The sequence below is a fragment of the Cinclus cinclus genome, chromosome 10 (assembly GCF_963662255.1).
Source record: "Cinclus cinclus chromosome 10, bCinCin1.1, whole genome shotgun sequence".
Classification (NCBI taxonomy): domain Eukaryota; kingdom Metazoa; phylum Chordata; class Aves; order Passeriformes; family Cinclidae; genus Cinclus; species Cinclus cinclus.
Window position 1 is genome coordinate 19,108,324 of NC_085055.1, and position 138,393 is coordinate 19,246,716.

At 45.7% G+C, this 138,393-nt stretch overlaps 10 protein-coding genes and 12 non-coding genes across 22 annotated transcripts; 9 read left to right on the forward strand and 13 right to left on the reverse strand.

Moving 5' to 3' along the window:
• The first annotated feature begins 7,126 nt into the window (after positions 1–7,126).
• On the forward strand, positions 7,127–29,678 carry LOC134047528 (UPF0450 protein C17orf58-like). Its single transcript, XM_062498774.1, has 2 exons — positions 7,127–7,578; positions 29,573–29,678. Exons 1-2 carry the CDS (start codon positions 7,226–7,228, stop codon positions 29,676–29,678), a joined length of 459 nt encoding a protein of 152 aa, XP_062354758.1. The 5' UTR covers positions 7,127–7,225.
• A 57-nt stretch (positions 29,679–29,735) lies between these two features.
• SPSB4 (splA/ryanodine receptor domain and SOCS box containing 4) lies at positions 29,736–85,002 on the forward strand. Its single transcript, XM_062499409.1, has 2 exons — positions 29,736–30,429; positions 84,875–85,002. Exons 1-2 carry the CDS (start codon positions 29,736–29,738, stop codon positions 85,000–85,002), a joined length of 822 nt encoding a protein of 273 aa, XP_062355393.1.
• A 16,673-nt stretch (positions 85,003–101,675) lies between these two features.
• Positions 101,676–101,993, forward strand: LOC134047529 (feather keratin Cos1-1/Cos1-3/Cos2-1-like). Its single transcript, XM_062498775.1, has one exon. It carries the CDS (start codon positions 101,676–101,678, stop codon positions 101,991–101,993), a length of 318 nt encoding a protein of 105 aa, XP_062354759.1.
• A 642-nt stretch (positions 101,994–102,635) lies between these two features.
• TRNAQ-CUG (transfer RNA glutamine (anticodon CUG)) lies at positions 102,636–102,707 on the reverse strand. Its single transcript has one exon. It is a non-coding gene; the product is annotated as a tRNA-Gln (tRNA).
• A 650-nt stretch (positions 102,708–103,357) lies between these two features.
• Positions 103,358–103,429, reverse strand: TRNAM-CAU (transfer RNA methionine (anticodon CAU)). Its single transcript has one exon. It is a non-coding gene; the product is annotated as a tRNA-Met (tRNA).
• Positions 103,430–104,369: 940 nt separating this feature from the next.
• On the reverse strand, positions 104,370–104,451 carry TRNAS-AGA (transfer RNA serine (anticodon AGA)). The gene has a single exon. It is a non-coding gene; the product is annotated as a tRNA-Ser (tRNA).
• Positions 104,452–106,053: 1,602 nt separating this feature from the next.
• On the reverse strand, positions 106,054–106,652 carry LOC134047530 (feather beta keratin-like). Its single transcript, XM_062498776.1, has 2 exons — positions 106,616–106,652; positions 106,054–106,391 (listed from the first exon to the last, which is right to left on the reverse strand). The coding sequence occupies exons 1-2, from the start codon at positions 106,650–106,652 to the stop codon at positions 106,054–106,056; spliced, it is 375 nt and encodes a 124-aa protein (XP_062354760.1).
• A 4,427-nt stretch (positions 106,653–111,079) lies between these two features.
• Positions 111,080–111,397, forward strand: LOC134047531 (feather keratin Cos1-1/Cos1-3/Cos2-1-like). Its single transcript, XM_062498777.1, has one exon. The coding sequence runs from the start codon at positions 111,080–111,082 to the stop codon at positions 111,395–111,397; it is 318 nt and encodes a 105-aa protein (XP_062354761.1).
• A 642-nt stretch (positions 111,398–112,039) lies between these two features.
• Positions 112,040–112,111, reverse strand: TRNAQ-CUG (transfer RNA glutamine (anticodon CUG)). The gene has a single exon. It is a non-coding gene; the product is annotated as a tRNA-Gln (tRNA).
• Positions 112,112–112,758: 647 nt separating this feature from the next.
• On the reverse strand, positions 112,759–112,830 carry TRNAM-CAU (transfer RNA methionine (anticodon CAU)). The gene has a single exon. It is a non-coding gene; the product is annotated as a tRNA-Met (tRNA).
• Positions 112,831–113,770: 940 nt separating this feature from the next.
• TRNAS-AGA (transfer RNA serine (anticodon AGA)) lies at positions 113,771–113,852 on the reverse strand. The gene has a single exon. It is a non-coding gene; the product is annotated as a tRNA-Ser (tRNA).
• Positions 113,853–115,454: 1,602 nt separating this feature from the next.
• On the reverse strand, positions 115,455–115,772 carry LOC134047533 (feather keratin Cos1-1/Cos1-3/Cos2-1-like). The gene has a single exon (XM_062498778.1). It carries the CDS (start codon positions 115,770–115,772, stop codon positions 115,455–115,457), a length of 318 nt encoding a protein of 105 aa, XP_062354762.1.
• Positions 115,773–120,481: 4,709 nt separating this feature from the next.
• Positions 120,482–120,799, forward strand: LOC134047534 (feather keratin Cos1-1/Cos1-3/Cos2-1-like). The gene has a single exon (XM_062498779.1). The coding sequence runs from the start codon at positions 120,482–120,484 to the stop codon at positions 120,797–120,799; it is 318 nt and encodes a 105-aa protein (XP_062354763.1).
• Positions 120,800–122,401: 1,602 nt separating this feature from the next.
• On the forward strand, positions 122,402–122,483 carry TRNAS-AGA (transfer RNA serine (anticodon AGA)). The gene has a single exon. It is a non-coding gene; the product is annotated as a tRNA-Ser (tRNA).
• Positions 122,484–123,423: 940 nt separating this feature from the next.
• Positions 123,424–123,495, forward strand: TRNAM-CAU (transfer RNA methionine (anticodon CAU)). The gene has a single exon. It is a non-coding gene; the product is annotated as a tRNA-Met (tRNA).
• Positions 123,496–124,142: 647 nt separating this feature from the next.
• On the forward strand, positions 124,143–124,214 carry TRNAQ-CUG (transfer RNA glutamine (anticodon CUG)). Its single transcript has one exon. It is a non-coding gene; the product is annotated as a tRNA-Gln (tRNA).
• Positions 124,215–124,856: 642 nt separating this feature from the next.
• LOC134047535 (feather keratin Cos1-1/Cos1-3/Cos2-1-like) lies at positions 124,857–125,174 on the reverse strand. Its single transcript, XM_062498780.1, has one exon. It carries the CDS (start codon positions 125,172–125,174, stop codon positions 124,857–124,859), a length of 318 nt encoding a protein of 105 aa, XP_062354764.1.
• A 2,975-nt stretch (positions 125,175–128,149) lies between these two features.
• LOC134047536 (feather keratin Cos1-1/Cos1-3/Cos2-1-like) lies at positions 128,150–130,201 on the forward strand. Its single transcript, XM_062498782.1, has 2 exons — positions 128,150–128,233; positions 129,863–130,201. The coding sequence occupies exons 1-2, from the start codon at positions 128,150–128,152 to the stop codon at positions 130,199–130,201; spliced, it is 423 nt and encodes a 140-aa protein (XP_062354766.1).
• Positions 130,202–130,843: 642 nt separating this feature from the next.
• On the reverse strand, positions 130,844–130,915 carry TRNAQ-CUG (transfer RNA glutamine (anticodon CUG)). The gene has a single exon. It is a non-coding gene; the product is annotated as a tRNA-Gln (tRNA).
• Positions 130,916–131,562: 647 nt separating this feature from the next.
• TRNAM-CAU (transfer RNA methionine (anticodon CAU)) lies at positions 131,563–131,634 on the reverse strand. Its single transcript has one exon. It is a non-coding gene; the product is annotated as a tRNA-Met (tRNA).
• A 940-nt stretch (positions 131,635–132,574) lies between these two features.
• Positions 132,575–132,656, reverse strand: TRNAS-AGA (transfer RNA serine (anticodon AGA)). The gene has a single exon. It is a non-coding gene; the product is annotated as a tRNA-Ser (tRNA).
• Positions 132,657–134,258: 1,602 nt separating this feature from the next.
• Positions 134,259–134,576, reverse strand: LOC134047537 (feather keratin Cos1-1/Cos1-3/Cos2-1-like). Its single transcript, XM_062498783.1, has one exon. It carries the CDS (start codon positions 134,574–134,576, stop codon positions 134,259–134,261), a length of 318 nt encoding a protein of 105 aa, XP_062354767.1.
• Positions 134,577–138,393: the final 3,817 nt, after the last annotated feature.

Here is a 138,393-nt window from a genome sequence, read left to right on the forward strand (position 1 = left end):
AGTGGCTCGCTGTCCTGTAGGGCCCCGCTTTTCACTTTACAGCCCAGGATGTCACAGGAATTGTACCAGGCCTGAAGGGAGGAGTGGAAGTGCTCTCCTGGCCCTTGTGCATTGTGTGCTTTGCACCTTTGTTCACCATCTGTCCTTGCTGGAGCTGACTCTGCCATCTGAGAGCTGCCTCCCCGATGCTCTGATCAGATGCTTACTGCACCCTCAAAAAAGCCCCTCACTAACCCGGAGACAAACGAGTGTCTTTGTAAGGGACACGCTTCCCCATCCCTGTGGTGCTTTTGTGCACACACCCTTCCCAAACAGCCTTTTGTGTGTTCAGACCCCAGATGGTTGCCTGCAGTCACAGCCTTCAGCAGAAGAATCATATTCCAATTGTCTAATGGATAATAAACAGTGCTGATTTTGCTTCTGATATGAATTGGATGTCTTCAAGTTGAAGAAACAAGATCTCCTGGGGAAAATTGCTGGAGATATGTATCATTGTAAATCTTGTACTGGGGAGGGAGGGAAGCTGAATAAATTAAAACTCCTTATTTGGTTTGCTGAGGAAACAAGCACTGCAGAAGTTGAAGATTAAACCCCAGAAAAATATCATAGAATTAATAGAGTGTCTCTTATATCCTGCTTTCTAGATTATTTCAGCTAAGCAACTAATACAGCCTTTTTTCTGTGTTCTGAATTCACATGGGCCATATTTGATAACTGGAATGCTTAGCAGTTTATTTTTACTGAAACAAAATGCTTTTGAGAAGACTTTACAGTTGCCAGAGTATTCCCAGAAATTTCTAGTGGCGATAACTGTAAACCTTTGAGACTCTCTTCCCTCTCTTCTGCCCTTCAAATAAGGGAACAGAAAAATGTGACACATCCTGAGAGTTTCAGATGTTGGTAGTCAGTCTGAGCAAAAAAAATAGTCCACACTGATATTAGTCAGGCTTAAGTGTTAACTTTGAGTAAGTATTCCAGGGTTGGAAAACCAAGTTGTAGAGTCCTTGGTTTGGTTTGGTTTTCTGTTTGGTTGTTTTTTAATGGGATGAAAAAATGTGTTAATGTAAGTATTTTTTAGCTCTCTAAGGCATGTTGCTAGGACTTGTTTTTCTAATATCTAAACATAGATTTTTCATCTTTTTAGACAAAGTATTTATCACCAGACTTTTTAGCATAAAAAGTAAGATTATGAAATAGTAAAAACCTTAGGTGTATTAATGGTTCCAGAATATTAGATATGCATATATATTTAAAAAACCCTCTTAATTAAAGGCGAATGTCTAGAATGTGCTGAGTAACAACAGAAATGTATTTTTATAGGAAGGATTTTGAATAAATCCATCTTTGATACATCTTGTATAAGTTAGTCTTGGGAAATGCAGGATTTTTCTTCCAGAAGCAAGGCAGAATGCAGGATAAACCGTGGCATTTAAAACCAACAACAAAAAAGGATCTTCTTTTTTGGACCTTCCTCTTCATTTGTCTGATATCTATATATTGAAATCTCATGGAAGTTGCACACTAAGCAGTTTAGGAAAGCAGTTTTGAAACAAAAGCAGTCTGTTTTACTTTAAAAACTTCTGGGCACTACATACAAGAAATATATTACTATTTCTTACGTTTCCAGCAATACATTGTGGGGGAAATCTGGGTGACAGACCTACCCACATGAGCTTATTACAGGATTTGAAAGAACAGCTAATGTGCTATGATTCTGCACACCCAAATTGCCTGTAATCCAAAGTATGCACCTTGTGGCTTTCCACAACTAATTAATTTGGGATGTTGTATTCACATTAAAAGAAAAAAGAAGAAGAGAAAGACCATTGCAGCGGCTTCTTGCTAACTATAGAGTCAAAACTGTCCTGTGGGAGGCCATAAAGACCTATTCTCTCACTGGTTCAATGGACAAGAAGCAGTATTATCAAAAGTATCAGTAACATCTGAGTTTCCTTCACATGTGTAGTAGGTGAGGTAACAGAATGAATGCACAGGGACCAAATATAGCCAGGGATGTTGGATCAGTCATGATTTAGTCTAAATCAGGGTGAGATGCTATTGATGAATGAGAGACTTAACTGAGCTAATTAGCATCCACTTGTACCCCAAACTTGTCAGTGTCACTGTCCTGTCCTTTAGCAAAACAACCACATTATGGACAGTGTCAGCAGTCTTTTATACTGCCTTGGGTTTAGGTGTCATTGTATCAGCCATTGTCCCAGACTCTATATCTATCTCTTCTAACTGAAAAATCTGAGTTTGGATTTTCTCTTGACATCCATGTTCCTACAGTTGCATGTGATTGCTGCAATGTACTGAAGACAGCATGATGTGGTAATACTGTTGAAATTAAAGCTAGTGCAAGATATGATTACAGTTATTATTAGAGTTCAAAGTAGAGACTACAGAGTTTGGAATGGGAATTAGCCACCAGTCAGGTTCTGATGGACTTTGTGGCACTGTAGTGACTTAAAGGGTCTGACGTAGTTTCAATGCAAGCTTTAAGCAAATGCCTGTATGACCTGGACTGGAGGAGCCAGCAGGAGGCACAGGCTCTCTGGGCTTCCCAAACAGGAACTGCCACTTCAGAGACCATTCTCAGACAGAGGTTTCTGTGTTTGAATTTAACCACTGGAATTTGCTTATTAGGTTATGCAGAACCCAAAATAAGTAAGGGGAATGAGTTTTGGATTGGTTTTAGTACTGTAATAATGATTTCCATTGTTTATCTAACTCTGTTGCATCCTCTGAGATGTCCCTGCCCTGTTTACTGCTGGCACAGGCCAAGGTTTAAGGGAAAACCCTTCCCTTAAAACCTTGTGCTCTCTTATTTCTGCATTGGTGGAAACTTACGGCTGTCTTTGTCCAATGAAATTTTGCCTGAGAGAAAAAGTTGAATACCAGCTCCATAGAGAAATCAGCTCGAGTTCTGATGGAGATAACACACAAAGAAAATGAAAGGGAAGTTGAGCTGCTTTCTTCTTACCTGGGAGTATTGTTTATGTATAGTCTGATATTTCCCCCCCCCCCCCCATATTTGATGTGTTTGGGAAAGGGACTTGACAGTGTTATGGGTCATGAAGTGTATAGTAAGCTCTGGAAACACGTCTGAGAGTGCAAGTAGCTCTGCTTTTGAATAGATGGACTTGTGTGACTTTTTAAAATACTCTACTTTTGAATTGTTAAGTATTTCTGAATGCCATACTTATTTGTCAAATATAATGCACAGGATCTTTATCCTCAGTTAAGAATCTTTGAACTAAGGAAACATTTACACAAGTGCTGATTTCCTAATCTCTATGGGGTTTTGCCATTTGCTTGTACTGGGGTGAACTCTAAGAAGGTAAATTCTAACTTCTGCCCAACGGCTTAGGGAAGTAGATCTCCGTTTCAGCAGCAATTTGTCAGTTCATTAAGAGATGCAGTATCCTGGCTTCTTGGGTGATGGTTTTGCTAGGCTCCAAGGAGCAGTGGTAAAATCTGAGTTCATGGCTACCAGGATACGGCCAGGTCAGAATGGAAACACTCAGGCAGAGAAGCTCAGTCCAGACAGTGTTTTAAATGGCTGGAGCAAGGCAGAGGCTTTTGTGCTTCTCTGGGTATTTTCATACAAATGTCCAGCTTTCATGGAAGCAGAGCTTTAGGACTGGAATACTCTTAAAATTTAAACATTTTGTGTGGGAATTTTGTGGACTTTAGACTGCTATAGTTAAGGTCACATCTTCACACGTGGGTATCTGAAATGTGTGGAAATGCAGAGTTTCATCATAATTTTCAACTTTGATCCCTCTGTAGGAATGATGACTCTAGTGTTGCTGTACTTAAGAGGGCTGTTAGAAATAATACACATTACTTAAGCACTGTAAATGGAAATTATGGTGCAATGAAACACAGTTCTTTCCAATCCATAAATCTCAGATGTGTATTTGTTTTGTCTTAGGGATTTCTAGGTGGGCTTAGTCCACACTATCCATCAACTTATAACTTTTTCTCTGTGGCCTCACTCAATTCTCCCCTCTACCTTTATTGGGAGCTCACCCGAAACTCCAATCTGGAAGGAGGAATGATGCCAGGGATGTAGATACACAAGATACACCAGTGTCTGAATGGTGTTTGTTGCAAGTTCCTTCTGCCTGTGCTGGGAGACGGCTCTGTCTGAAAGCTGGGCAGCTGCAGGGCAGCCTGGAATGTCAGCAGAGCAGCTCAGCCTACTACTGAAAACCAGAGCAGGTGTAGCCACTCCAAGTATAGGAATGAATGCCCAGAAACCAGATGGGTAAAATATTAGTGATCTGATGAGTTATTTAGATGGATCACAGGCTCAGGACTCCGTACTTTTGTGAGTGCATGTAGGCAATGTTTCCTAACTGCTTCTGAGTGGAGTTGAGGGTGTAGAAAAGTTCACGATGCAATAATGTGGAACTTACCTTGAAAGATGAGTGTGTAGAAGAAAAATAGGGCAGTTATATTTTTTTTGACCTGTTGGCTATCAGTTGCCAAGATACAACTTCAAATATGTGAGACACAAGTAGAAAGCAGATTACCATCTTCTTGATCTAAATCTGCTTTCTTTTTTCTCACTTTTTCTTATCTGCACTTACTGTTTCATGGACAACAGTGAACAAGTTTTAGTCTCAGCAATTCCAAGTGGCTGGAGAGGCAGATGATTTCCCACCTGGCCCTCACCACATAACCATGGTGTTTCTCAGACAAGCATAAAGTGTATTATTCTCAAGATTTCCTTTCTGCCTGTGGTTTTTATTTTGTAAGGTAATTTCAAAGTAGTGGAAGACTTTGGGGAATGTGAGTAATTCACAGTGCTTATGACAAAGCCTGGGTATTGCCCTTTGTGATGCACCGCTCCAGGAACTGTACCAAAAGGTTCATTTTGTTGACTTTGTGTCACAGAGTTTATCTTGAAAGGTTTGTAATGTTACACAAACATGTGCCTCTTCTTCTTCTCCCCAGGTATTTTGCAGGATCAGCTCAAAAGAATGGGCTGTGTCTGTACCACGCTCAAGTGTATCTTAAAATCACATTAATATTTTAACAGGTGATTGTTTCCTATTCTTTTACATTCTCATCTATATACAAATAGCATGTTGTAGCCCTCATTAATCAAAATGACACTTTGTACAGCCTAAAGTGTTTTCACATTTGCACATGAAGCGTGTTCCCAAAACTCTGTGCTGCCTGATTGATCTCTGCATTGTGCACTTTTCAGACCTATGTGTCTAAAGCTGGCTGAAAAGATACAAAGCTTAACTTCTAATGTGATTTCTTTAATCTCCTTTTGTAGAATTAGTATTACAAACCATGTAGAAAGTCTTTCAAAGTTCACTTTTTGCATCAAGCTTGGCACAGGCACGAAGGACCACATCCCATCTTACACTAGAAAACACATTTCTGGCTGCCAAAAGAAGTGTTAGGAGACACTGCTGTTTTGGGAAAGGATGTAAGAGAAATAAGGCTGTTTAAAAACTGAGGAAAGCAAAACATCCTCCAAGGCACAGACTTGCCCCTCGGACTGTTCAGACATGGCTTGGGCTTCTCTTCCCAATGAGTGCCACAGAACAGACATTAGCTGGTGGTCACACAAGAGGAGGATTTACATTCAGTAACTTGTCTGCTGGTAAGAACACAGATGACTACTCGAGTCAAGACTTCATTGCATGTGTACAGAAACCAGACAAAGACTGCCTGAGGGAATGGGAAGAGGCAGAAAGCCTTTCCTAGGCATAAAGAGCTGTGGAGCAGATAGAAAACTCCCATTCATCCTGTGCTTTCTATCTACTGTGCATCCCAAAGGCTGTGGGGACGGGTGTTTATGCAGGGCCTGGAGAAGAACTGGAGTTTAATACTCTCTTTAAAATACTTCATTTGGGTTCAGGAGTCTCTGGAGGCACCACTAGGTCCCCTCACAAGGGGTACTGCCATTATCTGACACTTTTTCTGCCCACATGGCATGTGTGAAACACAGCCAGTTTTACAGCAGCTTGTATGGAGGATTTATTGACTGAAGACTCACAAAGAATTTGCAGAATTTCCTTTACATTTTTTTAATGGTCTGAGCATGGATATTTCTCTTGTCTGGCTTAGTTCTTTCCTAAAAGCCTGTCTGAACATTTTAGTAAAAGAAATAAAAGAAGTAAGTATCAGCATGATAGTGGAGGGGGTGAAAACTTTTGCTTTCTCCATTGCCAGAAGTATAAAGCATAGGTAGAACAGCAGAATTTGAGGAAAAATACTTGGTAAGGTTTTATCCACTTTTCTCAATTTTTATTTTCCTGTCCTAGAAGAGAATTATGTCACCTTTCTGGTCTAAGGTCTCTTCCAAGGGAAGATAATCTAGTTTTGGTGGGAGAAGTGCACAGCTTGAGCAGAAGCAGCATGTAACATTTCTTGTTATGAGTGTGGACCCCAGGCACTGCATGCATGAGAGAAAATAAAAGTGTGTCAACCTATGCTGGTGAGGCAGGGCAATTTAGGGCCGAGATGATTAAGGTTAGAAACCACTGCTTTTCAGGTTGCTATTTACTGATATTAATGAGCAATGGTCGAAGCACTTGCCTTATGACTGTTTTGTGACTTGCACTGGTTTGACAGGACTTGCCTTGCCTGTAGCCTTCTAGAAGACGCGAAGCTCACCTAGGAGTGTGGGGCTGGTTTTGGCGGCCAAAAGTATAATTAGTTTCACCCGCATGTACCTGGCTAACAGAGCGAGATAAATGCAAACCTGCCGTGTCCTGCCGGCAGCCCCAAGGACGCGTGTGCTGAGTTTTCACGGCGGTGCCCGATGGGCGGCACTAATCCCGCGTGCGATCCCCTCCCGGCTCCGGCTCGGCTCTGCCTCGCACACCACGAGCCGCCAGCAGGACTTTGGGCACCTCCCTGTTGCTCGCCCTTGCGAGCGGCACGCCGGAAGATGCTGCTGTGCTTTGCCGGAGGTGCGAAGCCGCTCGTTCTGGCCCCTAGGGCGGCGGCCAGACGCGATGTGAGAAAGTTTGCCGGTGCCCGAGGGCGACTTCCACGCGTGAGCGGCGGGGGCTGCCGGGGGCGTTCCGGCCGCGCCGCGCTCTGCGGGGGCCGGGCCGGGCCGGGGGGAAGGGGCGTTGCCATCTGCTGTTAATTCCGCGGTCATTGGATTAGTAACCAGCGGTGATGAGATCAGCGGGATCGGCTTTCGCGAGGGGGCACGGCGCTCCCCAGCTGTGCCGGCTCTCGCATGAGGCGGCGGCGGGCAGCCCAGGGGCAGGCAGCGCGCACAAAGCCCGGTAGCCGCCGCAGGCCGCCGCCCCCGGGCACGGCTCCCGGGCGGCCCGGCCGCCCCGAGCCCCGGCAGCCGCCCGCGGCTCCCCCCGGCCGCCCCTGGCTCCTCTCGCCTCCCCGGGGCAGCCGGCGGCGGGGAGCAGCCTCTGCCGGGCGGGCGCGCTCCGGGCGGGGGACGCGGGCTCCCAGCGTGGCGAGCTCGGCCACGGCGGCTCCCGAGTTTGTTTCCTTGTGCTTCGCGTCCCCTCCCCGGTATCGCCTCTCTGCCGGCATAGCGGATCGGTGGTGGAGCCGTGCTGGGGGTTTATGGTAAGTTGGCGATGGGCGAATCCCTTAGTTCGTGGGAATTTGGTGTTTTGTTGCACAGTACAAGACGCGTTGGGGGGGGGGGTGGTATGTTCTTGTTTGTTTGTGTTTTTGGTTTTTTTTTTTTTTTGTAGTCGTCCTGGGTTTCAAGCTGGTCTTCGAAGAAATACACTTGCGCACCGTTTTCTGCTTTAGAATGAAGTGATTTACGATAGAAATTAGTTTCCTGAGCTATGTAAGGTATTTTTTTCTAGATGTTGGGTAACTGGAGATCTACGTTTCTCATAAACTGAGTGTATCTGACTTTGCGCTGCCGGACGCAAAGCCTCCTGCCTAAATGATTGCCAGAGCTAACGTTTTACTGTGGTTACTTGGTGCTTTTTCGGGCAGTAAAAGCCAGACTTCGTTTGGACGAATCTGAAATACTAAACTGTCTTCTCCGTAAAAGGAAAGCTGAACCTTCGTCAAGACAAACCTGAATTTGTATGCGAGACTTGAGTTTCAACAAAGAAAGGTATTGACTGAATTTGTAAGAACTCGGAGCCAGGCAGTGGGTTTGCTGTCGCTGTTGGGAAGCTGTTCCTGCCGAGGGACCGAGGGCAGGGGAGCTGAACGCTGCCCTCGCAGCCCGGTTGTTCCTGGAGGGGCTCCGGCGTTGATGTGGCAGCGTCCGTGCTGGCAGCAAGTCACTTTTATTTCTTTGTGCCTAGGACCTGGAGTGTAGACTGCTACAGGGTGGGAAGTGTCCTATATAGAAAAATGGCCAGCTACCACTTCAGCTGCTGGCTTGATGCTGGCTACAGCCCTTCGGTGCTTAAGTCATTACTGGTATTTTCACAGTGCTCTGTTTGCCTTCCGGTGACAGAAGCAATCCCTGATAAGATATCTCCACGCTGCAAAAGAGCTTATCAGGAGAAAAAAAAGCAGTCCCAGAGATTTGACGCTTGTGGCTGAAACTGGCCTGACTCGTGCAGTGTATCTCGAAGGATGCTACATTTTTAATGTTGTCTCTGTAACTAAAGCAGCCCGCGGAGGACATGAATATCAAATTGCTGTTAGATTATTTGGTGCTGCTGACAGAGAAATACCAGATACTGTACATTCTCCTAACAACAAGCGGAAGTTTTATAGCTGGCCTTAGCCATGTAAGTCTGGTTTCCTTGGTAGCTAATGTGCTTCGGTGTCTTGCTGCTGACTCGGGATGTCCTTGGATGACCGTCCTGTGCTTCAGTGACCCTGCCAGGGCTGAAGGGAGACTCGGTATTTCCCTGCATCACCAGGATGAGAGACCTTCCCAGCCCCGTGCCTTCCTGAGGCGCTCGTGTGGGTGTTCCTCTGGCAGTACACGCTGGTGCTGTTGGGCTCCGAGAACCCTGTGTTTGCTCCCATCCCATCGGCCTGTTTGTCTTTGCAAATGTCACTGCAGCCAGCTCTGAAGCGCCAGGCTTCCTGCTCAACAGGCTCTGGGGCTTGGGACTAAGAAAGCAGTGCCACCTCTTTGCAAGGCGCTTTTCGGAGTTGTGAGACTTCTGCTTTTTCGGGCGGGGTTTGGTTTTTTGTTGTTGTTTTGGGGTTTTTTGGTAGGGTTTTTTTGTTGTTGTTGTTGTCTTTTTTTTTTTTTTTTTTTGAGGTTGTTCATGGTGGGGTATCTTTGTTTTTGTTTAGGTTTGTTTTTTGGTTTTGTTTTTGTTTGTTGTTTTTTTTTAAGAGAAGCATAACCCCCCCCTGAAAAGTACTAATTGGATATCTTGTTTCTTGAAAAAATGAAAACTTCTGATTTTTGTTTTGACCAAATTATAGTCATCTTTATGATTTGTGTTTGTGCAGCATAGGAATTTCTGAATGATGGGGCATCTCTCTGCATGCAACAAGTCATTAACTTCTCAGGCTTCATTGTTGCTGTGCAAACTTTTGTAAAGTATTTTCCATGCACCAAGAACATTCAAGGCAGCTATTTTTGTTTCATTTTCCTTCACAATCTCTGTTTCCCTCTCTTCTGTTTATAGGACACTGACCTCTTTTTATGGGGAAGGAAATTAATTTTCACAGTGGCACTCAATGAGATGTCACAGGACTCCATGTGTTGGTTACTCTGCATTGGTTTCTTTTAATTGAGACAACTGGAGATTTTTCCTGTGGGGAGCTGATTTGCTTACACATTTGAGAGATAGTGGCAGCAATTGAGGAAGAAGGCATTGCATGATTTCTGAGATATTATTGTTAAAAATCCTTGGCTAAAGTGATTAGCAGGATTATGCCAGATACTCAACTGTCCCATCCTGGTAATTCTTCATGGCCAAGAAGATGAAGGTAGAAAGAGGGATGCCTTATTCAAATTCTGTGAGCCATGCTGTGTTTTAGCTGTCTGCTCTCTTCAGTCTGCTTGGCTGCTCACGTACTGTTGCACTGACATCCTCTGCTCAGTTCTTTTTGTGGTGGGGCAATTTCACTTAAGTGTAAATTTCAGGATCTCACAGTGGTAAATCTCAGGTTGAGTAATGGTATTGCAGAGTGGCCTTGAAACTCACATCTAATTCTTGCATCAGTTAGTGAGGATAAATGCACTGTTCTTAATAGAATATCCATGTAAAGGAAATCTAGGTGTATTTTCTTCTCAGCAGGTTTCCCAGGAGAGAGGATGGATGTAAGTGTTGCTGGACTTCATAAGTTCTCGCTGCAGACTAAGGCGAGTAGGGAGGAGTGGAGGCTGGTGCTGCTGGGTGCCCTCCTTCCTGGCACCGTCCAGAAAGCAAAGCTGGGCTTGTGGCTGCAGGAATGAAGGGCTCCATGCTGACAGAGCTCTGGATGGATGGATGGATGTGTTCCATTTGAGCTATGTCAATGTGGTGTGCACCTTGAGGCTAGTGGAGATGCAGGCCACATATGGTGTTCTGGGAACTTTAGGTGTTTATTAAGCCAGAATAGTTCAATTTTCTATGATGAAGGCATTGGTTAAACCTGCCCACTGAACACTTAACCAGTTTTTGAAATAAGTACTCTGTAAAGTTTCTATGTATGGATAAATATTTGTTTGTAGTTCTGGAAGTTTGTGTTGTTGGACTGACTGAAAATCAACAAGTGCTGTGGATTGAAATTTGCCAGACCAGATAGCTACCTTGGCCACTGTATTTTTACTGGGGCTGTGTGCATGTTGGTGAATCTTTGTCACTCTCTGCAGCGCACACAGCCTTTGGGGATGACTTCAGGCTGTTAGCTGACATAGGTTGTGCTGCAGGATAAGATGATAATGCATCATGTGCTTCCTGGAAGAGCAGTTCGTGTCTTCTTACTTCTTTAACTTCAGTCAACTCAGGCTCAGGTTGTTTGTGGGGGGTTGGTCGTTTGCTTTTTGCCTTGAAAAGGTGTGTGCGTATCACTAGCGCTGGTGCTGGGCTGTGTACTGCTGATGCACTGGAGAGTGCTGCCCCAGAAGGGCTGAATGCAGCATCACTGAGAACTGAATTTCCCAAAGAACAAATGTGTGTTGTTTTGTTAGTGTCCAACCTGCTGATTCTTGAAGCCAGCTGGGTAGTATACTTGACCTGTGCTCCCTTAAGAGTCAAATTACCTGAAATGGTGGATGCTGTCTGCATCCTGCTTTCAGGTGAAGTTTGCAGTGATGTCAGGAAATGCCTTTTCCTCAGCTGCTTGTACTGCACTACAGCCCACAGCCATTTAGATTGCATGGTGATAAAGTTAAAAGTCAGTTTTGGTTTGTTTTTTTGTGCTTGAAAAGCTGGCAGTATATTCAGTAACATCCACAGCCTATCAAGGGAAGAATCCTTGCCCAGAAGAGATTTAAGGGTGCTCCAGTGGCCTTGATGGCAGCATGGAAAAACGGGTAAAGGAGAGCTAGAAAATGTGAGTTATATTTTTTGGTAGCGGTCGTGGTTAAGAGAGATCAGTGCTCACAAGATGACATGACTTTGGGCTAAGAACTGCCATTTGGCTGGCAGTAATTGATTAATACTTGATGGCTCTTTCTTGGCTGCCTCTGCTCTGTTGAAGACTGGCCTATCAAGAGTGCTGGGCAGAGCTCACCACTTTCCTTCCTTTGGCTCCTTTTCCACCAGAAATGGAGTAGTGTCCAGCACTAGCCTGTTGAAATGCACATATGTGTAGGTTTGTATTTTTTGGGGGGGTGTCTTTTTTAAGTGGATGTCACTTTTGCCTCAGAGGCCAATGTGGTGCAGCATTTAATTTCTGTAGCAATTGAAATGCAGAAATTTTACATAATTTGCTGTGGTTTGGCCATAGCGCAGAAGCCTGTGAGGAGAATTTATATCTGTTTCCATCCTTAGTAAGAGGTGAGCTGCCTGGACTTAAACATAGGTGCTCTGTGACATAAATCTGTTCAAGATGAAGTCATTTGAATTTAGACCAATGCTGAGTAATATTCTGTACAATATTTTGCTTCCCTCCTTGTTTTGTATCTGCGGATTGAACATTGTGGGGTAATCCTGCTCATCTGACTAGTGTCAGATGACAAGTTTTATTGTGTTGCATTGCAGAGTGTGGTGACTTAGCAACTTTATCGTTGAGGATTTGTCAGAGGCTGAAGGGACAAGTAAGCTTTGGTGTGCAGCAATGTAGGAAATCCATCTTGGAGCTGACTGCTAGCTAATTCTTTCAGAGCTGTATAGCAGACTCTTTAGATGAGTTTGATTTCTTGATTTAAACATGCATTTCCAAAAGCTCGTTCTTGTGCTGCCTTTCTCATCCTGCCCTATTGTTGAAGTCTGGTGTGCACTTGTCTGCTGTTGTGCCTTTCTGCAGTAACAACTCCTAAGGAAAATTTTGTCAAGCGATTTTGAGAAATAGAAAAGATCAGTTGTATTTACAGTGTCTCATCAGAAGAACAAGGGTTTGCTTCCTGCAGAAATGGGACCATGCCCTGGGACCTAACCGTGGCCCAGACTGCAGGAGCTCATCTCCTGAAGCCTCCCCTTGCTGGGATAGGGAGCTGCTAAGGGAATTCCCTGTGGAGGGGCTGGCAGCCTCGGACTCTTTTGTCCTGAGGCAGCAGAGGCACTGCTGACAGCTGACTTTGCTGTTCTATTTCTTCAGTAGTTTTTGTGCTTGGCACCTGAATATGGCCCAGCTCTTTGTGAGAGGGGGAAGCAAGACCTGTACCTTAGAGTTCAAGCTCCATCTACACCTCACAGCAGCAGCCTTATGTAGCCTTTGTTAAAAAGGGTGTTTCTTGAATGTTCAAAATCAACATATTTAGAGTTGCTTTTTTAAGGAGTATTAATCATGCAGGAGCACTTGTATAGCTTTAGGCATGGAAAAAGGTGTGATTTTTTTCAAATCTGATTTAAAGTTTATGTACTTAATTATAATTTAATTTTATCTGTTTCTTCTGTATCTCTTCTTCAAATGAATGCAGAAACAAACTGCCTCTAGCAGAAGGATACCTTTTTTCATTAGCTATTGGAGACCATAATTTAAAAAAAGAGCCACGTTGCACAGAGTATTTGCATCAGTGCTACATTTCATGCTGAGGGTGCCCACAGAAATCCCCAAGTGGTGGTTGCAGGCACAGTCATGAGCTATGTGTTGGTTCTTTGTTTTTCTATAAGAATATTCTAAACCAGAGATTTGCTCTGGAAGGATGAAAATGACTTGGAAGAAAGTTGGCTGTTGTCTTTGAACACTGAACTAATTCTCAAAAATGTTGAGCTTATTTCCTCATTAAACTATTTCATTATAGAAGCCGCACAAAATTAAGCAATAAATTCACAGTGTTGTCAACAAGGATTGTATTACTTCACATGTGAGAAAATGCCATGACAGTCAAATTTTTATCTATAGCCAAAGAAACAGTTGGTTTAAGTGGTAAAGGGAATTTTGAGCTCTAACTGCTTTTTGAATTACTAGTGAAATTTTAAACAGTTTCTTTTTTTGAGCATAACTTTAAAGTAGTTTGGATACACTCAGTAATCTGGGGGCCAGTACTGCTACTTTTAGAACTTTGTTTTCCCAATGTTTTAAACTCCATTTCCAGAATAAGCTCTGCTGTCATTTGCTTTTCACAACAGAATCATTGCAGTGTTGTGAAGTGAATGGTTGCTTTAAAATGAAGCTGTCATGTTAATTTGTTTGTACTTGTATTCATTGCTCAATGATGTCATTGCATATAATTTTGTAATGTGCCCTGTATTTTATTCCATTTATGTGAATTGTTGGCTCAAGTTATAAATAATTCCGAAATCCAGTGTAGCTGACCTGGCAATTTAAGAGTTAAAATTGAAACCTGGTCCTTTATGGTGGTGTTTGTGGTATATTCTGGCAGAGACACTTTCTTAAGTTTGAAAAAAAAAACCTCATTAAAATTAAAATTTGTTACTTCATTTGTTTGATTGTATTGAAAGTTAATCCTAATTTAGTGTATAAAAAGGTGTACTTGTAGATGCTTCAAATTTGTGTAACATCTGTGCGTGGGGAATTGAGTATCTGTTCTTCATGGCTTATCATTAGTCTGCTTGGATTTAAACTGAGGACCAGAGTGTGATAGGAGCATATGCTGAACTCTTTCAGAGACTTAGGGTATTTTGAGGCTCCAGCTAGTTCACTTGGGCGGGGCCATTACTTTGTTCTTTGCCTAGGAAAGGAGCAGCACTAGTGTACCTCTGGGCATGTGCTAAACCTGAGAATAATTAATGAAATTCTGACCTTTGATATTTTCATCCATGCTTGAGCAAAGTCCTTCTCTATGGAGCACATTTTGGGAGTCTGACCCTGCAAGGAGGTTCAGGTGCATTGTCATCTTGCTTTCAAAAATTATGATGCAGCATAAAGAAAACAAAATACTGTTTTCTTTGTTGTCGAAAACTAATGTCAAGCACGTCAGAGATGACAGATGTTGTTTGAACTAAAGGTGATGGCACATCAAAGTCTATAAAAGACAAACATTGCCATCCCAACCTCATTTTACTGTGTTGCTGCGTATTAGTGCTACATCTGGTTTGCTCCAGCACCTAACAATCCCTGCATTTCAGCTTCATCAGCTCTGATGCTGTTAACATCTGGGTAGCACTTGCTGTGATATTCTCACTTCTAAGTCTACTGGTCATTCACTAGATATTTATAGAGTCCTTTGGTTTTGATGTTACAAGATAAAAAGGGTGGGTTTTCTATCATCTTTAGTATTCAAAGGCAAATAATGCATTGAAGCTGGTGATTATTTAAAATGTTATCACATCAAGAAGTTCCTTTGTACTTTGGTCAGTGCTGACGTAACTGTTTCTAGTCTAGAAATTTCCACATAGTTCAGTGCTTGGCTTGTTTAGACTAAGATGCAGTGTTTTAAGTGCCGTGATCATCTACCAAAGATGTGAGAATGTGCTCAGGAAGGATTTGTTGCAGCATGTGCAGTATCTTATCCTTTGAGTTTAAATAGAACAAGATGTATTAAACAAGCATGAGCATGAGACCTGGAATATGTCTTTACTGTTTTTACATTTTTTAGCATTCATATTAGAGTTATTTGAAACAAAGTGTGTGGGTGGAGAGAAGGAAGAGAGGCTCACCTGTAAGATCTCTTGGTAGCAGTGTACTGAAGTGTGGTCAGGGAAAGAGAGCAACATTCAACAGCAGTTTTTGAAGGTGATGGAGAAAAAGGTGATTAATTTGTCAAAGGGATTAAGGCTAAGTATTTGTCAGGATTTAAAAAATGAAACAGGGAGTGAAAATAGACCTCCCAGGCAGGGTGCGTGAAGGGAACCATCAGGAATTGCTGCCAGGTTCTCCTGCTGTGGTGCTCAAACTCCTGTGAGGAGTCAGCAGTGACGTGGTAACAACTTCCCTCACCTCAGTAAGCTGCAGTGCGATGGGAGGAAGTGCATGCGGCTGCTGTTAATGTCATGTCTAGGGATACAGTGGGCTTTCAGTTTATAATTACCTTCAGCATTGATAGTTGGCTTGCATTTCCTGCTCTTAGACCCGGTAACAAGAATCAATAGTTTGTTTTCACTCAAATATACCTTTGTCTAGTAATAGTGAATAATAGTGCAAGGGAAGAAAAAATCCATGTGTTTTAGTTCGTGACAGTTTGACTGCTGGAAAAAGATACCAAAGGGAAATTCAAAGTGAAATGTCTCAGCACTCCAGGGACATGAGAGTGACTGATGAGCTTGCTTTTACTGCTTTGCTCCATCCACATCCTGCTAATAGAGGACATGGCAGCAGGAAGTCTTTGGGAATGCAGGAGCCAGCCCTCTCCCTTTACTCCCTTTGTTTTTAGATTTTGTTTTCCCTGTGGTAAAATCTTTAGAACCTGGGTGAGCAGTGCCCAGGGTGAGATAGAAATGTGACTCAGTATTGCCTGCTGCCTGGTGTGCAGTCGTTCTGGAGAGGAGCAGAAACTGTTGCTCTCACCCTGTAGCTAGAGGTTGGGCATGTAATTCCAGTGTGTGTAGTTCTGACACCATGTTTTCTTCTGCACGTGGATGATGAAGATAGTGAATTGATGCAGAACTGTTTTTATTTTTACTGTTGGAAGAAGTGGGAAAACCATTGGCTAAACCTGGCATCCAAATTTAGAGGTCTGAATTAACAATGCAGGAAGCAGTAGTGTAGCAACCAGCTCAACTCCTCCAGACCACTGCTGGCTGGCAGGATAGAAAATCTGGGCACTTAACAGATGCAGGCATCTCTTTACACCTCCTGGGAAAAATGTGTGTGGGATGCTTCCTCTGGATAATCCTTAAGCCAAGGCTAAATAGACTGTTTAACTTTCGTCAGAATTCCCAGTTGAATGGGTTTTCACAAGGGATTTTTTACTTGTAATTTTTTTTTGGGTCTGAATATTTGCTTACAGTGGGGTTTGCTTCCACAGCTGTTCTGCATTTGGTTTCCGTAGTGGTAAGGAATGTGGTGTGCTGAAATCAAAGCTGAGCCTAATAGTCTATTGTAGAAATAGGATTGTAGGGAAAAATTCAAGCAGTTACTTTATTACAGCAAAGATGTGTGGGTTTATGGTCTTGGTAGAATTCAGTTCAGTCTCATGGTACAAGAAGAAATTTCATTACATGTAATAATTAGCTTTTGAAATAAAGAGGATTATCTTTCATTTTAATCACCCTGCCTTAATAGCAGGGAAGAAAAACCATTTTATAAGAGTGCCAAGTCTGTTCTCAGTGTTTTCTAAAATGACATTTAAATTGAATTTTATATTATGGGACTGATACTTAAAACTTGTCATTCTTGTGGGATCTTACCTGTTTCCGCCGGTATTTTAACCAGTTATATTTTTAAAGACTGTAAGCTTCTGTCCTGCTTGTCTTGCCAAAACATTTTCCACAAACGATTCCTTGTGAGGAGAATTATTACTTATATTTGTCATTTTTAATGTGCAGCTCTTTAATATTCAGCCACATTTTTCCTGTTAATACAAAGCATTGTATATATGTGCTTCATATCCTGTATGTGAATAGCTTGTACATAAATTACAAAGGTAGGTTTAAATTCATTAGTACTTAGCAAAACTAATGGATGGTAATCAGTGTAATGGCTGATGATAGATTGTGCTGTGCCAGCAGGGGAACTGGCTCCCAGAAGGAGTAACACCAGCTCAGGAATGAGTAGAGACTGCCTGGTGAATGTGTTCTTCTCCAGATGCTTTTTTAATTCCTTCAATTAACTTGATTAAGCAGCTTAGCTTAAGTAAGCAGAATGTGTGACTTGGAAGTTCTCCCATGTAGTATTTTCCCACTGTCTTAGGAATTAATTCCTTTAATATTGTGTCTGTGTGAAGCAGGCAGCCGTGGTCGCTCCTGTCTTGCGCAGACACAAGATGGTGTGTGCTCAGTATGAGGGGCACACACAGGGGTGGTGTTTCCCCTCCTTGCAGTTGGTTCTTGGCAGAAATCATAAATCACAGTGACTTCTGCACAGTGCAATTGAATGGAGCCTGACTACCTTATTTTTTTACTGGAGTTGGGAATTCCCTCCTGCTTAGATTGCTCTGAATCCTCCATCAGGAGAGAGGAGTACACTCTCTTCTCTGTGCCCTGTGGTTCCCAAGCAAGGGAATTGCATTTTGTAATTGTACCACCGGTGTCCCTCCCAGGTAACCTGGTGCATTCTCTTTTCTACCCCATGTTTTATCTTCTCAGCATGTGTCATTAGGGAAAGGGAATGCTAAATAGGGAGTCAGATGGTAGCACAGAGTTCTTGTCCACCTGTCTGCTTTCCTTTAAGACATCCCCTCCCTTTCCAGCTGGGATGGTGGTTATGTTACAGTATCCTATATTTTTTAGAGCACGGAAAAGTGGCTTGAGCTGGAACCAATTTCTTCTATACTGTAGATCCTTGTGGTACTGGGGAACCCACCCATCCGTAACTACTGCAGCACAAACAGTACTGACTGCTGAGTATGGTGGCAGCCTGGAGCTCTGTGAGGTTCAGCTCTTGTGCTTACAGCTACTGGCTCAGCTAATTGTTTTCCAAATTGTAAGTCATTCATTCTAGTCCTGGATTGAAGTTTTTTGTATAAATATAAGTTATTTCTGCAGTATCAGATGTTTCAGTGTCCTGTACAGATTGTCATTAAATCCATGCAGTAATTCCAGAAATTTAGATCTGTTTACACAGGTGGGTTTTTTTCCTTAGGAGAATTTCAGAGAGGAGCCTGACACTACTTATACTTTTTCTGCTCCCCTTGATTATGCTTTGTTAATAAGATGATAATGCATTCTGATAATTGCTCATGAGTCTGCTAACTAATGAAAGGTGAGGGTTGAGTATGCTTCCATATGCTTCTCTTTCTAGCAGTGCCAGATGGGGAGGTAAATATCTTAAAAGGATGCTAAAAATGGGTAAAATTTTAAGCCAAAGTTGGCCTCCCAGTATTGAGGAAATTGACAATGGGATGTACGGGGAAGGGATGAAAAGGAAAGGGACTAGAAAGACTGGGATTGTAACAAAAAGCTGTTAGCCATAGATGTGATGAAGATGTGGGGCAATTGAAAATACTTTTGTTTTCCATTCTTTCCTTTACTGTGGATGAAGAGCTCTGTTCATTCTTCAGGTGGTTAGAAGTGTTAATAGACTTCTTGGTTTTAACGCTCCATTAAACTTTCATACCGTGTAAATTACTTTCTTCAAACTTGCCTCTGTTTTTGATCTCTTGACTGAATTGTGACAGACTTCCTGCTAAATACGAAAATGCACAACTGCTCTTGATCCCGTGATTCCTGTAACAACTTCTGGGTCCACACAGCACTTCAGGGAACAGTTTATCTGTTCAAAGAATGGTTGGAATTAAAACCCCTTCAGATTTCCAATATCCTTAGATATTTTTTTCCTTAGCCTGTTGGCCAAATGGCTTGCTTTCCTCCTGAATTTTTTTGTAGTGTTTGTGCAGTATCCCACGTGGTTTTACATTCAAGACTGATGTGGTTTGTATGTGTCATGCAAGTCTTTTGCAGTAGTAAATGATAGTTTGTTTGAGAAATGCAAGTTTGCGTTTAGGCTCAAGTGAACATCTTGGTTAGTTCAAATGGTTCTGGGAGAATCTCAATATAAATCTACTTGATTTTATGCTACTTGTGCCGCTCTTGAGGATGTAGTAAACAAAAACAAGTTTAACTCTGATGAAGTTGAAAAAAGAATAATTTTCCCAGTATTTGTTCAGGAATGCAAGCTATAACTGAGTGTGTTACAGCTTTTATAACTCAGTGGGAAGATGACTTATTTTCCTCGAGGTAGTCCTTTACTTTTAAAGATATGTTACTGTTCTAAATGTTACTTTTCTATCATGCTAGAAATCAAGACCATCTGTATGTCCTGATACAATCTAGGGTTTTGTTTTTCCAGAATTAAAAGCTCTGAGCGCTTAGTTTTCGATATATTCCACCTGTTGCTGAAGCTTAACTTGTAATTACTGATGTGCTTTCTCTTTGTCTAAAGTACTGCTGATCCAAATTTAGACTGAACACATTTTTCTCCAGGGCAGAACAGGTCCCTGCTTGAGTTACTGGAGAACCAGAGTCTGGCAGATTTAGATGATGTCTGGAAGATTGTTTGCAATCATATAAAATATGGGGGGGGCTGTGCAAAGATTAATTGGAATATGCTATTTTTTTTTATTTTTAATATAGCTTTTGCAAAGCTTCCAGAACACAATGTTACTTATTTTATTTCAGCAGCAGTACACCTAAAGATTAAGTGCTAGTGTGTTTTTATTCCCATCAAAACTTGCATCCTGGTACAGTTTTCTTCCAAATAATTTTCAGTCTTTTTTTCCTCCCTTTTCATCCAATGCATTAAAGAAAGAAATAGGGTTAGTAATTAATTGTTTCAAATGAAATGCTGCTTAAAAGAAAATTACCTGCAGAAGACTGCTTAGTAGGGGAAACTAGAGTGTAAAGTTATTTTGAGAAATACAAACCTTGTGTTTGAGCTTATAGATCACAGTTTGTGTTGAGAGTTGTCCTGTAGGCAGACACAAAGCTGATTTATTTTTATCCATACCACTATTAGGAAGTCTAGTGTGGGTTTTTTAAAGTACTTTCCTGTGGTCAAAAATGCCTGGAATTGTTGGCACTTGTAGCATGAATTTCTTTGGGGATGTACATTGTTAGGTCAGTAATAGAGTAAATGCTACTCCAAGTAGCAGCTTCTTTCACCATGGCTTTTCCTAGTTGGAGGCCCTCTCTGATTTTAAGACTGCCAAGTCTGGTATAGTTTTTCTCCATAGAACAGTATTGATTGGAAAAAGCAGCCTTTCTGCTTAATCTGGTTCTAGGACAATGAAAGAACCAGCAAGAAAATCACATTCCACACACCCAGCAGGGCTTCACTGGCAAATTTGCAAACTATACCTGGCAAATTTAGTGGCCTTCTGTGGTGAGATTATGGCGTTGATGGATGGGGAAAAGCAACTGATAGAATCTGCTTGGTTTTGTGCAAAGCATCTAACACTGTCCCACAGGACATCTTTGTTTCTAAACTGGAGAAACACGGATTTGATGAAAGAATCACTTGGTAGATAAGGAGTTGGCTAGAGCAGGATGCCCAGAGATTGTGTGGATAACCCATCCCTGCAAATGTTCAAGACCAGGTTGAATTGGACTTTGAACAACCTAAGGAAAGGTGTCCCTGACCATGGCAGGGAGGTTGGAACTAAATCTTAAAATCCCAAAGTATCCTCAGTTGGAAGGGACCCAACCCAAGATCCTTAAGCCCAACTCCTGGCCCTGCACAGGACACTCAGAGAGTCACACTGCATGTCTGAGAGCATTGGCCAGGCCTTCTTGAACAGGCTTGGTTCTGTGACCTTCCTTGGGGAGCCTGTACTTGTGCCCAACCACTCTCTGGGTGAAAAACACTTTCCTGATATCCAACCTAAACCTCCCCTTACTCAGCTTTATGCCATTAACCTGAATCCTGATGATCTTCAAAGTTCCTTCCAAGCCATTCTATGATTCACCACTGTGAGATCCATTCTGGGTTCTCACCAAGGTGTCCTTTGTGTCTTCAGGAGTTAGATTTTTGACATGGGGACATAACTGTCTGTGAATCTTTAACTCCTTAAAGCCCTGTGCCTTTTCCCAGCCTCTCCTGTGTTACCAAGTGCCCTATTTCCTGAATTTCCTAAATGAATAAAAGACACAAAAATGCTTCATGGTAAAATGGGAAAGCTTTTATAAGCCTGAGGAAAATCAATTTTGTTGCTTAGAGCATAGGCAGTTTGTTTCTATATTCCTTTCTCCGTCATCTCCACTTGTCTGTGCAATTGTTCTCTACTGACAGATGGGCTTTAGTAGTGGCTGGTGTTTTTTGTAACAGATTAAATTCATTGCTGGCACTTAAAAAGTGCGGCATTTTGCAAAAACATTTATTTGTTTAGCAGGAGGTTGTTTTGTCATTTTGTCTTCTTGTCAGCACTCCAAAGAAACTTGATTCATTGCCTCACCTGGGAAATACAGAATCATCTGTGCAATCTGATTTGGTCATGATGTTTCCTTAACATATGTGAAGTGTTTACTTAATTTCTGTTGCTTAAAAGAAGGAACTGTGGGACTGATGAAGCATTGCTTCCTGGTTTTGTGTCTTGTGGCTGACTTGACATGAAATCTTTGGGACACTTTGCCTGCAGTTACAGCTTTGATGTGAGCTCATTCTCATCAGGGTTTCTTGGCAAGATGTGGCCTCGCAGCCCAGCCTGGTGTTCTGTGTGCTCACTTCCAGGATGTCTGTCTTGTCCTGTAGGAATAGTTTTTCCTGATCCTGCTGCTGCTCTGTCAGATTTGGCTGAGGGTGGCTATTGACTGAAGTAGCTGAGGGGGAAGGATTAGGAGGGGTGCAGATGGTGTGATTGTGTAAGTCTATTTTCCTATTAAACAGAAGAATATGCTTTTGTTCCGCATCAAACTTGTTCTCATGCATTCATCTCCTGCATGTTTGTGCAAGAACAATGGCTGGGTTCCCTCCAGCCTTGCCCTCCCCCTCCCACTGTGTAGCCCTGAGTGGGGGGAATGGGCTTGTCCCCCGTGTGCATTTGTGTCTACCTGTGGTTTGTGCAGGGCAGCCTTTTGGGACATCTCTTCTGCATCAGTCTGTTCAGTTCACAGGGGGATGAATATCTTCAGCTCTTGTCTGCTATGTTTGGCCCGAGGCAGGGTATCTTTGTGTCACTGGACTTTTGCAGCACTGCTGGACGTACTAAAGTCATCCACATCACATCAGGAACTGCCTCTGATGAGCTGCTTCAGTTGAGCACATCTCACAGGTATTGTCTGAAACTGCTGCTTCAATCCAAATGGGAATTAAACAAAACAAGACTTAGATGCAAAAGAAGATGGCAGAAGTATCCCGGTCATTCCAGAGGCATTGCAAATTTTAAGATGTTAGTGAATGTCTTTTTATAAATTATACTGAGGCAAGGCTCTAGAATAATCCACTGCAAAATGTACAGACAGGCACTGTGAGAGCAGAGCAATCTCTTTTGGAGCCTGGCAAGTCTGCAGTAGTCTTGTGTTGCTGTAGATGCCCACAGAGCAACTAGTGAGTGTTCCTCCTTATCCCCATCCTCACCATGGTGCTGCCCCTAGAAAACCAGTCACAGACCAAGGCTCCCTTATGATTTACAAAGACTCACCAAGCTTGGAAAACACTGACACGATCAAAGACTGAAGCTTGAACTGAGGGGTCAGATTTTCACTCCAATGTGCTACTACAATTTCTGCAGTTGCAGTAAAGTTCTGGTGAACAACTCTGTCAAGCCAGAGGAGCTCTCATCTGTCTGATTGTCACTTTCTACCATCTGCAGGCCTTCCCTCAGTCTGCTTAGGGATCACCTCTGGCACATTCCCTGGAATTTGCAACTGGCTAGACTGAGGAATGATGCTTTCCAGGAGTATTTCTCTCATTTATGGGTTTTTAACTTATTTCTTTTTAAAGGCCAACTGGCTTCACTACACATTACAGCAAAAGGAACTGCAGTAAGAGAAAGGCAGCGGAATGTATTCAGCGACATTTTGAGGTTGTCACTTAATGGATGTTCTGATTTTGAAACTGAAGCTCTAGGGCTATTGATCTTCTACAAAGTTGTAAAGCTAAAATGTAAAATGAATCGTGTGAAAATAAAAGGGTTAGGCTGAAAAGTACTACTGAAAAGTAGTAATGACTGGTGAGAAATTGCAATATCAAAAATTAATTAGTCCTTGGACTTTAAATCTCACGTGTGTGACACCTATTGGTATTACTTGGTGAAGCATGGTGAAGAAATGAAATACAAAATGGCAAATGATCCTGTAAAATGCAAAGTGGAGCTGAAAACATAATTTTCAATGTAGTGTTAAGCCTTTTTCTTGTGTTAATTTGCTCTTTTAATATAGCACTGACATTTGAATATTAAAAATGGTCACATCAGCTGTTTGGGAAAAACAGGAAGGTATTCACTGTGACAGAAGGGTGGCTGAAGGGTGAAAGATGAGTGATTTTGAAGAGAGAGGAAGATGTAAGCAGAAGCTCATGCCTGTGCTGAATTCAGACATGAAGTTCAGCTGTGCCCCTTGGGGCACATCTTGAAGTAACTGTGGAAATTTACTCTATGGTTTGGACTGCTGCCTAAATAGATGGTTCTGTCTTTAAGATTTTAATTTTTTTCTCTCTTTTGCCAGAGCAAGTATTTACATAACTGTCTGATACTCTAGATTAGAGGTCTTATTCACCTGAAAATAACGTGGCAAAATAAAACACTAGATTTTACCCACTTTAGTTTTCTGAGGCAGAGCCATTTCAAGGCCATTTGAATGCAGGTGGCTGAAGACAAAAGGGAAGAATGACTAGGCAGGGGTGGTAGAAAGGATGTAGCAGCTTGAACGTCTGTACCCTTAGGGTAATTATGGGATTGCATGGGTATTCCTGTTATATACCCTGAAAGAAAAGTGCTGTTTCCTTTCAGGAACTTTAGAACTGAAATATTGCTAGTTTTAAAAGTACTTGCATAGTAAAAAAAAGAAATTTTTGTAATACTGTGTTACTATATTTGTTTTTGAAATTGCATTGCTGTATTCTGAGAAGCGATTACACAGAAAAACTGTTTACAGACTTGAAGTATTTTCAGTTCATGTTTCTTTGGAATAGAAATGTCTTTGTCTAAAACCAACTTTCAGCATGAAAGGGGAGAATTACAGAAACACATGCAGAGAGAGGAAGGCACAAAACCAACCCAAAACTTCAAGTCAGCTCAATTCTAAAATACAGTAGATGGAAGTATTAAAAATATAAATTCCACTGTATTCATTGCTACTCAGGGTTCTTTCTGCATTCTTCATCATATGACTAAACTGCTTTTGAGTTGGATGGTACAGATGGTATGGTATTTCAGATTACTCTAATTCCAGCCAGCTAAATGCACAGTTTTTTTGAATAACAAGCTTATCCTGAATTTTGAAACAATTGCATTTTTGTAACATTGCAGAACAAGTTACTCTTTAGGGAGGAATGTCCTTGGGATTTTCAGGATTTGCATTCCTTTCAGGAATGGAAGAAGTCATGACTTACTGCTGCATTGTTCATCCCACATACTAAATGTCACTTGCTAAGTGTGCATGCAGCATCAAATTTTATCTGTAGCACAGGATAACTTAGAATAGCAAAGCATTTTTGTCTGGTTGCGCTGTTATTGTATATTCCCAGTCTGACAAAGGAAGCCAACATTGTTGATTTATTGCCCTTTTTGAACAATATTGGATACCAGGATCTACAGCTGAATCTAAGCTACCCAGTCTTTTTAAGTGCCAAAAATGTGCTTAATTCATTGTCACCCTCAAAACAGTGTTGTCATGGTTATGTAGCTGTTTACACTCTGGGAACCAAGCTGATAGACACTGGGCCTTGTGACTTCACATTGTCTGGGTGGGGATAAAAGTCCTTGTCCTTGAACATATATCACTTTGCCCAGCACAGCACATCGTGTGTGTGTTTTCTCTGTGGTTTTCTTCTTCCTATTCCTTCTGTAGGGATTTTGGAACTGGAGTTACATTCAGAGTTTTCAGACAGTACCTGTTCTGTTCAGGCATCTGGGGAACCAGCAGTTCTGGTGCCTACAGAGTGGCCTTGGTTCAGAGCCTCTTGCTGCCTCTCTTGGCATTCGGGAGTCCTTGCTGGCTGGTGACAAAGCCCATATTGGCAGGGGAGGTGGCACTGAGATCTGGCTGCAGGAAAAAAAGACGAATGAGGGCCAATAGCAAAAAGAGTGAGAACTGCTCTGTAGACATTGGCAATGCTGTTTTATAGAGGCATCTCCTTCCCTCCTTTTTCTGATAGCCACATTCACTGGTCAGTGTCATAAGCTGGGGCTCACCTTCTGCTTCTCACTCTTTGGGTAAGTGTTATTTTTAGGAGGATTAAACCAAGTCTTAGCTTGTTCCTAATGTAGTTTTGAACTGTGTTTGTGTTGTCATTTCTTATGCACGTCTAGTTTGTGATCCAGAGGGAAATGCAACTATGTCAGCTGAAAGCTGACTTTGCTGAAAGCTTGTTTCTTTTATCAGTTATGTTCTACTGATGCCAACATACCAAACTTAAGAAATGTACCGTATTTAATTACAGCAAAGTGATGTCCCAGCAAACCTTTATGTAGTAAGTGTAATTTGTGGTTTTATTGTGAATGATTTCCCTAGCTATTTTAGCAGTCTGAATGAAGACACTGCTAAGTGACATTGACACACTTTTCCTGTTTGGAGTTGTATTGTTCCTGTATTGTACAGTACATTTACTCTAATCATTGTACCCTGACTAAACTCAGCATGAATGGGAAGCTGTGAGACAGAAATTATTTAGGCTGCAAAAAACAGTCTTCTCACACAGGGATAAGTGGTGAAATTTAGTCAGTAAACCAGTGTAATGTAGAGGTCGTATATTAAGCCAGCGTGAAATATTTTATTGTTCTTTAACTCCTGTAGTAGTTTGAAATTACTGGAAGAGTAAGGATTTGGGTAAACCTTCAAAGCAAGGCTAGACAGTGAAAATTACTGTTCTATTTCTGAGTATTTGTGTATCTGGTGAAAAGATTTAGCCAAGGAAATCTAAATTTCTCTACAAGGTGTAAGATTGCAAAAAGAGCAGTCAAATGACACTGTGCTTTTTAAGTTTTTATTAACTCAGGAGACGGTAAGAAGGTTTTACAACCAAATATTTCTGTAAGTCAGTTGGACACTAATGAGTCTGACAGGAATAATCTTTTGTCCCTAGCCCACAGCTTTTGGTACGGCTGGGTAGTGTATTCATCCAGTGCTGCAGACAGGAAGCCAGTCTGGGGTACCTTTGCCAGATGAATTGTTTGGCACTCCCCTCTGTGGGAATGTGCATGACTTTCCCACAGCTGTTGGTGTGAGGAGAAGCTGCCTGCAGATCCCCATAGCAGTGGGACAAATATGACTTTGAGGCTTCTGTGCCGCAAGTGCGTGCCCTGTGGAAGTAGGGATGATTTTGTTGGTGGAGACAGGCTGGGCCCTGGTGAGCTGTGTCCCTCCAGCAGCAGCTCCTGATCGGGTGGAGGGCAAAGTGGTGCTTCCCTGCTGTTCCCTCCTCTGCTGAGTCTCTGCCATCTGCTTGGTGTGAAAGGACTGGACAGCAGGCAAGACAGTAGATAATCTGGCCTTCGAGATACATTGCTCCTACAAGTGCCCAAGGGGATGTTGTGAGCTGCCAGGAGGACTTCATGGATGAGTTGCTCCCCGTGGAGCTCACATTGCTGCTGCCTGGGCTGGGAGGCAAGGCTGCTCCTCACATGAAGTCTTCATGTCAGCTACTACTCAGCTCCAGCAACCAGAGCTGCCTAAGGTTTTTCCACTCTTGTTCCATACTATGTCCATATAAAGCTATTTGGCAAAATATTCAATTATATACTTAATTTATGTGGTAATATTCATGTGTGATGAAAGACTTAATATTGTGAGATACAGCTTCAAATCCAAGTACTTACTGAGAGCATCCCAGGGTGCAGGCGCAGTTGCATGTATATCAAGGTACTCATAATGATACATTTTACTCCTCTCAATTACTGATCTATCTATTAGCAGCCTATTTATGTTAGTTTGGGCCACATGAGGAAGAATGTCAGCGGCTTGCCAAGTGAGTCAATTCAGTGTTTATAATTTCTTGGTGATTTGCCAGGCAAACATCTGTGCCAAGTTTAGTTTCTCATGTGATCAGGAAGTGATACAGCAGGATGCACTGAGGACTTCCCCGGCTGTCTCCCCTCAGCACCCTGACAGGAATGTGGCAATTGTCTTGTCCTTAAAATAGAAATTTTCAAAGGCATGTAGAGCTAAATCTCAGATAGATATCGCTGAAGTTCCCTTTGAAAGTCTGACGCTTTGCCTTTTCATTTCCATTCGAGCTCAAATAATCACTTTTTACAAGGAAGTACGCAATCCCTGAGAATGTGTCCTGCTATGAAAATTTGATTACATTTGCTCCTGTTGCTTCCCTGTGTGTGTATTAGTGTCACTATTTAATTTCTCCTGGGATTATAGGTGTGGAATAAAGTACTGAACTTGCTTTGCTGGGCCAAATTGGCATCACAGCTTTGAAACAACCCATGAGTGCTTCTGCACTATTGGAATTGGGAAGCATCAACTTAAATGTAATTTCTGTTTAAAGTTTTGGATTCCTCTTACATGGTTTGGGAAGGAGTGAGGGGGATTATTCAAGTTGACCTCATGTGGAGAGCTCCTGTGAATTGAGTCTTCCTGCAAATGTGATATGAGGGTGTTGGATACTTACATATATTGTTTTATTTTCAAACATTAAGAGTATTTGCAATGAGTTGGTTCTTTTACACTGATGGGTGTGCATATGTGCTTGTGGGAACCAGCCACCAGAAAATATTTTCCTGTAGTAACTTAACTGTCCCGTGGTTTTAAAAAAATCATCTTGTTCTTTTATTTAAAGAAGACTTTAATGTATCATAGGTGTGATTTAATTTCTGTATTTAATACATGCAGAAAATACTTTACATGTTATTTGCTATTGGAAATAGTAAAAGGATTTAATTCGCTTCTCAAACTTGGTTGGATGGTAAATTTTACAGGGTTTTTTCCCTAAACTTCTTTTTGCTCCCTTTTTTTTGTGTATACATGTTTCTTATCTTCTTGCAGAAATTATCTTTGGAATGGGACCATGTGTTTGGAGTAGAAGTTCTTTAAAAGGAAGAACCTGAGCTTGACTTACCAAGTGAAATATTGCAGGATGTTTTTTGCAAGAATATTTCTGCCCATCTGCTGTTTGGCATTTGATGACAACCGTCACCTGGGCTCTTCAGCCTGTTGATAGTGTGGAGATTTTTTGCTTCTTGAAGCACATCATCACTCTGTCAGTAAATAAACAGAGTGGGTCTAGTCTGCTATATTTGAGCATTCCTGGACTTGGCACTGGTTTTGCTAGAGGGCAGAAGTATATCTGCTGCTTCAGATACTCTTATTTGATCCCATGTCAATCACCTATTTGAGTTTATAGGACTTTGTGTACATTTTCACTCCTTTAGTACTTTCAGAGAGAGGTTCATGATTTATCTTTGCACTCTTCCTTAACTCTAAAATGTGAACATACCTAACTTATCCAGGCTGCAGAGAAGCTTCTCCGGGTGCTTCTTTGCCCTGTTTGTCTGTGGAAGCAGAAAACCAATACTTTTCAAAGTCATGTGTTCCCCATAATGTGTCTTACTGTGTTCCAGGTCAGCTGAATACTGAAATAGAGGAGCTGTGGGTTAGCCTACTGTCCATTAGCATCAGGAACACCCCCAGCTGCAGTTAGCTACCAATTAGAAATGTCTGCCAAAGAACTGAAACTGCCATACTTCATTTGTCCTTCCATGGCTGATTTTCCTGATTCCCTCCTTTTTTTTTTCTTGTTTTTTTTTGGCTCCTTTATTAAAAAAAAAAAAACCAACAAAAAAACCCAAAACAAAACAAAAAAACCCCCTCAAAATCTTGATGAATTGTTGATGATTTTTCTCCTTTTATTTAATGTCAGGGTAAGCTAAAAAGAAACACTTAAATTTTGCTGCATCTGTTTTAATGAGGGCAGAGAAGCTGCTGTCTCTGCCACCAGGGCCCAGGACAGAGCATGTCTAGAAATAAGAGATGGTGACTTAGTGTGTGTCTGAGACTGAAAGAAAAGCACAAGTGAAAGTGAAGCTACCACTGCGCATAATGTTTATCAGTGTTGTTGGGGAACAGCATCTGCCTGCTTTGGGCCTGTGAACTTGGCCAGACAAAATAGGTGGAAGGGCAGAAGGTGAGGAATGTCTGCATCCTATCATGAATTGGAGGAAATGACTGTCTGCGCTCCATGTGCTGGTGGGCTCCGTGTCCTGCTGGCAGCCTGCTCAGTGCTGCAAGACACTGCACAGGGAGGAGTGAATTTAGCTCTGGTGTTTAAAATAGCTCCTAGGGATCAGAAGAAGCGCTTCAAAACTATGCTGTGGGTTTTCTATTGGCTTTCCTAAACTAACTGGAAACTTTTTGCTTTCTTTCAGGAACATATTTTACTCTGAAAACATTGCTGCTAAAAAACTCCGAACAGGGGAAGTAAATCCAGTCAGCTTGTCAGGTCACTGGCTCGGTGTAACGGTGCTTTCATGAGGTGACGTTGGGCCAAAGTCAACTTTCCTTTCTCCTTTGTAAACCTGCAGCCAAGCAATGGGCCAGAAAATCTCAGGGAGCATAAAGTCTGTGGATGTGAGGGAGCCCCCTTATAGACCCGTGAAACGAGAGCTGAGAGGCCCGGATTTCTGCAAGCCCGCGCGCCTGGACATGCTGTTGGATATGCCCCCTGCCAAGCTGGAGGTCCAGTACAAACACGCTTGGAATAACGAAGATCGCTCGTTAAATATATTTGTAAAGGAAGACGATAAACTGACTTTTCACAGACACCCGGTGGCCCAGAGCACGGATTGCATCCGGGGCAAGGTGGGCTACACGCGGGGCCTGCACGTGTGGCAGATCCACTGGCCCACGAGGCAGCGGGGGACTCACGCCGTGGTGGGCGTCTCCACGGCCGACGCGCCGCTGCACTCGGTGGGATACACGTCCTTGGTTGGTAGCAACAGTGAATCCTGGGGCTGGGATCTGGGGCGCAACAAACTCTACCACAACTGTAAAAACCAGCCCGGGGTCACGTACCCTGTCTTTTTGGAACCAGATGAGTCTTTTGTACTCCCAGACTCCTTACTGGTGGTTTTGGATATGGACGAAGGGACGCTTAGCTTCATGGTCGATGGACAATATCTTGGAGTGGCCTTCAGAGGACTAAAAGGGAAAAAACTGTACCCCATAGTCAGTGCAGTTTGGGGGCACTGTGAAATTACAATGAGATACGTCAACGGACTTGACCGTAAGTGTTAGCGCATTTCTTCATTACCCTCTCAGTTTCCCTCACGTAGGGGTTTTTCTTTCTCCTTTTGCTATGGACAGTATGCTGGGGGAGCAGATGGTTCAGCTGTGAGGAGATTGCACCCCGTATTTACTGCCCACAATGAATATATCTCTGTTGTGTCTTGTAATGATGGTATGGGTTGTATCAAAATACCTTCCTTTTTGACAGGCAGAGTGGCAAGAATTATACGTCCAAAGAAACTGAACAGGCTGAGGAAAAGATATTGAGAAAATTCCTGGGTATATTTAACAGTAAAATTCTTGTTTACTGGAGGATATGTTTTAAATCTGTGGTTTCCAAATAGGATTTGCGAGTCCTGTAGAAAATTCCTGTAGTAGTGGAAACTCTTACGTGGCGTGCATAAGCATACTTGAACGCTGACCAGACAATTTCTTTCTGTAGTTGCCTTCTCTAGACCCTCAGAAGCAGCTGTTGATCCCCAAGAATCTGGAAACTCAGGTCAAATACTGCTTTCAGCAGTTTTTCTGAAAGAGAGCTCTGTTCCTTAGTTCATTTCAGAAGGTACTCTCAGGGTATTGTCCAGAAATCCAGGTTTTTGGATAAGCATGAGCTGTTTCCGATCTAGTAGGGTAATAGCTGATTAAGTTGTTACATAATAATGAGAAGCATGTTGCTGCTGTGAGCTCCAAGCAGTGGCTCAGCAGAAGGTGAGTTGCAGAAGTGGGTCCTGTACAGTTCTCCATGAACAGGAAGGTGTGGGCTTTGCCAAGTCTGTGCCAAATTCACACACAGGAGCATGTACTGGCTCATGACTCCTCCCTGATCTGAGACAACCTGCAGGCAGAGCCAGCAGGCTACTGGCACACAAAAAACAGGAGCCACATTTTCTGTTTGGATGATCTTTAGTTCACCTATTCCTTCATGGCCCGTAAATTCAAAGAACGTACTTTGAATAATACATGTGTTTCCTTTGGGGGTGTAAATAGAGATGTTAAATGTCTCCTTTATTAAAAAAAAAAAAACCTCAAAATCTTGATGAATTGTTGATGATTTTTCTCCTTTTATTTAATGTCAGGGTAAGCTAAAAAGAAACACTTAAATTTTGCTGCATCTGTTTTAATGAGGGCAGAGAAGCTGCTGTCTCTGCCACCAGGGCCCAGGACAGAGCATGTCTAGAAATAAGAGATGGTGACTTAGTGTGTGTCTGAGACTGAAAGAAAAGCACAAGTGAAAGTGAAGCTACCACTGCGCATAATGTTTATCAGTGTTGTTGGGGAACAGCATCTGCCTGCTTTGGGCCTGTGAACTTGGCCAGACAAAATAGGTGGAAGGGCAGAAGGTGAGGAATGTCTGCATCCTATCATGAGGTGTAGTAGCAGCTGCAAATATAAATATATAGAAAAAAATTGGTGACTGAGCAATATTTTCATGTTATTTTGGGCTCTTTGAATGCAACTTGGTCTTTCAAGAAGGCAGTAAGAGCAAGTGTTCAACACCTGCCTTTCAGTTAGTAATTTGAGAAGAATTTGCTATTCTTTTCTGTTAGGATGGAGTGGTCTAAATTTTTTTTCTGTCAGAAATTAATTCTCTGCTCATTAACCTAATATCTGACATACCAAGTAGAAACAAAATTAAATACTTAGACCTTGTTTAAGATTACCTTTACTAAACATCTGTTTTTATCCACAGAAGCCTTGCAGATTTTACAGCTAGATGCTAAATGGCAGCTTCCCAAATGCTTTCATACAGGGGAATATCCAAGGACCCTAACTATTTTGCAATTACTCAGGTCATTGCAGAATGATGTGCTGACAGTTTTTCTTGGATTGTGGGGGAGAGAGACTTTTGCAAACTGAGTATTTGTTTGCGAAAGCAGTTTTTATAATACTGTGAATATCTGCCAAACTAAGCAAAGTACAGCTCAGCTTGGTCCATCACGTCCACACAAGGAATTGTTCTGCATTCCTTTTGTGGCTTTCACAGGGCTGCTCAAGGGAGCTCTAGAAAGATAGAAATACAGGAGGAGGATGTGAATGAGTTTGGTAGAAATTCTAAAATAAAAGGGACTAAGTGGAAAAGGATAGCTGTGGTCTGTGAGATGGCAGAGAGAAAAATTCCCATCTGATTTCTCGTGGGATGATTTTGCTGGAAGAGGCAGGGTGGCTTCCTAAACTATCCATGAGAAAGTCTAAGTCTCTGTTTTTTTAAACATGTGAACCCGTGGATAAAAGTAAACCTGTGAACTAAACTTTTGTGTATGCCTGAGTGTTAATCTGATCATGTGAAGAGGAAGTTTAAAGCCACTTTGCCTGGGGCACTTTGACATCCTGAAATCACATCATTTGTTATCGCATATTCGCTGATCCATTACTGTCCTGCAACAAAAACAGCATTCAAGAAACCAAATGAGCTTTTTTATCTGGTGCTCCAAAGCAAACACTGTCTCTTTACCACTAAAGGTGTTTCTATCCAGCCAGCCCTTGTGCAACAGTGCAGGTTTGGCTGTGGCACTCTCATCTTTGTTCTCATTGCATTTCTGATTGTATGGTTTTATAATTGCTTGTTCCTGTGAAAATCAGAGCAGGTATTGAAGAACAGTTGTGTTCACGAATCTGAATACATTTGAACCTTTGTGTGTGGGGGGTGTTGCTGTTTGATTCTTCTCTAACCTTACCAATTAGCTTTTTTCCCCCCCCTAATCTTTCCCCGCTCCCCCTCTCTCCCCCCCCGCTTCCCTGGAAGTATTTTCTACTTCTGAGTGCAGCTTTTGCTAGATCTGGCCATAGTAACTTAGCTGGTCTTGAAGCTGATGTCAAAAGGTGCCTCGTAACTTTCTATTCAGTGATTGATTGTTGCTGTTCAGAATGCAAACCACAGCTTGTGGTGGTTGGTTGTGTGGTGTCCTACAGAGCAAAGGGAGACCTCCATGGCAGGGATTTCTAGTGTTTTCAATACTTGCTGCTTAAATTGAAGACCTCTGAATACTTTAAAGGTCTGTGTATTTCAGTTGCTTGGCAAAGACTGAAAGGAATGGAAGAGTGAAAAGCTCAGATGATGGGCTTTCATGCAGCTGCAGTGGACTTAAACATACATCATAGATAATGCAGGCTTCTAAGTGTGTTAATTACTGCAGAGATGGCAGATTCACAGGAGGATAAGGCTGCAGATCAAAGATCAAGGACCTGTGTGCCCTCTGGACTCCGCATATTGCTCCTAGAATAATGCTGTAATTAAAATCAGTTGTACTTCTTCCAGCTGCATCTGATACCCAAAGTATTCTGCTTCAGAAACTACTTCGAACATCACATAAGGATGATCTGTGGCTTTTCACAAGACATCCCCGCCTCTTTTTTTTTGTAAGAGAGAGAGACTTGCAAATGTTCTCAGGGTTTGGAAGGAAAGGCACAGGGACAGGACAGAGTTCTTCCCAGTACAAACTCCTTTGATCAGATGTTATCAGTACTTACCACACTGATGTTTGCCCCATTCCTAAGCTGGACAGAAGACAGAATTTTACATCAGCCTTCTGACTTATTGCCTACTGCAATAATTAGAAGCCTCAAATAACATAAAAGCAGTAAATGTTACTTTTCAGATCAGGGTATGTGCTTGTTTACAAAAAAAAGGCTGGTCTATTTATATCTGGTCTCTGATGAGGAGTCCTGGGGACTATAAATAGACTGGAACAGAGAAATAACAAAACACTTTTGTGTAGAAGTGCATTGCAGATCATGGCTGATCCATTAGTGTTTAAACAAAGCATTGGGAGGACAATCAATACTACATTGCTGTGATGGACAACTTGGTCATTGAGAGGTAAACTGAACTCATTGTAGTTCTTGCACTAAACCTCCCATTGTCCTTATTCAATTCTGAAAACAATTTTTTAGCTCAGAAAGCTGGAAGCATTTGTCTCAGAAGAGAAGACTTTACTTAAAAGTATAATTTCTGGAAAACATTTGTCTGTACCTATTTGTATTTTATCATTCTTGCAGGATCTGGCCCTCACCAGCAAGGCTCTCCGGACTCTTATCAGCAATTACTGAGTACTGCCATTTAACATCTCTTATTTACACCCCCAAAGGAAACACATGTATTATTCAAAGTACGTTCTTTGAATTTACGGGCCATGAAGGAATAGGTGAACTAAAGATCATCCAAACAGAAAATGTGGCTCCTGTTTTTTGTGTGCCAGTAGCCTGCTGGCTGTGCCTGCAGGTTGGCTAAGTTCAGGGAGGAGTTATGAGCCAGTACATGCTCCTTCGTGGAGGCCCAGGAGCAGTAGATCATATTCCTGAATCCTGGGTTGCCTGGGGAAAGGGTGATGATCCCTTTGGCTCCTGCCTCTCTTGGCTGCTGGGGCACTTGCAGCCCACCAGGGAGGAGCTGGGGGTTCTGTGTGGAAGGTGGAGGGAGGGAGGGAGAGAGGGAGGAGGGGGTTCAGTGCATATCCTCTTTGCTTGCTGCTGCAGCTACACAAGTTCTGGCAAGTGTTCACACCTTTTGCTCTCCCCTGTGCAAAACTGAAACTCTTTTAGACCTGAGGCTCGAATTAAGGGTGATACTTCTAAGCTAAAAGACCAGTTTTGGAGTCATGCACTTCTTTCCACTTTCCTGCTGTTCCCAGTTTATTTTAATTCACATTGGTCTGTGTCTAACATACCACAGTTGCTAGTTATAAACATATACTCTTCCCCTTGGAGGCCTTTTTGCCATAAAGTAATCTAAGTCAAAATTGCGACATTATTAACTGCCAGGAGAAATCCATAATCTCTCATTAAACTCTGAGTTTTCTCCCCTAATGGGTTTCATTTAAAAAAATATAATGGATTTGGGTTTTTGTTTATCTAAACTTGTTTCATGCTATTTATATAATGTGTAACTCTGGAGTCTGCAGTGGAAATAATGTACTCTGAAAATCCAGTGTTGCTAAACCTTAGAAAGGGTTTTCCCTACAGAGGTGTGGTCAGAGGATGAAGCAGCAGCAATTAAGCAGCTAGTGCTGTGAAGAAGCAGTCTTTAACTTTTGAGATAATTTAACAGGAAACAGCATTTTCACTGCCTGCTTCAGGAGTCAGATTGCTATTGTTAGGAGGTTTTTGTCTTCTGCTAAATGCATGCCCCTTCCCTGGATTAAGTGCATTTTTTTGTCCTTTAATCCTAATTTGTTGACACTTTAATTAATTCTCAGCCTTTTCCCAGCAGGTTGAAACCACTGTATTGTCACTAGAATATGCCACTCTACTAAGTGGCTTTTCACCGCAGCCACCCCCTGCCCCTTCCTGGTGGTCTCTGCATTACATCTCTCCCCCAGATACTCTTCATTCAGTCCCCGTTTGTTTCTTTCCCTCCCCAGCTGAGTTTCTCTTCTTACCATTCTTACCATCTTCTCTTCTTAGTTACCACACTAAGCAATAATAAATTCTTACCTTCTTTGTTGGGTTTTTTTGGTTGGTTGGTTGTTTTTGTTCCAAATTTCACTTAGTGCATTTTTGTTGCTGATAACTGTAGAAGATCAGATACAGTGTCACTCTTCCAGAGAAGGACATTGCAGATTTAAATGTGTGACTTTAGCTGTAATGATGAATGGGGTTTCTTTTATATAACTTTTTCCTGTTAATACCTCCAGTGACAAAGCCTCCTCCAGCAATCTAAGGCACAGATCAGCTTCACAAATAGCAAGTTTTTTGGTTTTCTGGTTTGGGAGGTTTTTTTGTGGGTTTGGTGGTGTTTTCTTTGTTTTTTGTTTTTTGTTTGTTTTTCTTTGTTAGCAAGGAATCCAGTTACCATTGACTTAGCACATAAGATGCTGCTGGGATATTTCTTTCAAGCTCAGTAGTTCTCAAGGCTAAGAACAGGCGTCAGTAATCCACAGCTGGGTTGTGGGTTCTTTGCATCCTGACATACTTAATGTTTTTTCTTCCCTCTCTGGTTCATAAAGGTACCATGGCAATTGCCAGATCTACAGTTTTAAGGAAAAAAAAATGGTTGATAATGTGTTCTGATCATGTTTCCGCTGATTTCCCGTGTGTCCTGTTTTTATGAAATAAGAACCTTGAAGAGCAGTGACTACAGCTCTCTTCTCAAGATTGGAGTTAACAAATTACACTGTGAATATTGCACTTATTACACTAAAATAGCAGCTTGATAGCCCTGCTTAATTCTTTTATGAATTTGCTTGAGCTATGAGGATGGAATTGCTAAGCAGTGTGAATTAATTCTCACAGGTTTGTATTAGAAGTAGAAATTTGTAAAGGACTATTGTTTTTGGATTTGCTCTTTCTGTATTGCTTTTAGGAATTGTAGACTGTAAGTCCAAGTTTCAGGACAAACAGGAATGCTTCTGTTATGAGTGAAATACTTTATTGCCAAAAATGCATGTGCCTTTTAAATTTTGACCGCTTTCTGTTTCATACATGTGTCCTTATAAGTTGTATTTTTCCTTAAGATACTCCTGTATTTGTCTCCCTAGCTATGGAAGTTTCTGTCCTTCTGTAATTACAAGCTCTTTTTGCAGATGGCCTCTTTATCCTAACTCCAGTGTAGTTTCTCTACTAGAGAAGCAGTTGAACAACCTGAATTCTAGTTTGAGCTCAGAAAAAATTCCGCTCTGAAAAAGTGTGTGTTGTGGTGAGTGGGGATTCTTATACCAGTCTTCATGTTATGATAAAATTGAGATTTTTATGGTAAATGGCAGTTAGTGGGCCTGAAAATGAGCATGTCCAGAGGTGCTGCTGTGTTCTGCTGGTGGCTCTGCTGAAAGTAGTGCTGGTACTCCCTGTGTACAGGAGAATAAAGCTGTCCTAGCAGTAACACTGTGTGAAAATAATCCTGAGGCTGTGAAGTCAAGTACTTGGAAGCTGGCAAACAGCAGAATGGGATTTTATTTTATTTTTTTTTTGCTGCTGTAGTTCGGAGCTGGGCAGCCTTATCCCACTTTCTTGAGATAGTGTTTCACTGTGCTAAAAGGTGGTAGGTTCAGCTGCAAGTCACCCTTTTGTACTCACTTTTTCCTTATCTCTTTTCTCTCCACTCCTGTGTGTCCATGAGTTGGTGTATTCTGTAGTTTTCCCTGGACAGCCAGTTTGGAAACCCCCAGAGCATGACAATCCCTGTGTTCTCAGGTTGAGGTTTGTGTTGCCCTTTGAAGATAACAGCAGAAAAGCCCTGCTAGCAGGACAGCACTGGATCAAGGCTCCCCCTCATCTGCTTTGATTTGGCAATATGCCTTCAGTCTTTCGCTTTAAACTGTTTTGGGTTGGGACTGTTGATCAAATCTGTCTTCTGGTCTGTTATCAAATCTGGTTTTTGCTGAAAACCCTCCAATACTAGAAGTGTGAGATGGGGCATTTCAGTCTTCAGTGCTGGAATGAACTCAGGATTGAGGAGATGCTAGAAGTTATTGACAGAATTGAACTTAATGTACAAGTACCAAGAGGATGTTTTCAGTTGATTAAATGTTAGTTGGTAATGAAATACAGAAGATAAAATGATGATGCTACAAAGAGAACTTCATGTTTGTAATTTCCAGTGTAACCTCAGATCAGTTAGTCAAACCTATACCTGTATTTTCCATGGTCATGCTTAAGACAACAGAAATTTCATTTTCATACGTGTGTCGAACTCATATCATGAACAGCAATGTAAGGGTATATCCCTGTTTTCTGTGAACATTTCTTTTTGAAAGTAATGAACTTCCAGGCATGGGATGTCTTTGGGTTGGGTTGGCTTCCCCTTTCCCTTCCCCTTTTCCTTTTTTAAGAGAAGGTTCATACTAGCTCTGTCTCTACCAATTTATAATCACTGGTTGGCAAAAAAAAATGGCCTTGTTCCAGAGAAATGATTTGTATGAAACCAAAATGTATTATGAGCAAAGTAGGTAACGTTAGAAAAGGCTAAATTTTGTTTGAGAGTTACATTTCTCACAGCAGACACTTTAATTTTTAAAGCATGCAGTCTCCCTATTGGAAATGGGAATTCCATTTCTGCATGTGTTGATTCAGACACATTTAAGGACATGGTGCTTCTGCTTTTCAATAAAACGTAACTAGAAAAGATAATAATATTCTTGTGTGTGTCACATACCTGCATGTCTATTCACTGTGTAACTGAATGGGCCACAAAGCTTTGAGGCAGCATCTTGAAGCTAAAAGAAAAATCTGCTTCCTCCTCTCTCTGGTTTCATCAAGCTTGACAGCTACTGTTTATCTGAGCAAGACAAAGTGATTCATTTCTTTTAGATCCTGGTGCATTCCCTCATTTCTTGCAATGTTTACCTTTCAATATCTTGGCATTTTCTTAAGCATGGAGCCTGTAATTGCTCTCAAAAATACATTCCTCTGTCCATCAAAAAAAAAAAAAAGACAGAATGTGAGGTTACACTAATGCCCTATTCACATGTTCAAAACTGAAATGCTTTATGCATCTAAAAACACCTAATTTTCAAGTGATTTGTATTATGTGAAATAAAATATTTTGAAAAGACTTTTAGAAATATCTTATGAAAGGGAAGATAATTTTTAAAGGCTTAGGAATTTGGTTTGTTTAGAACTTGGTGCTCCAACAGCCACAACCAGGCAGCGTGTTTGAGGTTTGTGTACTGTCAGTGACTGCTTCTCTTCTAACCTTGCTTTTTGAGCTTTTCTATTCTTTGCAGTACTAACTGCCACTCCAGTGAATTAGCACTTAAAATTCTGTGATATTTTGACACTGGTAATGTCAAAGGCTCCCACTTCTCATGAAACGAGTGATGTTGGGGTAAGTGACTTGAGTTAGGTTGGTGTGGAATGTGTGCCTTGGCTCCAGAAGGAATACCAGTTAATTTCTTGGTTCATACTGAGTTTCACTGCTCCACATCACGTGTGTGGACTCACTCTATCTTTGTTGTTTTAACTACAGCAGTTGCTTTAATGTGCTGTGTTGTAGCCATGACTCCAGCCCTGCTGCATGCATGCTTACCATATGTGTAAACAATTTGCTGATTTTAGTGGTATGACCTGCTGGCCTCTGCCTGTATAAACAAATGAAGGCCAAAGTTCAGAGAGATCAGAGGGGAAACTTTAAACATCCTGTAAAATCTGCAGTCCATTAAGTGTGCGTTAGTATTTGGTTACAGCCAGTCCTTTTGTACTTCTTAGTAATTTGTTCATGGCATGTTTGGGAAAGGAGGGATGGCTTCACCTGGGGCTTGGGCTTAACACTGAGAAACCAGCTTCAGTGGTATTTTCTTGACTTGGGAAGGGATTGCTCACAGGTGCTTCACTTTTCATTTAGATTGAAATTTAGGTTTGATAGTTAAAGTTGTGGGGACATTGGCCAAAGGGCTGTAGTGTGCAAAGAATGAATGATATGAGAGACCTGTAGCACACAGGCAGCAGAATGAAATGTGTGGCAAAGGGGGGAAAGCAGGAAGTAAAGTGAGAAGTGCCAGTGAGATCTAGAAAGATGTACTTGACAGAGCAAATGTGAAGAAGGCACTAGTGCTTAAAAGGAAGAGAGAAGGCAGGCAAGTCTGGAAAGAGGGTTAAAAAAAAAAGAAAAGATGCTGAGATTTTGACAGGAAATAAGCCTTGATGTAGTAAGCCAAGTAGCACACAGAAAAGAAAGGTCAGGACTATCCAAGCTCCTGAATGGCCAAACATCCCTCCTGTACTTTATTTATTTTCATCACCAGTTTTTCTGGCAGGAGCTCTGATTCCAACCCCCAGCTGTATGGTGTTAAGCACAACCATGCTGAGCTTTCCTGGCCACTGCTTGTAGCTGCTTGTTTTTGTAAAGCAGGCTAAGAGCCTGTAGAAGTCAAAGAGACTGACAGATGTTCCCTGTGTTTTTAGTGTGAACTTCGCAGGAGTCACTGTGATGCTATTGGCATCTCCCAGGATTTTTAGTCATTTATGGCTTTATGACTGGAGTTTTCAATTTGAGTAGAAATGAGTGAGTGGTTAATATTTCTGGATCTGAAAGGCTAAATTAATCCTGCTTAATTTTGAGTGACATATTCTTAATTTCTGATGGACTTTTATAAATTTTTAATTTTTCCCCTCAGTTTTCTGAACTTACTGTAAGTTTAAATCTGTTACTTCTACGTAATAGATCTTGTGTGCTCTAAAATAATTTGCTAAACTTCCATGTATAGCTGATCATCAGGCAGATGTTCAAGGCTTTTTATAATTTCATTTCAGGAATGAAGCATAGCTAAGTCACCTGTGATGCAAATGTTTTCAGAATCATGCATGTAACTTGATGTACTTGAAATACTCCCAGCCTTTTAGCATCATCCCCAGCAGCATTTCTGATACGAAACTGATAACGTTTCTGAAATGAAGTTCTGTTAACTGGGCAGCATCTGTATGCAACAGCAGCTTCCTGAGAATGTGATTTTTTTTTTTTTTCCCCTAAATCACTTATGCAGAGGAAGTTCCAGAATTCCTTTGGCCCATTTTTTCTGAACACCTTTAATGCCTAATGCATACACAGGCTGTAATCTTGAAAATAACTTCGTCTTTAAAACAGAACAGAGCAGGAACAAACCAGGTTGGTTTGGACTTGGTACCAAAGGGAGTGATGCTTTCAGCAGCTTCCAGACCCCAGAGCAGCAGCTATGTATTTCTGTTCCTTACCCATGTGCTGCTGTGGCTCTGTGTCTCAGCTCCTGGCTGGGTGCGTGTGAGGCGCTGCACCCGAGAGCAGTCAGTGGTGCCAGCTCTGCAGAGAAGGAGCTGCAGGAGGAAAATGGCCAGGAATTGACAACTTCTAGAAAAATGAGGTTGGGGAGGAGTGTCTGGCTGTGTTTGGCTGCTGTCATTAGAGGCTCTCTACTAGAGGGAGAAGCAGACCTTCCATCAGTGCTGCTGTCAGAGCAAGGGGAGCCATTACACTGTTGTGGTAGATGGGTTTCTCAGCAGCTCAGCAAAGTCCTGGTCAAAAATCCCACAGCTCCAAGGAACTGCTCATCAAGATCATCAGCTGGAACCACCACCTGCTTTGTGTTCCCCAGATTACTGTGCTGATAGAAACTTCCTTAAAATGGCAATACCAGGAAACATTTTGTGTATGAAATGTGAACATAAAATCTAAGGGTCACTTTTATCATGGTATGCTAAATCACATATTCCCCATTATTGTGAATTACTGTCATTTTGGTTTAACAGAAGTTCATTCTAAGTTGCTAGTTTGCTTTAGAAGACGTCTTAGCAAATTGTTGCAGTAGGCATCTTATGTTAAATAGGAAAAAGGTTTGTTTTCTTAGGTAGAAAATAACAAAACATTTTGTAGAATAATTTGTTTTCCCATCACTTACAACTCCTTGCAATAACAAATGGCATTATTTGCTATTTTCCCTTATAAGCAGGATAAGCTGTAGACTTAAAACCCTATCAGTTTTACCATCTTCTTGTTTAGTTCTCAGTACCCAACTGCCTTTGCAGTGGTTATTTTAAAAAAAAGGGATTAGGCTTTTAAACTAGAGTTTTTGGCTAAGGCTGCTGTTTTAGTTTACGAAGTAATGCATTAAAGGAGGTGTTTGGTTGGAGCTGCTCTTGGAGCAGGTGAAAATGAAAATCCAGTGTTCTCTCTACTTGGGAAGTTGCTCAGTACTAAGAAGAAAACCACATTTATATAGCCAACACAAGAACACACATATTAAGTGTAAAAAACCTTTGTTTTTCAGGCTTTTAGGATAAAGATTTTGAGCCAAAAAGGCAGATGGTAAATCCATTTCCCCATGCTAATCTCACAGTAACGTTCTGATCCTCTGTGGAGCTCAGTAATGCTGTGTGCTTCTCTGAAATCCACTGGCTGCTGGGAAATGGTTTCTCCTTGAGCAAGAAAGTCTTCTCTGCTTAAGGTGGAGATGGAGTGTCTCCTTTTAGTGAGCATGTGGGCAATACTGTTTCTCTAGTTTCTCTGCAGGAAGTCTGACAAAACATTTTTTTTTTTCAGGAGTTGGGGAAGAGTGCTCTGGTGTCCTTTTCTGAGTGTACAGCTGTAAGCTCTTTTATTCATTCTTTCCTTAATCTGCAAATGATACTGTCTATTCACACAGATTTGAAAAATGGGCTCTGATCAGCTGATTCTGCCAGTTGTTTTGCAAAAACAGTATTTTGAGATAAAATGTAAGAAATTACCTTTGAAGAAATTGGGGTAAACCAAGGGAGTTATACAAATTCAATTGTGCAAAGCTGTCTAGATGTCTTGAACACAACTAGATTTTACTCGATCCCCTGAATAAACTGTGACTTTCTTGTGTTTTTAAAAAAGAACTATTTTCTTTGACTGTCAGGAAGTCACTAGTTTTGCTCAATGTGGAAAAACATGATAAAGCTGGTTCAGTTGCAGAGCACTCCTTTAACGTTGCAGAGTAAGAAGCAGCCAGAAATGGATTTTTGGGAGGTAGTGACTGAAGTCCCTTCTGGATCTTCTTGCTGCCAGTGCTTAGAAAGACCTGTTCTTCTTCTGTTTCTCTGTCCAAGTTAGTTGCAGTCACAGGAGTTTTTAGGGGCTCTTTGGCTTCATTTACAGCTTTTGCTCTGTTCTACCTGGACTGCATCAAATGAGTAAGGAAAGAAGGGAGCCTTTTCACAGAAGGGCTGATGTTCTGCATTGCATGCCACATCCAAAGAATGAAGTGTTCTGGATTAAGTCGGATTATACCTGTAGTATAATACCTGTAGTTTTTCAGGTCTTTATCTGGGTTTTTTTAGGTAATAATTTCCACATTTGGCCCCATTATAATTTTACAAATAAGCTTCTACAGACAGAGCCAAACTATCCATGTCCCAAATGGGCCATCCAAGATCAATGACACACATATTTCAGAGATACATAGATAGATATAGATGTGTGTGTGTATAATTCTTATCCATTTTAGTGCCTTTCTTCAAATTCTCATAGAACACATTCAGCTATTTTTAGAAAAGTGAAACCAAATCCTTTATTAAACACGTAATTGTGTGGTGCAGACAGCAGTCTCCAAAGATGTTACTGCTCTTTTTGCCAGGTAATGTAGCAGAGAGTTCAGTGCCTCCTGGGGCACTTCTGCCAGCGCTCTCCAGTCAATTCCCACCTCAAAGGGAAAAACAACGAGCAGTAAATGATTTCTGGTTTTAATTAGGCTGACAACACATCGTGCCCTGAAGTATGTTAGAAGAGACAGTCATTAAGTGTAGTGTCCCTGGAGGCATTTCCTGTCCTGTCCTCGGATTTGCTGGTGTGCAGCATCTCTTTTGGCTTTGCTTTGTGGTGACTCTGCAGCCCTTATCAAGCCTTTTGTGTTCAGGCTACAGCAATTCTCATATCTCTCCTGTTGACACCTCAGACCTACTTTGGCAGTGCTTTTTTATTTATCTAGACGTTCCAGTTGAGAAAACAAGTATATTTTCAATTATCTAGTGAACATTATGTACAGTAGAGTCCATTACAGAGGGCACCTCATCTAGTTTGTGCTTCCCATTGATCGAGGCTGGAGATCTAGTATTCAGATAAAGTCAAAAATCTAACAAGAATTTGCGATCTTGATATTAGAAAGTGTAACAAAGCGTAGGATGATTAGACAGGCGAACATATATGATTATTTCAGGGAAATTATTTCATGCTTTTTAGTTGTCTCAAGATGGGAATGTGTGGGAGTAAGGGCAGTCCAATAGGTTTTGAAATTTCATATACTTCAGAGAACCTGATGAGAGAATCCCTTCTGAAAAACTTGTATGTTGGTGAAGTTGAGCAGTTCTTTTGGGAACCTTCTTTAAAAACAGGCAGGAAAACATGGAAGAAAACGGTCAGGTTCTAAGTTGGGAGGAGAATATTAGTAGGATCTCTGCTAGGATCTACTCTGCTCAGTATGGTAACAGGGAATTGGAAAATAAGGTGAAGTAATTTAGACACAATCTAAATAAGATTCTGAGCAGAGTCTTGTTCTGATTAACTTGACAGTAAAAAAGTAGGTGAAGTTTGGTGATGTTATGTGCCCAGTAATGTGTAACAGGATGGGGTGAGGGCAGCAAATCTACTTCTGTGTGATGTGTGAAAAGTTCTGTGCAGGGTGAACCGTTGCCACCTGCAAAGAGATCCTGGGAGACATTGTGCATCATACGATGAAAATGTCACTACTGGGTGACCCACAGGGTGAATGTGATGTTGTGAGCAGGGAACTGGTGATGTTATTGTGGCCAGCTTGTGTCTTGATTGCTGCGTACTCTTGTATGTTGTCCATACCTAGCCTCCCCATCCCTTTCTCCTCAGATGTTAAAACATGTAAATAAATACTAAACTAAATAGATACTAAGAATTATTAAGATGAATAGGAAGAAAGGCATGGCTTCTGCACAAGGAAAGAATAAATAAACCAAGATCTGACCAATAGTCCACCCACATCTGTATGCAGTCCTCTGCAGCAGCACTCACTGGCTAAGGGACAGGGTGGGAACTGGATAAGCTCAGACAGAGAGTGAGCCCTTATTTAGCTGATTCCTCTGAAGCTTTTTTTCATCTGGGTGATCCCCTAGCCTTTAATCATCTGGATTTTGTACTTCACCAGATGGATATATGCTTAGTAACTCTTAATAGTTACTTTTGTAAAAGCTCTGGTCTTCTTCTGTGGAGCCGTGTAAGCTTTTTGCATCCAGAGCACGTTGTGGCAGCTTACATATGTGTTATGTGACAAAACACCTCTCCTGATTTGTTTTGGCTTAACTCTTCAGCCTGAAAAATAACTGCAGAGAATATTAAAAAAATGTCTGTGCATTCATAAATGGCACAGAAAAAGTTGACCGTGAAAGGTTCTGTGTCAAAATCTGATGACAGAGATGTTCCAGCAAAATACCAGGTGCCTTATTTAAAAAAAATAAAAATTACACATTGAAAAAATCAGTCCTGTAAATTATTGCAGTGAGATTATGTGAAAAACAAAAGTATAAATGGGCTTGAAAAGGAATGAAATATAATCATAAAGGATCTACTGATATTTGTAGGACATGCAGTCCAGTTCCATCCTTCAACACAGCAAATGTAATAAAATTGAAAACAAAACAGCACCGGGCACACCATCATAAAATTATCTGCTCATAAAAAAAGAGTTGAAATTTTATATGGTGCTTCCTCATATATTAAAATAAATACAAGATTTAGCTGTATGTTTTTTGAAACACCGAAAGGTAACGGAAGTGAATCTGTGATATGCACATTCTGTGATCTCTTGACAGGAGAGACAGGATAATGTGATATTTAGTAAAATGTCAAGTATTTCTGAAGAGCACTAAAGCTGCTACAGGAGTTGCAGCAGGGATTACAAGTTTGTCTGGTCATGTAAGGTGAATTTTATTTCCGCTTCACCTCTATGAATAAGATGAAAATAAATTATAGAAATACTGCTGCTAGAATTATTTTATATTCTGTTTGTCACATGTGTTTTCCATTACCAAGTAAATGCTTAAAATAGTTCCAGGAGTCTGAAAACAAGTTTTTGTCAGACACAGTTTATAAAATAGTTTCAACCACTTAAAATGGAAACAGCTTAAAATGGATTATTATAGGTAAGCTTTAAAACTGCCCTCACTAAAGATTAGACCATGGCAGAATTCCTGCTGTTGCTTGGTAGTGAATTTAATTCTGTCTTTTTTCTTGAGCTGAATATGGGCATCTGTTCTTATTTAGGTAACCTTTAGACCTAAAAGGAAGCTGTTCATGTTGTTTGCAGGTATCCTTATGGCTACTCACCAAAACTGTTCACAGTTCATTCAGAACTGGTCATCACAAACTCTCACTGTAAATGTAAAACCTCCCCTGGTGAAGAACAGATCCTTTCCCCTCTTTCTCACTGCAGAAAGTAGATGCAGCCTAACCTGTGAAGAGGGAAAATGTTCTGTTTAGAATAAAGTGCCTCATTAAGCCTGAGCTAAAAATCAACTGTTAATTCAAACCTAGCACCAGTGCTTCAGCACAGCAAGGGAAGCAAATGCTGCTCCCTGACTAATTTTAGATCAACTTCATTAGACACAACTTTTATAAGAGTTATGTTGGCACTGATCAAATAACTGGTACAGTATCTGAAATAGGAGTTGTACTCAAGAAATAGAGAAAAACAAGCTATTGATAAAATAGGTGTCCTTGAAGTGACTCACATAAGGTGACTTTTCTCTGACTTAAGGCAAATCTGCCCATTCTGGTCTGCTTGTACTGTGTGTATGTGGGTTGATTCCTTTTAAAGATGGTGTATTTATATCCTAAATGTTTGCTGTCTGACACCAGTCTGCCCTGCCTTTTTTCTGCTTACAGTTGGAGACTAATGTTCCATGATATATCCTTAAAGCATCATTTAGCAGAGGACAAAAGCTGCCTTTTGCCTCATGTCCTTGCAATGCTGTCAGTCTAAGCCTTGGTGTAAGCTGGTTTTCAGTGGGCTAGTTGTGGAACATAATTGCTGCTGAATCTGAGGGCAAGCAGTGAGGCATCAGGACACCCTTCTGGGAGTCAGTGAGGTTAGCATGACTCTTTTTGTTGGAAATCCTCACCTCCACCAAAGCATTGCTAGCAAATACATCACTGAAATAGTGTCCTAGTGGAGGTGTCTATTGGAAACACTTGGCTATCTAAAAATGATGTATTATAAAAAAAAATAAAAATTAACTTATCTCTTTTTTAAGCTGAGAAGTTTATTGGAAAAGACATTGAGTTTTTAGGAAAGTTAGTTACGGATACCTTGGATCCCTGAACCAGCTGGAAGTAGTTCATTTGCAGATTGACTTATCTGCCAGCAGCCTTAATCTATTTGACATCCATTGATCCAGTCTATTAATGAAGGTCACTTTCTTGTTATTGCCCGAATTGGAGCTTAAGGTTCCAAACTGCCCAACTTCGGCAAGGCCTTTCATTAGGCAACAAAGTCTTCTCCCAGCTCAAGATGACACCACCAACCACTGTCTTGTTTCTTCCAGGTTTTAGCCTTCAGTAGAACCAGATGTTCTGCAAGCTTATGTTTTCAGCAGACCTCCTGGGCCTGTTTATTGTCAGATTGTTGCCCTGCAGTGTCAGGGAGGTCAGCAGTTGACCTATTAAAAAAAGAAGTGGTTGATTACAGAGGAAAATGCCTGAAGTGACATGTGAAAGCGGTGTGCATTCTTAATGTTTAATTCTGTGTAAGAGAGCTACTGAACGAGGGGATGTTTTGTTGCTGGCCCCCAGTGATAAGTTCTTGAAATTTAAAAAAACCCAAAAAACTCAAACTGTGGGATTTAATTAATTTTGCAGGAGAAACTGCAGCAGCTTCTACACAACAGTTTAAAACCACACTATTTGGAGTTTTATAATTTGACTTGTTGCTTTAAATTCAGTGCTGTTTAAATTCACTTTCCCTTAGGAGGTTGTGTTCCTGAAGTGGGGATGCAGGGGTCACCCCTGAGCTGTCATGGGGTTGTGCCGCTGCTGGTGCCGCTCAGCCCCAGCACTGCAGCAGCCCGTGCTAGGTACAACTGGAGCAGCTCCTCTGGCCTCCTGGCCAGTCTCCCTTCCTGCTGAGGTTTGCAGGGTGTCATACAGGTCACTGTGCCACGGCAAATTCACCTTGATACTGGTTCATCCTTCTGGCTTTTCCATTCTTTAGTTAAGCCCATAGTTTCAGCGTTAAGATCTCTTTTGGAGCCGAGTGTGTGTCCTTCTAAAGGAGTTACCTAAGCTCTGTATCTTTTCTGCTTTATTTTTTTGTGTGTCTCAAAAATGCTCTTTTTTACCAAGTGTTGTGTATTGTGCCCTGTAACTTGACAGTGTGGTCTGTGCAATCCTCCTCTCCACTCCCTGCTGTTGTTTTACTGAGTGAAAGTGACCTCTTCAAAGACAATAATGTAGCAGTGCTGTGATGATATCAGGGCTTTGAAATACTTCATGTTCTTTCTTGATGTTAAGGTCCTACTAAAGTGCCAAAAGTACCGAGGAAGGGAACTGATAACATGTTGTGCATATCACGCAGAGGACTTGACTGTGAAAAACATTGCTTTCCTTTTGATGTTTATGTTTTGGGTTTATTGTCTGGCTGCAACTGAAAAAAAATATGATCTATCCCCTTTTTAAAAAAAAAATCTCTTCCCCTCCCCAGCACTTGTGCACTTGGGGTCACTTTCCATGTTCTGTTCATAGTTTGATTTTTCATCCTTTGCAAGCCTTGAATTTACTTTCTCCTGGGAAAGTGAAAATACTGGAAGGATGCAAACTTGGACTGCAGTCTCAAGATAAGAAGGGACTTTGAGGGTCAGTGCTGTCCAATGACATTTAATACTTAACTAGATTGCTCCCAGAGCATAGGAGCTAAGTTTAGATACTGGGGCTGTGTTGAACATACTGAGTTAAGCTTCAAGGGGGAAGAAAAGTATATGAAACCAAACCAGATAAGCCTTTGTGTTATTTATAATGGTCATGTTCTCAAGTATGTGAGAGAGTAGCGTGTATTTTAAAGAAACTAATAAATCCTGGACTAAAAAGAAAGGAGGGTAACTTCATAATACAGTCACTTTGGGTTATAGGATGATTTTGAAGATAGATTTATTAAATATGTTTTCATTAAGGAAATTATTTGAGCTTAGTAATGGGATTGACTCCCATTTAAATAGACATTAGCATACTTAAAAATAAGAAAAATGAAAATAAGTCATAAGAGGCTTTTGTATAAGAAATAATTTTATCAGATACTTTTTCTTGTTGTTACTCTCTATTTTTGAAGCATTTGTTTGTTGCATTAGCTCTCTGCACAAATTTTCATTTGCTATTAAATTTGATTACACAGCTCTTTTAACTGGAGTGCTCTGTATAGAAGCACAGACTCTGTTATTAAGACGTGTCCTGCTTGACATTGCTTTATTACAAAGGAACTTTTTGTGGAGAAAATGGTTGTCTCTCTTGCTTCAGGTAGCTGAGATTATTGCAGCTACATAGCCATGTGCTCTTAGAAAAGTTCATAAGGCAAGGAAAAAAGCTTGGCACTTCTTGAGCTAAAGAGCTTGTATTGGGATGAGGCCAAGGTAAACACCTCCACATTTATGATTTGCACCTCACCTCAGCTGCTTGGGTTCCCTGGCATTTCTGCCATTGCTCAGGGGCTGCCTGCAGGCACTATGGATCCCACTGTTGTGTAGAACAAATATATGGAGAGCATCTGGGGAGAAATAAAATTCCATTTCTTCAACCTTTTTAAGAGAAACTTTACTGTATCTGCCTTGACAAGCAGGCAGTTCCTGTTAGGTGCGTGATTCCTGTTTTCCATGAGAGGAAGTGTTGAGAAATGTGTGGGTGAATCCACGCATTTTTCCATTGCTGTTTAAATGTGCACTTCAATGTTAGATTTTAAGCTATGTGTAAACCAACCAGCAAACCATAAATCCTTATTAAAACTTACTGAAACTGTTGAAATATATGTTTTTCTTGAAATCACACTCAGGCCTTGTTCATTTCTGTGGGTTTTGTTTTAAAAAGTTCTGAAAAGTCTCCTTTTCAGAAAACTCTACATCAAGTCCTATATCAGATTTTTCTCTCCCTCTCCATAAACATACGTATTTTTACAGGTATAAATAATAACCATAATGTTCTTGCGCTTGAATAGCCCTCTTCTGTCTTAGTCCATGAGAGACGAGGTTGCCCTCTGTGCTCAGCTGTCTGCTGCCTTGCTCCACTCCCTGCATGGTTCAGTGCTCCTCACTGAATGCTCCTCCAGCCAGAACCCACGTTATGCTCTAGGAGTTGGTATTCAAGGGAAAAAATGACAAGAAAGAGCCTTTTGATGTTTGCGTGTGCAGGGCCCAGCAGGAGCTGCTGGTTTGAAGGAAAATATGAACAAGAAGTTGTATGTTTTAATAATTAGGGTAATTTATTATCCTTGGGTACACTTCATTGGGATGTGCAATAAATTGCCCAGTTGTGTGGCTTTTTTAATTTAAGTTCAACTACCTTGATACAGCTGCTAATTCTGCTTACTGGATCAGATCAGGGAGTTGCAGGGTGATTTTATGGCTGTTGCTGTCCAGGGTTAAAGTTGGGTGATTTTGGTTCTCCTGGATGAAGGGGAGCTGCTGAGATTCATTTGGTCACAGTAGAGGCAAATTCTGCCTTGGCTTGTTCTGCCACAGCCAGGGGGGCTCCACTCCTGATTTTTCTGTGGATGCACAACTGAGCACCTCTGGAAATGCCCCCGTGGCCACTGGAGTAGTTTGTAGCTATGGCAGCCAAGGTGACTCCTGTTGCTGCTCAGAGTAGTTTGTAGCTGTGATGAGGCACATAATATGATCATTGTGTTCTCCATTCAGAAATGGAAAATCAGCCCAGGCTGGGATTCTGTCAGTTCCTGGGCACAGCAAGGCAGCCTCTCCTCTCTCCCTCTGTATCAGATTTGGAAGTTAAAGGTTTTCAGGTACACATGCTGCACAGTAACCCTTAATACTGGGTCATTTCCATGGCCAGCTGGATAAAGCACAAAGCCCGTGACAGATTTTTGGTGTGCAAAGCCTCTGATGCCCTTGAGTAATGCCTGGCTGGCAGCTGCTTCCATGGATCCCTGGGCAGGATTGAGGGGCTGGTTTGAGAGATCTGTGCCATGGGGTTCTTGTCTCTTTGTCATTAAACACCGTGTACTTACCAACATTTCTTTCAGACAGCAGCTAATGGAATTAGGGATGTTTTATGTCATCTCTACGTCAATAATGCAATATGGGCCACATCAAGAATTGATTTTTTGGTGTGTGTTTGGGGAAGGAAGCAGAAAGATAATTTAACTCTTGACAGTGAGAGATTTCTTTCTGTAACTCTACTTTGATGTAGATTCTGGCTGTGACCTTGAAGTCACATCTAGAAGCAGGGAAGCTAATTAGTAGAATTTTATAATTGCTTTGGATGACTCCCCAAATTACAGCCTTGCAATAAAATCAATACCTCAGGAGCAAAGCAAGTTGTACTGCAAAGACAGGTTAGTGTAGGATTATTCTGGTTGTATGGCTGTGCTGCGTAGGTTGTAATATCAGTATTTTATTGTGTCAGCAAACTAGGCGTTGGTTGGTTGAGTTTGTTTGGTTTAGTTGATTTGTAATTTTTTTTTTCACCATGGGGTAGCCTGTGAGCAGAATTGCTAATCCTTGCATGTGCTATTTCAATGCCTGTTCTCTTTCAGTCAGAGAAAATCACTTCTATTTGCTAGTGCCAAGTTTGCTTTGTCCTTTGAGGGGATCAGTGGTATCCTCTAAGCTGCCTCCAAAAAGGAGAAATAACTTGAGCTTGCCTGTGCCTTTGCAGATGGTGAGGGAATGCCATGACTTAGCAGAAATAATCCAAGGCAGGAGCATATCCAAAAGGAGATGGTAATTCCATGGGGCAATACAGAGCATTGGCAGCGTTTGCCACTTCTAGATAAGCAAGGAATGGACTTTATAAGATGCAGGTTTGCTTGACAAAACTTCCCCTGAGGGCTGACAGGAAGTTTTTAATTCAGCATTGAACATTGCAGAAGTCTGGAGTTTGTATGCATGAGCTGACATATGCCTGCTTGGATTTGTTTACCCTGCATATTAAGAATTGAAAAAACAGTATTGAGGTGTTTATTTCTGCAGTTTGATTTTTATGTTGTTTTTGCATATTGTAAATATATATTCAAACATTTGTAGCAAACATGTATTCAGGGATATGATGTGCAAGAACTGATATCTTTAACATAGAATTGTTTGTTTGCTTTTTAAAGCAGAAAGGATTTCAGATGAAGCTTTTGCTTACCTTTGTGGTACTGAAAACTTTCTATTGAAGATACAGCATTTCTGTGTAGCAAATACTTCAAAAGTTTATGACCATTACTGTTAATTTGCAGTCCTAATGAAGATTATTTATTTATGGATGGATGGGCAGCATTTAGGTAGCATTTTTCTTTCTTTTAAAGGTAAGTGGGATTTCTCTTTCATGCTGTTTTCTAGTGGTTTTGAGTAATTACTTGAATTTGCAAATGGGGTGCTAAAATATGAGGCATTTCGGTCCTGAAAATCCCCCCACATATATCATTGATTTCAAGAGAAAATTTTCTTGTAGGCTAAATCGTGTGTCTCTACAGATAAGCTTATAAGGTCCATTTGGATTTCAGACAGGTGCTTCAACCATGTCTCTTGAAGCTGAAGAGACATGTGATTAATATAGCATAGCAGTATTGTCTTTTATTAAACATTAAAGTTTCTGACTCTGTGCTGTGCTACAGACAGATCCAGGGTTTCCTGGTATTTCTCCAGAAGTTCATGCAGGAACTGTTGGTGTGTGTTAGGCCACCCAGTGTTCCTGGGCACTGTTGTAGTACGGAAGTCAAGTTTCAGTGTCCTCAGGTTTAGTTTAGCAAAGGCATTTTTGCTTTTCCCATTATCCACAGTGCTAAAGCAAATGACCCCTGGCCTGGATCAGGAATAGTGTGGCCAGCAGGAGCAGGGAGGTCATTCTTGCACTGTACTCAGCACTGGTGAGGTCACACCTTGAGTGCTGTGTCCAGTTCTGGCCCCTCAGTTTGGGAAGGACGTTGAGACACTTGAGCATGTCCAGAGGAGGCAACAAGGCTGGTGAGGGGTTTGGAACACAAATTTGTGAGGAATGGCTGAGGGAGCTGGTGCTGTTTAGCCTGGAGAAAAGGAGACCCAGGGCTGACCTTATCACTCTCTGCAACTCCCTGAAAGGTGGCTCTAGTCAGGGGGGGGGTTGGTCTCTTTCTCCAGGCAGCACTGACAGAACCAGAGGACACAGTGTTAAGCTGCACCAAGGAAAATTCAGGTTGACTATAAGGAAAAAGTTTTTACGGAAAGGGTGATAAAGTATTGGAATTGTCTGCCCGGGGAGATGGTGGAGTCACTATTCCTGGGTGTGTTTAAAATAAGATTAGATGTGGCACTCAGTGCCATGGTTTAGTCAAGGTGTTAGGGCATGGGGTAGACTCGATCTTGATCTCTTCCAACCTTGTGATTCTGTAAATTCATTGAAGCTCAACAACGTTCTAGGCACATGCTTGACTGTCCTTGAGGATCTGGTGCCTGGTCAAAATGTGTAGAAAGAGCCCAACCCACCTGTGGCAGGAGCTGGTGATGAGGACATTCTGCTGAACCAGCTGATCCGTCATTACTGATGGAGCTTAGGGATGCTGGCTCTCCTCTTGAGCGCCCTGCGTTAAGGTAGTAGGCTGTGATTAAAGACTGACTTAGCCAGTTTAAAAACAAAAACAGAACATAAGCTCTTTCCAGCCTTTTATCAAATATTCTTTTGCTCATGCAGACAGGAATGAGAGCAGGCAGGCTGTGTATACAGTTAACCCTCAGTTAAATTTGTCTGTGGCAATGCAGACTCACATCTTTGCCCACTGACACACAGAGCAGATGTGCTCCTTGCCTGCAGCCTTGCTGAGTTGACTGTCTCTGTCACCAGTCTGTGCTAGCAGCCCTTCATCTGCTCCTATTCTTATTCTGCTAGCAAATCTGCCCCATCGAGATCACTGATGGAAAATGTCCAGATTTTCTTTCTTTGGATGCCTCATCTTCCTGTGATGTATGAAATTTATGGTAGTTTATTTTTAATTTATTGCATGCTGTTTAATATATATGGCAAGGAGACATGCACTCATGGTACTGGGATATCAGCGTTTGCAAACACACAGCTGTTGGAGCTCTGGAATAAGTGTCTGTTTATTAGTGGGTTTACATATACCAAAATATTAAAAATTATATATATACTAGGATTATTTTTGTCATTGCATGCACAAGTAAAGACTTGCATTCTAATGTGTTTTTAACACAGAGCAAGGTCTGCAATTCACCTCTCCCTGCTTCCCATGGTCTGTCATTCTGTCTCCATCTTCCTTTGTGTGATTTCAGCTGAAGGGGGAAAAAGGATGAGTCATCCATCACCTTATTGTAAGACAGTGTAGACAGCTGTAAATATATCCTGTCTGGAGATTGGATTCCAGTAATCAGCATAAAATAACCATTGACATCACACAGGGTAACTGAGCTCATGTCACTCAAAAAAAAACGGGGCTGGGGAAAGGGATTAATGGTGCCAAAATAGCAAAGGGCAGTACTCCTCCTTGTGTGCATCATGTGTGTGTCCCTGTGGTCTTCGTGGCCTCCACAAACTGCATGGCAACAATTGACTTGCACACTGTTGCTGTGGGCTAGTCTCTTTTTTGTGGGCTTTCTTTTAAAAAATATTAATAAGAACAATCTAAACACAAGGGTACAGCAGTTCTGTACCTAGGGCTAAACTCGTGGCATGGGGAACAGGTACATCATGGTACCTTTCTTAATTGTAGACAGCTTGGGTTGAAATCTTGAATTTTGCTTGCAGAAACATTTGAGGAGGATGTGGATAAAATGGGATGTGTATTTATTTTTTATGAGTATGGCTTTTGTATGCCTGTGGTTCAAGACTTACGGCTTGCATGTCTCCACTTGAAGTCTGAAAGAAGTGGAAGTGAGTGAAGTGAACCAGTTTCCCCTGCATATCTTGCATTTGTTTATTTGGAGTGCTCAAAGTTACCAAGGCATTAAGGCAAAGTAGCTGCTTCCAAAGGCAAATGAGAAACATGGCCAAGAGCTAGGAATAGCATAAGGTTTGACATTTTCTGTCTGGCTGAGCAACAGCCAGAGAAATAACAAATATCCAGGAGAGATTGAGGAAGAGATTCCACTCTCTAATGTCACTATGGCCAGCTGCTATTTCCTTAAGGAATAGCATTTTAGCAGTATAGGTCTTTATTAAAGCCCCATTTTCTTTCTGGAGTTACTAGAGTGGTTAGGATCATTCCATAATAACCCTGTCCAAATCAGCAGTTACAAGTGACATGTTTTATTTTACCCAATATTATGTGTTTCATAATCTATTGAATATGTGCACATAGTATAAATTAGGGATTTTGCATTCATTTGAAAATAGCTAATTTGTAGTGCCTCATGCAAATCAACTCTTTATCAAAAAGCTCCAGGAAGCATGTGTGTACTTTGTTTTCATGCCCTTCTCAGATGGATCTGTAGGTTGGAAGCTTCCACAGTACAGACCAGAAGAAATGGGTCTCTACCTGGCATATGGAAATGAGATTTAAGAAATCATTCAAACAGTGGTGGCTAGGTTTGCTCTTTTGAAATGGAAATTGGTTGTAAAACAAAAATGTTGCTTTTATATGGGTTCTGATAGTCTTGCTGGTGCTGCTACAAGAGGTAGGAATGAAGTGAAAGATATTTTAATAACTAAACTGCCAAATCCTCTTTTTTCCTTCCACCCTACTGTATATAGTGCATGTTCAATGAGTTGTTGCTTCTGCTGGAAACTTCTCAGACTAACATAAAGTCTGTAATTCTGTTAAACAAATGTTTGAAATGTTCACATCAAATGTAGGTGCAGTAGGATCTACATCCATAGGTGTGGAAGCAGGTAGCCTGAAAATCCAGCTTGGCTTATGGCTCCCCAGGCTCCTGTTTCTTCAGAAGGCCCCAGATTTGGTGTATAAGTGCTGGCAATCCTGAGCCCCACACACTGTGTGTGGCTCAAAACCAGCAGGCAATGGAGGTCCTAGACTGGAGTTTAAGATGCTTAATCCTGGAAATAGCGTCTCTGTGGAAACATATATGAGTTAATCAGTCCTATTACATTGTTTGGGTTTTGTTTTTCTTGTCCTTCTTTTCCTCCAAGTTTTTAGAACCTAATATTATTGATTGTAAATTTAGTTCTTTTGGTGAGTGTCTTCCTCCTTGAAGCAGCAGCAGGTCTGCTGTCCCTGCTGTTGCTGGGCACAGAGTATAGGTGACAGTGCTGCTAATGAAGAGCAGGACTCGAACCAGGCAGAGCTGCAGCCCTCTCTCATTCATAGAGTACAAATAATGAAGTTTCCTCTTCTGATTCAGGACTACTTTTCATGCTTTGAAAGTTTCAAAAGAAGAGGAGGATGGTGACGGTGTGTGGTCTGAGGAAAGATTCACCAGTTTAATACTGAAAGATTAGCTGCTGAATCATCCTCTTGGGGATCCTTTGAACTTTAATGTGGCTGGGTAGAAGTGAACATACTGTTTATGTGCAGTATAGCATAAATGTAGCATCTTCCTCTAAGGACTTAGTATTTAATAACTTGAAATTTGTTATTTGCATTTAAAAATTATTCAGAAGTTTGTAAATAAGCAGCTCGGGTTAATTGTTGGAATTAGCATGTGCAAAATGCATGGTCTTTCCCTGAGGTAATTCTGGATGAGCACTTTCAAGTTGATTCCTTGTACAGCTACCTCATCTTTTTCAGATGACTTGAAAGGCTGCCAGCATCTCTGCTGATTCAGAAGCTGATAGTGTTCTCTGCAGAGCTGTCAATGTCTATAGGGGCTGACCTGAATGAATTAACACAATGTTTATGCGGGACAGTCTGGGAAACCAGGGCAGAATCAGGTTTAGAGAGCCTCTCTTTTCATGTAAAATCAAGCCAACCAAAATAGTAGTGTATTTCATATACATGTAATTAGGAAATTTCAGTGGAGTGTCTGGTGAGCACTGCTAAGGAAGTTCATAAGTGGGTGGAGATCAGGAGCTTGTGTTTTCTAGGAATTCCTGCAGCAACTCAAACTGCTGGTGTGAGTGGTGTGGTGATACGTGTTTCTTATGGCTATTGGAATTGGTGTTACAGGAGTTGGTGTTCCTGTATCCATGTTGCATTTTAATTTGGAAAAAATCTTGAATGCTACATATTATTGAAGATAATGTAGAATATGCAGAAAGTTGTTGTATACAGTTGTATGCAATATGGATCATGAAATTATCTTATATTCTTTATTCTTTTCCTTTTCTGTGACGAAGTGATTGTTTTACTGTATTGTGGTCTAGTTTCTGCTTAAAAAATCTGGGGACCAGTTGCTGCCAACAGCACAGGAACATTTCTGTGGCTTTGCTTGCTAGTGGTGTAATGCAGGAGGAAACCCTGCACTCCCTGCTGTCAGTAGGGTTTGTAGTAAGTGCCATGGACTTGCTTAAAGTTAATTCCCATGGTAACTTCACCAGCTCTGGGCCTAACATCTCCTCTTCCTTGAGGGCATCTTGCCCTTTTTCGTACTATTTCCAACCCCTCAACCTTTTGGTTTCAGCTGATGTGCTGTAGCTCTGTGTATTTGGGATTGTGTTCATACTCTGACTCTCTAGGTGTGTTGCTATAATCGAGGGCAACTTTTATCCTTTTGTTAACCAAGGAAACAAGATCAGAAACATGTAATTGTATCACACTGCAATTTATAAAAGAGAAATAATCAGATTAGGATTTACAGGATGTTTTTTTGAAACACATTTCCTTACACTTTATTTCACCTTTATTAGAAATCTGAAAATTATACTTTTGCAGGAAGTTTGAGCACAGAAATAAAGTCAGTGAAATGCAAGAGCTGAAGAAGCAGAAGCAGCCTATGTGCAGAAGCCATGGTGGGCTCCCAGGAGAGTGGTGTTCCTGGAGAATGGTTCTACCCTGGCTAGTTGTGATCCATGGTGATGGAAGCCCATTGGCATATTGCTGCAGCCTGTTGGATTTTTTTCATAAAATCTTTGAATAAGAGTATCGGGAGAAGAAATCCAATCCAGACCACGTGTGTATCTGTGGATAACAATCCTCAGCAAGACAGTCTCAGGGAATAAATCCCTTTTTTTATGAATGAGCACTTGTTGCTCTTCATGGAAGCGATAATCCTGGAGCAGCTGCTGCTCAGGACCAGTGATATCAGCTCTTGGCCATGCTTTAGCACAGTGTGTTTCAGCCCCATGGGTGGACTCAGTGATCTGCTTTGTGGTAAACACAGGCAGCCCTTGGATCACGAGGACTGACAAATGGAAAGTCACAGAAGGCTCCTTGTTGTAACCCCACATAAGTTCCTTGGCCCACTCTAGGAGGTGTCACTGCAGAGCTCAGTCACCCTCCACACTGCCCTAGGCACTGCCTGCTCCTGTTCTACCAGCCTCGTGGAAACCCCACAGTGTTTAAAAGTGAATAAATGGATATGTTTCTGTTTCTTGAACCTCATATTTAGAATGTTACAAAACAGAAAATTGCTGAACTGTGGTTGTGCTGCTTCTCTTGTGTGCTGAACTGGCACTGATGGAAACAGGACTCCAGGAGGTTCTGATTTAACAGGAACTCAGAAGCCTGGTGGCACTGATGAGCCCTTTAAGAAGATGTATTTTTAGACTGGAAATACTGAAGACTGACAGTGTGGTCTTTTGGGATCAGTCTTTTCCCATCTTTCTCTGTAATGCCAGCTAAATGGCTGTTTTGTGTGCAGAATGTTTGCATAAAATGAGGGGGGAAACCCAAACTCGCTACATTTTAAGCTCTTATAAAATCCAGTGCAAGCACAGAGATTTCTTTATAATTATAGGGGCTTGCTTCTGAAACAAGTAATGCTTTTTCCTGTATCTTTCTTTCTTCCTCTTAAAGTGCCTGCAGATGACTTTGTGAAATGCAATTGCCCTTACAAGGGCTGTGCAACTTCTTGGTAATGTCATTTATGTAGACCCAGGTGGCTGCTGTATTTCAGTGATTTCATTTGAAAGAATTGGACTGATAAGCCTCAGGTCAGATCCACCATTCCTATACCTGTGCAGAGGTCTGAAATTGTGTGGCTTATGTAAGCAGACATGGGTACTTGCAAGCAGATAATCAGAGGATTCTGTTTCACCGACCACTGCTTCTTATAATTTGTCTTTTGTAGAAAGTACCATGTACATATGTATGTGTGCAAATGCTCAGAGAATATATATACATGTGTGTGCACATGCACACCCTCACAGCATTATTATCATAAAAATTTGGTTTCAGCCCTAGGCAAGCAAAGTCATCCTGAGCACATCCAGAAGAAACTCTTGGTTCCCAGAAAAGTCTTTCCAGCCCCAGTGCAGCTCACATGTAAGCAGTGCTTATTAGTAAGAGCCGTGGCTTTCTCAGTTATCTAAAAGTCACAAAGCATGTCATAATTACATGAAAGAACAGATTAAAAACTCCTTTCCCATTTTCCTTTTCTCTCTACTATCTCTACTTCTCTTTTTTATCTATTTTAGGGTGTGTGTGTATTTAAAATTGTTGCGGGGCAGGGAAGTTTATGGGGTTTTTTTAATCAATCAGGATACTCCTTTAATGCATTAGAAATCACCATTTTTATCTACATTTATTGCAGTGTTTTCTGGAGGAGGAAAAGGCAAGCGGAATAGCAGTTGCCTCTTAGGTGTGTTAGATGGCTGCAGCCTAAAGCACACAGCTCTTGAGATGACCAGACATTTAGTCGTGCTTCAACTTCTTTCTGTTTAAAATACAAAAGACAGTTTTTTAAAAAAATATTTTTGTTCTGGCGTTTGCTGTTGTTCAAGTGTCATTTGTCAAGCTCAAGCAGGCATGGTAAATCCATTGGCAGAGGCTTATCTGAGCCCACAGTGCAGCACCAGCAACACACTGAGCCCTGGGCCCAGGCCAGGTGCTTGGCCAACCCAGAGAAGTTGATAAATGTTGATAACCCAAAGGACAGTGGGGCAACATTCCACATTTGTTAAGGTATTGTATATGTTTATGGCAAAAAATGTAATTACAGTATTTTTTAGGTGTGCAGTAGGTGCAACCAGCTGTATTATTTTCTTCCCTCATCACTGCAGGTTTTCGATTATTCCTCCTTTTACAAGTCCTGATGAACTTCAGTGTTTCCATGACTCAGAATATAGCCCCAGTGATTGAGATAGTACACTTTGGAATGTGCACAGACAGATAATTGTAAGCAGTGCTCAGTTTATATCAGCAGAAAATAAAATTGGATTCCTAGTGGAGGCAATGGAGAGCCCCTTACACAGAGAACAGCCTCTCAGGAGCCATCTGTGGTCCTGTGCTGCCCAGTGTGGGAACACCTGGCCTTGACTGGAAGGGCATCTCTTGCTGGATACAGCATGACAAATGGCTGGATGCATTTCCTGAGCCTCAGAAGTGAGAGGAAGATGAGGCCACATTTCATAGAGCTTTTTTTAGGTCATTGTGGCTGTTTTCTGCATAGGATAAGCCTTTGTCAGTCAGCACTGCTGCCATGAAGCACAGGGACGTTCTTCTGCTGACTCCAACAGCAGCAGATCAAGCCCTGTCATGTTTGTAACAGCTGAGGCTCCTTTTTCCACCTCACTTCCCACTCTGGCAGCATCTGGTGAGCATCTGCATGGTCTGTGTTGAAGCCACAACAATGAGACTTCTGTTTGTTACATGGAGTATTTTGGGAGAGGAGGAGGCTGTGTGAAAATGATCCTGGGGGTAGCAGCTCATCCCAGCTGTTTCCCATCACCCTTGGGTTGGTGCTGCTGATGCAGTGATCTGTTGCCTGGTAAGGAAACTTGAGCAACTTTGTCACAACAGAAGTTAAACCTTGTAGAGGAAATGGAGCTGTTGTGGCCTCCTTAATGGGTGGGAGCTGGGATTTGGACAAACTACAGAAGCAGGACTGATGAAGTGGAACTTTTGCTGCCTTACATCTCTCATAGGTTATGATGCAACAGTGGCTTTTGAATTCAGTTATTTCATTTGGTCTCCTGGTGCAGCCAGGTTTGGAGACACATGTTGATCAAATTATTTAGTAGTAACAGATTTGAAGCACTCACATATAAATTTACAGGAATATTAAAGAAGTCAAATGCTATTCCAGGTAGGAAATAATATTTGAGTAGATGATTCATAATAACATGAGCTCTTAAAACTTTCTCAGAATTGAGGGAGGCAAGGCAGTTTGTAAAAACAAACTCTAAATGTCAAGTTTATTGTTTTTGTCGTTAATATTTATATATTATTGATAATAATGTGTACCATAATGGTGCTGTGCAACCAAGTTACTTTTTCCTATTAAGCAAAAGTGTTCAGTGTCTGATCAAAAAGCAGACCCCAAAGGAAACCATTACAAGTTTGTGTTAATGTTGGCTCTCATCCTCTTCCTTAATAACAGAAGTGGCTCAAAGCTGTTTAAGTGGGCAAATTAGGGGTGGTTATTTTGTTGTTGGCTTTCCTCAGATCTTTCAGTAGAAATGCTGTAAGATGGAGAGTGAGGATTCCTGTCCCTGGATTGGCAGGGTGCCTTTGCTGGTCACACTGCTGTTCCCCAGTTCTCAGTGTCCTTGCACCCAATATGGGAGCATACCCACCCAGCCTCTTCCTAGTCCAGTGCTTAAGTTACAGATTTCTTTTTTCATACACATCAGAACGTACACTAATTCAGCTGTTAAGCAGTCAGTAAGATTTCTACAGAGAAATGTTTTTAACGAAGTCAGAACCAGAAGAGAAAAATACTGGTTTTACAATTAAAGCTGAGCAATCCTACCAAAAGTTAAGAAGGTATGACTGGTGGTAAACCTGCTTAATGCCTTCCTTCCCCATTTACTGAATGCTGGTAGATGTTGTGTTTTTAAAGGGGGAGGGAGTGGGCAGCCTGGATGAGGGCTGTTCTGTTTGATCCTGCCAGCATGTGGGACCCAGGAGAGAAAGGAGTGACAATTCCTTCCTCGAAAGCAGCCCTGTCCATGCAGCCAAGGGGTGGGAGGCACCCGGACACCAGCCAGAGGTGACCTCGAGCTCAGCAGGACTCGAGTGGCTGCCAGAAGGAGCAGGAAGCTGATGCATGGCCAAGGTCTGTGTCTCTGAGGCAATGGAAGAAACAGCTTCTCTGTGGATGTGCTGGAGGAATTCATTCCAGCCCAGAAAAGAGACGAGTGGATTAGCAAAAGGCAAGCCAGATGACAGGACCTCACTGCCAAACCATGGCAGGAGGGTTCTTTAAAAATCTTCTAACTTGACTTGTATTACCTATGGGAGACAAATTTCATTATTTAACATTTTCTTTTCTAGTTTTTTCTCATTAAATGATGCTGTGAAAATGGTGTTTCTGGGATGCTTACTTTAGGGTAAAGGTTTTGGATGATCTTTCCCAAAATATTTGCAGACTTGCACATCTTTTTCTATTGTCTCCAAATATTAAGGAGCAAGTAAATTTCTTAAACTCTCATTTCTGTGAACAGAATAACAAGCTGGAGAGAATGTATTTGCTCTGAATACTTGAGATCTGCAGCACTGGTGTGTGTATGTGATGAAGCAGTTGGGTTCAGCTGGTTATGGTGAATATTACACAAGATGCAGCAAGGAGGGTGTTTGAGTTTAGGCTGTTTGCTAATGAGTTTATAGCAGAGCTTTGTCATGGGATTTAATGTCTGCATGCTCTGGAGAGGAGGGTGGGATTTGAGAATGGCAAGTAGGCTGCATAGAGCAATGGAAAGGTCTGTGATGGTGCTGTAATGAAGTAGTAATTCATCACTCTGGTGACCTGCAAAGAGTCAGAGTTTTCTGGGGGAGGGAGAACTCTTGGCTGAAATGATGTTTGACAGATAAGTGCTTTCACCATACATCTACAGAAGCTTACTTGAAAACTCCTTACTTTTATAGTCTTAGTTAAACTTTGAATATGGGAGATCAGTCTGGAGTAGTCAAGCACATTTGTCTTCTCTGTTCATGTCTCCAGGCTGTGTGAGGCTGGGAGTACTCTCCTCATTTGCCCTGCCTGCAGAGGAGCTGTCAACAGTAATGAAAAAGATTCAGTGGGGGAAAGTACAGCTAAATCTCTTGTAAACAGTGAAACTACCAGTGCCTCTGTCACATGGTTCTGGAGTCTGGAGATGTGCAGGGCAGCAGGAGCTGGTGCTGGGGGGTGCCTGTGCTGCCAGGGACAATGTGGTGGCTGTGCTGGCATGAGACAGTGTGGTGGCTGTGTTGGGGTGGCTGTGCTGACATGAGACAGTGTGGTGGCTGTGTTGGGGTGGCTGTGCTGCCAGAGACAGCCACCAGTTGGAGCTGGGGGCAGCTCATAGCACCCAGGCAACCTTTGGAGCAGGGGAAGAAGGAAGCTGGTTAGGGATAGAAAGATAAACAAGCAAAGAGGTTTGAAGCATTAAGTATTTCTTCACAATAAGGGATTGAGGTCATAGTTTTCACTTGTAAAGGAATCAAAAAACCCCCACTTGGAGTTTACTTGCAGAGTACAGTAAGTACCTTGGTTGACTTACAAAACAGTGATAAACTGAAGCTTCTTCACTGATAGCAGTATCCCCAGCATGGTGGTTCTCATGGCTGTGGGATCAGGTCATGGGGAGGGCAGGAGGTGGCAGGTTATGTCCTACAGCAGCTTCAGTGTGTGGTAGGAAAGGGACAGTGGAGTTGAGAACCATCTTCTTTCCAATGTTCTTCATTGCTGGAGACAGCTCAGCATGCAATTGTATTTCTGTATTTCTGACTCAAGATCTTTGATGTCATGCACCCACCACAGGGCAGACCAGCAGTGATTCAGATGCAGACAGAATGGACAAGGATGAGCCTAAGGCTGCTCAGAAAAGGAGATTTAGACAGTGGAGGAGAGGCACGCATAGCCAAAGAAGAAGATGGTGAAAGGAGGAAAGAATCAATAGTTCATTAGATTTATAGAACAGAAGAAGGAGAAAGGGATCAATAGTTCATCTGCTTTGGAGACTCTGCTTGTGAGATGTGGCTGGTTAAGGACATTATGCAACAGCTCATATCAGCATGTGGGAAAGAATGAAGAAGTAGAAATTAAGGGTAGCCAAATTGTAAAGCCTGGTTTAAGGGATGGGATTCTGTTCAAAAGAGTTTGTTGAAAAATATGAAGTAATTCTTTGAGGTTCTTCAGCCTTCCTTCACCAACACTGTCTGTGGCATGAACATAATTGCTCAAAATTCTGCAGTTTTCAATTAGGATTTCAGTGAATGTGAGTTTTGTCTACAGGATTTGGTATTGTGGTTTTAATAGTTTACAGCCCACGTAAAAAGTAAATACTGTATTGTAACAGATTTCAGACATGGGTGTGAGTTTTTCTACAAAATTAGCTCACTTATTTAACACATATGGACTAGAAGTAATGCAGTCATGCAGTTTCCATGATTATACTGTAGAGAAATAATAGCTACTGTAGTATGAGGTGTATTTTTAGAAAGAATGTTGCAAACATGCAATGTTAGTTTGGACTGGCACTTCACAGTGCATGTCAATAGCTTAAGTGTAAAGGGCTGATTTTAGTACAGAGTAGCTATTTTCTGTGGATTTATTAGTTTAAAGGATTGTGTATGGGCCAGCAGTAAGTGCTGATGGTCTCATTAGGGCCCATGGAAGCACCTGTATAATAGCCACGTGCACTGACATCTTCTCGTAACCCAAGAATTCTTTCTTGCCTTTAGGAATGTCAGTTGGCTTAAATATTCCTTCATGTTTCCTTGCTATTCCTGAGGGAGAACAGTCAAGTTCTCCTGTTAGCTCTGCAACACAAGTTCCTGCAGTGTCTGTGAGAAGCAGAAGCAGTCCCTTTGCCTACATGTGGCTCTGTAGGAGATGCACTAGTTAACTGTCCTTTGCTTTCAGATAAAATAATGTAGCTTTTTAATGGCTACAAATGATGGGAGCTTCAGAGTTCGAGTTCCCTGTAGCCCTCTTAGCTGAGTGTACTCCTGTCCATGCATGAATAATGTAGGACCTCATTGGCTTTAGTAAGATACAGTTAATTCTCTTGGCCTTTAAGAGTTTTTTTCCCCTCCCCTTGTTATTACTTAGCGGCCATCCTGTTGGAAGGGAATGAATCAGCTGCAGGACTACGAATGCTGTTGAATGTAGGAGACAAAAACATTATATGGGTAAAGCAGCTCCAGAGTTCAAATTCTTCAGCAGAGGTTTGTGTCTCTACACTTTCTAAACATCTCTTTTGTGCTGTGGACACAGTTGGCCTACCGATATTCAGATATTTGTGTGTGTGAAGCTTTATTAGAGGCAGTGAAAGCCCCTGGGCATTGCTGTGTGGGCGAGGTGGGCAGGGCAGAGCAGGGAACTGCACACATCAGGCAGGATCTGCAGCTGGTCCCACCTGTTCTCCTGGCCTTGCCAGTGAGCATGGCACTGAGGTGCTGGCAGGGTGCCCTTTGCAGTCCTTTTTCTACATTTGTTACCATATCTGAAGGTCAGGCAGCTGTTGGAACACAGATGCACCTTCCTAGGATGGCTAGGGAAGAGAAACCTGCCTTTCTGTATTTGTTTATCCAGATAGAATATCCTTTTGAAAGTCTTACTTAAAGCTTAAATCTTTTTCTCCTGTTTACCCAGCACAGCTGCTGGGAGAATTTTGGCATGGTCTGTTCATTTTAGCAACATGTTCTCTCCATGTTGAGCAGGTAAGGCAAAACTTGAAAAGGCAGGGATTGACAAAGCACCTGCTAAAACAGACTGCTCTTTATAATCCCCAGTTCAAATGTTTACTTTAAAAGGAAATACTTTGGTTGGCAGGCTGTGAAGTGTGTGATGATAGCTGAGTAAGCCTCAGCCTATCTGGTTAACAGGAGCTAGAACCAGGTCGGGATTTTTCCATGTTGTGCTTTTTCTCGAGGCACAATTTTTCATCTAGTTAACTTGATGTGCTGACCCCTGTAAAGAATAACTGAACCCTAACAGAATGATTTTTGATTCATGGCAAGCTGTAGCTAGACTGTCAAATCAGTAACATTTGAAGTCTTTTATAGTATCTAGTGACATTTATATACAGCCCTAAATAGTTGACAATAGGAGAGATTTATTGGTGTAACATACTAACAGCTTGATGCTGTGTCTTGGTTCTTATTCATTCTAAAATGAGAATGGGAGGCTACTTACATAGTTTCACAGTACATGAGAAATATTTTAGAAAACAACAGGTGATAGTAAAAGTAACTTAGGTTGACAATGCTGTTTTATTTTCTTTGCTTAAGAGATATTTCTTATAAAAGAAAAGTGGTATTGTAAGATAAGGTGCTGCATGTTATATGCAATATTTATCTGGTTTAAATTCTTGCAACTCTAGCAATTGTTTAATTGGTGCATAAATTACTTACATCTCTTATTCTCCCTGACAATGTTTCACTGAATTTTGTAGAGACTAATTACTGTCATCCCCAGTAGAGTTGTTCTTTTACATCAGCAATCATTCATAACTTACTAGGTGCCTGCAGCTACCAGTCAGTCATTTAAGCAACCCTGGGAAGTGTTTCACATTATCCAGCCCATCTGGTAATGGAAGAAGCCAATAGTTCTAACCATATTATCAACTTGAAATCTGACCATTTCAGAAGCATTGTATTTAGCAGTTCCCTCAGCCTGTGACAAGACCCTGAGTGTGCACACTTGCCACTGTGTGCAGAGAATACAGGGGCTTTTCCTTCTTTTTTGTCTGCCTGAAAGACTTCCAGGAAGACAAAAGGGGTAGTTGGAGCTCTGATATGAAGACAGACACTACATATAAAATTTAAACTGTAGGCCACAGCTTTGTTCAACCGACCGGGCAATCTCTGAGGAAAAACAGTTTATAGCTTGAGACCCACCTTCCTTGAACTATCCCTCTGTCTGGAGCAGGACAGTGGGAAGCTTTCATTGGGGAAATAGTCACTCATCCATCAGCTTAAGAGTCAGTGGGGCTGACTTCCAGAAGCAGGCCAGCAAGAAGTGCCACCTGTCTTGTGAGCCCTGTGTCACCTGCCCAGCCCTGCCCCTGCCGCAGTGCTGGTGCTGCTGCTGCAGCCAGAGCATGCCTGGGAGCTGCCAAGCAACACAAACGCCACGTGCAGCCTGCTTGGAAGGCACATTTTACATTGGTCCGTGGTAATAGTGGGTATATTTCGTAGCAGGAGCCAATTTAAAAAATAAAAATAAAAAAAAAATAATGGAAAAGGTGTGTTTTATTGGATTCTTCAGCCATTTATTCAAAACCAGTTTATTTTAAATGGCCTTTGGATGGAAGGCAGTTAGAAGTTTATTGCAAAAATGCAAAGTAACTTTCCTGTAGGTCCTGTAGGAAACAATATTTCTCTTTAGATTATGGCTGTATATTTGGTGTTTCATTTTCCAGTGCCTGTTGGAGTAATAAGAGGATAGAAAATAAAAATTTTTACTTATTCCTTTTCCAATTTACCCAGTGTACTTCTAGGCGTTGGAACTGACCTTTTGCTATATCTAATACTTGTTACAAGGGAAAGAAACTCAGCGTGCTCTAAGATGAGGCTCAATCAGGTAAGTGTATACTGCATTACTTACAGTAGCAACGTAGTAAACTCAGTGACCCATTCATTTTTTTTTTTTCTTCAAGACTTTGTTTTTCTGGGCTGAACAGCTGTAGCATCTTTTCCATCCCTATACCTCCATTCCTATTCTACAAGTACCAAATGATAAAACTCCCATAGTCTGGCTCAGGAGGTTATACCACAGCTCATTTCTTTTATTCATTTTGGATCACTTTTGTTCCCGAAGTTGTAGTATTTCCTGAGCAGTTGTTCTTCATGCTGAGAGCTGCCACGTTTGATTTTTGTCTGTCCTATCATCTCCTCATTATTGCTTTCATTTTAACAAGTTCTTTGGTGTGAGTTCTTTTAATCTCCCCTCCCGGGCTAAATTTAGTCAATCTTACATCAGGCTTAAATGTTGTATTATTGCTTACAAGTGTTGAAACATTAGAACTGTACTAATGTAATGCAGTCATAAACCATATACGATTTAATGATTCTGTACCAGGAAACTGGATTAAGGAATTAAAGTCTGGTCTTTCTTCTTGCTATGAACTGAAAGGAGCTGGAGATATGGCTGGGCTTTGCCTTGGAGTCACACTCCATAATTCACCATTGAGAGACACTTTGTGTGTCCATCCCCTTGGCATGTTTTGCTGCCCAGTTTCTCAGCAAGCCATCTGTTATGCTCTCGGTGTATTTCCATCACTTTTATTCAAATATGCTGAAAGCTGCTTAAGGAAGAGATCTTTTTTCGGACTCATAAGTCTGACTGTGTGGAATGAGTGATGTCTAGCTTTGCTGTTCAAGACTGAATGGTTTAATAATGGAATCAGGCCAGGCACATCCCAGCCCAAAGTGCTTCGGTGTCATTCCTGCCTGCATGAACAGCCTCTGTGATTCTTTCCAGCTTGTCATGATAAACCAGAGTAAGATGACAGTATTCGTCTTCTGAAAAATGAACTTGACAGGTGCTTTTGCTACTAAATTAGCACTGGGAGTTTTGTCAGCAGTACCCAGGCTGGCTCTTGGTGCTGGCAAGTGAGTAACCTTGCCTCTTGGCTTATTTGCAGGAACTGCTGGCACTAAGGTGAGCCATTTTCTCTTCATCTACTTTAGAAGAATGCTCCAAAGGCAGTCCTTTGGGGTTTTTTTTAAAGCTTGGTTTGGTAATTGTGCTTCAAAGGCAAGGATGCTGGCAGAGTGATGAAACTGTTGGTAAATTATTTAGGCCATGGTTGCCACTGGTTGTGAAACCATATTTTACCCTTTATGAGCAGTGGCTGAGTTGAAGTGAAGGTGAAACTTTATTTTAGAGTAGAGAAAGAGTAGAGAAAGCTGCGGTGAGTCAAGCTGTGGTGGCTCCTGATTGCTGTTCCTGGCTTCCCTGCCCTGCCCTGCAGCAGGACAGGCAGGCAGGGCATGTGTGTTGCTGGGCAAGGAGGGAGTGAGGTGTTACTGGGATTCACACTATTCCCAAAGCCCTTGCTCCCTCCCTCCGTGCAGAACACGGTGGTTTCGCAGTTTGCTCACTCTGGGTATGTCCCTTCTGTCCCAGAAAGGTGCTGTGTGTGAGCCATGTGAAGGGCCTGGGCTAAGCACAAAAAACACTGTAGCTCCTCAGTAGGTGACCAGATGTTACAGTTCATTTGTCCAGCTTAGATACTGTTGCATCTCTTCTGCATTCTTGAAAAATAAAGTATTTACTTCAGTCATTTTTATTGGTAACAAGAAAGAAACAAGCATGTGATTCAATGCATTGTCTCCCTGTTCCTCCCAGGCACAGCTGGTTTGTTTTCAGAACTCCTCCCTTTGGTATTGCTTTTAACTGAGCAAATTTCATTTCATGGAGGAGGCAGGTGCTCATTCTGTTAATATCTTTATAATCTGCTTCACTGTGTGAAAACTGCTTGATGGAAGCCAGCCTGGCAGAAAGGTCACCTCCTTTGAATGACTTGGTGTGTCAGTTTTGGAGACAAATTTCAGGAGAAAATGCCCCGGAATGAGCATTTCCTCTAAGGAGAAAGGGCTCCAATACCTGCCTTCTGCCAGTGAGAGAAATTGATACCAGCAGATAAAAGTGGAAAAAAAATATTGTTTATTAACAGGAAAAAAAAAGTGCAAAATAAGCATTTTTGATGATGAACTAACCAAAATCCCCATGCCTTGTCTCCCTGGCGCTGTTGGTGGGAAAGAGGGAGGGGCTGGGGAGAAAAAGGTGTCTTAAAGGCTTATTTTACTTCTCATTATCCTCCACTGACTCTAATAATAATAAATTTACCTTAAGAAAAAGGAGAAGGGTTTGGATGGGAGCACTTAAAATTTCTTGGCAGATGTTTACTGCTAGGGAAGCTTAGGGTCTTTTTTCTCTTTCCTTCAGGGAGTGAAGAGATTTCAAGGAGGAAATGGCAGATCTGGGTTTCTGAGAGTGATTTCTGAAGGCAAGCTTGGGGAGCAGCCTCATTTACATTGCAGACCACATCCCTGGGAAAATGTAGCCTGGGCTTCTCACCTGGAGGCTGCCTGGGGCTCCCTGCACTGCCCACAGTTCATAGAGGAGCAGTAAGAAACACCCTTTTTCTCCTTGGAGAAAATGGAGTCACAGAGGTGCAACTAGAAATTTAAATTACTGTTCCTGAAACCCAGGGGTAAAGACCTGCATAAGATTTAAACTGTTCTGGCATTGCATGAGCAGTGCTATTTTGCTCTTATCAGATACACTTCAGGGTTGCAATGTGATGTTTGAAATTCTCGCAAATGGTAGATGCAGAGGGTCATGCTATTTATTACATTAGAAAAACAAATGAATTTACAGCACTGTGTGTTATTTATGACACTTTGGAGAATAATAATTGTTTAAATTTCAGGTAACAGTTCTTTCTTCTACATTCTTCTGAGATTCCCAAAAACGTGGCTGACTGCTTCCAGTAGGCAGTTTTACTGAGGCTCTGCAGGGTTAAGACCATACCCCATGTTATATCTGCAGAGCACAGCTTGCACAGAGGAAGAGTTGGAGGCTCCAGAGAGCTGCTGGTTTGCTTACTTTTTACTTTCTTTGTCCTCCTTTCAACTCCCCTGCTTTGTGGACTCGAGATTACTTTTTGTGTGCACATATAATTAGTTTAAATGTCAATGCTAAGGTTTTAGTAATGGGTTGGAAATTCATCATGGACATGTTCCATCTGTATGGCAGTGGGTCTAGCTGTACATTAGCAGTGTATTTGCTGTAATACTTGTATGTCTAATAGGCCATGCTGCCCAGGAGGTGTGTTTTGGGGAAACAGGAAAGCCAAAGCATGGCAGGTGTTGTCATGGTACCTGTCAGCCAAAAAATAATTTTGGCGTTGACCTGTGTGGTGATGTTTGCCTTCATTTTCTCTGAACTGTAGCTGTGGTCAGGGTAGGCAATGGAAAAGAAAGGCCAAACCCCAGAACTGTGTCTCTGAAATGGGTTTTGAGGAGGGAAACAGGCAGTAGCTGTTTAGAACAGCACTGAAATGCAGTGTCTGTAGGGACGCATCAGCACCAGGCATTGGGACCTTAGGGAAGACAGAAATTTGTGTAGGCTTGCTCTGAAGTACTTTTTCTCTAAATATTTTGTTACTATTGATAAATCCCCTCCCATTCCTTGCCATTCCCCCACTAGTGCAGTTGCCCTAAGAGGAACCACAAGTCCTGGGCACGATTGGAATTCTGGTGGGGAGTGGCACAGTCTAACTCTGGTAGCTCATGGAGGAACTGCATCCCTGCTGCCAAGAGCACGGCAACAAACTGAATCTTTCATCAAAACTGGGTAAAGCCCATAAGGAAAAATGTACATAAAAGTAATTGAGCTGTGCATACTTGGGGAATAATCACTGGAAGCAAGGATTCAGTTGTGCTGCGGCTACTGAGCAGCAGAAGAGGAACAGATGGCTTTGGAACCAGCAAAATTTTGAGACCTTTCCTGTCAGTGGAATTGCTAAATCCATATGGATCATCCTAGGCACAAATTTTATGAGATTGCAAGTATAATGCACAACTGTCTTATAAAATAATACGGAATGCTTTTAAGAGAGAAGGGGATGAAATGCTTTTTATTGGGAATGTGTTCACATGGTGCTGGCAGGTTACAAACACAGTGTGCCCAGTCCTGGTCCACACTGGAAATCTGAAGGCTCTGGTCTCCTGTTGCTGTGGGTTGCTTTTCCATGAGACCCTCAAGCAGTGATACAAGTTGCTCTCTATGAAGTTTGCTTATGTCCAGGCATAGAAGTTCTTGTTCAAAGCTGAATGGGAGAGGTGTCCAGGATTTTTGAAGAATTGTCATTTGGCTTTGTTGTTTTGAAGGAGACAGTGTCCTGGAAGGTCAGTTTTAATTGATATTACCTACCAAGGAAGAGGCAGTGAGGAATAATTTACAGTTCTGCTTTGGTCTTTGGAAGATACATCAATAAAGGAAAAATTAATTAAAACGTTGCCGTTTCTACTAATCTGGAAAGTTACCTTAGAGACAGTGAAATGCATATTTCAACTGCTACCAAGATCCTAAATATCCAAAGCCCAGAATTCTGGTTTTGTGTCAGTAAATAAAAATTACAGTATGCATAATAAAAATATTTCATTCAGAATATGAAATTAATGTCATCAACATTCAAATATGTCGTCATAGCAGAGATTATGAAAGCAATGCACTGAACAGAAAAACAGAGAAAGGAAAGACTTTCTTTTTCCTTTGTTCATTGGCATTTTAACACTGATGGTGTGGTGCTGGCCACTCCCAAATTGCTTTTCTCTTTGTCCATTAGTAATCTCATGCTCTCTCAACCTTCCCAGGCAGGGGGTCAGCAGGAGGAAGCATGCCCTGCCTCCTTGGGAATGTCTGCAGAGGAAAGCAGGAGGGACGGGCTCAGGTCTCCCCTCCATCCTGCAGTATGCACAGAGCTGCATTTTGAGTTCCCAGGGAAGTCTGGATGGTGACTGCCCCTCTTTCCTCATCACCTCTTGAGCTGGAAGGTGCTTGGAAGGATAAGATCAGCCCAGTTCTCTTTGCTTTCATGCCCCTTTGGTTTTTGCTCCTGACTCCCAGCTCTGACGGAAAGCATGTTCCTTGATGTGTCCTTCTTATTGAAGAGTTTTTTTCTGATTTTTGAAAGAACAAGGATATGCAAACCATGTCTCAGCACTTTGGGACGTGGGATACATCCTGTTTCTTCCCCTTATTGCTGGTCTGCAGTCTGCTTTGGGGTTGTGGGTTTGATTCTCTGTGCGGTTGGATTGGTCTCTCCTCCTGAAGTAAAAGCATATCCAAAGTAAACAATGGACTAATGCCGTGGGTTTAGAGGATGGGTTTGGAATGCTACCCAGGAAGTCTGCTCTGCTGGGCTGTTCCCACCCCTAAGAAGGATGGTTTTGGAAAGCTCTGTGCAGCTTTTTGCTCAACTCATTGTCTAAGTGATTAACTTAATTACTTAAGAAATATCCAAGACGTCAGAATGGCCTGGGCATGTTCCTGTGCTCGAGAAGACAGTGTTTATTTCAAAATTCTGAGTACTTGGGGAAAAAAAATCCAGTAAATCTGACAGGCAGATTGACTTGGCAATCAGAAATTACTTGGCAACAGAGGTAAAGTGAAATATATTTATGGATGGGGGACCCCATTTAGCAGTATTTACCCTGGCAAAAATCCCTTTGACTTTTCTGACAGTGCTGGTAGAATCAAAAAGGCTGAGTCACCAGGGAGCAGAAGGAATTTGGTGGGAAGCCTACTTTTGTGCTCTGTGTAATTCTGGATGTGTTTTTTTAATATTTAGGAGGGGTTGTACATTGTATTAAGTACTAAATTAAAGAATTTAGACTTGTAATTTAGCATTTCATCTGTTGCACCAGTGTCACCTAGATTTTTAGATAAAAAAAGTAAAATACTCTGTGCCTGATGTTTCCAGACCCACAGGTAGAAGGGTTTTTTCTTTTTAATTTCCAGTTTGAGAATAGATTAAAAGATAGGGAAGGACCCAACTGATAAGACAGAAAATAAGACAAATGGTCTAATAGGTCAGAAGATTTGACTGAAAAGAGTCAGAATGGAGTTATATAAGCTATAAAAATAATATATGTTTATATCTGCCACACAAGCTTAAAATGGGATTGATATTTGTCTTATACCTTTTCAGTTTTGTAATCTCATTAATAAAACCCTAAAAATTAGTGTTCAAAATATGAGGCTGACAGTGAAGGAGTCTGTCCAGAATCTATTAAAACATACTAGAAATTTAGCATCTAATTGATACTCCAGTGGCTGAATAAAACACTAAAACAGAAGTCCCCACTCTTATTTCCATTGAAGAACTTCCTGTGTAAGTCTGAAATGGATATTCCAAACTGTAAATAAAATGTCCAAACTCCCAAAAATTACCAAAAACCCCATCATCCCTGTTGTAGGGCTGGAAATAGCCTGACTGTGTTCAGTAACTGTGCTGTCTTCTTGGCACTGTAATGAACCAAGTAATTTATTGTAGGACCTCAGGATGGGCTTGCACTGTAGAAAACTGCTACCTGCATATTTGCCAATGCCCAGTTCAGAAAATAGACTCTAATGGAGCTAACACCATGTTGAAAACAGTTTGTATTTTGAATTAAGAAATTACTGTACATCTGCTCAGATTGTAGGGTTCTAGAAATTTTTTTCCTATTATATAAGTTGCACACATGTAATAGTGAGCTGAGTGCCTAAAGCTCCTGCCTGAATGTCTTCAGTAATCTGAAAACACAAACATGTAGAAACTGTGATAAGGTTTTTCGTGCATATTCAGTTTCTTTTATTTTAGTTTTTTATTTGCTATCAGCTGTATTAGTGGGTGGATGAGATTCCCTTTCCTAAAGAAATCAGATATGCAAGTACATGAAAGAGGTGGGTGAATTGATCAGCCTTGATTTGTTGTTCCCAGATTCCTTTTTTTTAATTGCCAGCCTCACAGATTGACTTTGGGACCTAAAATTCTAGACAAATCTTTGTTCACAGTAGCTTTCCTGCAGGCCAAATCATGCTTTCATTTACCTGTGCAACTGCTGCCAGCTTGCAGCTGGGGCAGAGCAAGCTGGAACAGGCTCTTTATGGGCAGGGTGTGTTTGATAATGAGTCAGTGAGAAGCAATAAACCCAGACCCAGAGCACAGCCACACCACTTGGGGGTTCAGCTCTTTCTGGCTTTCTCCCCTTCTCCTCCTGGTCTTACACCTGTGGGGTCCTGTGCAGATGGTGGTTGTAAAACCACAAGTAGGGACAGAAGGAGCACGCATGCAGCTGGGTAGATAAGTGAGGAAGAGAGGGCTGGGGTTAACGTCCCCCTGGTCATTCTCTGCTGCCCTCCCGTTTGTGCTTGAATTCAGTGGAACAGCGAGTGAGCACCCCTGGGGAGAGTCATTGTGTGGAGTTTGAGAGATCCAAAGGAAATGTGTTGGCTGGATCTGGTGGGCTGCAGAGGACAGGAAGAAGTTATGAGTGGTATTACCCTGCAGGTCTGGTTCTCACAGTATATTAAGCAGTGCTGTCAGGAGTAGGCTGATGGATGTTTGGAGAGTGGCAGCAGGTCCATCCCAGCTGCCACCCCCCTTTCAGCTGCTCTGGCCAGAGAAGACAGCTAAGAGGGGGCTCCTGCTGTCCATGTGTCCAGGAGGACCAAGTACAGGAAAGAGTTGCTCAGTGATGCTGCCCTGGAGGTGAAGAAGTTCAGTGTGAGCAAAACTCGAGTTAGCTGTCAGATTCTAGGAATCCTGTGTGAAATTCCAGGGGGTGTTTTTGTGAGTTTTGGTATTTGTATTCATGTTGTATCCCCCTACCCCACATGCCTAGGAAGAAGAAAAAAAGCACTTCAGTAGGCAAATGACTCTGTAGCCTACCTAAAAACCACTGTAGCTCACCTACCCTCTCGTCCCTCCCATCCCATCACTGGGTTTGTGCTGGTGCTTCAGAGGCTTGGGGGGGTGATAACACACTACAGTGACTGTAGAATGTATAGTATGGAAATCCTCTTTCCACACTCCGTTTTCTGAGGAAATGGGTCTGTAAGATGACATGGCAGGAGTGCTGATTGTAGGTGGGGTAAAAGGGTGTGACATTTCAGAGCTTTGCCAGCGTTGAAAGATGGTAACAAAGAGTTTGTGATTGAGAAGAACTGCACAATGGTGAGTGGAGGCAGTCCTGTGTGCTCTATCCGTGCTGTGAGATTGCATTTGTGTTCAAACTGAATGCTTTAGAAATGTGTTCAGAGAGCATCAGCTGTGTTTGTATGCCAGGAACAATGATGAATCCTAAATTCAGTATGAAAGTAATTCAGATCATCTCCAGTACCATTTTCTGCTGGTGAAGATTATGGTACTTAAGAAAAAAAAAAAATCACTTTGAACAAGTCCAAAATATAAATGGTACTAAACTAATGAGATCAAATTCATTATATTGAGCCTAATTGCAACTTCATGGCTCCAGATTTATTCCAATGTAATTCTGTTAATACCAAAACTAGAATAATAAAGTGATGAGTCAGGTCTATTGTTTGTAAATCTCCACTACAGATCATTAGCTTGTATACAATTGCATTAAAGTTTAAATGACATGCTGCTGTAATTTTTTCCTTTGGTTTGAGAAAATCTGCATATGTTGGAGCCTCTGGGTAATTTAAATTGAAATGATTGAGAAAACATCATGTAACAGTGATATGAGGAATGCAGTCAAATATTAATTGTCTTAAACAGCTCAGCACAATTTGTAGTAATATAAGTGAGTCATCAGTTCTGTTACCCTGTCAATATGGTGCAACTTTAAAGAAAGCTGTAGGTGTGCTGCAGAAGATGCTTTGAATCAATTTAATTGCTAACTAGGGTAAACAACTTTGGTGTAATACTCAACAGGCATACAGAAAACTATTGTGAGAGGTTCCAGCTGAGAATGGAAGATGTAAGCAGTGGAAATCTTGAATGAAGGTGTGATATTTCACAGTATGGTACTGTGAAAAATCGTGGTGAGGCTTCAGCATGCTGGACATAGTATAAGAAAAGATGACAGGGGGTACTTCACTGTCCTACACAATGAATATGTCACACAAAATACAATAGGTACAAAAGAGGCCAATGGGAGAAGGGCAGAGGGGGCAGTCAGACAACCAGGGACTCGCTGGGTTCAGCAGCACATAGTGTCAACATTTTGGTTCTTTGCATGCTTCTCATTCATTCTCTTCCCTTTTCCCTCTCCCCCTCTCAACCTTGATTAGCTAACCCAAAATAAAAAATGTCTTTAAGAGCAGCTATAAAAACATGCAAGTTTGAATTTTAGGATATATTAATCAGTATAATTAGGTTTCCCACCAAGAAATCTCCTTATCTGCTGTCAAGCTATTAAGGCAGAAATGTGTAAATGAGTTAAAGGAATTGGAAAAGGTTGCCAAAAATATCTTTGGCTTCCTGCCCCCCTTTCCTGAGCAGTAAGGACTTGTTCACAGCCATAAAGGCAGCTATAGGTGTGAACCTGTGCATGCTGTTTTATATGCCTGTTTATGAAACGCATCTCATGAAGAGATAAAATGAAAGGAATTGTTTCAGCATAGTTCAGTCAGGATGTTGCTCACAGTGTGCGGGTGGTCTGTTGCAATAATTGTCTGCAGTGGTTCATCCTTGAATCCTGAACTTTCCTTCAACTTTTTCTGTTATTACTTTTTCTATAATCTGTCCATAACCCCTGAACAACATTGTCTTTGAACTCCGGTGCGTCTACTCAGTGAAATTCTCATCCAGGCTTTTATCTTCTCTCACCTTGATGTATTTTAACTCCCCTCTTTATGGGCAGGCACACAAGCTGAATTTAATGGTGATAAATGTATTTCTGAGATTAAAAGCTATAAAGTATACATTACAGATTAATCTAAGCCAAATCTCCATTGTCAGCGTGGTAAATTAGGGTAAGTTTGATCAGGGAGGAGCCAAGGAGCCTGTGGTTGTATCTTAGGCTCATTTCTGATGTCAAGCACGTGGTTTTGTTTGTTGGTTTTAAAGAGTGTCTATTAATTTTTTGGTGCCTTTGCTATCACAGAACATTTAAATCATTCCTGAAGCAACTGTCCCAGTTTACCTTCACAATGTGTTCAAGAGCAAAGCTTGAGATGTAGAAGTATCTGAGGGGAGAAGAGCAAACAAATCAAGGCCAGAAAGAAAATCTTTCCAACCCATCTTTCTTATTTGCATTTTCCTGATGCACATGGGGAAAGAATTCATGTGCCCTTTCTCTTTCAGAAGGGAAGTGGCCATTGCTTTTGCTTAGGCTCTTTGTCACCATCCAAATTTATCAAGATATGGCAAAACAAGTTTATTGCACAGTTTGGCTGCACTTTTTAAAAAGCCACTTGTTTGCTGTTAAAATTCCTTATTATCTTAGTATTCTTTATTATCTGTTTTGCAGTTTCTGAATCAGCTAGAGCAGTACAATATAGTAATCTAAACTGTAGAAATAGTGTGGTAAAATGTTTTAAAATACGAGTCATACCCTTGGTTTCAGTGGCAGAAATTGGATTATGATGATGCATATGTACATTTAAATTAGCAGTTGTAATTCAGAAAAAGAAGATTTTCAGGTGAGTTTCCACAGTAAGGTGTGCTTGTAGATTTTGCCTGGGCCAGCCTTTGTACCTTGCTTGTTCTTTATATGAAATGTGGTGGATCCACATTCCAAAAAAAACCTGTGATCCTTTCAAATAAGGGTGTTTCACCCTTTTTTGGGTGTATCATAAACCTACCTAGAGGGTAAGAACTGTTAAAGACTACGAGGAGCTTCTCAGAGGGGTTGCTGCAGGTACAAATGTGTATCACTATAAATACAGCTTTCCTACAAATGTACGCAGACAAATTGCTTTTCGAAGAGCACTCCTATAACCAATAGGATTTTAAAAATATATTGCCTAAGTCTCCTAAATTGAAATCTTTAGGAGTGAATTTTAAGCCTGTGTTGAATTAATTGAATTTAGGCTCTGGTTTTCTTGAGTCAGGATCAGTTGTCTGGGTATTGTGTGTCACCTCCCAGGAGATTACAAACTGAACTGCAGAGGAGACATTGCATGGGGCTGTGCATTTGTGCTTAAAGGACAGATTCTTTATCCAACCCGTAACAAGAGGCCACTGGTTTTGGAGCCTGGTTTTGGTGGTTTTCATTCTGTTCTGCTTTTCAACCATTATCATCTCAAGAAAGCACAGCTGGAGAGCATTAACTGAAAACACAAATGATGTTGCAGAATATCTGCTTGTACACTGCTGCTTTTTCAGCTAAATTCTGCTAAATGCTGCTTGATTCAAGTTTTGAGCTTTCCTTAACTGCATTTAACACTTAAAAGACAAACCTGTAAAACAGTTCTCCCTTTCCAACACAAGGTATGCAGAGGCGGATGGGGGGGAGGGTTACCCTTGAGTCCTTCCCTCTGTTCAAGCTTTCTCACCCTCCTTTCTCCCTTTGACATATTAAATTTCAAGTGCCGAATTTTTGTGGGATGTGGGTGAGCTCAAATACAGGGCGGTGTTTGTGTTGTTTTTGTATTTCACCTTCCCCACCGTGCCTGCTAAGAGCAAGGGGCGGGTGTGGACAGCACAAAGCTTTATTTGTGCTGGCAGACAAGTGCTGGAGACAGTGGCTCCTTATCAGCCGTGCCTGATAACACAAAATCTCCCCATCTGCCACCCCTGAGCTTTGGAAGATGCTGCTAAAGCTGCCTGGGAAGGGGCTGCCGCTGGGAGGTGGGGGCAGATGGATAATCTTGGGACTTAGGGAAAAATGACAGTGCTCTCCTGAAAATACACTGTGCCCTTTGGAATTGCACAGTTTCTCAGAGTGGATTGCCTGAACCGTGATTTAAAGATGATTTCTAAGGTGCTTCACTGGTTTAGGCTGCAGAACTTAAAGACATCTGTGGGGAAAATAGATAAGTGTTATCCTTTGTCCGAGTTTCCATTGCTGTTAGGAGATTTATTAGCATTTTTTATGGCTGGTCATAGCCTGTGTTCTTTAATATATTATTTGCAATTTCCTTTCTCTAGATTGTGCCATTTGAGGAACACAACTCAAATTTTCCATCAGTTGCATCAGGGAAGCCATAAATATGTCACAGGGGGTATATTTATGTACCCTATTATGTGTTGGAAAGAATTTGGCCTGTACTGTGTAAAATTAAAACAGTAATTAGGCTTTGACACAAAGGTTGGAAGGAAAACTCCTGGCTTACATATATTTGTGTGCTTACTGTGTGTGATAATTAAATGGTAGTTACAAATTTCTGCATACTCTAAATCACTCTAATGGAAACACTTAGGCCATGTGTTACCACTTAGCAGGTGTCTTAGTAACTGGAAGAGGGATGAAAATTGAGGAAAAAGGATTGAACAAAAGCGTGCTGCAGTCTGTACAGCAGTGGGCACTTGGCGGGCACTCAGGTGCCCTGGTAGGGGACAGAGGATTGTCCCCCAAGGCACAGAGACATCAGCTGAGTGCTGACAAGCCATGGAGGAGCTTTCCCTTCCTGCTGTCTGCATGTGAAAGTCCCACCAGGCCCTGTGTAAGACCGATGCTTTGTGGCCATACTGGAGCACATTCCATGGCAAGGGATCAGTGTCTGGGGGACAGCATCCCTCTAAAGGTGGTGATGCTCACTGATCTTGGCAAAGTATGAGGTAAAAATGGAGCAAGGGAAGGCAGTGCTGGGCAGAACTGGAGTGCTGCTGACTGAGAGAGGTAAAGACTAGGGGGCAGGAAGGAGAACAGGGCAATAGCCAGAAAGTAGAGAAAATACAGAAAACCTTGTGCCCAGGTGTGTTGATTTGGCACAGCCTGGCTTTTGGTAGCCAGGAAGGGTCACAGAAGTGCCCTCTGTGAGAAAGTGCTAAAACATGACTTTAAAAGTGCCTTTCAGCAGTTGGAAACATTAACATGGAATGTAAGTGCTTTTTTATAAGTTTGAGGCCAGAACTATCAAAATCTAAGGTAGCTCAGTGTCTTAGGTATGTATAGAAAAGAACTAAAACCAGAATTTCTTAACTTCTGGTGACATCAGTTCTTATGAAAACTTCCTTTGTCTTTTATCCAGCTTTAATTTTGCTGATTTTGGTTCCCCCTCCCAGTCATCTCTGCTTTTATAACATGAGATAAAAATACGTTCTTCATAGATTAATGAAAGCCATGGACATGAGGTGCTGTTAGAGCTGTACAAATTTATTTTAAAAAATAGTATTGTCATTTGGCAAGTAAGTGTTGTCTGCTAAGAGCTGCTCTTTTGTGTGAGCCCTGTGTAACATTGCAGTTAATAACATTTAGTGTTATCATCTGCTAGATGACTTTATCTCAACTACAAAAGCCTGTTTGCAGAGAGGAGGCAGCCTTGCTGGAGTGGCAGATTGTTAAATAACTACAGGTTGCCAAAACTAAATGAACTTTTCAGCTGGTAATGATGTGCAAATTGCTCACAAAAATGTATGTGCACTGGAGGAATGCTCCAACAAGCACAGGGTTGTGTCTGGTTAAAACGTTTCTTTGCCTTTGTCCTTAACCCAGCAGTGACACCATTAGAATGAATATATCTGTATGTATAATAACACAGTTATTTTGTGTTATTAATAGCTGAATAGTTGCTCAATAGCTATTTTAGTTAATGTAATTAACCAAATATATATTTAAGTGATTTTTAAGTTATTAGCTATTATGTTAAATTGCCATTTAAGCTATATTTGGCCCTCTTGGTGAAATGCTGCCCTGGATAAGAGGGGTAGCTGTGGTTGTGCTACCAAAGTGCTCCCTGGGTGTGACTGTAGTGTATGGAAAGGAAGGTTTGCAAATGAGCCTTTTTTAGGTACTGGTACCAGAAGGGGAGACACAGGAATTAAACAGTGACACGTCAATTAAGCAGTATTTTTTAAATTAATTTTTTCTTTTCTTGAAAAATAATTTTCCGTAATGTGGCGGATATGAGGAGCTACCTTTGGGTGAAGAGGTCTTGGAGTAAACTTCAGTGAGAAGGTGATTTAGTTAAAGTATGTCCAGGAGTTGGCCCAGGCATGGAGCTGTGTTACCCAAAAGCTGCAGTTTCTCTCTGGGTGCTGCTGCAGCCCAGAGGAAGCACTGGGTTTCCTGTGCAAAGCTTGCTCCCTTGCCCTGTAGTGTCTCACCTTGGATTTCTTGGCCTGGTTGGGAATTTAATACAAAGAGCCATTCTTGTGAATCATGTTTTCTTTGCAATTTTGCGTTCCAGCTCAACAATTAATTCCTCCTTTTTTTCTAATGGCAAGGACTTTACTGGAGTTCACATAACTTCGGAAAAATGGTTAGTTCAGGTTCTTCTGGGGGCCTTGAATGTTCCAGTTCCTACCCATTGGGGGTTGGTTTAAAAATGCAACTCTTGGTATACCTAATGTGCATTAGAATTAGTGGGATGTTCTGACAAACAGTTAATATCCCTGAATTTAAAAGTTTTTCAAAGGTATTTTTCTGTAGTGAAGTTAATGCTAATGATGTGTCTTCAGAGTATTCATCTTCCCATCTTTTGCATTATTAGACTTTTCTCAGCAGTATTTATATGTTCTCAAATGAAGACAGCATTTTGGAAATGTGATTTGAATGTCTGAATGTTCTGTGGAGTGTTTTGGGTGCATCAAGTGTGTGTGTTTCAGGTAGCATGGCAACATACTCAGGCTGAACCAGTCCTTTCCCCTATGGAAGGACTGAGTTTTTCTTATTCCTGCTTTGTAAAATATGTACTAAAAATGTGAGATGTGCTGAGAGTGCCAGCATTAAGGTGATCAAGTGGTTAATAATGGTTCTGGCGAGTTAGGCTGCCTGAAAATTGTCAATCTTTAATTTTAGAGTTCTACTTTTGTCCCATAAACTATTTCAAAGCTAAGATTATTTATTTTTCTAGATTTAAATTTTATTCCTTTAGGACTATGCAGAGCTACATACGCTTATAACTTAAAATGCTGTTATTACAATTTTTTCTCAAATTCTTACAGCCAGCACCCCAGAAAACATATTTTTATTTAGTGTCATAGGACTAACCCATTTGGAATTTGTTATAGGTTTGAACTGCTGTCAGGCAGAATAAAAAGAATATAGTTCAATTTTCAAGTTGCAAAACACATTTAGTATGTGCAATTTAGCAGCTGTTGCAAACACTTGAGGGCATTTTCTTCAGCATTTGAAAATTCCCTGTAGAAGTGAGACAGGAGGCATTAATTTAGCATTTCAAGCTTGAAAAATAATTTAACCTTTCCTTAAATTATGTTTTGAAGTTTGGGATTAACACTGTGCCTGGCTGCACAGATGGTTACATTTTACATATTCCTTTGTCTAGGAAAAAAAAAGAGACCACATGGTCAGTTAATGGCTTTAAACACTCCTAGTCCTCATTTTATATCTTTCTAATGGGACCTCAGAGGCTGTGGGAAGATACTCAGAAAATTGTTGTTTATAGTCTAAGATTTGTAAGATGTGTTGTATTCTGTGTCCCAGAACTCATGAGCTATTTTTGTTCCTGCCTATTAATCCTGGTTAATGAATTTTACAGCTTCATCCCTTAAGATTTAACATCCGTAATTTTGTTGTGGAAAGAATGAAAACTAGGATCACCGATGCAGAGAAAACACTGCTTTTATTAATGGAATATGAGGGCTTTTATTTTGTAATTTTTAACAGATAAAATTATCAATGAAGTGCATTGCCAAGAATTAGACTCCATATCAAGTCACTGAAGTGGTTATAAGCTAAAAAAGCTTTTTAGTCTTTCAGAATGCTTTCTAAGCTTTTTTGCAGCCACTTTGGGGGAATATCATAGTGAACCGAGGACAACACAAATCAAATGTGATGCTGGGATCAATGATGGAAAATCCATTAAGTTGGTGGCGTGTCACCAGAGCAGACAATTCTAGCATACAAAACCAGTCCTTAACTGGATATTTTGTGCTTTGTAATGATTTTTTTCCAAGTACTTTTAAATGTATCAGCTAACAGATTGATAAATTAACACAGAATTAGAGAAAAAAATCCATGGGATGGTTTGGGTTAAAAGGAACTTTAAAGGTCGTCTGGTTCCACCCTTGTGCCATAAGGGGGCACTTTCACTAGGCAGTGTGTAAATCTGCACATGGCACATAAAATAGATCTTGATGAAACCACTGAGTGCTGTACAGTGTTGAACACTTGTAAGAAATCTGGCGAGTTTATAAAATGTTATCAGTATAGGTACAGTACTTTTCCCCCCCTCCATTTGAAAACACTAGTAAGGATTTTAAGGCTACTACTCTTTTATCATGTAAAGAAGAAAACTTTCCTTTAATCTTTTGCATTCTTACCCTTTTAAGCCAGCATGTGCAACAAAATCCATCTGGTTGGAATTCTTAAAGATAGCAGTAAGTGGTACAAGACTTCACAGCTTTATTCCAGCTCCTGTGTCAAAAGGGTTTCCATTGCCAACACTGCAGTCACAGAGATACTTTTTGCTACTATGAGGTGGAAATTTTATGATGTTCCTGCAATTCTGTGCTGGCTTTACAGGCCAGGATAGAATATAGGGGTGAGATGCTTTTTTGATGCTGGGGATCACTGTTTGGGTCTCCAGTCTTAAGTGCTATCAGCGAGGCATTTCTGGCAGATACTTAATTCACTTCGATTAAATTAAACTTAAGACATCTGAAGATATTGCTTATATATTTTGGGGATGTTTGTATGCATACATATGGTAACACATGCTCTGCCTTCTAGTCAGCCAAATCCTCCTCCACTAATTTATTCACAGAGGAAAAGGTTATGTTTCCTCTAGATTTTCTAGGGTGTTTTGTTTAGTTTTTCTTCCAAGGGACTTCCTAGAAAGAAAGGCTAAGAGAGTGTTGTGGGAAAAGCACTGTTGGCTGAGAAGTTTGGTTACCCCTAAGTGCCATTCCCAGTTCCTAAGATGCAGAAGGAGCTGGGATGTAAAGGTCAGAAGTTGCCAGTGTAGTTCATGTTAACACAACATGATGAATGTTGTGTTATAAACACAGTAGAAACTCCCTGTCTCGTTTGAGATCTGGAAATGTAGTAACTTCTCATGCTTGGTAGAATGGCCCAAAAGAGTGGTTTTGCACTATTGTTTTAAACCTCGCAGGTAAAGAAGCTCAGTGTGAAATTTTGCAGCTCCTTACTGTGGGTGAAATGTAGAAAATTCTGCCTTGGCTTCTATTGATTATCTTAATTGCCTCAAGATACAAAGGTTTTCCCAATACCATTACTATCTTTATGACTGATCAATAGAATACAGAATCTCTGTTAATAAACAAAACACTGTCTGTAAATAGAGATGCTGAAAATTAACTCTTTCTTTTCTTTGTCCTGTTTTTCCAGCGGAACCCCTGCCTTTAATGGACTTGTGCCGAAGATCAATTCGTTTTGCTCTTGGCAGAGACCGCCTGCATGACATAGAAATTCTACCTTTGCCTCTGTCTCTGAAAAATTATTTACAATACCAGTAAGACATCTAGAACCCTCTGGCCTCACATTGGACTTCATCAATGCAAATGGCAGAAAATTGTTTACAGCAAAATATAAATCTTTGTGATGGACACTTAAGTGTTATTTAATTTTTAATATATATATTATTTTTTTCTGAACCAGTGAAAGCAGATCACTGTGGGGGACTACTAAAGAATGTGAAAACATTGATTTGATTGAGGTTCATGTATTACCTGTTGCCTTTTGTGTTTACAGTCCTGAAGGCTATAATTCTCATCTCTCATACATTGATTGGTTTATCTTTGTTGCTTCTGGTAAATGCTGGTAGAAAATCTGACCTTCAAGATCCACTGTCCTGCAGACAGAGATTTTTCAATAGTATGATTTTCATTTTTCTTTCTCTCTCCTACACTTTACTCCAATAAATAAAAATAAATTAGCAAAGGAAAAGTCTTGACAGTAACTTTTGAAAAATATTTAAACCTTGGTATGCAGAGTTGTTCAGAGTTCTAAGTGTTCAGTGCTCAACTTAATTAGGCCTATAATGTCTAAAAGCTCTAATGTTTAAAAAAAGCAGATTATTTTCTAGAAGAAGAGAATGTGGTTTAAAAACGTGGGAGGAAACAGTTTGTGTCAGATCAGTTTCTGGACTTGGTAACAGTAAGGTGCAGTTTGTTGTTTTCAAGACCAAATCTAGTCCCTCCAAAATACTGCAGTTTATAACAAAGTGTTCATTGTCCCAAGAATTTAGGATATTCATATTTTAGGAAGCTTGTCACTTTTTTTTTTTTAAACAAATTTATAATTTTTATGTGGTATGAACTCTAAGTACTTTTGTTTTCTTTTTAATGTATGTGTGGTTATAATGTTTATTTATCTGTTTAGTGTCTGGAGTTCTCAACTGTTTCCCATCTTGGGGTGACTGATTCTGGCTTTTTCCCCAGCTCCATCTGAAATATATCAGTTTTTCAGTCTCATCCCTTTTTTTTTATGATGCTGCTTTCTGTTTGTGTTTCTTATATGTTTCAAGTAATCTGCCTGAATCAGTTATCTAGTTTTTAAACTGGAAGTTGTTGTTAGGGCAGAATGTCAAATGTTTAGACTGAGCTGCCTTCAGCATATTTTAATGTGAATTTACTGATGAATGAGGAGAAAATTTCTAATAAAGTCTACTGACCAAAGTAAAACTCCCATCTCCTTTGATGAAATGTTAAAAACAGCTCATAGCCCAGAGCTGAAGTTCAGTTCCTTGTGCAGCTTTGTAAATGTTTGTTTGGTTCTTCTGTGGGGTTGCTGCTCTGGGCTCCTGTGTGATAGACATGGCAGGCAGTAGCCTGTCCCATTCTTGATTTATCCCATTCACCCTGAGTATGGCCATGCTCTTGTTTCAACACCATTCTGGGCAGGTTCCTCTGAACAAAACCTCACTTCTGTGCCAAGCTGCGCTTTGGGACTTGGTGCTTTTGAGGCAGGTTGGAGATTGACTGCTGTGCACTGATGATCCAGGCAAAACCACTGACCCACAGATGGCTGCCCTGCTCTCAGTCACCCTTGGGAACAGAATTACAGTTCCAGCTGGAAAAGAGAAATGTGAGATACAACAACACAAGCGAGAGTGAAAGCGGCCAGGCAAGGTAACACAAGGATGTCAAGAGTTAAATAACTAATTGACTGTCTGGGCTTAACTGTAAGCTTCAGCATGGAATTATTTTGGACTTGCTTTCACCTAAGGTGAGAGGTGTATACTGCATTCCTTCCTTTAATCTTACAAAGGGAAAGAAACTACAGCAGTGATCCACATTGCTTACTTTTCCCACTTGCTTTATTTCATGTAAACCTTTTGTCTCAGAAGGTACATTGGAAGAAGGAGCTGTAAAAGTACAATAGTTCACACAAAAGACAGAACAAAGTGTGTCAAGTGATCTGTCATAAGCAAGGTAAGCAGCTGTTCAGGAATGGCAATTCTGGTAGACTTTATTTTTCCACCACTGAAGTCCATGTTTGGTAAGCGTTCCCTAAAATTAGTGTTCTGCTGTGTGTAACTACAGACTTCATATTCCTTTGAATAACTGCAGTGACACAACTGCTCTTTCATTTGACCCAGACCAACAGCTTTTTAATATTATGGTAAAGTGGGAATTGATAAGACAAGTTAATGGTGCCTCTGTATGTTAATTAACCTTATCGCTTTACAGTTGCATTGGAATTTTTTGTTGTTGCCCTTCTGTGATGATTTCTCTAAACCAGACATCCTTATTTCAACTTTCAAATATTTTTTTCTAACACTTAGTGTCTTCCAAGGCACGATAATTCTACAGGAATGATTATTTCATTATTTTACTGTTTTCTAATTACATGTTGTGATTCTGTGGATGGTAGATACACTCCATATGGTATTAGAGCCATATTTTTGGGGATCAGAATCTGTTTGGTACATTTTTCTTGGTCTGCAGAAGCCTTGTAATGAGACTGCAGCATGGAGAATATTAATGATACTTCACTCTTCTTCCTAACCATCCCTGTGCAAACCCTTCCAACAGGGTTTATAGGAAACCTGGAGTACAGGTAAGGATGAATCAAGCACTGAGGCTAAACAAGTGGTCAGAGAATCTCCTCACAAAGAGTACCAGGAAGTCTCCTCTCTGCTAGTGGGCTCCAGCCTGGGTGCTGTGCCCCTCACATTGATTCTTTAGGCTCCCTTTACTGGAATGCAAACATTGTTTACTGCCTGCTTCAGGAGGAAATTGAGCAGTAATTTTTAAAGTGGCTATGCATTGGCTTTTGCCCAAATCAGAGGTCAGACACTAAGTTGCTACCTTCCTTCAACCGAAGCTGTTGAAACTTCTCAGTGTCTCTCCTGGCCACCTAAATTCAGGAAGATCCCTACCCAGAGGTCCCCTCTGGGGAATATCTGACAGTGAGGGTGATCACTTACTACAAAGCTGCACTACTTTGAGATTTGGAGTGAGATCTTCCTTGCCTTCATATTTTCAGTTTCCAGTTACATCTGCCTTTCATCACATGAAAAAACAGACAACCCCTGTGATAGTTTTCAGCTTTCACTGTGTTCCTGTACCTTAGCAAAAGGAGTGCAGTTTCTCTAGATATGATGTGGAAGTGAATTTCAGAATCACAGAATATTCTGTGTTGGAAGGACTCACAAGGGTCATTGAGTCTGATTCAAGTGGGTGGCCCATATGGGAATTGAACGCACAGCCTTTTATACCCTGCTCTGACCAGCTGAGCTCACCTCACACCCAGTGTTCCCATGGCTGGTAAACTCAGGGAGGCAGAAATTCTGCAATGAAAAACACAGGAGTTTATTGGTAATATCTGAAGGAAAAGGTCACATGCCTGGGAGCTGCAACCAAATTACAACCTCTGTTGATGGGTGCATGCTAATTAGTGGGTTGCAAAAGGAAATATTTTACCTACACTGCATTTGGTTCTCTAATGTGCCCCCTTCCTAGGAATTATTGATGGTTCAGAATCCCTTCTGTTGTGACTGTGGTTAAGATTTGTGGGAACACGTATCATAGTTTCTCTTCTGTATTTTCTCCCTATTGCTGTTCTTCAGCCTCCTGCAGCTCATGTGAGGTTGGGGAATTGATTTATCCCCCTGCAGGTGCTGCTTTGGTGATCATGATTGACGGACACTATAACCTGAGTGACACACTCAGCTTTTACACTTACTGAAACTGTAATTTTGTAACACCTACATTTGGAGTCAAATTTGAGAAGCCACTGTCCTTTTATGTAGCAGCAGTCACATGTATCCCGCTGCTAGGCTGGCAGAGTCTGTTCTACAGAGGGTTTGTTTTTAACTCAGACTGAACCACTGCGGATGTGTTGAAATATCTGTGTTCTCCTCCAGAGGCCATGTAGTACAATCTGTAGGGAAATCATGAAGTTGTATTTTAGACTTTACATGTAGTCTTTCTGGTGTTCATGTTTTTATATCAACAGATAAACTCTTGTTGTTGAGGTAGGACCTAACTTTGGAGCAGTTTCTCAATACTCACTTGAAGTTGGGAAAAGGTCTTACAGACCAGACATGCACAAACCATTTAAGTGTTTTTGATAGTTATAAAAGAGCTGCAAGCAGAAATGCTGTAAAATTTCCTTCTCATCTCCATTACAGTTGGTATTGTTAAACTATAACCATATGTTCTCCTGTCAGTGGCCGGCACTGCACAGCAAGCTCTGTATCAGCTCCAGCAGAGCTCATCCAGGTGCAATTCCCACTGACATCAGCGGGAGATCTGCCCGAGTCGGCACTGCTGCTTTTGGTTCCCATGTAAAGATCCCCAAACATTTCCAACACACTGTATTGAGCCATACTTTATTATTAATGTAAGCAGTGTCAAGCAGATGGTTTCTGCAGCAGTTTCTCTAATTTGGCAAAACATGCTGGCAAGTGTAGTTAGGTGAACATTGTGAGAAAGTTGAATGAAAAAATGTCTCGAGGCGGAGAGCGGTGGTTCACAGGGGACCCAGACTTGTTGGTTCCTTGGTGATGGTTTTCCATTTATAAACCTTTAGAATTTCACTGGTTTTTATTCTGTATGCTTAAAGGCATGTAGGCTCTTTAGCCACTCCTGTTTATCTCAGAAGAATATCTGGTGATCATGAAGTGGAAATCCCTTTGTCTGCTTGATTCAAAAAAACACCAAAAAACCTCCTTCCTCCTTGGGAAATGTTCTCTGTAGACATAGAGCCACAGGAAATAAACAACACACACCAGCCTTGATGCCCACCGTGTCCTGGCTTTTTTCTTCTTCTTGAGGCAGCAGCTGTTGCTTCAGAGGTGACCTCAGTGTGTTCTGCAGGCATTGTCTAAAATAGAAACCTCTGCAGCAAAGCTGAACCCTGCTGAAGGTATGTTAAAGCAAATTTGGGTATACTGTGGTGGGGGCAGGGAAGGATCAGAGCTTAGGAGAATAGTGTTTGCCTTGTGTTCTTTTTTTTTAGCCCCACTATAGAGTACAAGTAAACTCAGAAGGGAAAGGAATAAAGAAAAGTTGTTTATGCTTTCATCACCATCAGGTGTTTAGTGTTGATGTTGGAAGCTCAAGTATCTTCCTCACTAAACCTTTGTTGTACAGCGTTAACAAGGCTCTACCACTGACTGCTTCAGAAGCCTCTGAATGCCTCTGGGCTCTGCAGTTATGGGTAATAGCACCCAATTACATGTCTTGTCCTTTTAGACCTTAATTCATTAACTTCTGGGCAGCAAGCACAGCTGCTCTGTCATCACTGGCACTGCTGCAGGAACATGTTGGGGTACCCAAACCAGCTTCCATCCTTGGCAGAGAGAGCCCAGCCCTTGGCAGGGCAGAGCTCAGTGTGGGGCAGTTCCTGTGCCAGGCAGCAGCAGGACAGCAGCATGAACACATCTGCAGCCAGTGATGGATGGCTGAGCTCACATGGCTCTGCATTTCAGCTGGGAGGCAGCTTTGCAAATCCTGGTGTCAGGATCAGGTAGTTGCAATTTCATTTGTATAGCTGTGAAAATTTGTAAGGTATATATAGGCTCTGATCTCTGCAGATGACAGTAGATGTAGAAACAGAGCTCATGTTTTTAATAACTTCAGCGTATTAGGGGTGCTTACAGTGGAGACAGGTATGTTGGATTTTCATGTACTGTTTCTCTGCCTTTTGAAAGCTACACCACGAAAGGCAGATGTCTTCAGACTTCTAAGGAAAAGCAAACAAAACACATAAATGAGCTGGTGTTTTATTTCTGCCAGTCCTTGTGTATGACAAATGCTACTGCCAGTTTGGAATACCAGTCCCATCCAGCCAGCATCACAGAAGCACTTAGCTGCAATCAGAATCTTCTTGGTGGTGCCTGTGTCAGTTTCCTCCATATTTGCCTATTTTTTAAGAAGAAAAAGGTATTTTACAAAGTTACTCAAATTGCAAGTTTAACTTGAAAATCCCTTATTCTAATGAATAAAAATGCTTGTAGCACACTTAAGACTTTATTAACAGAGACACAAGAAACTGCTGCACACATACCTGGGAAACTAGTGAATGTTTTTAATGGGAAAATGATTCAGCCTTTTCTCATTTTACTGAGAAAATCAGTTTGGCGCTGCTTCTTATGTAGCAAAATGTGAACAGCTGTAAGGCTGTGCAGTATTTCAATATATGCATTTGGAAGTGACTTCTCAAGCAAAGTAAAGGTACCTATGACATTATTCTGGGCACTGAAGTTTTACTTCATTTGGAGATAACTTTTAACTTTCAGGAACTAATAAGAATTGGACCCTTCTAGGCTATTCTATCAAGACTTGTCCAGAGATGAACCAAACCAGAACCAAACTCCCCCCCCCCCCCCCCCATAAATTAAACTATCTGGGTAAACTTGGCCTGGCATCAAACGCAGCTGGTATTAAAATGTTTCCTGAGTCCTACCATCTAATTGCATAAATAAACCCTCATTAGAAAAAAACATCTGGAAAAGGAACTGATGTTTTGAGTATTAAGATTGCTTCCAGAAGTTCTGAGATGAATTCCAAGTTGTGCCAGAAACTTTTATGTTCTTGATTATTTGCTGATTGTCCCTCCACCCCTGCCTCTACCATTTCCTGTGTACAAAGACGGCACAAATTTTTCACTGACCTTAGTTTTTCATGATACAAATAAAACCACCCAGTTAATTTATTCTCATTTCTAATCTTGCTGCATCTTTTACCTCACTGGTATTTGAGACTTAGGCTGTGTTTCCCAAGCTGAGCTCCATGAAAATCCCCCTTGTAATTTCATTCTTCTCCTCACCATCCACTTTGGGGAAAGCATATTTACTGTTCATAAAGTGAAGCATCTTCACTGTTCATGATTCCAAGAGCCCACTCAAAGGATGTTGGGACATGTCACTTTGGTGACTTGCTGTTGAACTGACCTAATTAATTTTTAATTTAATAACTGTCCAGTTATTAAGGTCAGCGCCCCCAAATGACCTCATTCTGCACATACGTACAAAGACACAAGTGACCATTCCTAATTTGCAGCTAATACACCTTTTGTCTTGTGTGTTTGCCTTTCATATGCAATTTCCCTTGACTCCAGGGCCTCACTCTGGGAAACAGTGGGTTCTTCAGCCTTCTGGGAGCCCAGTTGAATTTGCCTTCTTAGAAGGATCAGCAGTATTTTAAGTAAGAGTTTGTTTTAGATCAAAGTTCTTTGAGCTGTCACAAGAGCATTGCACAAGATTGGAATAAATATGAATTTTAATAATAGAGCTGCTTAATGTTGAGGTTTAAAACTCCATACTTCAGTTGCTCTCACATCATTAACCCTCCCCCACTAAGGAATGTGATACACAACTTTACTATCAGTAATTGCTCTCACATAAAAATAAGAGAAATAAATCTGTAGTTGTAATACAGAAACTTCCTCCTCTCTGAGATCCGTGACTTCCAGTTTCCTGCTGAATCTGAGCTGAAAAAAAGTCTGGAGAGGCTGGTTCCTTGCATTGCTTGGTATTCCCATCCCCCAGAGAAGTGGGAACAAATGTTTTTAATTGTCAAATAACTTGATAAGTTGACAGCTGGGATAGGAACCTATCCCAGGATGTTGTGTCTTGTGCACAAAAAGATGAAATAAATGGGTTTTTTTCTGCAGAATTTTATCTCTCTAGAAAGATCTCCTAAATATTTATCTTCTGAACATGTGCATCCCGTTGGGCATGAGGAGATGCTTCTAATCCTTTTGAAATACCAGATCAGGCAACTTTGTGACTTCAGAAAAGAAAGGACACTTTATATCATGCCCTCTTTTTATATATTTCATCTTTAGTTAAGACTTTAAAGTTTTGCTTGATTCATGGTTTTGGAATTTATTTGTAGAAATAGAAAAATACTCCTTTTTTTCTTTTGTGAGTTTCCTTATTAATCAAAAAGTTTTTATGGTCTTGCTATAATTACAGAAATTGGAGGGTCAAATGATGTCTTCTTTGAGACCAGCTGAATGAAACTGAAGACACTTTCAGACACAGGAATATTTCACTGAAATATAAACACCAGTTTTCAAAATTAAATTCAGATAAAGAACTGTTTAAACTTGAACAGTTCTCAAGCTGCACAGAAATCTTAAGAGTTGATAAATGTCCTGGTTCTGTGTCCTGTTATAATTTTTCCCATGCCTGAGCCACCAGCAGCTCCTGTGTGTTCTGAATCCACCTTTCCTCTCTCTACTGACTTACTGAATCTTCCCTGTCTGTTTTGCAGGTACAAACTTCTTTGATGATATAATTGATTAACTTGTGCAAGTTAAACTTGTATCACGAGTTTGAAGCTGTATTTTGCCTTGAGGATCAAAGCTTCAACCTCCATATCCTGAAAGCTGGGCTGGCTTTTAGGGTACAGCATTAGTCACATTAAAGATACTATCTTTGTAAATTTAATCCTGTATATATCCTGCAGTAATGGTGTGTATGTTCACACCAGCACTTCTTACAGAGAAGCTAACTAAAAAGAGCAGATGTCATATGTTTAATCAAGATCTTTACCTTCTGTGGTTTTCCTGTTCAAAGAAAACAAAGATGAATGAGTTCTGAGAATTTAAGTTCTCAACTGTTTGCACAGGGCTCCTTTCTGAATGGTTTTGTAGGTGTACTCCTACTCTGCTGTCATGCAGAAACATGGTAAGAGCTTACTATGAATTTCTGTAATGGAGTGAAGGAATTGAGGCGCAGGAGGGGTTTTCTGTAGCCATCAGAGGTGTAAAAGGGAGCTGAGCAGGTGCTTGCTTCCCTCTCACCCCCATTTTGGCACAGGGAGGGGATTCCCCTGGCCATTGGAGATTTATTGGGGTGTGGTGTGTTTCCTTGTGTGGTGAGTAATGGGAACAAGTTGAGGCTGGGGCATTAAAAATCCTGGTGATTGACACTGACTGTCAGGTGAGGTTGTGGAGGCATTAGCCAAGGCTGGGAATGCTGCCGAGCCCCTACCTGCTGGTGGCCCTGTACCCCACAGATTGCTCTGAAAGGGGGGAGCTCTCTGCCAGGCAGATGCACCTGGCCAGGTTCCTGGAAATGCTGCTGTGCCTGGCTGATGAGATAAACATCAACTGGGCTTTATTGCCAAAATAAAGTTTTCTTATAAACCCCAGCAATTTGGTCCCCAGGGCTTTGGCATTCAGTCTCTGCTAATGTTGGTTTGGAGGGGCTTGATCCCATGGTGATGGGTGCCAGGAGTGCACCTGTGTTCTTTTTTCCCACTTTTCAGATGGTGGGAAATAAATGGATTTTGGTTGTTTTCTGCTGCAGTTCGCTGCAAATCTCAAAAAAACCATCAGAGGAAAGATGGTTGCTTGTTCTTCCACCACCAGGTGAGAGTAGAGATGGTTGTATTTCAGGAGTCTAATTTTGGAATATATTACAGAATTGGCCAAGTAGCTTTTGCTTCAGGGATTTCCACAGTCTGTCCATGGCAGGCCCAGTCTGTGCTTCAACTTGGTGCCACTCTGAGCTCTCAGTCCACAGGGAAATGAACGTTTTGGGACGTTCTTACAGCTCTACTTAATGATTTGTGGATTATGATGATTTTCTGGAAGTAGGGTATTCATCCTGACCTGTTTTCTTCCTACTTCCTGTTAGACTGGACCTGCAGGTAGGCTGCAGTGAGACCAAGATCTGTAAAATCCATTACTCTCTCTGTCTCCCTGATGCTAAAGCTGACAGAGTGGGAAATGCAAAAGACTGGAAACTCCTTTTTTATCCCCTGAATCCCAAGACTCTGTAAGACGCTCCTTTCTCTGTGGTGCCTCAGGAACACTTGCCAAAGCATTGGGCAGAGGAACCTGTTGAGTGTCAGCGTGGGAACCATCAGGACATACCAAAAACAGCCAGAGATGTTGGGAAGAGATCTCCCTCTGGGCTGGAGTCAAAGATAAGGTCAGTGTGGTTCCTTGGGAACATTTCGAGAGGACCATACCCTTTGTGTTTTCCAGAATTCCACTATGGACATAGTGCAGTAAAATCTTGTTGGCCACAGTTCAGAATTTGGTCTTCTTCTTTCTGCCTGGCCTCATCACTGGCTGTGCCTTCCTATGGCCAGCCTTGCCTAGAACTTCTGGGCCTTCTCTCACCTACTATTCTATTTGCTTTCCCCACACTGCTCTGGCCTTGCCTACCTCTCCATTGACTTACCCACAGTTGCCTACACTTGGTTTGCATTGCCTTGGAAGGCAAGGAAGAGAGTGGTAGGCAAGGCAAAGCAAAGAGGTTGTAGGTGGGGCAAGGCAAGGGAGAGGCAAGGCAAGTAAAAAGCAAATGTAGGCCAGAAAAAACTAAGCAAGGTGCTGAAGGCAAGGTGAAGTGACTCGGAGTGCCTTTCCTTGGGAAACAAAGGACATGGTGTCAGTGTTGGTGGAGCAGCTGTTAAGGTACCATGGGGAGGAATAGTCCAGCAAGACCTTTCTATCTTGGCCTCTTCTGAGTAGGAGCAATTGTTGGATGTATGCAATACTGGAGGCAGTATGCAACTTTTGCTTGCTAGGTTCCTGAAGGAGAATGGCAGCATTTTTTTCGTGGGAAGAAAAGCACATAGCCACAGTGCTGGAGGTGCAGGTAAAGTGCTGCCTTGTGCAGGCCAAGGGTGGCAGCAACATTCTGTCCTGGCATATTTGGTGTGGAAGCACTGCCTCAATTTGAACAATTAGAGTAGGTATCCATCTCTGGAAGGTGGTTTCCTGAAAGATTCAGTTTGGCATGTGGTTCTCACTTCTCAGAGGTGGCCTTCTGAAATTCAGGCAGCACACTTCTTTTGGGCAAGGTGAGCAGCTATGCTCAGTCTTCTTGTGCAGCTGATCTAGTGCCCCCGGCAGGGTAATGCCCAGTAATGGTGTTCCAGCACATTTTAAGGGATCGGTCCGTGGATGTTTTGCATTTTGGGGGGGGGGGGGGGGGGGGGGGGTAGGTAAATGCCATTTCTTTTTAGATGGTCTTCCAGCTCCTCCCTTTGGCAAAGAAAGGAAGTTTGGATCTGCACTTTGGGTGGTCTTAGTGATTTTAAAGGCTTTTCCCAATAGGCAGTTCTCTGAGTTAGAGCTGTTGAACTTTCACAGGGAATGCAAACGCCAAGCTCTTGAGCTTTTTGTCCTGGCAGCTCTAGTGTGTGAGCAGTCCCTGGTGCCATTCTGTTTGGATCCTCACTTTGTGAGACTGAAGGCTTAGGGTGGTACTTGGAGGTGAGAAGGAAGGTGCTGATAGCAGGATCGGCTGGTAGTTTGATGGGTGCAGTTGTTGCAGGCAGCAAGAGCTTTCTCGGCTGGCACTTTTGTGAGCTCTGTTTTTGCCAGATGCTTTCAAGTTTGTGGCTGGATTCTGCGAGAGTGAAAAGCTTTGTTAGGGCGAAGGAGTTCATGCTGCTATTTGAATGTGGTGCAAAGAAGGGTTTGCACTTGGATGATCAGTGAAATCTTTTTATCCTGACACTGTAGGTTTGAGAGCAGGGACATTTCCAACTTGGCTCTGCACTTGGGATGGTTTGGAGCAGGGCTCCGTGCGTTTCCTTCTTTTGCGAGTCGACATCACCATCGTGTGGTTGTTTTGATGAGCGCTGACAGCGCCCAGGACAAAGCCAAGCACTTTTCTGGCCTCACCCCATTTGTGTGAGAGCAGTTTGTGGAAGAGCTCTGCTGTGCATCCTGGCTCTTGGACACCAGCAGAATGGGATCACACATGTAGCAGGGAAGGAAGAATAATCGTTTCATTGTTGGCTGTGCAGTTAATAGGCTGCAAAAGAAAAGGCAATTGCAGAACGGCCCCTTTCTTATAGAAGCTTTTCTGTGCCATCAACGGCTCAACATGTAGCTTGCACCCGCTGGACTGCATCCAGCTCCCTGGATATCTGCACTCTCCTTCAAGCTCTATGTACCATCTTACCTTCTCACTCTTGCAGATCTCAAAGCCCTTCAAAACATTCAGCAGCTGTTCCCAAAGAAAAATTCTGAGAACAAAAAGCTAGTGCTGGCCTTTATAGTCTCTTTGCAGTCTGTATACTAGATGAAACACACAGGTGATGTGCACTTTCCTTCCCAACTGTATATATAGCATTCATCATATTCTCTCAAGGTGACAGTCCATGGCTAAAGTGAAGCATTTCCTGCTGTAGTTCAGACTGAGGCATGTCCCAGGGCAGAAAGCAGGTGGAACCCTGTTCCCTGTGGAACCTGATACTCACACCGCAATCACTTTGACACACCCTCAGTATCTCCTGAGTCCAAGCAGCTATATCTTAGAGAGAAGGAGGTATCAGGACAGAAAGCATCCCTAAGTTACCCCCTTTTCTTAGCAGCACTGAAATAGCATACAGCTTACTAGGACTAAACACCTTCCTTCTCACATGTATTTGCTGTCGCATTTTTCTCCTCTCACAGGTGTTTTTCCAGCATCGAGCAGCTGCTCCCATACAAAAAAGGCTCTAGAACACAAAGTGGCCTGCTGGGAGAGAAATGTCCGATTTCTGGGTGCCCCTTTTGTGCAGCCACTGGTATCCTGGGAACAGATCTGGAGAGGGAGGAAGGTGGAGTGGAGCAATCTCTGCAGCAAATCCTGGCCAACCAAAAGATGTCAGAATCTGAAAGTCAGTCCTCAGGACCATCTCCACTCTTGTAGTGCTTAAAAGCACAAAGGTGTGGTTCATGTCAGCTGGCAATCTGAGCCCTGGCAAACTCGTAGAACAAAGCGCAGCCCCACTCAATCACCTGACGGACCCCATGCTGCCCTCATGCCCTGACAGACCCTTTGCATGCTGCCTACCCCAACTGCTCACACCTGCCACTGGTGCTGTGCCTGCATGAGCCCCAAAAAACTAGATAATCCCCCTTGCTCAGTGGTCCCACCAGGCCACTCATCTCAACAGCTGAAAGGGACATTGCATGGCTACACACCCATTGGAGCCCCGATTCCACCCTCGCCCCAAGCCAACCCCACCCAACTCCCAGGCCCTTGGCACCACCCGTGCCAGCGCCTCTTCTCCTTGATAAGTGTGAATATGGCATTTATCTGCTGCCGCTGGCATTCTCTTCCTTACACAACAGAAGCCCTCACAGCCTGTCTTCAGAGGACAATGGCTCCACTTGCCTGATGCTCTTTGTGGCTCCTCTGGACCCCCTGCAGCAGGTCCGTGTGTTCCTAACGTTGTGGGTCCAAGAGGTGGAGGCAGCACCACAGCTGTGGGATCATGACTGCTGAGTAGAGCGGGACAATCCCCTCCCTTGACCTGCAGGCCACACAGCTCTGGATGCAGCCCCAGATACAACTGGACTTTTGCACTGGGCACAGGCACCACTGGAGTTGGACATGGAGCTCTTGTCCACAACTCCTTGAGTGCCACCATCCATCCAATTCCATCTGCACTGAGTGGCCATCCCCCATAAAATCCAACGTCACTCCAACTTAGAGAGAAGGACGCAAAGAGCAGGTTCAGCCTTGCCTGTGTCAGGGAATCTCCACAGCCAAGTGTCCCTTGAAAACTAAACAAGGCCCTCATGCATTTTACAACCAGAGCTGCGGCCTCAGCTTGGGAACTTGGGATCCTCTAGGAAGCAAGGAAACCCACACGTAGGAAGGTGATCAAAGTCATGCCTCCACCTCTCCCTGAAAGACAAATTGAGCCACGTTCTCACACACAAATTGACCCACTTTGCTCAGTGTGTCCAGCCCTGAGGCCAGGATCTGGATGGCAGCTTTGGGGAGGGGGCTGAGGGCAGGGAGTCCAAAGCTCATGGCTCCTTTTCCTGGGACAGGCATCACTTTGCCCATTCAATTAATTTCACAGTTCAAAGGGATATTGGATCAGTCCCCCAGAGCATGTGGGAATGACTGTGATGTGGAAGAGTTGGGAAAATCCAACTTGAGCTTCAGGCAAACCTGAATCATGCTGATGTGGGAAGGAGTGCACACGATGCCCTGGACTCAGGCATTCCAGGGATACCAGAGCACACAGCCTCTTTCCTCCATAATTTCTGCCTTTGTCAGGGGCATTTCCAGACCTTTTAGGACTGATCCCAAACCACTTTGTACATCCGTGTAATCCTGTGCAGCTGCTGCAGCTTTCCAAAAGACACTGCCTTTTGGTGGCTGCTCAAGGGCCCATGGGATGCAGGGTAGCCCAGGATAAAGGAGGTTGGGAGAGACCACTGGAAGTCCTCTGCTCCTGCTCTGAGAAGAACAAACCTCCCAGTTGCCTGCAGAAGCGGTGGGCCTTGTCCTCTGGTCACTGCCACTGTCACACAGGGGCCTGCCAGCGACAAGGAACAGCTCTACTGCAAAGCAGGGAGAAAGTCTGTCCCAACAGAGCTTCCACTCTATGTCCTCTGGGGAGCTCTAACCCTGAACCCAGAGAGTTCCTCACTGTCCATGTCCAGATCTCATCCCACGAGCCTGGGATCTGATCACCCCATGGATGGTGCCCTTTCCTCGCACTGCAGAGGCCACATCAGGGTTGCTGTCCCCATTTGGTGTCCCCGGGACAAGAGAGGTCTTGGTGATCTCTTACAGAGAGAGGCACTGCCAGAGGACCAGGCAGAACAGAAGGGCTGCAGCCCCTGACACAGGGGCCGGTTGAGGGCACTGCACTTGTGCAACCTGGTGGAGATGAGCAAGGTGTGGATGGGACATGGAACTGATGTCGCCAGCACTTCCTGGCCATCCTGGAGAGAAGGAAGCCAAACTCTCCTGAGAGGTGCACTGTCAAAGGGCAAGAGGCAGCAATAACAAGTATTAAAAATTGCAACACAGGAAATCCCTGTGCTGCCAGGAGGAAGACAAGAACAAGCCTGGGAGATCTGCACAATGGAGAGTGACCTCTTAGTTAAGCTGGCTCGGTGCTCAGAAGGCAGCAGGAGAAGGCCCAGAGCCTGCTGAAGAGTTTGACCTGGAAGTTGGATGTGCCCAGAGCAGTTGAGAGGAGCACAAGACCTCCCGAGCTCCAGCCAGGCATTCTGGGGTTGATCTGGAGTACTCTGAGTCACTACAGCCCATGAGCAGCCACCAAAAGGCCATGCCTTGGGAGAAGACAGCAAATGCAGGAGATTGCAGAGAAGCACCAGGTGATCCATGAATGGGGATCAAAGGTGGGGAAATACCCTTCATGGCAGCAGAACATTGAGGAAACGAGCTCTGTTATCCCTTGAGCACCTGAGTGTGTGGCACCCAGTCCGCTGAAGTCCACACTGAGTGACTCAGGTTTGCCTGGAGCTCAGGGATTTTCCCAGCTCTTCCCCATCATGAGGACACCCACTCTGTGCTCTGGGAGACTGATCCAGTGTCCCTTTGAAATGTAAAATGCATGGAATGGGAAACTCCAGCCCAGTCCCAGAAAGAAAGAGCCATGGGCTTTGGGCTCCCTGCCCTCAGCCTTTTCCCCAGAGCTGCCAGCCAGGACTCTGGCCTCTGGCATGAGCTGAGTAAAACAGGTCCGTGTGGCTGTGGGTCTCTTTCAGGGAGGGACGCGGCATCTCTTTGATCACAAAACCCGGCCGTGGACAGTAAGCAAGTTCCCCATGGCTGTCACTCAGGCCTGCAGGGACATCCTTCCAGCTGAACATGGCCTTTCCTTGCCACTGGGCTTTGCCACCTCCCTGCAGAGCTGGGTCTCTTCCCTACTATGGCCTCGTGCAGTGTCCTCACTCGTGCTGCCTCAACTGACCCACAGTCCTCTGAACATCTCAGAGCAATGACTCTCAGGAGTAGCCTGAGCGCCTGCACTGAGAGCTCCTGAGAGCTGACCTGAGGTGTTTCTTCATGGCTGAATTGCACTGTAACTGGAGCCAAATTAACCATCAAGAAGAACAAGTGACAGAAGCAATGGACACTACACAAACACATTTCAACTCACATTGTACACTGGCCTGGCACTTCCAAGTCCAAGTCCAGTGGTGTTAGGAAGTTGCAACACACATGAATCCTTTCCATGTGGGGTGGTGTGAAACTGGAGAAAAATGCCTGAGATGAAAGAGGCAGGGACCTCATGGGCAGGAGGGCTCACAAGTGGCCACTCCCAGGAGTTTGGATGTTTCAGGAACCAGGAATGTTTGTGGCCCCACAGGGCTCTGGGACACGGCATAAAAGGCTGCTCTGCTCCAGGCTCTGCATCCTGGTCTCTGGCGTCCCTTTCCTCGAGGAACGAGGTAAGCCTGAGTGCGCTCCATCCCTGCCTGTGGGCTGAACTGCTGGCATGGAGGCCGCCCGGGTTGATCCTTGGGCTGCCCCAGCTGGGCCCTGACACAGAAGTGTTGAAGGGCCGCCAGCCTTTCCATGCTGGTGCCTGGGGACAGCTGGGAAGAGGGGGCTTGTTTGCAGCAGAAGGGGGTGGATGGGGCTCAGTCCCTGGGGGATGTGCCCAGCAGAGTCTGCACCTGCCGTGGCGTAACAAAACGTCGCAGCGCATCCCCGGCCATGTCCAACACAGCCATGTGTGCTGTGGGGTTGGGCTGTGAGCAGTCTTTGCACAGCGGCCTTCAAGGCACTGTGCTGGGTCCTTCTTCCTGAAGTGGGGGGGCGTTCCCGTGCCGTGCCACTGGGAGGGCACGAGGAGGGTGTTGGGAGCCGTAGGCACAGAGTGTGTTTGGAAGAGCAGATGTGTCCCTGGAGAGAGCTGAGGCGCAGAGAGACAGACTGATGCTGGGGCTGCTTGGTGCTCCCTGCTCTGTGTTGCAGCTTTGCCTCCTGCACCGAGAGATGTCCTGCTGCAGACCCTGTCCCCCACGGCCCTGCGGCCCCTGTGGCCCAACGCCCCTTGCCAGCAGCTGCAGTGAGCCCTGCCTCGCCCGCTGCGCTGACTCCACGGTGTACATCGAGCCTTCGCCCGTGGTGGTGACCATGCCGGGCCCCATCCTCACCTCTTTCCCTCAGAGCACAGCCGTGGGATCCTCTCTGTCCGCTGCTGTGGGCAGCTCCCTCAGCACCGCGGGGGTTCCCATCTCTTCTGGGGGCTCCCTTGGCCTGGGGGGGTCAGGCCTGTGTCTGCCTTTGTCCCGCTGCGGGCAGATCTGCTGAAGCCTGCGGATCCTCCCCTTTGTCCGTGGCTAATGGGCCCATCTCCTTGCCTCCCTGCTCCCCGCAATGTGTTCCTTGGTCTCTGTTGTGTGCCATTGCTTTTGCTCCTTCTCATTAAAGCCTTTGAGCAGCACCTCTCCAGAGTCCTGGTCCTTTGTTCTCCTCCTCCCTCACACACCACCTGCTCTGCAAGGAAGGTCCTTCCCTCTCCCACGACAACAAATGTAACCCTAAAGATGGGGCAGTTGCTAATGTTGGCGGAGCTCCTGGACGTGATTGCAGAGCAATGGGAAGACTTTGGCAGGGAGGAGAGGAAAAGGAGCCGCACAGGAAAGGAGCAAGAAAGGAGCACTGGACCGGGGTGGGCATACGAGCAATGGCACACCGAGTAACCTGCTGTTACTGTGGGAATGCTCCTGCCTGGGAACAGCTGTCCCGAGGCTGTAGCTCAGTATCCCTTTTGGTTTTGGATGCACCTGCCATAGGAGCCTCCTGTGCGTGACCCATTTGGAGAGGGTGGTCTGCACCTCAGCTGCTGTGTCATTCCTCGGAGAACAGTCCCCAAGTGAAGCAGCAGCAGAGTAGAGCTGTGGGTGTGTAAGCGTGCTGAGGGAGAGGAAGCCTGAGGGAGCAAAAGGACTGAGGTCCCACTGAGATTTGAACTCAGATCACTGGATTCAGAGTCCAGAGTGCTCACCATTACACCATGGGACCTTCTGCACAGGTCCCCTCTGGCCCCTGTGCTCGGCCCCGCTCAGCCTACCTCTCCCTCCATCACCTTGGACGTCGATCACCAAGTGCAGCCTTCCTGCACGGCCTCCAAGCGCTCTCTAATCCCACCATCCTTCAGGGCGGCTCCACAGCTCCTTCTGCAAGCCTGCTGTGGCCTCTCTCACAAGTGCCAGGCTCAGAACCTCACACAACCTTCTCTTTCCCAAAATGCAACAAGCTCTTTCTCACTCAGGGCACGCCTTGGCAAGTTACCTTCACGCAGCAGAAGCCCCCTTGCCTCCTCTTCTCCGGCCCGAGCTACTCCATCTCCATAAGGACTAGTGAGAGCAAAACACCAGGCCCCACCCAGGGAAACCCAAACCTTGGGTAACCACAATCTTTTGAAGAACAGCTTTGGTTCCCCTTGCCCCGGGCATGGGTGAACAAACCCCTGGCTAAAGTTAGTTTAAATAAATTAGAGAAGCTCTATCATTTCCATCCGGAGCAGGGAGCAGGGCACAGGGAGGAGGAGGAGGAGGAGGAGGAGGAGGAGGAGGAGGGCTATGGGCAGGGTTGCCCAAAGAGCTAGAGCCAGGCAGGGTAAAAGCTGATGGGTAGGTGATAGGGAGACCGTGTTGGTGAAAAAAGAGCCTTAGCAGAGGATGGTTTCGATCCATCGACCTCTGGGTTATGGGCCCAGCACGCTCCCGCTGCGCCACTCTGCTCCTCCTCAGCCTTGGCTGCCGTTGCCCTCAGTGCAGCCTGATGCTGCCGGCCACTGCTGGCCCTCCCTCCCTGCCTTCCTCTCTGCTCTGCCTCCCCCACCCCACAAAGCAGACTCCCTGACACGTTCATCTCCCTCGGGCGCGCGCTCCGCAGATCCAGGGCCTGGCCTTGCCCTTCTCCCACACCTCAGCCCACAGCCCTGCACTGACACTTGCCCTTTGGCCACCCGCCCTGGTGCTGCACGTGCTCAAGGCACCCCCGAGGCAGGCTGCAGCCCTGGGCCTTGCTGGGGATGAGGGCACCCAAAATCCAGCCACAGCCTGAACGCTGCGGCCCTGCCCAGAGATCCAGCTCTGCTGCCAGCAGGCTGCACGACTGCACCTGCCCCACAGTTCCGTTCTTTGCTGCCCAGGGAGGCACACGGGTTGCCTTTGCTTGGAAAGAGTTCTCCCCTTCTAGCTGTGCAAACTGTGGTGGTGCCTCAGCTCCGTGCTGCTCACGGTTACTCTGAAGGAAAAGATTGCAGTACTAGGCGCTTGGTGCTAAACTGGTTGTCAAGGTGCAGGTTCCTGCCTTTTCCACTTGGTGCCAGTGCCAGGTGATGAAATAAATGCTCAGCTCCAGGTGCTGTCTGCTTTTCTCCTCTCCCTCTCCCTCTTCCTGGATGCTGACAGGACTTCTGAGCTTCTTTTCCCTTGCAGGGTGGGTTTGCTTGTCTGCAGGCACAGACTATTGTCCCCTGCCCTCACTCACAAGCTGGCCCTCACTCAGGCTTTTCCCTTGCCCTGAGGAAAGGCCTTCAGGAGGCAGGCAGGGCTGCCAGCAGCTCATCCCTTGCGGCTGCTGCTGTGCGGGAACAGCGGGGGCTGCAGGTGCAGCCGTGGGCTGGGAGCTGTGCAGCGTGGTCAGCTGCCCGCAGCCCAAAAGGGGCGCGTGCCCCGTAGTTGGCAGGATTCGAACCTGCGCGGGGAAACCCCAATGGATTTCTAGTCCATCGCCTTCACCACTCGGCCACAACTACCTGCTCCAGCCCTCCCTGGCTGCTCATCACATACCCTGTGCCACGACACCGACACCCAGGCACTGGAGCCCACAGCTCCGCTCACTGTGTTTGACTGTGTGAGATTGCTTCAACAATCACTGCCAAGCCTATCAGCAAAAGACACATTTAATATTAAAGGAAAGCACAACAAAGTTTCTTCCCAAGACTTACTCTCTCCTAATTACAGGACAGTTGAGGCACAACAAAGAAAAACAAGCAACAACAAAGCCAAACAAAATCTAAGCAAGCCAAACAGAAATGAACAGAAGGGAACTGTCTAGGAGAAGGGGAGTGCTTGTGTGCGTTTGACAAAACACAGTGAGGACAAGGATATAAAGGAACATGGACTAAAAGCTTGACAGCACTTTACCTCAACTTATACCTTGAAACTAATTAATATCTTAACCTTAAAATTTGACAGACGGAAAACTCCTAGTAGCATTCTACCTAACTTATAACTTCAAAGTTCCCGATGAACTGTCGCCCAAGTGGAAGACCACCATTGTAGCTGCACTTTTGGAAACAATTTCCACATATCTTGGGAGTTCTTTCAAGTAGTTAGCGCCATGGATTATGCCAGAGAAGGAATGTAAGGTTCCATCTCTGATGACTAAGGCAAATCAACTTGTGAGCCCATAAACAGCTCTGCACTGAGTGAAGATCCTGCAGGCTCCTGGAGCACAGCAGGAGGTGCCAGCACGTCCCTCGGGTGGAACATCTCCTACAGCTTGAGAACCATAAAGCTGGGCTACTCGAAAGGCCATCACTGATGATGAGGCCCCACAGTCCTCTAAGTACAGGAGAGAGAAATGACAATGGTATGAATGCTGTCACTGTGAATTTTTAATTTAGTCCTTGCTCTGACTGTGGATCGGGCAATGCTAAACCCTTCTGGACCCTTTTAATTCTGTATCCATATCCTCTGCAGTTCCATACAGTTCTGAATGCAGTCTCCCTGTAAATCATTTAGCATTGATTTCAATTCAACATTCTCTTTGTGCTTTGTCCATTTAGTGAGTGACAGGGTGAAGTTTGCCATCAAACGCTGTTGCAGCATCGCTGCCTGTGTCCAGCCGTGGGAAGAAGTGTTTTTCTCCTTTCCAGCCCACAGTCCTCTACTCATCCCACTGACACATCCCAACATCAGCAATAGGAGAGAGAAGATTGAATTTGCCATGATATTGTGAGGAAGCTTTGAGAGGATGGAAAATTTACTGAAAATACCTATATAAACTCTGACAAGGAACAAATTGGCAGTGGGTCCTGCACGGCTGAGATCTGAAGGCTACAAATTCCAGCATAGGGACTGAGGCTTTGGTGCTCTGGTGTAATTTCGGGGAGATTTTGTCCCGATGCTGGGATGCTCAGGACAGCAGCCAGCGCTCAGCCTGGCAGAACAGGTGGTGTGTGAGGGAGGAGGAGAACAAAGGACCAGGACTCTGGAGAGATGCTGCTCAAAGGCTTTAATGAGAAGGAGCAAAAGCAATGGCACACAACAGAGACCAAGGAACACATTGCGGGGAGCAGGGAGGCAAGGAGATGGGCCCATTAGCCACGGACAAAGGGGAGGATCCGCAGGCTTCAGCAGATCTGCCCGCAGCGGGACAAAGGCAGACACAGGCCTGACCCCCCCAGGCCAAGGGAGCCCCCAGAAGAGATGGGAACCCCCGCGGTGCTGAGGGAGCTGCCCACAGCAGCGGACAGAGAGGATCCCACGGCTGTGCTCTGAGGGAAAGAGGTGAGGATGGGGCCCGGCATGGTCACCACCACGGGCGAAGGCTCGATGTACACCGTGGAGTCAGCGCAGCGGGCGAGGCAGGGCTCACTGCAGCTGCTGGCAAGGGGCGTTGGGCCACAGGGGCCGCAGGGCGGGGGGGACAGGGTCTGCAGCAGGACATCTCTCGGTGCAGGAGGCAAAGCTGCAACACAGAGCAGGGAGCACCAAGCAGCCCCAGCATCAGTCTGTCTCTCTGCGCCTCAGCTCTCTCCAGGGACACATCTGCTCTTCCAAACACACTCTGTGCCTACGGCTCCCAACACCCTCCTCGTGCCCTCCCAGTGGCACGGCACGGGAACGCCCCCCCACTTCAGGAAGAAGGACCCAGCACAGTGCCTTGAAGGCCCCTGTGCAAAGACTGCTCACAGCCCATCCCCACAGCACACATGGCTGTGTTGGACATGGCCGGGGATGCGCTGCGACGTTTTGTTACGCCACGGCAGGTGCAGACTCTGCTGGGCACATCCCCCAGGGACTGAGCCCCATCCACCCCCTTCTGCTGCAAACAAGCCCCCTCTTCCCAGCTGTCCCCAGGCACCAGCATGGAAAGGCTGGCGGCCCTTCAACACTTCTGTGTCAGGGCCCAGCTGGGGAAGCCCAAGGATCAACCCGGGCGGCCTCCATGCCAGCAGTTCAGCCCACAGGCAGGGATGGAGCGCACTCAGGCTTACCTCGTTCCTCGAGGAAAGGGACGCCAGAGACCAGGATGCAGAGCCTGGAGCAGAGCAGCCTTTTATGCCGTGTCCCAGAGCCCTGTGGGGCCACAAACATTCCTGGTTCCTGAAACATCCAAACTCCTGGGAGTGGCCACTTGTGAGCCCTCCTGCCCATGAGGTCCCTGCCTCTTTCATCTCAAATGTTGTTCTCCCACTTTGAAGAACCCAGTATTTTGCAAAGACTCTTAGAATCACTTGAGGATGGAATGGACCTTAAAATCATCCAGCTTCATCCCCCTAAACAGCTTCTGCATCTTCTCAGGACAACCTGTTGCAGTATCTCACCCCTCTCAGAGGAAAAGATTCTTTCCCAATATCTAATCTGAATATACCGTCTTTCAGTTCTGAACCTGTTGCCCTTGACCCATCTCTACACACTCCAAGCAAGTATCCTTCCCTTTCTTGACTAGACATCTTCTGGGAGCCTTCCCATCTCTTTGTTACACTACTGAAGCCCTCTCAGGTTGTCCACACCGGGCAATGGCTCCACTTGCCTGATGCTCTTTGTGGCTCCTCTGGACCCCCTGCAGCAGGTCCGTGTGTTCCTAACATTGTGGGTCCAAGAGGTGGAGGCAGCACCACAGCTGTGGGATCATGACTGCTGAGTAGAGCGGGACAATCCCCTCCCTTGACCTGCAGGCCACACAGCTCTGGATGCAGCCCCAGATACAACTGGACTTTTGCACTGGGCACAGGCACCACTGGAGTTGGACATGGAGCTCTTGTCCACAACTCCTTGAGTGCCACCATCCATCCAATTCCATGTGCACTGAGTGGCCATCCCCCATAAAATCCAACGTCACTCCAACTTAGAGAGACGGACGCAAAGAGCAGGTTCAGCCTTGCCTGTGTCAGGGAATCTCCACAGCCAAGTGTCCCTTGAAAACTAAACAAGGCCCTCATGCATTTTACAACCAGAGCTGCGGCCTCAGCTTGGGAACTTGGGATCCTCTAGGAAGCAAGGAAACCCACACATAGGAATGTGATCAAAGCCATGCCTCCACCTCTCCCTGAAAGACAAATTGAGCCACGTTCTCCCACACAAATTGACCCACTTTGCTCAGTGTGTCCAGCCCTGAGGCCAGGATCTGGATGGCAGCTTTGGGGAGGGGGCTGAGGGCAGGGAGTCCAAAGCTCATGGCTCCTTTTCCTGGGACAGGCATCACTTTGCCCATTCAATTAATTTCACAGTTCAAAGGGATATTGGATCAGTCCCCCAGAGCATGTGGGAATGACTGTGATGTGGAAGAGTTGGGAAAATCCAACTTGAGCTTCAGGCAAACCTGAATCATGCTGATGTGGGAAGGAGTGCACACGATGCCCTGGACTCAGGCATTCCAGGGATACCAGAGCACACAGCCTCTTTCCTCCATAATTTCTGCCTTTGTCAGGGGCATTTCCAGACCTTTTAGGACTGATCCCAAACCACTTTGTACATCCGTGTAATCCTGTGCAGCTGCTGCAGCTTTCCAAAAGACGCTGCCTTTTGGTGGCTGCTCAAGGGCCCATGGGATGCAGGGTAGCCCAGGATAAAGGAGGTTGGGAGAGACCACTGGAAGTCCTCTGCTCCTGCTCTGAGAAGAACAAACTTCCCAGTTGCCTGCAGAAGCTGTGGGCCTTGTCCCAATGTCCTCTGGTCACTGCCACTGTCACACAGGTGCCTGCCAGCGACAAGGAACAGCTCTAGGTGAGAAGGGCTGCAAAGCAGGGAGAAAGTCTGTCCCAACAGAGCTTCCACTCTATGTCCTCTGGGGAGCTCTAACCCTGAACCCAGAGAGTTCCTCACTGTCCATGTCCAGATCTCATCCCACGAGCCTGGGATCTGATCACCCCATGGATGGTGCCCTTTCCTCGCACTGCAGAGGCCACATCAGGGTTGCTGTCCCCATTTGGTGTCCCCGGGACAAGAGAGGTCTTGGTGATCTCTTAACAGAGAGAGGCACTGCCAGAGGACCAGGCAGAACAGAAGGGCTGCAGCCCCTGACACAGGGGCCGGTTGAGGGCACTGCACTTGTGCAACCTGGTGAAGATGAGCAAGGTGTGGATGGGACATGGAACTGATGTCGCCAGCGCTTCCTGGCCATCCTGGAGAGAAGGAAGCCAAACTCTCCTGAGAGGTGCACTGTCAAAGGGCAAGAGGCAGCAATAACAAGTATTAAAAATTGCAACACAGGAAATCCCTGTGCTGCCAGGAGGAAGACAAGAACAAGCCTGGGAGATCTGCACAATGGAGAGTGACCTCTTAGTTAAGCTGGCTCGGTGCTCAGAAGGCAGCAGGAGAAGGCCCAGAGCCTGCTGAAGAGTTTGACCTGGAAGTTGGATGTGCCCAGAGCAGTTGAGAGGAGCACAAGACCTCCCGAGCTCCAGCCAGGCATTCTGGGGTTGATCTGGAGTACTCTGAGTCACTACAGCCCATGAGCAGCCACCAAAAGGCCATGCCTTGGGAGAAGACAGCAAATGCAGGAGATTGCAGAGAAGCACCAGGTGATCCATGAATGGGGATCAAAGGTGGGGAAATACCCTTCATGGCAGCAGAACATTGAGGAAACGAGCTCTGTTATCCCTTGAGCACCTGAGTGTGTGGCACCCAGTCCGCTGAAGTCCACACTGAGTGACTCAGGTTTGCCTGGAGCTCAGGGATTTTCCCAGCTCTTCCCCATCATGAGGACACCCACTCTGTGCTCTGGGAGACTGATCCAGTGTCCCTTTGAAATGTAAAATGCATGGAATGGGAAACTCCAGCCCAGTCCCAGAAAGAAAGAGCCATGGGCTTTGGGCTCCCTGCCCTCAGCCTTTTCCCCAGAGCTGCCAGCCAGGACTCTGGCCTCTGGCATGAGCTGAGTAAAACAGGTCCGTGTGGCTGTGGGTCTCTTTCAGGGAGGGACGCGGCATCTCTTTGATCACAAAACCCGGCCGTGGACAGTAAGCAAGTTCCCCATGGCTGTCACTCAGGCCTGCAGGGACATCCTTCCAGCTGAACATGGCCTTTCCTTGCCACTGGGCTTTGCCACCTCCCTGCAGAGCTGGGTCTCTTCCCTACTGTGGCCTCGTGCAGTGTCCTCACTCGTGCTGCCTCAACTGACCCACAGTCCTCTGAACATCTCAGAGCAATGACTCTCAGGAGTAGCCTGAGCGCCTGCACTGAGAGCTCCTGAGAGCTGACCTGAGGTGTTTCTTCATGGCTGAATTGCACTGTAACTGGAGCCAAATTAACCATCAAGAAGAACAAGTGACAGAAGCAATGGACACTACACAAACACATTTCAACTCACATTGTACACTGGCCTGGCACTTCCAAGTCCAAGTCCAGTGGTGTTAGGAAGTTGCAACACACATGAATCCTTTCCATGTGGGGTGGTGTGAAACTGGAGAAAAATGCCTGAGATGAAAGAGGCAGGGACCTCATGGGCAGGAGGGCTCACAAGTGGCCACTCCCAGGAGTTTGGATGTTTCAGGAACCAGGAATGTTTGTGGCCCCACAGGGCTCTGGGACACGGCATAAAAGGCTGCTCTGCTCCAGGCTCTGCATCCTGGTCTCTGGCGTCCCTTTCCTCGAGGAACGAGGTAAGCCTGAGTGCGCTCCATCCCTGCCTGTGGGCTGAACTGCTGGCATGGAGGCCGCCCGGGTTGATCCTTGGGCTGCCCCAGCTGGGCCCTGACACAGAAGTGTTGAAGGGCCGCCAGCCTTTCCATGCTGGTGCCTGGGGACAGCTGGGAAGAGGGGGCTTGTTTGCAGCAGAAGGGGATGGATGGGGCTCAGTCCCTGGGGGATGTGCCCAGCAGAGTCTGCACCTGCTGTGGCGTAACAAAACGTCGCAGCGCATCCCCGGCCATGTCCAACACAGCCATGTGTGCTGTGGGGTTGGGCTGTGAGCAGTCTTTGCACAGGGGCCTTCAAGGCACTGTGCTGGGTCCTTCTTCCTGAAGTGGGGGGGCGTTCCCGTGCCGTGCCACTGGGAGGGCACGAGGAGGGTGTTGGGAGCCGTAGGCACAGAGTGTGTTTGGAAGAGCAGATGTGTCCCTGGAGAGAGCTGAGGCGCAGAGAGACAGACTGATGCTGGGGCTGCTTGGTGCTCCCTGCTCTGTGTTGCAGCTTTGCCTCCTGCACCGAGAGATGTCCTGCTGCAGACCCTGTCCCCCACGGCCCTGCGGCCCCTGTGGCCCAACGCCCCTTGCCAGCAGCTGCAGTGAGCCCTGCCTCGCCCGCTGCGCTGACTCCACGGTGTACATCGAGCCTTCGCCCGTGGTGGTGACCATGCCGGGCCCCATCCTCACCTCTTTCCCTCAGAGCACAGCCGTGGGATCCTCTCTGTCCGCTGCTGTGGGCAGCTCCCTCAGCACCGCGGGGGTTCCCATCTCTTCTGGGGGCTCCCTTGGCCTGGGGGGGTCAGGCCTGTGTCTGCCTTTGTCCCGCTGCGGGCAGATCTGCTGAAGCCTGCGGATCCTCCCCTTTGTCCGTGGCTAATGGGCCCATCTCCTTGCCTCCCTGCTCCCCGCAATGTGTTCCTTGGTCTCTGTTGTGTGCCATTGCTTTTGCTCCTTCTCATTAAAGCCTTTGAGCAGCACCTCTCCAGAGTCCTGGTCCTTTGTTCTCCTCCTCCCTCACACACCACCTGCTCTGCAAGGAAGGTCCTTCCCTCTCCCACGACTACAAATGTAACCCTAAAGATGGGGCAGTTGCTAATGTTGGCGGAGCTCCTGGACGTGATTGCAGAGCAATGGGAAGACTTTGGCAGGGAGGAGAGGAAAAGGAGCCGCACAGGAAAGGAGCAAGAAAGGAGCACTGGACCGGGGTGGGCATACGAGCAATGGCACACCGAGTAACCTGCTGTTACTGTGGGAATGCTCCTGCCTGGGAACAGCTGTCCCGAGGCTGTAGCTCAGTATCCCTTTTGGTTTTGGATGCACCTGCCATAGGGGCCTCCTGTGCGTGACCCATTTGGAGAGGGTGGTCTGCACCTCAGCTGCTGTGTCATTCCTCGGAGAACAGTCCCCAAGTGAAGCAGCAGCAGAGTAGAGCTGTGGGTGTGTAAGCGTGCTGAGGGAGAGGAAGCCTGAGGGAGCAAAAGGACTGAGGTCCCACTGAGATTTGAACTCAGATCACTGGATTCAGAGTCCAGAGTGCTCACCATTACACCATGGGACCTTCTGCACAGGTCCCCTCTGGCCCCTGTGCTCGGCCCCGCTCAGCCTACCTCTCCCTCCATCACCTTGGACGTCGATCACCAAGTGCAGCCTTCCTGCACGGCCTCCAAGCGCTCTCTAATCCCACCATCCTTCAGGGCGGCTCCACAGCTCCTTCTGCAAGCCTGCTGTGGCCTCTCTCACAAGTGCCAGGCTCAGAACCTCACACAACCTTCTCTTTCCCAAAATGCAACAAGCTCTTTCTCACTCAGGGCACGCCTTGGCAAGTTACCTTCACGCAGCAGAAGCCCCCTTGCCTCCTCTTCTCCGGCCCGAGCTACTCCATCTCCATAAGGACTAGTGAGAGCAAAACACCAGGCCCCACCCAGGGAAACCCAAACCTTGGGTAACCACAATCTTTTGAAGAACAGCTTTGGTTCCCCTTGCCCCGGGCATGGGTGAACAAACCCCTGGCTAAAGTTAGTTTAAATAAATTAGAGAAGCTCTATCATTTCCATCCGGAGCAGGGAGCAGGGCACAGGGAGGAGGAGGAGGAGGAGGAGGAGGAGGAGGAGGGCTATGGGCAGGGTTGCCCAAAGAGCTAGAGCCAGGCAGGGTAAAAGCTGATGGGTAGGTGATAGGGAGACCGTGTTGGTGAAAAAAGAGCCTTAGCAGAGGATGGTTTCGATCCATCGACCTCTGGGTTATGGGCCCAGCACGCTCCCGCTGCGCCACTCTGCTCCTCCTCAGCCTTGGCTGCCGTTGCCCTCAGCGCAGCCTGATGCTGCCGGCCACTGCTGGCCCTCCCTCCCTGCCTTCCTCTCTGCTCTGCCTCCCCCACCCCACAAAGCAGACTCCCTGACACGTTCATCTCCCTCGGGCGCGCGCTTCGCAGATCCAGGGCCTGGCCTTGCCCTTCTCCCACACCTCAGCCCACAGCCCTGCACTGACACTTGCCCTTTGGCCACCCGCCCTGGCGCTGCACGTGCTCAAGGCACCCCCGAGGCAGGCTGCAGCCCTGGGCCTTGCTGGGGATGAGGGCACCCAAAATCCAGCCACAGCCTGAACGCTGCGGCCCTGCCCAGAGATCCAGCTCTGCTGCCAGCAGGCTGCACGACTGCACCTGCCCCACAGTTCCGTTCTTTGCTGCCCAGGGAGGCACACGGGTTGCCTTTGCTTGGAAAGAGTTCTCCCCTTCTAGCTGTGCAAACTGTGGTGGTGCCTCAGCTCCGTGCTGCTCACGGTTACTCTGAAGGAAAAGATTGCAGTACTAGGCGCTTGGTGCTAAACTGGTTGTCAAGGTGCAGGTTCCTGCCTTTTCCACTTGGTGCCAGTGCCAGGTGATGAAATAAATGCTCAGCTCCAGGTGCTGTCTGCTTTTCTCCTCTCCCTCTCCCTCTTCCTGGATGCTGACAGGACTTCTGAGCTTCTTTTCCCTTGCAGGGTGGGTTTGCTTGTCTGCAGGCACAGACTATTGTCCCCTGCCCTCACTCACAAGCTGGCCCTCACTCAGGCTTTTCCCTTGCCCTGAGGAAAGGCCTTCAGGAGGCAGGCAGGGCTGCCAGCAGCTCATCCCTTGCGGCTGCTGCTGTGCGGGAACAGCGGGGGCTGCAGGTGCAGCCGTGGGCTGGGAGCTGTGCAGCGTGGTCAGCTGCCCGCAGCCCAAAAGGGGCGCGTGCCCCGTAGTTGGCAGGATTCGAACCTGCGCGGGGAAACCCCAATGGATTTCTAGTCCATCGCCTTCACCACTCGGCCACAACTACCTGCTCCAGCCCTCCCTGGCTGCTCATCACATACCCTGTGCCACGACACCGACACCCAGGCACTGGAGCCCACAGCTCCGCTCACTGTGTTTGACTGTGTGAGATTGCTTCAACAATCACTGCCAAGCCTATCAGCAAAAGACACATTTAATATTAAAGGAAAGCACAACAAAGTTTCTTCCCAAGACTTACTCTCTCCTAATTACAGGACAGTTGAGGCACAACAAAGAAAAACAAGCAACAACAAAGCCAAACAAAATCTAAGCAAGCCAAACAGAAATGAACAGAAGGGAACTGTCTAGGAGAAGGGGAGTGCTTGTGTGCGTTTGACAAAACACAGTGAGGACAAGGATATAAAGGAACATGGACTAAAAGCTTGACAGCACTTTACCTCAACTTATACCTTGAAACTAATTAATATCTTAACCTTAAAATTTGACAGACGGAAAACTCCTAGTAGCATTCTACCTAACTTATAACTTCAAAGTTCCCGATGAACTGTCGCCCAAGTGGAAGACCACCATTGTAGCTGCACTTTTGGAAACAATTTCCACATATCTTGGGAGTTCTTTCAAGTAGTTAGCGCCATGGATTATGCCAGAGAAGGAATGTAAGGTTCCATCTCTGATGACTAAGGCAAATCAACTTGTGAGCCCATAAACAGCTCTGCACTGAGTGAAGATCCTGCAGGCTCCTGGAGCACAGCAGGAGGTGCCAGCACGTCCCTCGGGTGGAACATCTCCTACAGCTTGAGAACCATAAAGCTGGGCTACTCGAAAGGCCATCACTGATGATGAGGCCCCACAGTCCTCTAAGTACAGGAGAGAGAAATGACAATGGTATGAATGCTGTCACTGTGAATTTTTAATTTAGTCCTTGCTCTGACTGTGGATCGGGCAATGCTAAACCCTTCTGGACCCTTTTAATTCTGTATCCATATCCTCTGCAGTTCCATACAGTTCTGAATGCAGTCTCCCTGTAAATCATTTAGCATTGATTTCAATTCAACATTCTCTTTGTGCTTTGTCCATTTAGTGAGTGACAGGGTGAAGTTTGCCATCAAACGCTGTTGCAGCATCGCTGCCTATGTCCAGCCGTGGGAAGAAGTGTTTTTCTCCTTTCCAGCCCACAGTCCTCTACTCATCCCACTGACACATCCCAACATCAGCAATAGGAGAGAGAAGATTGAATTTGCCATGATATTGTGAGGAAGCTTTGAGAGGATGGAAAATTTACTGAAAATACCTATATAAACTCTGACAAGGAACAAATTGGCAGTGGGACCTGCACGGCTGAGATCTGAAGGCTACAAATTCCAGCATAGGGACTGAGGCTTTGGTGCTCTGGTGTAATTTCGGGGAGATTTTGTCCCGATGCTGGGATGCTCAGGACAGCAGCCAGCGCTCAGCCTGGCAGAACAGGTGGTGTGTGAGGGAGGAGGAGAACAAAGGACCAGGACTCTGGAGAGATGCTGCTCAAAGGCTTTAATGAGAAGGAGCAAAAGCAATGGCACACAACAGAGACCAAGGAACACATTGCGGGGAGCAGGGAGGCAAGGAGATGGGCCCATTAGCCACGGACAAAGGGGAGGATCCGCAGGCTTCAGCAGATCTGCCCGCAGCGGGACAAAGGCAGACACAGGCCTGACCCCCCCAGGCCAAGGGAGCCCCCAGAAGAGATGGGAACCCCCGCGGTGCTGAGGGAGCTGCCCACAGCAGCGGACAGAGAGGATCCCACGGCTGTGCTCTGAGGGAAAGAGGTGAGGATGGGGCCCGGCATGGTCACCACCACGGGCGAAGGCTCGATGTACACCGTGGAGTCAGCGCAGCGGGCGAGGCAGGGCTCACTGCAGCTGCTGGCAAGGGGCGTTGGGCCACAGGGGCCGCAGGGCCGGGGGGGACAGGGTCTGCAGCAGGACATCTCTCGGTGCAGGAGGCAAAGCTGCAACACAGAGCAGGGAGCACCAAGCAGCCCCAGCATCAGTCTGTCTCTCTGCGCCTCAGCTCTCTCCAGGGACACATCTGCTCTTCCAAACACACTCTGTGCCTACGGCTCCCAACACCCTCCTCGTGCCCTCCCAGTGGCACGGCACGGGAACGCCCCCCCACTTCAGGAAGAAGGACCCAGCACAGTGCCTTGAAGGCCCCTGTGCAAAGACTGCTCACAGCCCATCCCCACAGCACACATGGCTGTGTTGGACATGGCCGGGGATGCGCTGCGACGTTTTGTTACGCCACGGCAGGTGCAGACTCTGCTGGGCACATCCCCCAGGGACTGAGCCCCATCCACCCCCTTCTGCTGCAAACAAGCCCCCTCTTCCCAGCTGTCCCCAGGCACCAGCATGGAAAGGCTGGCGGCCCTTCAACACTTCTGTGTCAGGGCCCAGCTGGGGAAGCCCAAGGATCAACCCGGGCGGCCTCCATGCCAGCAGTTCAGCCCACAGGCAGGGATGGAGCGCACTCAGGCTTACCTCGTTCCTCGAGGAAAGGGATGCCAGAGACCAGGATGCAGAGCCTGGAGCAGAGCAGCCTTTTATGCCGTGTCCCAGAGCCCTGTGGGGCCACAAACATTCCTGGTTCCTGAAACATCCAAACTCCTGGGAGTGGCCACTTGTGAGCCCTCCTGCCCATGAGGTCCCTGCCTCTTTCATCTCAAATGTTGTTCTCCCACTTTGAAGAACCCAGTATTTTGCAAAGACTCTTAGAATCACTTGAGGTTGGAATGGACCTTAAAATCATCCAGCTTCATCCCCCTAAACAGCTTCCGCATCTTCTCAGGACTACCTGTTGCAGTATCTCACCCCTCTCAGAGGAAAAGATTCTTTCCCAATATCTAATCTGAATGTACCGTCTTTCAGTTCTGAACCTGTTGCCCTTGACCCATCTCCACACACTCCAAGCAAGTATCCTTCCCTTTCTTGACTAGACATCTTCTGGGAGCCTTCCCATCTCTTTGTTACACTACTGAAGCCCTCTCAGGTTGTCCACACCGGGCAATGGCTCCACTTGCCTGATGCTCTTTGTGGCTCCTCTGGACCCCCTGCAGCAGGTCCGTGTGTTCCTAACGTTGTGGGTCCAAGAGGTGGAGGCAGCACCACAGCTGTGGGATCATGACTGCTGAGTAGAGCGGGACAATCCCCTCCCTTGACCTGCAGGCCACACAGCTCTGGATGCAGCCCCAGATACAACTGGACTTTTGCACTGGGCACAGGCACCACTGGAGTTGGACATGGAGCTCTTGTCCACAACTCCTTGAGTGCCACCATCCATCCAATTCCATCTGCACTGAGTGGCCATCCCCCATAAAATCCAACGTCACTCCAACTTAGAGAGACGGACGCAAAGAGCAGGTTCAGCCTTGCCTGTGTCAGGGAATCTCCACAGCCAAGTGTCCCTTGAAAACTAAACAAGGCCCTCATGCATTTTACAACTAGAGCTGCGGCCTCAGCTTGGGAACTTGGGATCCTCTAGGAAGCAAGGAAACCCACACGTAGGAAGGTGATCAAAGCCATGCCTCCACCTCTCCCTGAAAGACAAATTGAGCCACGTTCTCCCACACAAATTGACCCACTTTGCTCAGTGTGTCCAGCCCTGAGGCCAGGATCTGGATGGCAGCTTTGGGGAGGGGGCTGAGGGCAGGGAGTCCAAAGCTCATGGCTCCTTTTCCTGGGACAGGCATCACTTTGCCCATTCAATTAATTTCACAGTTCAAAGGGATATTGGATCAGTCCCCCAGAGCATGTGGGAATGACTGTGATGTGGAAGAGTTGGGAAAATCCAACTTGAGCTTCAGGCAAACCTGAATCATGCTGATGTGGGAAGGAGTGCACACGATGCCCTGGACTCAGGCATTCCAGGGATACCAGAGCACACAGCCTCTTTCCTCCATAATTTCTGCCTTTGTCAGGGGCATTTCCAGACCTTTTAGGACTGATCCCAAACCACTTTGTACATCCGTGTAATCCTGTGCAGCTGCTGCAGCTTTCCAAAAGACACTGCCTTTTGGTGGCTGCTCAAGGGCCCATGGGATGCAGGGTAGCCCAGGATAAAGGAGGTTGGGAGAGACCACTGGAAGTCCTCTGCTCCTGCTCTGAGAAGAACAAACTTCCCAGTTGCCTGCAGAAGCTGTGGGCCTTGTCCCAATGTCCTCTGGTCACTGCCACTGTCACACAGGTGCCTGCCAGCGACAAGGAACAGCTCTAGGTGAGAAGGGCTGCAAAGCAGGGAGAAAGTCTGTCCCAACAGAGCTTCCACTCTATGTCCTCTGGGGAGCTCTAACCCTGAACCCAGAGAGTTCCTCACTGTCCATGTCCAGATCTCATCCCACGAGCCTGGGATCTGATCACCCCATGGATGGTGCCCTTTCCTCGCACTGCAGAGGCCACATCAGGGTTGCTGTCCCCATTTGGTGTCCCCGGGACAAGAGAGGTCTTGGTGATCTCTTAACAGAGAGAGGCACTGCCAGAGGACCAGGCAGAACAGAAGGGCTGCAGCCCCTGACACAGGGGCCGGTTGAGGGCACTGCACTTGTGCAACCTGGTGAAGATGAGCAAGGTGTGGATGGGACATGGAACTGATGTCGCCAGCGCTTCCTGGCCATCCTGGAGAGAAGGAAGCCAAACTCTCCTGAGAGGTGCACTGTCAAAGGGCAAGAGGCAGCAATAACAAGTATTAAAAATTGCAACACAGGAAATCCCTGTGCTGCCAGGAGGAAGACAAGAACAAGCCTGGGAGATCTGCACAATGGAGAGTGACCTCTTAGTTAAGCTGGCTCGGTGCTCAGAAGGCAGCAGGAGAAGGCCCAGAGCCTGCTGAAGAGTTTGACCTGGAAGTTGGATGTGCCCAGAGCAGTTGAGAGGAGCACAAGACCTCCCGAGCTCCAGCCAGGCATTCTGGGGTTGATCTGGAGTACTCTGAGTCACTACAGCCCATGAGCAGCCACCAAAAGGCCATGCCTTGGGAGAAGACAGCAAATGCAGGAGATTGCAGAGAAGCACCAGGTGATCCATGAATGGGGATCAAAGGTGGGGAAATACCCTTCATGGCAGCAGAACATTGAGGAAACGAGCTCTGTTATCCCTTGAGCACCTGAGTGTGTGGCACCCAGTCCGCTGAAGTCCACACTGAGTGACTCAGGTTTGCCTGGAGCTCAGGGATTTTCCCAGCTCTTCCCCATCATGAGGACACCCACTCTGTGCTCTGGGAGACTGATCCAGTGTCCCTTTGAAATGTAAAATGCATGGAATGGGAAACTCCAGCCCAGTCCCAGAAAGAAAGAGCCATGGGCTTTGGGCTCCCTGCCCTCAGCCTTTTCCCCAGAGCTGCCAGCCAGGACTCTGGCCTCTGGCATGAGCTGAGTAAAACAGGTCCGTGTGGCTGTGGGTCTCTTTCAGGGAGGGACGCGGCATCTCTTTGATCACAAAACCCGGCCGTGGACAGTAAGCAAGTTCCCCATGGCTGTCACTCAGGCCTGCAGGGACATCCTTCCAGCTGAACATGGCCTTTCCTTGCCACTGGGCTTTGCCACCTCCCTGCAGAGCTGGGTCTCTTCCCTACTATGGCCTCGTGCAGTGTCCTCACTCGTGCTGCCTCAACTGACCCACAGTCCTCTGAACATCTCAGAGCAATGACTCTCAGGAGTAGCCTGAGCGCCTGCACTGAGAGCTCCTGAGAGCTGACCTGAGGTGTTTCTTCATGGCTGAATTGCACTGTAACTGGAGCCAAATTAACCATCAAGAAGAACAAGTGACAGAAGCAATGGACACTACACAAACACATTTCAACTCACATTGTACACTGGCCTGGCACTTCCAAGTCCAAGTCCAGTGGTGTTAGGAAGTTGCAACACACATGAATCCTTTCCATGTGGGGTGGTGTGAAACTGGAGAAAAATGCCTGAGATGAAAGAGGCAGGGACCTCATGGGCAGGAGGGCTCACAAGTGGCCACTCCCAGGAGTTTGGATGTTTCAGGAACCAGGAATGTTTGTGGCCCCACAGGGCTCTGGGACACGGCATAAAAGGCTGCTCTGCTCCAGGCTCTGCATCCTGGTCTCTGGCGTCCCTTTCCTCGAGGAACGAGGTAAGCCTGAGTGCGCTCCATCCCTGCCTGTGGGCTGAACTGCTGGCATGGAGGCCGCCCGGGTTGATCCTTGGGCTTCCCCAGCTGGGCCCTGACACAGAAGTGTTGAAGGGCCGCCAGCCTTTCCATGCTGGTGCCTGGGGACAGCTGGGAAGAGGGGGCTTGTTTGCAGCAGAAGGGGGTGGATGGGGCTCAGTCCCTGGGGGATGTGCCCAGCAGAGTCTGCACCTGCCGTGGCGTAACAAAACGTCGCAGCGCATCCCCGGCCATGTCCAACACAGCCATGTGTGCTGTGGGGATGGGCTGTGAGCAGTCTTTGCACAGGGGCCTTCAAGGCACTGTGCTGGGTCCTTCTTCCTGAAGTGGGGGGGCGTTCCCGTGCCGTGCCACTGGGAGGGCACGAGGAGGGTGTTGGGAGCCGTAGGCACAGAGTGTGTTTGGAAGAGCAGATGTGTCCCTGGAGAGAGCTGAGGCGCAGAGAGACAGACTGATGCTGGGGCTGCTTGGTGCTCCCTGCTCTGTGTTGCAGCTTTGCCTCCTGCACCGAGAGATGTCCTGCTGCAGACCCTGTCCCCCCCGGCCCTGCGGCCCCTGTGGCCCAACGCCCCTTGCCAGCAGCTGCAGTGAGCCCTGCCTCGCCCGCTGCGCTGACTCCACGGTGTACATCGAGCCTTCGCCCGTGGTGGTGACCATGCCGGGCCCCATCCTCACCTCTTTCCCTCAGAGCACAGCCGTGGGATCCTCTCTGTCCGCTGCTGTGGGCAGCTCCCTCAGCACCGCGGGGGTTCCCATCTCTTCTGGGGGCTCCCTTGGCCTGGGGGGGTCAGGCCTGTGTCTGCCTTTGTCCCGCTGCGGGCAGATCTGCTGAAGCCTGCGGATCCTCCCCTTTGTCCGTGGCTAATGGGCCCATCTCCTTGCCTCCCTGCTCCCCGCAATGTGTTCCTTGGTCTCTGTTGTGTGCCATTGCTTTTGCTCCTTCTCATTAAAGCCTTTGAGCAGCATCTCTCCAGAGTCCTGGTCCTTTGTTCTCCTCCTCCCTCACACACCACCTGTTCTGCCAGGCTGAGCGCTGGCTGCTGTCCTGAGCATCCCAGCATCGGGACAAAATCTCCCCGAAATTACACCAGAGCACCAAAGCCTCAGTCCCTATGCTGGAATTTGTAGCCTTCAGATCTCAGCCGTGCAGGTCCCACTGCCAATTTGTTCCTTGTCAGAGTTTATATAGGTATTTTCAGTAAATTTTCCATCCTCTCAAAGCTTCCTCACAATATCATGGCAAATTCAATCTTCTCTCTCCTATTGCTGATGTTGGGATGTGTCAGTGGGATGAGTAGAGGACTGTGGGCTGGAAAGGAGAAAAACACTTCTTCCCACGGCTGGACATAGGCAGCGATGCTGCAACAGCGTTTGATGGCAAACTTCACCCTGTCACTCACTAAATGGACAAAGCACAAAGAGAATGTTGAATTGAAATCAATGCTAAATGATTTACAGGGAGACTGCATTCAGAACTGTATGGAACTGCAGAGGATATGGATACAGAATTAAAAGGGTCCAGAAGGGTTTAGCATTGCCCGATCCACAGTCAGAGCAAGGACTAAATTAAAAATTCACAGTGACAGCATTCATACCATTGTCATTTCTCTCTCCTGTACTTAGAGGACTGTGGGGCCTCATCATCAGTGATGGCCTTTCGAGTAGCCCAGCTTTATGGTTCTCAAGCTGTAGGAGATGTTCCACCCGAGGGACGTGCTGGCACCTCCTGCTGTGCTCCAGGAGCCTGCAGGATCTTCACTCAGTGCAGAGCTGTTTATGGGCTCACAAGTTGATTTGCCTTAGTCATCAGAGATGGAACCTTACATTCCTTCTCTGGCATAATCCATGGCGCTAACTACTTGAAAGAACTCCCAAGATATGTGGAAATTGTTTCCAAAAGTGCAGCTACAATGGTGGTCTTCCACTTGGGCGACAGTTCATCGGGAACTTTGAAGTTATAAGTTAGGTAGAATGCTACTAGGAGTTTTCCGTCTGTCAAATTTTAAGGTTAAGATATTAATTAGTTTCAAGGTATAAGTTGAGGTAAAGTGCTGTCAAGCTTTTAGTCCATGTTCCTTTATATCCTTGTCCTCACTGTGTTTTGTCAAACGCACACAAGCACTCCCCTTCTCCTAGACAGTTCCCTTCTGTTCATTTCTGTTTGGCTTGCTTAGATTTTGTTTGGCTTTGTTGTTGCTTGTTTTTCTTTGTTGTGCCTCAACTGTCCTGTAATTAGGAGAGAGTAAGTCTTGGGAAGAAACTTTGTTGTGCTTTCCTTTAATATTAAATGTGTCTTTTGCTGATAGGCTTGGCAGTGATTGTTGAAGCAATCTCACACAGTCAAACACAGTGAGCGGAGCTGTGGGCTCCAGTGCCTGGGTGTCGGTGTCGTGGCACAGGGTATGTGATGAGCAGCCAGGGAGGGCTGGAGCAGGTAGTTGTGGCCGAGTGGTGAAGGCGATGGACTAGAAATCCATTGGGGTTTCCCCGCGCAGGTTCGAATCCTGCCAACTACGGGGCACGCGCCCCTTTTGGGCTGCGGGCAGCTGACCACGCTGCACAGCTCCCAGCCCACGGCTGCACCTGCAGCCCCCGCTGTTCCCGCACAGCAGCAGCCGCAAGGGATGAGCTGCTGGCAGCCCTGCCTGCCTCCTGAAGGCCTTTCCTCAGGGCAAGGGAAAAGCCTGAGTGAGGGCCAGCTTGTGAGTGAGGGCAGGGGACAATAGTCTGTGCCTGCAGACAAGCAAACCCACCCTGCAAGGGAAAAGAAGCTCAGAAGTCCTGTCAGCATCCAGGAAGAGGGAGAGGGAGAGGAGAAAAGCAGACAGCACCTGGAGCTGAGCATTTATTTCATCACCTGGCACTGGCACCAAGTGGAAAAGGCAGGAACCTGCACCTTGACAACCAGTTTAGCACCAAGCGCCTAGTACTGCAATCTTTTCCTTCAGAGTAACCGTGAGCAGCACGGAGCTGAGGCACCACCACAGTTTGCACAGCTAGAAGGGGAGAACTCTTTCCAAGCAAAGGCAACCCGTGTGCCTCCCTGGGCAGCAAAGAACGGAACTGTGGGGCAGGTGCAGTCGTGCAGCCTGCTGGCAGCAGAGCTGGATCTCTGGGCAGGGCCGCAGCGTTCAGGCTGTGGCTGGATTTTGGGTGCCCTCATCCCCAGCAAGGCCCAGGGCTGCAGCCTGCCTCGGGGGTGCCTTGAGCACGTGCAGCGCCAGGGCGGGTGGCCAAAGGGCAAGTGTCAGTGCAGGGCTGTGGGCTGAGGTGTGGGAGAAGGGCAAGGCCAGGCCCTGGATCTGCGGAGCGCGCGCCCGAGGGAGATGAACGTGTCAGGGAGTCTGCTTTGTGGGGTGGGGGAGGCAGAGCAGAGAGGAAGGCAGGGAGGGAGGGCCAGCAGTGGCCGGCAGCATCAGGCTGCGCTGAGGGCAACGGCAGCCAAGGCTGAGGAGGAGCAGAGTGGCGCAGCGGGAGCGTGCTGGGCCCATAACCCAGAGGTCGATGGATCGAAACCATCCTCTGCTAAGGCTCTTTTTTCACCAACACGGTCTCCCTATCACCTACCCATCAGCTTTTACCCTGCCTGGCTCTAGCTCTTTGGGCAACCCTGCCCATAGCCCTCCTCCTCCTCCTCCTCCTCCTCCTCCTCCTCCCTGTGCCCTGCTCCCTGCTCCGGATGGAAATGATAGAGCTTCTCTAATTTATTTAAACTAACTTTAGCCAGGGGTTTGTTCACCCATGCCCGGGGCAAGGGGAACCAAAGCTGTTCTTCAAAAGATTGTGGTTACCCAAGGTTTGGGTTTCCCTGGGTGGGGCCTGGTGTTTTGCTCTCACTAGTCCTTATGGAGATGGAGTAGCTCGGGCCGGAGAAGAGGAGGCAAGGGGGCTTCTGCTGCGTGAAGGTAACTTGCCAAGGCGTGCCCTGAGTGAGAAAGAGCTTGTTGCATTTTGGGAAAGAGAAGGTTGTGTGAGGTTCTGAGCCTGGCACTTGTGAGAGAGGCCACAGCAGGCTTGCAGAAGGAGCTGTGGAGCCGCCCTGAAGGATGGTGGGATTAGAGAGCGCTTGGAGGCCGTGCAGGAAGGCTGCACTTGGTGATCGACGTCCAAGGTGATGGAGGGAGAGGTAGGCTGAGCGGGGCCGAGCACAGGGGCCAGAGGGGACCTGTGCAGAAGGTCCCATGGTGTAATGGTGAGCACTCTGGACTCTGAATCCAGTGATCTGAGTTCAAATCTCAGTGGGACCTCAGTCCTTTTGCTCCCTCAGGCTTCCTCTCCCTCAGCACGCTTACACACCCACAGCTCTACTCTGCTGCTGCTTCACTTGGGGACTGTTCTCCGAGGAATGACACAGCAGCTGAGGTGCAGACCACCCTCTCCAAATGGGTCACGCACAGGAGGCCCCTATGGCAGGTGCATCCAAAACCAAAAGGGATACTGAGCTACAGCCTCGGGACAGCTGTTCCCAGGCAGGAGCATTCCCACAGTAACAGCAGGTTACTCGGTGTGCCATTGCTCGTATGCCCACCCCGGTCCAGTGCTCCTTTCTTGCTCCTTTCCTGTGCGGCTCCTTTTCCTCTCCTCCCTGCCAAAGTCTTCCCATTGCTCTGCAATCACGTCCAGGAGCTCCGCCAACATTAGCAACTGCCCCATCTTTAGGGTTACATTTGTAGTCGTGGGAGAGGGAAGGACCTTCCTTGCAGAGCAGGTGGTGTGTGAGGGAGGAGGAGAACAAAGGACCAGGACTCTGGAGAGGTGCTGCTCAAAGGCTTTAATGAGAAGGAGCAAAAGCAATGGCACACAACAGAGACCAAGGAACACATTGCGGGGAGCAGGGAGGCAAGGAGATGGGCCCATTAGCCACGGACAAAGGGGAGGATCCGCAGGCTTCAGCAGATCTGCCCGCAGCGGGACAAAGGCAGACACAGGCCTGACCCCCCCAGGCCAAGGGAGCCCCCAGAAGAGATGGGAACCCCCGCGGTGCTGAGGGAGCTGCCCACAGCAGCGGACAGAGAGGATCCCACGGCTGTGCTCTGAGGGAAAGAGGTGAGGATGGGGCCCGGCATGGTCACCACCACGGGCGAAGGCTCGATGTACACCGTGGAGTCAGCGCAGCGGGCGAGGCAGGGCTCACTGCAGCTGCTGGCAAGGGGCGTTGGGCCACAGGGGCCGCAGGGCCGTGGGGGACAGGGTCTGCAGCAGGACATCTCTCGGTGCAGGAGGCAAAGCTGCAACACAGAGCAGGGAGCACCAAGCAGCCCCAGCATCAGTCTGTCTCTCTGCGCCTCAGCTCTCTCCAGGGACACATCTGCTCTTCCAAACACACTCTGTGCCTACGGCTCCCAACACCCTCCTCGTGCCCTCCCAGTGGCACGGCACGGGAACGCCCCCCCACTTCAGGAAGAAGGACCCAGCACAGTGCCTTGAAGGCCCCTGTGCAAAGACTGCTCACAGCCCAACCCCACAGCACACATGGCTGTGTTGGACATGGCCGGGGATGCGCTGCGACGTTTTGTTACGCCACAGCAGGTGCAGACTCTGCTGGGCACATCCCCCAGGGACTGAGCCCCATCCATCCCCTTCTGCTGCAAACAAGCCCCCTCTTCCCAGCTGTCCCCAGGCACCAGCATGGAAAGGCTGGCGGCCCTTCAACACTTCTGTGTCAGGGCCCAGCTGGGGCAGCCCAAGGATCAACCCGGGCGGCCTCCATGCCAGCAGTTCAGCCCACAGGCAGGGATGGAGCGCACTCAGGCTTACCTCGTTCCTCGAGGAAAGGGACGCCAGAGACCAGGATGCAGAGCCTGGAGCAGAGCAGCCTTTTATGCCGTGTCCCAGAGCCCTGTGGGGCCACAAACATTCCTGGTTCCTGAAACATCCAAACTCCTGGGAGTGGCCACTTGTGAGCCCTCCTGCCCATGAGGTCCCTGCCTCTTTCATCTCAGGCATTTTTCTCCAGTTTCACACCACCCCACATGGAAAGGATTCATGTGTGTTGCAACTTCCTAACACCACTGGACTTGGACTTGGAAGTGCCAGGCCAGTGTACAATGTGAGTTGAAATGTGTTTGTGTAGTGTCCATTGCTTCTGTCACTTGTTCTTCTTGATGGTTAATTTGGCTCCAGTTACAGTGCAATTCAGCCATGAAGAAACACCTCAGGTCAGCTCTCAGGAGCTCTCAGTGCAGGCGCTCAGGCTACTCCTGAGAGTCATTGCTCTGAGATGTTCAGAGGACTGTGGGTCAGTTGAGGCAGCACGAGTGAGGACACTGCACGAGGCCACAGTAGGGAAGAGACCCAGCTCTGCAGGGAGGTGGCAAAGCCCAGTGGCAAGGAAAGGCCATGTTCAGCTGGAAGGATGTCCCTGCAGGCCTGAGTGACAGCCATGGGGAACTTGCTTACTGTCCACGGCCGGGTTTTGTGATCAAAGAGATGCCGCGTCCCTCCCTGAAAGAGACCCACAGCCACACGGACCTGTTTTACTCAGCTCATGCCAGAGGCCAGAGTCCTGGCTGGCAGCTCTGGGGAAAAGGCTGAGGGCAGGGAGCCCAAAGCCCATGGCTCTTTCTTTCTGGGACTGGGCTGGAGTTTCCCATTCCATGCATTTTACATTTCAAAGGGACACTGGATCAGTCTCCCAGAGCACAGAGTGGGTGTCCTCATGATGGGGAAGAGCTGGGAAAATCCCTGAGCTCCAGGCAAACCTGAGTCACTCAGTGTGGACTTCAGCGGACTGGGTGCCACACACTCAGGTGCTCAAGGGATAACAGAGCTCGTTTCCTCAATGTTCTGCTGCCATGAAGGGTATTTCCCCACCTTTGATCCCCATTCATGGATCACCTGGTGCTTCTCTGCAATCTCCTGCATTTGCTGTCTTCTCCCAAGGCATGGCCTTTTGGTGGCTGCTCATGGGCTGTAGTGACTCAGAGTACTCCAGATCAACCCCAGAATGCCTGGCTGGAGCTCGGGAGGTCTTGTGCTCCTCTCAACTGCTCTGGGCACATCCAACTTCCAGGTCAAACTCTTCAGCAGGCTCTGGGCCTTCTCCTGCTGCCTTCTGAGCACCGAGCCAGCTTAACTAAGAGGTCACTCTCCATTGTGCAGATCTCCCAGGCTTGTTCTTGTCTTCCTCCTGGCAGCACAGGGATTTCCTGTGTTGCAATTTTTAATACTTGTTATTGCTGCCTCTTGCCCTTTGACAGTGCACCTCTCAGGAGAGTTTGGCTTCCTTCTCTCCAGGATGGCCAGGAAGCGCTGGCGACATCAGTTCCATGTCCCATCCACACCTTGCTCATCTTCACCAGGTTGCACAAGTGCAGTGCCCTCAACCGGCCCCTGTGTCAGGGGCTGCAGCCCTTCTGTTCTGCCTGGTCCTCTGGCAGTGCCTCTCTCTGTTAAGAGATCACCAAGACCTCTCTTGTCCCGGGGACACCAAATGGGGACAGCAACCCTGATGTGGCCTCTGCAGTGCGAGGAAAGGGCACCATCCATGGGGTGATCAGATCCCAGGCTCGTGGGATGAGATCTGGACATGGACAGTGAGGAACTCTCTGGGTTCAGGGTTAGAGCTCCCCAGAGGACATAGAGTGGAAGCTCTGTTGGGACAGACTTTCTCCCTGCTTTGCAGCCCTTCTCACCTAGAGCTGTTCCTTGTCGCTGGCAGGCACCTGTGTGACAGTGGCAGTGACCAGAGGACATTGGGACAAGGCCCACAGCTTCTGCAGGCAACTGGGAAGTTTGTTCTTCTCAGAGCAGGAGCAGAGGACTTCCAGTGGTCTCTCCCAACCTCCTTTATCCTGGGCTACCCTGCATCCCATGGGCCCTTGAGCAGCCACCAAAAGGCAGTGTCTTTTGGAAAGCTGCAGCAGCTGCACAGGATTACACGGATGTACAAAGTGGTTTGGGATCAGTCCTAAAAGGTCTGGAAATGCCCCTGACAAAGGCAGAAATTATGGAGGAAAGAGGCCGTGTGCTCTGGTATCCCTGGAATGCCTGAGTCCAGGGCATCGTGTGCACTCCTTCCCACATCAGCATGATTCAGGTTTGCCTGAAGCTCAAGTTGGATTTTCCCAACTCTTCCACATCACAGTCATTCCCACATGCTCTGGGGGACTGATCCAATATCCCTTTGAACTGTGAAATTAATTGAATGGGCAAAGTGATGCCTGTCCCAGGAAAAGGAGACATGAACTTTGGACTCCCTGCCCTCAGCCCCCTCCCCAAAGCTGCCATCCAGATCCTGGCCTCAGGGCTGGACACACTGAGCAAAGTGGGTCAATTTGTGTGTGAGAACGTGGCTCAATTTGTCTTTCAGGGAGAGGTGGATTCATGGCTTTGATCACCTTCCTATGTGTGGGTTTCCTTGCTTCCTAGAGGATCCCAAGTTCCCAAGCTGAGGCCGCAGCTCTGGTTGTAAAATGCATGAGGGCCTTGTTTAGTTTTCAAGGGACACTTGGCTGTGGAGATTCCCTGACACAGGCAAGGCTGAACCTGCTCTTTGCGTCCGTCTCTCTAAGTTGGAGTGACGTTGGATTTTATGGGGGATGGCCACTCAGTGCACATGGAATTGGACGGATGGTGGCACTCAAGGAGTTGTGGACAAGAGCTCCATGTCCAACTCCAGTGGTGCCTGTGCCCAGTGCAAAAGTCCAGTTGTATCTGGGGCTGCACCCAGAGCTGTGTGGCCTGCAGGTCAAGGGAGGGGATTGTCCCGCTCTACTCAGCAGTCATGATCCCACAGCTGTGGTGCTGCCTCCACCTCTTGGACCCACAACGTTAGGAACACACGGACCTGCTGCAGGGGGTCCAGAGGAGCCACAAAGAGCATCAGGCAAGTGGAGCCATTGCCCGGTGTGGACAACCTGAGAGGGCTTCAGTAGTGTAACAAAGAGATGGGAAGGCTCCCAGAAGATGTCTAGTCAAGAAAGGGAAGGATACTTGCTTGGAGTGTGTGGAGATGGGTCAAGGGCAACAGGTTCAGAACTGAAAGACGGTACATTCAGATTAGATATTGGGAAAGAATCTTTTCCTCTGAGAGGGGTGAGATACTGCAACAGGTTTTCCTGAGAAGATGCAGAAGCTGTTTAGGGGGATGAAGCTGGATGATTTTAAGGTCCATTCCATCCCCAAGTGATTCTAAGAGTCTTTGCAAAATACTGGGTTCTTCAAAGTGGGAGAACAACATTTGAGATGAAAGAGGCAGGGACCTCATGGGCAGGAGGGCTCACAAGTGGCCACTCCCAGGAGTTTGGATGTTTCAGGAACCAGGAATGTTTGTGGCCCCACAGGGCTCTGGGACACGGCATAAAAGGCTGCTCTGCTCCAGGCTCTGCATCCTGGTCTCTGGCGTCCCTTTCCTCGAGGAACGAGGTAAGCCTGAGTGCGCTCCATCCCTGCCTGTGGGCTGAACTGCTGGCATGGAGGCCGCCCGGGTTGATCCTTGGGCTTCCCCAGCTGGGCCCTGACACAGAAGTGTTGTAGGGCCGCCAGCCTTTCCATGCTGGTGCCTGGGGACAGCTGGGAAGAGGGGGCTTGTTTGCAGCAGAAGGGGATGGATGGGGCTCAGTCCCTGGGGGATGTGCCCAGCAGAGTCTGCACCTGCTGTGGCGTAACAAAACGTCGCAGCGCATCCCCGGCCATGTCCAACACAGCCATGTGTGCTGTGGGGTTGGGCTGTGAGCAGTCTTTGCACAGGGGCCTTCAAGGCACTGTGCTGGGTCCTTCTTCCTGAAGTGGGGGGGCGTTCCCGTGCCGTGCCACTGGGAGGGCACGAGGAGGGTGTTGGGAGCCGTAGGCACAGAGTGTGTTTGGAAGAGCAGATGTGTCCCTGGAGAGAGCTGAGGCGCAGAGAGACAGACTGATGCTGGGGCTGCTTGGTGCTCCCTGCTCTGTGTTGCAGCTTTGCCTCCTGCACCGAGAGATGTCCTGCTGCAGACCCTGTCCCCCACGGCCCTGCGGCCCCTGTGGCCCAACGCCCCTTGCCAGCAGCTGCAGTGAGCCCTGCCTCGCCCGCTGCGCTGACTCCACGGTGTACATCGAGCCTTCGCCCGTGGTGGTGACCATGCCGGGCCCCATCCTCACCTCTTTCCCTCAGAGCACAGCCGTGGGATCCTCTCTGTCCGCTGCTGTGGGCAGCTCCCTCAGCACCGCGGGGGTTCCCATCTCTTCTGGGGGCTCCCTTGGCCTGGGGGGGTCAGGCCTGTGTCTGCCTTTGTCCCGCTGCGGGCAGATCTGCTGAAGCCTGCGGATCCTCCCCTTTGTCCGTGGCTAATGGGCCCATCTCCTTGCCTCCCTGCTCCCCGCAATGTGTTCCTTGGTCTCTGTTGTGTGCCATTGCTTTTGCTCCTTCTCATTAAAGCCTTTGAGCAGCACCTCTCCAGAGTCCTGGTCCTTTGTTCTCCTCCTCCCTCACACACCACCTGCTCTGCAAGGAAGGTCCTTCCCTCTCCCACGACTACAAATGTAACCCTAAAGATGGGGCAGTTGCTAATGTTGGCGGAGCTCCTGGACGTGATTGCAGAGCAATGGGAAGACTTTGGCAGGGAGGAGAGGAAAAGGAGCCGCACAGGAAAGGAGCAAGAAAGGAGCACTGGACCGGGGTGGGCATACGAGCAATGGCACACCGAGTAACCTGCTGTTACTGTGGGAATGCTCCTGCCTGGGAACAGCTGTCCCGAGGCTGTAGCTCAGTATCCCTTTTGGTTTTGGATGCACCTGCCATAGGGGCCTCCTGTGCGTGACCCATTTGGAGAGGGTGGTCTGCACCTCAGCTGCTGTGTCATTCCTCGGAGAACAGTCCCCAAGTGAAGCAGCAGCAGAGTAGAGCTGTGGGTGTGTAAGCGTGCTGAGGGAGAGGAAGCCTGAGGGAGCAAAAGGACTGAGGTCCCACTGAGATTTGAACTCAGATCACTGGATTCAGAGTCCAGAGTGCTCACCATTACACCATGGGACCTTCTGCACAGGTCCCCTCTGGCCCCTGTGCTCGGCCCCGCTCAGCCTACCTCTCCCTCCATCACCTTGGACGTCGATCACCAAGTGCAGCCTTCCTGCACGGCCTCCAAGCGCTCTCTAATCCCACCATCCTTCAGGGCGGCTCCACAGCTCCTTCTGCAAGCCTGCTGTGGCCTCTCTCACAAGTGCCAGGCTCAGAACCTCACACAACCTTCTCTTTCCCAAAATGCAACAAGCTCTTTCTCACTCAGGGCACGCCTTGGCAAGTTACCTTCACGCAGCAGAAGCCCCCTTGCCTCCTCTTCTCCGGCCCGAGCTACTCCATCTCCATAAGGACTAGTGAGAGCAAAACACCAGGCCCCACCCAGGGAAACCCAAACCTTGGGTAACCACAATCTTTTGAAGAACAGCTTTGGTTCCCCTTGCCCCGGGCATGGGTGAACAAACCCCTGGCTAAAGTTAGTTTAAATAAATTAGAGAAGCTCTATCATTTCCATCCGGAGCAGGGAGCAGGGCACAGGGAGGAGGAGGAGGAGGAGGAGGAGGAGGAGGAGGGCTATGGGCAGGGTTGCCCAAAGAGCTAGAGCCAGGCAGGGTAAAAGCTGATGGGTAGGTGATAGGGAGACCGTGTTGGTGAAAAAAGAGCCTTAGCAGAGGATGGTTTCGATCCATCGACCTCTGGGTTATGGGCCCAGCACGCTCCCGCTGCGCCACTCTGCTCCTCCTCAGCCTTGGCTGCCGTTGCCCTCAGCGCAGCCTGATGCTGCCGGCCACTGCTGGCCCTCCCTCCCTGCCTTCCTCTCTGCTCTGCCTCCCCCACCCCACAAAGCAGACTCCCTGACACGTTCATCTCCCTCGGGCGCGCGCTTCGCAGATCCAGGGCCTGGCCTTGCCCTTCTCCCACACCTCAGCCCACAGCCCTGCACTGACACTTGCCCTTTGGCCACCCGCCCTGGCGCTGCACGTGCTCAAGGCACCCCCGAGGCAGGCTGCAGCCCTGGGCCTTGCTGGGGATGAGGGCACCCAAAATCCAGCCACAGCCTGAACGCTGCGGCCCTGCCCAGAGATCCAGCTCTGCTGCCAGCAGGCTGCACGACTGCACCTGCCCCACAGTTCCGTTCTTTGCTGCCCAGGGAGGCACACGGGTTGCCTTTGCTTGGAAAGAGTTCTCCCCTTCTAGCTGTGCAAACTGTGGTGGTGCCTCAGCTCCGTGCTGCTCACGGTTACTCTGAAGGAAAAGATTGCAGTACTAGGCGCTTGGTGCTAAACTGGTTGTCAAGGTGCAGGTTCCTGCCTTTTCCACTTGGTGCCAGTGCCAGGTGATGAAATAAATGCTCAGCTCCAGGTGCTGTCTGCTTTTCTCCTCTCCCTCTCCCTCTTCCTGGATGCTGACAGGACTTCTGAGCTTCTTTTCCCTTGCAGGGTGGGTTTGCTTGTCTGCAGGCACAGACTATTGTCCCCTGCCCTCACTCACAAGCTGGCCCTCACTCAGGCTTTTCCCTTGCCCTGAGGAAAGGCCTTCAGGAGGCAGGCAGGGCTGCCAGCAGCTCATCCCTTGCGGCTGCTGCTGTGCGGGAACAGCGGGGGCTGCAGGTGCAGCCGTGGGCTGGGAGCTGTGCAGCGTGGTCAGCTGCCCGCAGCCCAAAAGGGGCGCGTGCCCCGTAGTTGGCAGGATTCGAACCTGCGCGGGGAAACCCCAATGGATTTCTAGTCCATCGCCTTCACCACTCGGCCACAACTACCTGCTCCAGCCCTCCCTGGCTGCTCATCACATACCCTGTGCCACGACACCGACACCCAGGCACTGGAGCCCACAGCTCCGCTCACTGTGTTTGACTGTGTGAGATTGCTTCAACAATCACTGCCAAGCCTATCAGCAAAAGACACATTTAATATTAAAGGAAAGCACAACAAAGTTTCTTCCCAAGACTTACTCTCTCCTAATTACAGGACAGTTGAGGCACAACAAAGAAAAACAAGCAACAACAAAGCCAAACAAAATCTAAGCAAGCCAAACAGAAATGAACAGAAGGGAACTGTCTAGGAGAAGGGGAGTGCTTGTGTGCGTTTGACAAAACACAGTGAGGACAAGGATATAAAGGAACATGGACTAAAAGCTTGACAGCACTTTACCTCAACTTATACCTTGAAACTAATTAATATCTTAACCTTAAAATTTGACAGACGGAAAACTCCTAGTAGCATTCTACCTAACTTATAACTTCAAAGTTCCCGATGAACTGTCGCCCAAGTGGAAGACCACCATTGTAGCTGCACTTTTGGAAACAATTTCCACATATCTTGGGAGTTCTTTCAAGTAGTTAGCGCCATGGATTATGCCAGAGAAGGAATGTAAGGTTCCATCTCTGATGACTAAGGCAAATCAACTTGTGAGCCCATAAACAGCTCTGCACTGAGTGAAGATCCTGCAGGCTCCTGGAGCACAGCAGGAGGTGCCAGCACGTCCCTCGGGTGGAACATCTCCTACAGCTTGAGAACCATAAAGCTGGGCTACTCGAAAGGCCATCACTGATGATGAGGCCCCACAGTCCTCTAAGTACAGGAGAGAGAAATGACAATGGTATGAATGCTGTCACTGTGAATTTTTAATTTAGTCCTTGCTCTGACTGTGGATCGGGCAATGCTAAACCCTTCTGGACCCTTTTAATTCTGTATCCATATCCTCTGCAGTTCCATACAGTTCTGAATGCAGTCTCCCTGTAAATCATTTAGCATTGATTTCAATTCAACATTCTCTTTGTGCTTTGTCCATTTAGTGAGTGACAGGGTGAAGTTTGCCATCAAACGCTGTTGCAGCATCGCTGCCTATGTCCAGCCGTGGGAAGAAGTGTTTTTCTCCTTTCCAGCCCACAGTCCTCTACTCATCCCACTGACACATCCCAACATCAGCAATAGGAGAGAGAAGATTGAATTTGCCATGATATTGTGAGGAAGCTTTGAGAGGATGGAAAATTTACTGAAAATACCTATATAAACTCTGACAAGGAACAAATTGGCAGTGGGACCTGCACGGCTGAGATCTGAAGGCTACAAATTCCAGCATAGGGACTGAGGCTTTGGTGCTCTGGTGTAATTTCGGGGAGATTTTGTCCCGATGCTGGGATGCTCAGGACAGCAGCCAGCGCTCAGCCTGGCAGAACAGGTGGTGTGTGAGGGAGGAGGAGAACAAAGGACCAGGACTCTGGAGAGATGCTGCTCAAAGGCTTTAATGAGAAGGAGCAAAAGCAATGGCACACAACAGAGACCAAGGAACACATTGCGGGGAGCAGGGAGGCAAGGAGATGGGCCCATTAGCCACGGACAAAGGGGAGGATCCGCAGGCTTCAGCAGATCTGCCCGCAGCGGGACAAAGGCAGACACAGGCCTGACCCCCCCAGGCCAAGGGAGCCCCCAGAAGAGATGGGAACCCCCGCGGTGCTGAGGGAGCTGCCCACAGCAGCGGACAGAGAGGATCCCACGGCTGTGCTCTGAGGGAAAGAGGTGAGGATGGGGCCCGGCATGGTCACCACCACGGGCGAAGGCTCGATGTACACCGTGGAGTCAGCGCAGCGGGCGAGGCAGGGCTCACTGCAGCTGCTGGCAAGGGGCGTTGGGCCACAGGGGCCGCAGGGCCGGGGGGGACAGGGTCTGCAGCAGGACATCTCTCGGTGCAGGAGGCAAAGCTGCAACACAGAGCAGGGAGCACCAAGCAGCCCCAGCATCAGTCTGTCTCTCTGCGCCTCAGCTCTCTCCAGGGACACATCTGCTCTTCCAAACACACTCTGTGCCTACGGCTCCCAACACCCTCCTCGTGCCCTCCCAGTGGCACGGCACGGGAACGCCCCCCCACTTCAGGAAGAAGGACCCAGCACAGTGCCTTGAAGGCCCCTGTGCAAAGACTGCTCACAGCCCATCCCCACAGCACACATGGCTGTGTTGGACATGGCCGGGGATGCGCTGCGACGTTTTGTTACGCCACGGCAGGTGCAGACTCTGCTGGGCACATCCCCCAGGGACTGAGCCCCATCCACCCCCTTCTGCTGCAAACAAGCCCCCTCTTCCCAGCTGTCCCCAGGCACCAGCATGGAAAGGCTGGCGGCCCTTCAACACTTCTGTGTCAGGGCCCAGCTGGGGAAGCCCAAGGATCAACCCGGGCGGCCTCCATGCCAGCAGTTCAGCCCACAGGCAGGGATGGAGCGCACTCAGGCTTACCTCGTTCCTCGAGGAAAGGGATGCCAGAGACCAGGATGCAGAGCCTGGAGCAGAGCAGCCTTTTATGCCGTGTCCCAGAGCCCTGTGGGGCCACAAACATTCCTGGTTCCTGAAACATCCAAACTCCTGGGAGTGGCCACTTGTGAGCCCTCCTGCCCATGAGGTCCCTGCCTCTTTCATCTCAAATGTTGTTCTCCCACTTTGAAGAACCCAGTATTTTGCAAAGACTCTTAGAATCACTTGAGGTTGGAATGGACCTTAAAATCATCCAGCTTCATCCCCCTAAACAGCTTCCGCATCTTCTCAGGACTACCTGTTGCAGTATCTCACCCCTCTCAGAGGAAAAGATTCTTTCCCAATATCTAATCTGAATGTACCGTCTTTCAGTTCTGAACCTGTTGCCCTTGACCCATCTCCACACACTCCAAGCAAGTATCCTTCCCTTTCTTGACTAGACATCTTCTGGGAGCCTTCCCATCTCTTTGTTACACTACTGAAGCCCTCTCAGGTTGTCCACACCGGGCAATGGCTCCACTTGCCTGATGCTCTTTGTGGCTCCTCTGGACCCCCTGCAGCAGGTCCGTGTGTTCCTAACGTTGTGGGTCCAAGAGGTGGAGGCAGCACCACAGCTGTGGGATCATGACTGCTGAGTAGAGCGGGACAATCCCCTCCCTTGACCTGCAGGCCACACAGCTCTGGATGCAGCCCCAGATACAACTGGACTTTTGCACTGGGCACAGGCACCACTGGAGTTGGACATGGAGCTCTTGTCCACAACTCCTTGAGTGCCACCATCCATCCAATTCCATCTGCACTGAGTGGCCATCCCCCATAAAATCCAACGTCACTCCAACTTAGAGAGACGGACGCAAAGAGCAGGTTCAGCCTTGCCTGTGTCAGGGAATCTCCACAGCCAAGTGTCCCTTGAAAACTAAACAAGGCCCTCATGCATTTTACAACTAGAGCTGCGGCCTCAGCTTGGGAACTTGGGATCCTCTAGGAAGCAAGGAAACCCACACGTAGGAAGGTGATCAAAGCCATGCCTCCACCTCTCCCTGAAAGACAAATTGAGCCACGTTCTCCCACACAAATTGACCCACTTTGCTCAGTGTGTCCAGCCCTGAGGCCAGGATCTGGATGGCAGCTTTGGGGAGGGGGCTGAGGGCAGGGAGTCCAAAGCTCATGGCTCCTTTTCCTGGGACAGGCATCACTTTGCCCATTCAATTAATTTCACAGTTCAAAGGGATATTGGATCAGTCCCCCAGAGCATGTGGGAATGACTGTGATGTGGAAGAGTTGGGAAAATCCAACTTGAGCTTCAGGCAAACCTGAATCATGCTGATGTGGGAAGGAGTGCACACGATGCCCTGGACTCAGGCATTCCAGGGATACCAGAGCACACAGCCTCTTTCCTCCATAATTTCTGCCTTTGTCAGGGGCATTTCCAGACCTTTTAGGACTGATCCCAAACCACTTTGTACATCCGTGTAATCCTGTGCAGCTGCTGCAGCTTTCCAAAAGACACTGCCTTTTGGTGGCTGCTCAAGGGCCCATGGGATGCAGGGTAGCCCAGGATAAAGGAGGTTGGGAGAGACCACTGGAAGTCCTCTGCTCCTGCTCTGAGAAGAACAAACTTCCCAGTTGCCTGCAGAAGCTGTGGGCCTTGTCCCAATGTCCTCTGGTCACTGCCACTGTCACACAGGTGCCTGCCAGCGACAAGGAACAGCTCTAGGTGAGAAGGGCTGCAAAGCAGGGAGAAAGTCTGTCCCAACAGAGCTTCCACTCTATGTCCTCTGGGGAGCTCTAACCCTGAACCCAGAGAGTTCCTCACTGTCCATGTCCAGATCTCATCCCACGAGCCTGGGATCTGATCACCCCATGGATGGTGCCCTTTCCTCGCACTGCAGAGGCCACATCAGGGTTGCTGTCCCCATTTGGTGTCCCCGGGACAAGAGAGGTCTTGGTGATCTCTTAACAGAGAGAGGCACTGCCAGAGGACCAGGCAGAACAGAAGGGCTGCAGCCCCTGACACAGGGGCCGGTTGAGGGCACTGCACTTGTGCAACCTGGTGAAGATGAGCAAGGTGTGGATGGGACATGGAACTGATGTCGCCAGCGCTTCCTGGCCATCCTGGAGAGAAGGAAGCCAAACTCTCCTGAGAGGTGCACTGTCAAAGGGCAAGAGGCAGCAATAACAAGTATTAAAAATTGCAACACAGGAAATCCCTGTGCTGCCAGGAGGAAGACAAGAACAAGCCTGGGAGATCTGCACAATGGAGAGTGACCTCTTAGTTAAGCTGGCTCGGTGCTCAGAAGGCAGCAGGAGAAGGCCCAGAGCCTGCTGAAGAGTTTGACCTGGAAGTTGGATGTGCCCAGAGCAGTTGAGAGGAGCACAAGACCTCCCGAGCTCCAGCCAGGCATTCTGGGGTTGATCTGGAGTACTCTGAGTCACTACAGCCCATGAGCAGCCACCAAAAGGCCATGCCTTGGGAGAAGACAGCAAATGCAGGAGATTGCAGAGAAGCACCAGGTGATCCATGAATGGGGATCAAAGGTGGGGAAATACCCTTCATGGCAGCAGAACATTGAGGAAACGAGCTCTGTTATCCCTTGAGCACCTGAGTGTGTGGCACCCAGTCCGCTGAAGTCCACACTGAGTGACTCAGGTTTGCCTGGAGCTCAGGGATTTTCCCAGCTCTTCCCCATCATGAGGACACCCACTCTGTGCTCTGGGAGACTGATCCAGTGTCCCTTTGAAATGTAAAATGCATGGAATGGGAAACTCCAGCCCAGTCCCAGAAAGAAAGAGCCATGGGCTTTGGGCTCCCTGCCCTCAGCCTTTTCCCCAGAGCTGCCAGCCAGGACTCTGGCCTCTGGCATGAGCTGAGTAAAACAGGTCCGTGTGGCTGTGGGTCTCTTTCAGGGAGGGACGCGGCATCTCTTTGATCACAAAACCCGGCCGTGGACAGTAAGCAAGTTCCCCATGGCTGTCACTCAGGCCTGCAGGGACATCCTTCCAGCTGAACATGGCCTTTCCTTGCCACTGGGCTTTGCCACCTCCCTGCAGAGCTGGGTCTCTTCCCTACTATGGCCTCGTGCAGTGTCCTCACTCGTGCTGCCTCAACTGACCCACAGTCCTCTGAACATCTCAGAGCAATGACTCTCAGGAGTAGCCTGAGCGCCTGCACTGAGAGCTCCTGAGAGCTGACCTGAGGTGTTTCTTCATGGCTGAATTGCACTGTAACTGGAGCCAAATTAACCATCAAGA

Coding starts and splice junctions, on each gene's coding strand:
- LOC134047529 (XM_062498775.1), top strand. CDS start 101,676: ATGTCCTGCTGCAGACCCTGTCCCCCACGGCCCTGCGGCCCCTGTGGC.
- LOC134047534 (XM_062498779.1), top strand. CDS start 120,482: ATGTCCTGCTGCAGACCCTGTCCCCCCCGGCCCTGCGGCCCCTGTGGC.
- LOC134047535 (XM_062498780.1), bottom strand. CDS start 125,174: ATGTCCTGCTGCAGACCCTGTCCCCCACGGCCCTGCGGCCCCTGTGGC.
- LOC134047528 (XM_062498774.1), top strand. CDS start 7,226: ATGAGGCGGCGGCGGGCAGCCCAGGGGCAGGCAGCGCGCACAAAGCCC. Junction 7,579..29,572: donor AGCCGTGCTGGGGGTTTATG/GTAAGTTGGCGA, acceptor GCTTTCTTTCAG/GAACATATTTTACTCTGAAA.
- LOC134047531 (XM_062498777.1), top strand. CDS start 111,080: ATGTCCTGCTGCAGACCCTGTCCCCCACGGCCCTGCGGCCCCTGTGGC.
- LOC134047533 (XM_062498778.1), bottom strand. CDS start 115,772: ATGTCCTGCTGCAGACCCTGTCCCCCCCGGCCCTGCGGCCCCTGTGGC.
- SPSB4 (XM_062499409.1), top strand. CDS start 29,736: ATGGGCCAGAAAATCTCAGGGAGCATAAAGTCTGTGGATGTGAGGGAG. Junction 30,430..84,874: donor ATACGTCAACGGACTTGACC/GTAAGTGTTAGC, acceptor CTGTTTTTCCAG/CGGAACCCCTGCCTTTAATG.
- LOC134047537 (XM_062498783.1), bottom strand. CDS start 134,576: ATGTCCTGCTGCAGACCCTGTCCCCCCCGGCCCTGCGGCCCCTGTGGC.
- LOC134047536 (XM_062498782.1), top strand. CDS start 128,150: ATGAACTTTGGACTCCCTGCCCTCAGCCCCCTCCCCAAAGCTGCCATC. Junction 128,234..129,862: donor GGCTGGACACACTGAGCAAA/GTGGGTCAATTT, acceptor TCTGTGTTGCAG/CTTTGCCTCCTGCACCGAGA.
- LOC134047530 (XM_062498776.1), bottom strand. CDS start 106,652: ATGTCCAACACAGCCATGTGTGCTGTGGGGATGGGCT. Junction 106,392..106,615: donor GTGTGCTGTGGGGATGGGCT/GTGAGCAGTCTT, acceptor TCTGTGTTGCAG/CTTTGCCTCCTGCACCGAGA.